We start from the raw sequence: 133,646 nt of genomic DNA on the forward strand, positions 1-133,646 counted from the left end.
AAATGGCTACATTGTTACTTGACATTTGCCTTGTCGATAGCTTGACCAGAAGAAAACTTAGTCATTCTAGAGACACAAGAAGTTTGAGAGAGTAGTTGCTTGCCAAAGGTCACTAATAGAATAATAGGAATTTTTCTTCACAATCTCAAGAAAGTCATCTATCTGATGCTGCTTAAGCAGGCTGTCCAGAAAGTATCCAGCTATGTACTATGAAAAATAGAGATATTTATTGAAGAAGCTGCAAAATACAAGAAACATTGTACATAGGACAATGCCACCTACGTCCCCTTCAAAGTAGGCACCTTGGGACCTCGTGCAGTTCTCTCAGCATCTCTTCCTCTATTCAAAACGCTCTGTAAAACCTTTAGTTAGAATCACCATCAGCTGTCCTGTCATATTTTCCTGAATCTCATCAATGGTCTGAACTCTCTTCCCTTTCAAAGGTGATTTTAGTTTTTGGAAGAGCCAGAAGTAGCAGGGTGCCAAATCTGGGCTCTAGTGGAGCTGAGTCCCCTGGGTGATTTGATGTTTTGCCAAAAAACTCTGCATGAGACATGATGCATGAGTGGGTGCATTATCCTGATGAAGCTGCCAGTCACCTGTTGTCCATAGCTGCAGCCTTCTGAGTCATCTGAGTACTTTCCACAGAGGAATGTTCAAGCTTAACACAAAATTTGATACAGATTTGTTGCTCTACTCACTCAGTCATTTTGAATGTGATGGCCACACAGTACACATGCTCACCGAATGGGTTCTCCCACCCCACTTACTAGTACAGTGAAGTCATCATTGTTCACACATGTGTATTCCAGTCCACACTCCTTGGATGCCAAGTTACATCGATGTCACACAAACCATTCTCATTATATTGGCTGGATAGCCAATGGCTGGCTATCCAACAATGGCTGGACTTTTTCTGGACAGACCTTGTATATCTCAGTGAAGGGGAAATAACATGATGGCCAAAAGTCACACTTTTATTAAAAGTATCATCATCCATGTAACAACCAATATGACAGGACAAACCCCCAAATTTTTCCATGATAGAATCCCTAAATGGCATACTTAGGCATATAACCTATACTTTGCTCATTTGATGTATATCAAAAGTAAGATATTCTAAGAAATTATCCAACTTGAAACACTAGTTATCAAGCTTGAAAATCATTCAAATGAATAGAATTCTCAGTATAAGTTTACACTCCATATATGTTTTTAAATTTCCATCATAACAAGACTTTAGGTAGGTTTAAAAGTATTTTTAAAAAGAAACAAAGAAAGAGATCCAATGGGCCTCTCTTCTCTACCATGGAGTTATGGTTTTCAGATAAAGGGGTGGTGGATGTGCTTTGCCATTCCATGCGCCTTTGCCGACTTCAGCATTTTCTATCCCCTGAAGCTGCTCACATTAAAAACTTTAATCTTAAAAAATGGCTTGGGATTTTAATATCAATTAGCAAATACCATATGACTGAATTATTTAACAAGGTATTGGTAACAATGCTAAGACTACTGGCAGATGTGAGGTTCTTCCAAACCCCGGACTTCTCGCTCTTCACCAAGAAAAAGATTTCACGAAACTACAGATTTTAACCAATGCCACCCCAAAGGAAATACAAAGCCTAGGATCATATCTAGAGAAGTTAAAATTTCCCAACTACCTCGCACCCAGAATCTTTGCACAATGGATTTCAAGTAAAAATATGCCCTATGGGCAGACTTTAAAAAAAAAAAAGAAGTCAAAACAAGGCAAGGGGAAGCCTTATTTGCATGCAGGGGGAGGGGGAAAGCAGTTCCAGTCCCCTTTACCCAGATGAGAGCTGGCTGTGCACCAGCTTCAGCCTTCCTCCCCTGACCCTCCTCCCACACAGCAAATACCACTCCCTCCTCAACTCTCTTGGCCACTCTAACCTCCAATTCATGCTGTGTCTGTGGACTGTCCTGAAAATTATCTGCTGGTGCTTATGAGTACCTAAACTGACAACCAAAACTTCCTGCCCACAGCAATGTGAATAAATTTTGAGTTCTCTTAGGCATGAACAGCCTTATCTTTTAAACTAGTGGCATTATTTATTAGTAGGCTTTAACAAGCAGTTCAGTATGAGTAGCATATAAGATTGACTTAATAACCAAATCACTGTGACATTCAAATTCTCACTAGCACTTCATTAAATGTGCCTAGGTATTCCCCATATCATTTACAAAGAACAGAAACAGCTCAAAAACATCTCACTTGTCTTCTTCAATCAGGAATCCATGCTTTTAAGTCCCAGAGGGTAAAAAAAATGTATGGACCTCTGAAATACCCTTTCTTAGGTAGCTACCAGTTCCATGAATTCAGTAAAATTAGATTTTTTAATCAACATTATTTTTATGAGATTCCCTGCAGATCAAGGTATTATTTGCACCAGAGATTGTCAAAACCTCACAGTTTCGTATGATGCACATGTAGCTAGGGGAGATAGCTACAGGATCCTCTGCCACTCCAGAAATAGTTCCAGCAGCCAGCAATCTTTGGAACACTGAAGTATTACTTGAAACCAAAGTGTCATGAAGTACCAAGCTAAACTGCTGATCTATAGAAAGATGGTAGCATTCAATCCTCTATCTGACTTTGAAGGTGAGTTGCGTCCTAATCAAATCATTCAAGTACTTGAACAGTTTTGTCATTGGCCCTTCTGAATCATAACCCTTAAACTAAAAATGGCAAACCAGAGTTCCCAGAAGGCACCCTGACAACCAGCATGACCTTTGCTGTAAACTTCTGTGATGTTTCTATTCTTTAGAAAGAAGTCCATCTATGTAGTTCCAAAATTCTCTCTTTCTCTTGTTTCCTACTTTTTAAGGTTTATTATAGACACATTATTTAATAATCGGGTCATCAATAATGGATATCTTATTAAGAATGAAGACATGTTTAAATTTGTCTCAGATTTTCATGCAGCAGAATCATGTGAAAATCCTCAACCTGTCAATTCTGAGCTGTGTGATCCTGGGCAAATTATTTAATATCTCCTAACCTGTTTTCTTCTTCTTCTGTAAATGGAGATAATAATACATGCCTCACTGGGCATACTGTAAGGAGTAAACAACATGTAAAGTAACTAGAATTTCTTTTTTTAAATTGTACTTATTTTCAGAGAGAGGGGAAGGGAAGGAGAAAGAGAGGGAGAGAAACATCAATGTGCAGTTGCCTCTCTTATGCCCCCAACTGGGGACCTGGGCCACAACCAAGGCATGTGCCCCTGTTGGGAATTGAACTGGTGACCCTTTGGTTTGCAGGCCTGCACTCAATCCACCGAGCTACACCAGCCAGGGCTAAAGTAGCCAGAATTTCATAGGCACATAAGAGATGTTAGATTCTGTTTAACAAATATTTAAATTTATTTGCAAACTTTTAAGTAGATGTGTTTTTCTTTTGCCAATAATGTCTTTAATGTTAAATTATCTTTTTACTATTTCAAAAAAGGAATTAATCAAGCTTATTTAAAATTTTCATATTAAGGACTGATTTAAAACATTTACATACATACAATATCACATTGTTTCTCTTGTTTAGTTAGCTTTATATTTTAAAGAAACTATTTCATATAACTACATAGTCTTTATGGTATCCATTTTGTGCACATGAAATTCCATAGAGTGATATATAATTATTTAGCTCTGTTATTGGATATATACTTTGTTTCCAGTTCTTCAATATTATCATCAATAATGTTGCATGAGAGAGGAAACTTTGTGCACAAGAACTTTTACTAATTTGTTTAATGTCTTAAGCTACAGTTCTAAAAATAGTATTGGTGAGTCAGAGTATGAACACCATGTAAATGGTTTTGATCTGTTGACTGAAAGTGTAGGAGGAAAGTTACTATGAGGTAGGATTATCAGAAGTCAGAATATGGAGATTTAGACAATGGAGAAAGGAATCTTTTATGAAAAAAAAAGCCTGAAAAAATAAACAGAAGCAAGTAAGAGCTTTATATGAAGAGAAGACGAAAGGAAATGAGCCTGACCAAAGTGGAAGGAGAGGTGTTTTTGGCAATAGCAGGAAATCAGGCAGCATGAGTTAAGTAGATATTTTTTAGAGGCGACACTTAAGAGCGACAGGTAAAATAGTTTCGGCCTGCTACAGTCTCCTAGAGCCAGGCCAGAATAGCACAGTCTTGGGGGTGGGAGGCATTGGAGTGAGGCGATGGCTCATGAAGAATCACTGGTGACAGGACTGAAGCTGACTTAGATGGGAAAGACACTGGAGTCATGGAAAATAGCTGTCATCAATGGAAAGTGAATCTACACACCTGAAGAGAAAAATGAATAAAGGGATGTAGAAATAGGTTAGTGTAAGAAAAGGAAGGAAATTGCATTTCCCAAGAGTTTTCACCTGAGTACCTGGAAGTGAAGAGAATCAGGTGTCACTAAAGTGGCAGGAGTCTGGTCACTGGGGAAGGGGACCAGTGTACTGAGGAGTAGACTGGGCAGGGGATATTGATTTTGAGCTGAAAGTAAGATGGATATTCAGGTGGCAATGCCAAGTGTAGACCATCAGAAGCCCTAGCATTCTTCAGGACTTCAGTGGATTACATTGGATATGTATAAAACAAGGAGTTCATATTACTGCACAGGATACCTTGTTAGAATGTGGAAAAGGGGCTGTGGAGCTTCTGAAATGGTTGGAATAGCCAAGGCCTTGGACCAAGACAGCAAGTAACCCTGACTTATCAGCACGTGGCCTCCCAGGACCAAGACATGAGTGTCAGAATTTAATCAGAAATCATGTCCCATTCTCTAGTCTTAATATCATATCTATGATCAAACACAATTATGGTGAAACATCAAGACAAAAAAGGATGAAATTTAAACTTATTTCATTTAAAGTAGGTGCAAACCTGGCAATGCTATTATCTCAAGCCATTTTATTTGGGGGCCAATAACATATTGTTCATAAATTATTAACTGTTTTACTTCAGAAGGTACCTGTGTCAAAGACTCCTCTAAAATACATGGTGGAGACCCTGAAACTCAGAAAATCTTCTCTGAAGAGCAGTATGAATAGCTTTCAAAAGACTCACAAGAGTGAAAATTTAGCAGGACTCACACCTGCAAAAACTTACAGATGATCTCCAATGTCTACACCAAACAGTCAGAATTCCAGATTCATCTTTTAACTATAGAAAATTCCACAAGAAGAATCTAGTAATCCCCTGGGTCACCCAGAACCACTGAACACATACCCTATATTCTAAATATAACTCTTTGTATTTTTCCTTAGAGGAACACTAATCACATATGTGGGCCATATGTTGCAGTCTAATATCTCCCCAATCAGCAAGGAATTTCCTCAGATTTTTCATAGGATCCCTGAGGACCCAGAAATAGACAGCAGGAGAATCCAGTTTGAAGTAATCATCATAGATTGAGTTCAATATAATTATATATGTAATGATACCAAGATCCACTAGATAAACTTGGGTATATTATGTGTTTCTGAACTTGTGTGTTTTATCTATTTTTAATTATTAACTTTAAATTTATAGAGAATATCTCCCATCAATATATTTTCTAATTCAGGAATCATAAATAAGACCATTGGTGTAAGGCCATAGTTGGTCCCCTAAAAAATACTCTGTCTTCAAGGTGAGAAGGGAATGCACCAGAATAACTCATCCACTGTGGGACCGCCTGTGACTCAAAGGTCCTCCAACACAATCTATCTGCTGAGCATCCTCTCCACCTGCAGAGGAGGAAAGCTTTGGAAATTGCTGTTGGTGGGTCACCCTAAAGCTCTGTATCAGAATCAAATCAGAAGCATGTTAGGTACATCCATATCCCAAGAGTTCTGAGCCACAAGATCTGAACCTCAGGTCTCCAAGGCCTTCTGAGTGCAGAAAACGCTCTGGCCCAGGGTCTCCTTCTTTCTCAAGGTCTGTGGAGCTGGAGTGGAGAGAGAAGGAAAGGAGAGGGATGAGTGAGAACACAAGGAAGCACTCTCTTCTCCATTACTAGAGGTCATTTTGATTCTTTTTAAATTGAAAATTCACAGAATTATATATTTTTTTCTTTTCTGTAACTCCAAGAAAAATGCTCATTGTAATTAAATAAGATTTTGCAGTCCATTACCCTGTAATGGATGTAGCCTTTGGGTATTTTTGAAAACTAAAATTAAAAGAAAAATGAGCAAGTAAATGTGTTGATTAATGCATCTATGAGGATCTTTACATTATCTTTTAAACAGACTAATGAACATTTTAAAGCAAACTAATAACATGAAAATAAATATACTGTGTCTTTGCAGTGATAAACCTGTTTTTCAAACCAACCACCAATGAACAAAGAGTCAAATCCATCCGAAGATGAACACAGTGAGACATGAAGAGACGAACTTAGTGTCACAAACACTAAGTTGGTAGGAACAGCAGCAGCTCTCTAAAACTACTGGCTCAGCTAGGTGACAGGGACTAGCAGGACGTTTGTCAAAAGTTTCTAAGTGGTGCCCAATTTATTTACATTTTCCAGTCAGTGCCTTCCTTCGGGGGCTGTGCCTCATCAACTCAGGCTGCTTTCCAGGCCCTCTGCTAGGGCAGGGAAAGGCAAATGAAACTTCTGCCTCTCCTCCCCACCCACCCAGGGCCAATTTAAGGCCTCCCTCCAGGGCCCAGCCCACCTCCATGTTTCTCCTATTCCGGGGTGAACTCACACCTAGGATTGAAGCTGAAGATGGGCATGACAGCCGGCCTCCTGGGTCCTCACTTCCTGGTCTTCAGCCTCCCACCCTGAATCAGAGCGGGCCTGTGTGACCCATAGAACATTCTGCTGTGACAGTGTGTCTCTTCAGATCATAAAGGCATCGAAGCTTACCCCTTGGTTTCTTGGATTTCTTGTTTCACAGGAACTCAGTAGCTATGTCATGAGGACACTCAAGCAGCTGCATAGAGAAGCCCAGGTGACGAGGACTGAGCCATGTGAGTGTGCCACCTTGGAAGGGAATCCCCAGGTCCAGCCAAGCCATCCACTGCTGCAGCCCAGCTGACATGGGGCTGTAACCTCGTGAGAGATCCTGAGCCAGAGCTACCCAGCCAAGCCATCTCAGACCCACAGAAACTGTACAAGTTTAATAAATGATTATTATTGTTTCAAGCCACTAAGTTTTGGGGTGATCTGTTAAATGGCAATGGATAACTAATACAGGATGTTAATATATAACCCCTCTTGATGGGCATTTATACTTTAACCAGAGTATTTTACTGAAGAAAAAAAAATGATGAACAGCCCCTCTATCACCAGGCAGCCCCTCCCCTGCTCTGCCTTCTCAGTAAGCCTGTCCTCCTTTCTATGGTGGGAAAATAAAATATAGTGCTTGGGGCATCAGGTTATATCTTCCCCTCAGCCCAGAGATTCTTAACTATAAGTACTGCTCTCCCCTGCTCCTGGTTTCAAGAACCCAGAGAAAGCTAAGGGCATATCTGAGAGCTAAGGGCATATCTGATTGTTGTAGCTCCAACCCTAGTAGCTACAATCCTGTTGTAGCTGCCACTACATTGAGACTGCAGAGCAGTATCTCTGAGCCTCAGTTTTTTTCCAAGAGTAAAATGAGGGTTGGCTAACATAGATTTAGTGCTTGCTGTATACTAAAAGCCATCCTTAAGTACTTTTTTAAAGACTTTTATTTATTTATTTTTAGAGAGATGGGAAGAGAAGGAGAGAGAGAGGGAGAGAAACATCAATGTGTGGTTGCCTCTCGCACGCCCCCAACTGGGGACCTGGCCTGCAATGAAGGCATGTGCCCTAACTGGGAATCCAACAAGTAACCATTTGGTTTCCAGGTCTGTGCTCAATCCACTGAGCTACACCAGCCAGGGCTCCTTAATTACTTTTTATGTATTGTTTTATTTAACCCTTACAACAATCCTATGAGGTAATACTATTTTGTTCATTTCCCAATAAGGAAACTTATGACTAAGGTTAAATGACTTGCTCAAGGTCAAATCATAACAACTAGAGTCAGAACTTGAACCCAGGCCCTCTGATTTCCAAGCCCAAGTTCCAAGTCCAAACAGTTAGGATGCTATGCTGTGAAAAGTTGCTTCTCCACTCCCTGCCTCATGCCACCTAAAGTACCGTCCACCCTCAGCCAAGTATGCTGGGGCCATCTAGCCATCTTAGGCACTCACCTGCCCTGGCCACATGAACCTCACCTCCTCCTCATCATTGCTGCTCTCCTGAAGTTCCCATTGCCACTTTGACTCAAACTCATAAGGATCTACTGAACAATAATTCCTGATTAAAAAAGTAAATATGTTACCTGGGAAGTACATGACAACCTGTTATCATCATCCTTGACCTGGTAGCTGAGAACATAACCCAAAAGGAACAGGAAATAAGCAGATACATTCAAATCTGGGGGGAATTTGGAAAAGATCTAAAAACATAGCATTTTTGGGTGTCAGAAGAATACTGCCCCTTGCACACATACCCCACCCACACCCCAAACACAGAGCAAAAATTTTAACTTCAATTATCTGGAAGTTTGCAACAAGAAAACCCAGAAATGTGCTGTTTTAATTTAAGCATTTACATTATGTAGTGTCATTTTGAAAAATATAATTTTATCATAAGTGATCATAATGGAGGTGAGGCACAGCAAAATCATTTATTTTGAAAACATTATGCTAATTGAAATAGGCCAGATAAAAAATGCAAAATATTGTATGGTCCCACTTAAGTAAAGTACTTAGAATAGACAAATTTATAGAGGTATAAAGTAGAAAGGTGATTACCAGGGGTTATGGTGGGGGGGCATGGAGTTAACATTTAATTTGTACATAATTTCAGCTTGGGAAGGTGAAAAGCTACTGGTATTCGATAGTGGTAATATTTGCACAACAATATGAATGTGTTCCATTCCACTGAATTGTACATTTAAAAACAGGTAAAATTTAAAGTTTAAATATATGTATATTTTACCATGATAAATTTTTTAAATATTTTATTTATTTTTATTTTTTTTTTTAGAGAGGGAAGGGAGGGAGAAAGAGTGAGAGAGAGAGAAACATCAATGTGTGGTTGCTGAGGGCCGTGGCTGGCAACCCAGGTATGAGGCCTGACTGGGAATTGAACCTGTGACACTTTGGTTCACAGCCCGTGCTCAATCCACTGAGCTACACCAGCCAGGGCCCATGATAAATTTTTTAAAAATCATTTCTGTTCCTAGAGCTCTAAAGTCTGTATCTGGTCTTATCACATTTCTTTGGCATCAGTTACTAACTCCTTCACATTTTCTCCAAAGTGTCTGCTTTGTGTTTTTCTGTCTTCTTCATTTGCCTTGAGCCCTCATCATCTCTCATCAAGGCTATTGAAATGAATCCTAAAGTGGCCTCTGTGACTCCTGCCTTTTCCCATCTAATCCATCTTATAGCACTGCTCTCTAGGTCATCTCAGCATTTAACACTCTCAGCGTCTCATTCTTGCCTCTAATAGAAGCTTAAACCATATTAAAACAGTCTTATCTCTGATTCAGAGGGAAATCCAGTACTGTACATAGTGGTGGACATATGTTTTTAAAGTGCATTACTTCAGTTATCTTGATTGTGAAATTCATCATACATCCAGAAGAATGCATTGAACTTTTGAGTACAGTTTAAAAAAAATCAAAACAGACTACTTGTATGACCAGGTTAAGTTGGAACATTGTCGGTTAGTGCTTTAGAGTTGACTTAATCCACTACTGACAGGAAGGTATAGATTAATCTACGTGGGTAGGGGTGGGCAGTGGCAGAAAAAAGCCTCAGAAAAAGAAGGTACAGAGACAAAATTATCTTACTTATCATGTAACCCAAGTATGGGAGGCAACACCTTCTAGAATAGGACCAGAATAGGGCACATATCCAACTCTTTTTTAAAAAATCTCTTCAGCCCTGGCTAGTGTGGCTCAGTTGACTAAGTGCCGGCCTGCGAAGCAAAGGGTCGCTGGTTTGCAGACTTCCAGCCAAGATGGAGGCATAGGTAGATACAGTTGCTTCCTCACACAACCAAAGAGCAACAACCAATTTAAAAACCAGAAACAATCAGAACAGCCAGAAAATTGAATTATATGGAAGTCCAGCAACCAAGGAGTTAAAGAAGAAACACTCATCCAGACTGGTTGGAGGGGCAGAGACAGGCAGCAGGGATGGAGAGGACACGTGACAAGGCAACAGACATGGCCAGGCAAGGCCATGGTTGGTGGACCAGTTGGTCCCACATTCAAGTGCATATAAGCCGGGAGGAATGACTGGGGAGTGAGACAGGCAACACAACCCAGGGTTCCAGTGCAGGGAAATAAAGTCTCAAACATCTGACTGAAAACACCTGTGGGGGTTGAGGCAGCAGGAGAAACTCCCAGCCTCACAGGAGAGTTCTCTGGAGAGACCCACAGGGTCTGAGAACCCACCCACATGGGAATCAGCACCAGAAGGGCCTAATTTGCTTGCGGTGATGGGGGAAGTGACTGAAAGCTGGCAGAGAGTGGAGAAAGTGGCATTGTTCTCTCTCAGACCCCTCCTCCACACACAGTGCCACAATTCATTGAAGTGGGTTGCCCCACCTTGGTGAATACCTAAGACTCCACCCCTCACTACATAACAGGAGCACTAAGACAAACAAATATGGCCCAAATGAAAGAACAGATCAAAACTCCAAAAATAGAACTAAGCAATGAAGGGATAGCCAACCTATTAGATGCACAGTTCAAAACACTGGTAATCAGGATGCTTAGAGAAATGATTGAGTTCGGACACAAAATAAAGGAAAAAGTGAAGGCTATGCAAAGTGAAATAGAGAAAAATACAAAGGGAACCAATAGTGAAGGGAGGGAAACTGGAATTCAAATCAATGATTTGGAACAGAAGAAAGAAATAAACATTCAACCAGAACGGAATGAAGAAACAAGAATTCAAAAAAAATGAGGAGAGGCTTAGGAACCTCCAGGACAACTTTAAACATTCCAACATCTGAATCATAGGGGTGCCAGAAGGAGAAGAGGAAGACCAAGAAATAGAAGATGTATTTGAAAAAATAATGAAGGAGAACCCAGTAAGTTGAAGGAGAACCCTGGAAATAGACTTCCAGGAAGTCCAGGAAGTTCAGAGAGACCCAAATAAATTGGACCCAAGGAAGCACACACCAAGACATATCATAATGAAATCATCCAAGATTAAAGATAAGGAGAGAATCTTAAAAGCAGCAAGAGAAAAGGAGACAGTTATCTACAAAAGAGTTCCCATAACACTATCAGCTGATTTGTCAAAAGAAAGTTTACAGGTAAGAAGGGGCTAGAAAGAAGTATTCAAAGTCATGAAACGCAAGGACCTACATCCAAGATTACTCTATTCAGCAAAATTATCATTTAGAATGGAAGGGCAGATAAAGTGCTTTCCAGATAAGGTCAAGTTAAAGGAGTTCATCATCACCAAACCCTTATTACATGGAATGTTAAAGGGACTTATCTAAGAAAAAGAAGGTCAAAACTATGAGCAGTAAAATGACAACTCACAACTATCAACAACTGAACCTAAAAAACAAGAACAAAAAACAAACTAAGCAAACAATGAGAATAGGAACAGAACCACAGAAATAGAGAACACATGGAGGGTTATCAGCGGAGAGTGGGAGAAGGGGGGCAAAGGTATAGGGAATTAGAAGCTAATTGATAGGTACAAAATACAAGAGGGGGTAAGAATAGTATAGGAAATGGAGAAGTCAAAGAACTTACATGTATGACCTAAGGGGGTGGGGGGAATGATGGTGGGAGAGGAGGTTCGGGGCAGAGGGGGATAAAAGGGAGAAAAAATGGAACAACTATAATAGCATAATCAATAAAATATACTTAAACATTTTTTGAGTAAATAAAATGAAAGAACAGAAAAACCCACAAAGTGTTGCCCGTTTGATTCCCACTCAGGGCACATGCCTGGGTTGCGGGCCATGTCCCCCGTTGGGGGCTCCTGAGAGGGAAACACACATTGATGTTTTTCTCTCTTTTTCCCTCCCTTCCCCTCTCTCTAAAAATAAATGAATAAAGATCTTTAAAATAAAATCTCTTCAGTAATTATGGTATATCAAGTCAGCAAGACACTAAACATAGCAAAAATGGATACAGTAGAGAATCCAGAGTTAGGAAGATGAATATGTTATAGCTGCATTCTCGGAGGAGATAGACATGGGTGCAGATCATCGCAATAAACAGCCATGTAACAGTTCTGCAGTGAAGATGGGTGCTAAGTGCAGTGTGGAGCACAGACGGTTTGGAAACATAAGGAATTAAAATTGACCAAATTACAAAACAAAGCAAGAAGCAATTGGTAGTGAGATGTTTGTTCATCATTGAGTCCAAAATTTCCACTTTGAACTGAGAAAGTTCTTGAGAAGCAGAAGAGATGAAGGGAAAAAAAAACCTACTCCACTTCTCCATCGCCAGAGTCTGCGGAGCAACTCACCGGGACTTACGAGTGGAAGTTTTGGAATCCTCGAGATCTTATGATTGACTCTGAAGGCTTATGCAGTCTACGGGCTGCCAAATTTGTTAAAGCACCTGGATGTGCGCCAGACTGCCACTTCACTTTGTGCTGTGTGGACACAGTCCTAAGCATCTGAAGCTCCCATAAAGCACTTAACGTTATTTTTGGGCTTGTCTGATCTTCCTTACTACTGAGTTTATAAGTTCCTTGAGGGCAGTGCATCACACAGGATTCTGAGGGACAAGCACTCCACCCACTCAAGCTAGTTTAAACACAACACACACACACACACGTTAACTTTAGTGATCTCCAGGAGGATCACAGACCTAGGCTTAGAGGTGGCTCTGCAGCCCTGAACGTAAGCCAGGCACAGCCTCCAGAGCTGACATCACCGCCATGGCACGAGACCCAGCTGTTCCTCTCACCACAGAAAAAAAGTGGAAAAAGATTGTTAGAGGAAGAGGGAGTGGCTACCAGGCAAGTCAAAACAAGCAAACAGCCTTGTTATAGATGCTCCACTGAATTTTAATAATTTCAGCCAAATGAAGGTACCTAATACAGTTAGAAAATGTTTATATATGTAATATGTAATATATATAGTTTTTAATATATATATAGTTTTTCACAGATACCTAGAGGTATCAAGTTGCAAATAAAATAAACCAACTTTGAAATAAAACCAGTGAAAGCAGCAGCATTTTCTCACTGTGGTTATCTAACCCTTAATTAGCCTCTTTGAGACTTAACTAACTAAACCTGTTTTGTGGGGTTTTGGTTTTGGGTTTTTTTTTTTCATTTTTGGTGGGTTTATCTCACAGATCACTGAAATTTTATGTCTTTCTACAACTGAAAGATAGAAATCAAAGAACATTTTGGTGTTGCTCTCCAGGAAAAAATACAAAGCTTATTAAGAATACACATTTTTGCCCTTGCTAAGTGGCTCGGTTGGTTGGAGCATTGTCTAGTACCACAAAAGGTTGTGGGTTCTATTCCCATCAGGGAGTGTATGGGAAGCAGCCAATCAATGTTTCTCTCTCTCCCTATCCCTTCCTCTCTTTAAAATCAATGAAAACATATCCTCAGGTAAGGATTAAAAAAGAGAATACATATTCTTTTTTTGAGATTTTAGAATGATTTTTATTTTAAGTATATTTTATTGATTATGCTATTACATTTTTCCCAATTTCTCCCCCTTTATGCCCGCTCTGCCCCACACCCCCAATCCTCCAGCATTTTCCCCCTTAATTCATGTCCATGGGTTGTACATATAAGTTCTTTGAATTCTTATCGGAAGTTTGCTTGTATTTTTATAAACTTGCTTTTAGCATAAACACAGCATTTCTCTAGTTTTCCTTTATAAGGATTGAAAAAAGTGGTAATCAGAAGTACAGTTTTCCATAGTTCTTGGATCTCCATTTTATTTAAGCTAAAGGTATTTTTTTCTTATTCTCTTGCTAATCATGAATTCTGCTTCTATCAGCACAGTTTGGAGCTTGTTTCCAGCCAGTATGATGAAATTGAACACATGTGACACCCAGTGCTGAATTCCCTGTTGAAGAAATGAATGATAGACCTTATCTATCATTTATTTGACTCCTGTGTACACCCATGTATATTACAGACATTTTTATTTAATTATTCAAGAATTGGCACGTGAGATGCATTATCTAATTCCTCTGGGGTCTCCCACTGGCAAAAATTAATGCAACAACTGTGGCTACCAAGTGCATTTTTCTCTTTTCACATATTTTAAACTAATGATTTTATTACCTCTACATTTAATGATTATTTTAAAATTTGAAGCAATGTAAAAGAAAATTACTACAAAGAAAAAAATCAACAAAATCGTACTATGTAGAAATAATTATCATTATCATTAGGTGAGCATATTTCTTGACATCTCTCTGGGTGGACACTGATATGAAGTGATAGATGGACACAAGGAGAGAGAGTTTGGTACACAGCAATAATTTTATAAAACTGGGTATCTACCATGTATATTTTTTTTAAATAAAAATATTACATTTAACAAAAGAGAGAAACAAATGACACTAACAGATAACTGTTTCTCCTTCACTAAGGGAGTAGTCACTCAAAAGAGTCTTCTGATACTAAAAGGGAAAAATATTTTAAAAGTTTGAATTTTCTTAGCAACACAAATGTGTTTTTGAATTTTATTAAATGTCCCTAATACTACATACTCATAACTGAGAAAGCTTTAAGCTAACTCTACTTGTCCTGAGTTCAAAATGATCATTGCTTTATAACTAAAATAGGAAGGGGCAGAATTGGAAAATATGAAACTCTGAGTTACAAATAACCTGAAGTAGCTCGTCTGCGTCTTTGTGATGCATATTGAGTCAGGGACAGTTACTAAGTAATACCTTTATTTACCTTTGATCATTCAGAATGAAATTTATTGAGTTTATTGGTGTAATAAAATATGTCACTTAAAATAGTTTGAGTTTATATGGGACCAGTTAAAAAACATATGACATTTTTCATCAAATATATGCATTTTCAAAATCAAGGGCCAAACCAAAAACCACAAACCTTCGATAAAACTGGACTGGGACAGTTCTTGGGAGCATCACCATGTGACAAGTTCCGAAGCATATTCAGGGATTCCAACACAGCTGTTTTTGAAATTTACGAAGAAACCATACGCTGATAGAGAAAAAGAGGATTCTGGTTGCGTGTGGGCTTTTATCTACAGCCAAAACAGAAGAATAAATTGGGCTTTTTGGCAGGTTAACCCAAGAAAGTTTAAATTGCTTTTAAAGTTGATTGAAGATTTTAGGGGTGAGTAGTATGCTATTTTTGTCTGAATGAGAAATACTATAGTTTTGATTTTTCCCTTGGAGCTTATTTTATTTATACATGGAATCTATCTTTTCTACAGTTCTTTTATAAACTAGTAATTTCTTTTCTTGACCCCTATAATGAAGCCAATATACTTCATGAATTTGAAATTTAGGTCAGATTTAAAATGTAAGAGGATATGTGAACATTTTTATATAATAATCACTTAATCAAGCAACTGAATACTAACACTATTTGGACAATTGGTAATAGGCACATAGGAAAAATGAAATACTTTCTATTTTATTTAAGACAATCCTATAGCCATTAATTAGACCTCAAAGTGCCCTCTTTGCAGCGAGCTCCCCCGACCCCCACCAGTTTAATAGAAGACTTTCATAAACCCCCAATGCAAATAGTTGTAGGTTTATGTGCAGTTGGGAAAATTCCTGATTCCCCACTGCCAGAGTAGGTAGAGGGAAAATTTTCTTTTTTCTGCAGCAACAGAATCAAGAATGTGGTCGATTCTATTTTAACTTTGATGTCAACAGAACACAGCAACCAGAGTCTCTATTTTTAAGAATGATAAATTCAACCTGAGAGGCACCACAGTGTAGGAAACTCATGTAAATCATCGCTGCATTCTAATTTATGACACCTGACCCTCAAAATGCCATGCACATGAATTCACATGTCCTTTTGCATACAGAAAAATCGAGAAGTGTGATGGGTTTCAGCTTTCTGTGTTGCCCAGAACGATACAGTAAACTGGAAACAGTGTTTAATTATCTGCCCCTTTTGTCCTTCATTTCTCCCAGGCTTCTTCTAAGGTCTTGGGCTTTCGCTTCATTCAGTGAGTACTCAGCTATTGCCCTCATCAAGTACCCATCAACTGCCGCTTTACTTTCCTCTGTTATCATGTATCACCAATATTTTGCAAATTTTATCAATAACTCTAGGTCTTATTCTCTTCAACCTGATTCCCTGTGATTTTTGTTCCCTTCTCAATACCTCTTTAATTCTAATGGTCTGTGCCTGATAATTGGGAGTTCAATAAATATTTGTTGTATATATAACTATTTCTCTCCCTCAGCCCATGTCTTTCCATCCTTGCTGCCTATTATGACTCTCATAATCTATTGTCTTAATAGTTAGCAAATTTTTATTAAACATCAGACATTGTGCCAGCAATCTACATGTATTATCTCTGTTCATCCTCAGAAGTAAATAAGTGAGGATGTTATTATTCCCATTTTTAAGAGAGGAACATCGACCTGAGTAGCATAGTGTCACTTGTCCCAGGATCTGCTCTGAAGCTTGTCTGCCTCCAAGGTGCACTGCTGTAACCACTACATTTAATTGTCTCCAACTGTTTCTTGAGAAATCCCACACTGGACTTCATTTGGTTTCAACAATTCTCCAGGGATTTTGTTCCCATAAGGTACACAAGTGACATTAGCAAGTAACAAATGCAATATATTAAAAAGCCTTCAACAACAAATGAAATGCATTATAAATTGCATTCTGTAAGGATTAAAGGGATCTTCTAGATAATATTCACACTCTTTGTTGGTTTATGCTGTATTCAATCAAAAGAATGTGCCTTAAAGCATAGGAAGGAAGTCTATAGTTCTCTCTCATTCACTTCCTAGACTCCTATTTGTATTTTATACTGTGGTCAAGAGTAGCTATGTTCTATTGTAAATAATGAAATCCAAAGAGTACTTGGCAACAAGTTCTTACACTGCCTTTCACCTAGTAGGAGAGGTGCTTGATGAGTAGCACTGAATCCTTTAATCTAATAAAACTACTTTTGACATTTGGCAAACAGAGTAGGACCACCACTGTACACAAGGTATTCAAGGAGAGATAAGATATATACCCATGGAGAGAGAACTAATGAGACAGCGGGGAGATGGAAACAGTAGCAGAGAGGAAGAAGATGGAGGGGAGAAAGAGGATAGAAAGAAAGAAAAAAACCAAGGTCTCATAATACATCGGAAGGTAGTAAGTGCCAAGTGACTATTTCAAACAATAAATGCTGCAGAAACTCAAAGGAGTTAGAGGTTCTGAGGTTTAAAAAAAAACCCACCATAAATTTCCTTGGAGAGAACGAAGAGACTACTCTAAGTGGGTAAAGTTTTGGGGTCAAGAAATGATTTGAGATGGACATGGAAAATACGGATGTCCTGGTACTTGAATCTCAGGCTAAAGACATTTCAGTTTCTCCCACTGGCAACCAGGAACTACTGAGAATTTAAAGTGGAGCATGATGAAGACAGGGCCTTACAATGGATTGGCTGGGAAGAATATAAGAGGCAGGGAAACCAGTGAGGCACCCATTGTGTGTCTGAGTGAGATGATAGGTAGCACTGAAGCCAAAGGAGAAGGAAGAAGAGCGGCACTTTGGAAACAAGGAGTGATTTGATTGTTCATATCTCTTTTCTTCAACAGAAGAGAGCATTTATTTTGCTATTCACACATGTGTTCTAAAGCTAGAGAGATGAACATTTTTTAAAGATTTTATTTATAGAGGGGAAGGGAGGGAGAAAGAGGAGAAAATATCAATTGGTTGCCTTTCACAGGACCCGCCCCGTCCACCCAGAGGGGAAACGAACCAACCCTTTGGTTCACAGGCCAGCACTTAATCCACTGAGCCACATCAGCCAGGGGTAGAGAAGTGAAATTTTAAAGGCCTCAGATAGTACTCCAATAATAGCCTATTGTTGATGATAATCCTACAGAGTTTCAATATTGCTAAATATACTTTTCAGTAATAAATAGCAGAGTAAAGGATTACAGAAAAATAATAACATGATAAGAAAACTTAATGACCATCCAGACCAATTCTCCCTTTTTTTATAGGAGAAACTGAAATCAGGGAAGTTATTTTCCCTTTTAATCAGAAAACCAACTGGTGCAAAAATCCAGGCTTCCTCCCTTAAGAATAAAGTTTTGTTTTGTTTTTACACAGTCCTTTACTTCAGCCTCAGTGATCCTACCTTTCTTAGAAGCTAAAAGTGTAGCTGTGGGCCCTCCAACTGTATAGTTCTCTTCTGCTTGTGTCACTGAGAAGAAAACACACAGAAAAGGCCCTTCCAGGATGAGAGCGAGCTCCCGTTCCAAGGCAGTCAGTAGCCCAAAGCAGAATGGGACTGAGATACTCAGACTGTAGAACAGAGCCCCAACCTGCCCTTGTCCACATTATCTATTATCAAATACGCTTGAAGAAGACCAAACAGTAATTCTGGCTCCGAGATGTTGGAGGAAAGCAGTCATTATTGCCATCTTACAGGAAATGGCTGGGTAGCAGGCATGCAGCAGTGGTTTCAAGGAAGAGGGCAGAGGTGGCTTTACCACGAACCCAAAGAAACTTAAACTTCACTAACCCAGGCCCTTCTAGGTCCTGGGAGCCCCTAGCAATTTTGAATTTTTTTCTTAGAGGCCCCCGCAAACCGTAGTTTAGCTTCTACACAACCCTTAAAGATAGGATGTGTAAATAGTCCGCCATCCACTAGAAATGCCTCCAAGTGTCAGTGAACGGCTTTCTTTGCTGTTGTTAAGTCCAAATGTCCACTCTTTGGCCATTCTTTCCAAATTATATCAATAACACTTATTAAAAATGGAAGAGATCATGTTTAAATCTTTACAAATCCAAGTAATAGAACATCCTTTCACATCAATAGGATGTCTTTCCTCTTAGTTCATTATGGAATTTAAACAGTTTCTATTGAGATTATATTTCTGAATAACAAGTATTACTTAAGCAGATACAAGTTAGATGTTAAATTGAACTATTTTGTATATTTTTTTGCATGTTCCTGTCCTAGAAATATGCTATATAAGTTAAAAACATGAAAATCTTGACTTCTGTTTAGATGGAGATTTATCATTATTTGTGAGATATGTCCAGTATGGTTTCACTTTAAAACCACAAATAAAGTTTTAACAATGGGCATTTTTCTTGTTGAGAGGTCTGTGGTCAGACTAAACATCTCTCTGAAACTGATTAGGTCCTGAGGTTTTCAAATTCAATATTCAGCAAATATAGAACATTTGTTTGGCCATAAGAAATAATTAAGAACATCAAAGCTAATGCAACTCTCCTGAGCCTGCCCCTCCTTTCTAATGAGATGATAATAGGACATAACCTCTTCTGTTCTTGGGCCTTGCCATATACAAGATTGAGGCAGAATAAATCATACACAATTAATCTTTTTGAGAATCTAGATGACATTGCTTTAGGGTTTTTTTTTAAGATGTTATTTATTTTTAGAGAGAGGGGAAGGGGGGAGAAAGAGAGGGAGAGAAACATCAATCAGTTTCCTATCACATACCCTCAACTGGAGACCTGGCCCACAACCCAGGCACATGTCCTGACTGGGAATCGAACCCATGACCTTGCAGTTTGCAGGCCAGCACTCAATCCACTGAGCCACACCACCCTGGGCTGCTTTAGGTTTTCACAACAACAAGTCCTTCATTTGCTAGTACTCAGGTAATGCAAGTTTTATATGCTATTAAATTATTTCCTTTTCCTCACTCCCAACTATCCTGAATCTAGAAAAGTAGGTACACGGTCATTCTGTGAAGACAAAGGAACATTGAATAGTTAATTATACAACAGCCAGAACTGTCCATTGTGTATTCATTCTTGTAATGTGTCACTGGTGGGTGAATTAGCATGTTTAGTTTGAAATCCTATAATTGGGATATCAATTGGGACATGGGATTGTTTTAGCAGTTGCACAATTTTAGTGATAACTATCACACTTCATGGAAGATCTGACTCAAAATAACACAAGACTCTGGATAATGAGAAGAGGACTGTTCTATAAATAATCCACATGGCCTGGGTACCTCCACTGATGAGCTGTATCTGATCATTTCCAAAACCACTTTTCTTGTATAAACACGGTATCACTGTGATTCTGGAGACAGCATTTCCTTACTTGCTTTCTTAGAACTGAATTCTCTTTCTTGCAATGATAGGCACAAAATAAAACATGCAAATATCATTGAATTGTTTCTGTAGCATTTTCATGGTGAAAGGGATCTCCAGAGGTCATCTAGTTCATCCAGATCGCCAGTCAGGACTCTCCCCAATACTGAATATAGCTGTATAGTGATCTGCATTAAGAAAGCTTTTAAAGATCCCTAGGGTTGATCAAAAAATAGCTAATATTGGCCTGATTCATAGAACAGCATTATACATGTCAAAATAGCCACCTTCATCAAGGAAGACATCCATCAGGGCAAAGAGCTAGTAGTAGCTTGAAAAAAAAAAACCACTTTATTTTCTCAAAGGGTGGTGGGTTAAGGAAATGACCAAGTGTGTTGGTATTTTTTTGTTTTTGTTTAGGTGCACATTTGAACGCTTATCAGAAAGGAAACATTGTCTTGTCAAAGACCACTGCAGGAGAAACCCGGAGGTGGCCGCAAGCCAGCTGATCAAAACTCCTTTAACAAGTCCTTTCAAATAGCTACAGAGCTCAGAGGGGAGGCTGTTGTTTCAAACAAGATCTGATTAGCATGAAGTTAGTGAAGGGCGTATGGCAAACATAAGAATAATATTGACAGACTTACTTTTTAAGTGCTTTTTCCCTTTATCAGCTGAGTTTGTTTATAGCTGATAATTTTATTTCTTCAATTCCATCAAACTGTGAGTGCAAAGGACAGGAATTTCATTATAATTTCAATCTTCTAAAACATTACTGTTCTGTAAGGAAAGTAATCCTCCACAATCATTAGACCCCTGAATTATTGGATTTGAGGCACAACTCTAGAACCTAGAAATCCCATCTGAAAGGAGAGCTGAGGTTCTTTTCTGGATTATTTGGGCCTTTAAGCCTTTCAGTTGAATTATACAAAGAACTTAAAGATATAGCTATCTATATAGTGAGGAAAACGACCTGCCCTCACAATTATCCCAGGTATCTACTTGATTCTGTGTATTAATGTTACATTTTTCAAATATTTCTGTAAGGTTACATAAAAGTTTGGTCAACCACAGGTGACTTCAGAATTGGGAATTGGGTGCAAATAAGCTTAGAGAAGACTTTTTTTTTAACACATATCCTCATACCAAGTTTCAAATTGTGTGCTTATACTTCTTCCTATGAATTCATTTGAAATTATTTAATTTCAAAAAACAGAAAGGCACCTCATTGTTCTCTTAAGGCAGATGTTCAGTCTGGGTTACAGAAAGTAGAAAGCTCTGACTACTGGCTTCTCTCAGCCTCTTTGTAATATTTGACTTTGGAAGTAAGAATCTAACCATTGAGAATTTTTGACGTGCAGCTGCATTTCTCAGAGAACACTAATCAACTGGCAAAATCTTCAGGTCACCCTTCCTCTACCTTTTCTAAGACCAGGGGACAAAAGAACAAGATCTCCCTACAGCATCTCCTTGACTTTTCAACATTCCCACAGTGAGCACCGAATCTACAAGATAATGTGCAGTCAACATATCTGCCATAAAACGAGGGCACTTAAGGTAATGAAGTAATTCCTAGGTTACTTAAATATTTGGCAGAGTAATTTTTTTCCTCCCTTAAACTACTCAGAAAATAGTCCTTAATTTGTTTGTGTATATAACCTATAAGGGGTGTTCTTTTTTCAAAGTTATCAACCTAAACAAACTCCCACAGCAGAATCAAGACATTCCAAATAGAAGAAATTGAATCAGCTTGAAAGAAAATGAGAGTAAGGGAAAGCAGAGAGTAGCATATTCTGTAATTTTTATTTTAAAAAGTTTAAATTTTTTCCATGCCATGACATTAAATGTCATATATGTTCATTTCAAGCAAGCCTTTTTAAAAATATACATACTGTATATATTTACATTCAAGTTTGAGTAATTGGTGTGATGTGTAGTTCAGGTTCTAATCTTTACCCACCCTGTGGATTTGTTCAGCTACTAACTAAACAGCGATTGTATCTTCACTCAGGCACATGGAGAGGTAGAAATTGCTTCTTAAAGAAAAACAAAACTGGAGTGCAAATGTGAGGATCATCATTGAAGCAGCTCAGCTACATCAAAGAGGCCGAAACTAGCTTTGGTCATCTCAAGAAGCTGAATACATGTAGTCTTGTCCTTTTAATTAAAACCAGAAAACTGTGGGTAGGTGCTCTTTTGAGCACATCAGGGGGCTGGCAGAGTTCTGCAACTAATGCACTGCCACTCTGCACCCAGGAATTGCATATGACTAAGGCAACATAGCAGCAGAGTTGGGCTGGCAGCTGGGCACTTTTCCCTGATAAGACACAAATAATACACATATGAGTGGCTTAAGAGACCTCAAATTAATATCTATACACCCACATAAGTCAACTAGGACACTTTTTTCCCCAAGTGAAACTTCTATTTCCACCCAGGTCCACCTCCATCCCAAACTGAGCTAGTAAGTCTACAGGGTTGGGTTGGCCCATGACTTCTGCAGGCCAAGTCTCCTCAGCTTCACGAGGGCTCTTGGGCCTGAGAAGGGCTCCCCGGGTTCTTGCCTGAGAGGGGAAGTTGGAGAGAAGCCATAGAGTTGGCCGAGGGCAAAAGCCCTTCTCGTTCCCTCTTCTTCTGTTTCATCCTGCGGTTCTGGAACCAGATTTTGACTTGGGTGTCATTTAGCTGCAAGGAGTTAGCTATCTCGATGCGTCGGGCTCGGGTTAAGTACTTATTGAAATGAAACTCCTTCTCCAGTTCTGTCAGTTGCTTAGTGCTGAAATTCGTGCGGATCGCGTTGGAGGGGCTAGCGGCTCCATATTCCGCAAGTTTGCCTGCAACGTAAACACAGAACATCAGCGGGGCGAGAGGACGCCGAGACAGAACACCGGCGAGCAGTGGGGCTATAGTTAGAATCAAAGTCACAACGAAGCCCTCCTGGGTCTCTGTGAGCACAGTTGTGCCTGGAGAAGTGCTCCATGGAGACAGCCCCCTCCAGGCAATTTTCTCCATGCCTGGCACACTTTCCGAGAGTGTGTTCGGGAAATGCTCGTGGGATTTGCCTGCTTGGATAACACCTCGGAACGCGTTTCTTCCACAGAACACAAGCCGCCGTCTAGAGGGACAGCTGCAAGGTGCTCCTAGCGCAATTCTGCGGACGAGGCTCTGTCCCTAACCCCAGGGGCATCCGTTCAAGGCTCAAGTACTTACTTTTCTTAGAGGCGTTTCTCTTCACTTTCATCCACTCGAACGTGCTGAAAGCAGCGGGGAGGCCGGAAGCTGGGGAGGAGGACTTGGGGTAGGCGCCAGGGTCCGGGGACGCGGTTTGGAAGGCCCCGAACTGGCCGTCGGCGGGCTCTTTGAGACACGCCGGTAAGGGGCCGGGCTCGCTGAAAGCCGCGTAATCCACCTGGCCGCTGAGGAGCAGGGAGCTGCCGCCAGAGAAGACGGCCGAGGTAGCGTAGTGGACGTGCGCCCCGCCGTCGTCCGCCGGCCGCCCGAGCGCGCACGGGAAGTCGTAGGCTGGCCCGGGCCCCCGGAAGGCGTAGTCTGCGCTGCCCGCCGAGGCAGGTGGAGTGCCCGGCTCGTAGGCACCCTCCAGGGTGCACGGCGCGTACGGCGGCGCGGCAGGGGGTGGCGCGGGAGTGACCGGGGGCGAAGACGCGGGTCGGGCCGCGGCCAGGGGCAGGCAGCCGACGAAAGCGCCGTCGCCGCTCCCCAGGGGGAAGGCGGGCTGCAGGGCCACCGGCCGGGCGTCGGCGCGGCGGAACTTGGGCGCGAAGCTAAGCAGATCGCCGCCGCCCCCCGCGCCGCCGCAGGACACGTACTCCAGGTAGGAGCTCATGGTTCGGGCCCACCGACCAGAGCGCGCAGTTTGGGGCTGGGCTGTGGGGTCCTCGGGACCGCCGCCCTCTGCGCTGCTCCGCCTTTCTTCTCTACCCGAGTTGCCGTCGCCGAGCCATTACGAAGGAGCCGGGGGTAAATTGTGGCTTAATATAGAGGCCGGGGTGGCCACGTGGCGCCAGCCGGCCAATGGGCGCCTTCCCCGCACGGCCTCGGACTCCACGCGCCTGCCCCGCCGCGAACTTTACCGATTCTGCGGGAGGCCGCCACCCAGCGGGCCCGGGCCCGGGGGAGAGCTGGCACGGCCCAGGGGCGGCCAAGGGAAGGGCAGGTTGAGGGCGTGGGGCGAGAGCCTGGGACGCCTGATCCCCGGACAGGTACTGGACGCTGTATGGGGAGGAAAGCTGGACTGGCCTCTCTGGTGATGACGAGAGGATGGAGAGGGGTGAAAACTTGTTCTGGGTCCTGAGTGGCTCGTCGCTCAGGTGCGGACTGTGGGACTGTGGGCGTGGCGGTGTGGAAAGGCTTAAAAGGGAGCTCGGAGCTCGGCCGGTGGGGACGGCTCCTAGCCTTTCTCCCGGGCAGGTAGTTATTCCTCTCTTTTTTTGCTCTGAGCCCTGTGCGCTTCTGGTTTTCTTGGCGCTAGTGTTATTTCTATTCCTAAACCTGAAGCAGAGGTTTAATTTTTCTCCCACTCTGACTTATGGGACTAAATTTTGTACTGTAGGTGCTGGGTACCTGGGAAGGCACAGCATTTTCACCTTTAGATTTCCCACGGTACTTCACGGCATTCCCTTCATCTTCTTCACCCCTTCTATTGGTGGCGGCATACGTGCGAGTGTTGAAGAGCCAGGTTTTGATTTGGACAGAAGGTAAAGTTTCTGCCTTGTTCGAAAGTTCAGCTGATTTTCCCCTCTGACCAGGGTTGTCAAAATAAAGAGTCTGCTGTTGTGATGGAGCGCTCCTAGTGCTCCTGTCTGGGAGGTTGGCACACGCACTGGTGCTGGGCACGCTTTCTCCTAGGCACTTGGCTCACAGGCGCAAAGGCTTCCCAGGGACGGGTCAGATCTCAGCGGTTTGGACAGGCTTGTACCTCGAAGCAATTAAAGCTTCTGTTCCATCAGATAAGTGCTGCGTCGTCTCTAGCGAGTGTAATCTGAGGGCTTACAATGTTAATGGGCTCACGTCTTTCCCTTGATAATATGGTTTTGTTTACTGAGTGTAGAGAGACGGGAAATAAAAGTGCAGTTGGCACAGGAAATGAAGAGTAGAAGGGTCACGAAGACACTATTTACATTGACAAACTTTCCAACTTCCTTGAGTATTTCTTTTAATGTTTCTCTCTTTGGAGCTGTAGGAAAATAACAAATTAAATAAGTGTTATTTACACACAGCAGTCATGAAAGAGGGAGGTTTCCTAAAAATCTGTGTGAATAAAGAGTCTACTCTGGGCTTTTCAAGTGCCCTTGAGAACTTGATCTATTACAGCCTCTGAGTTATGGTGACAGAGGTTTTATTATTGTTTTACTGATCCATTTGTCATGAAAGAGCAATTGAGCCCTTGCCTAAAATTCCAGTCTGAGGAAGTCTGCAAAATAGGAGGCATCACAGTCCAAGGAGCCAGTTCCTTACAGTAATGTGAACTTGTGAATAAACAAAGCCACACCAAACTGTTACTGCTGGTAAAGCTAAAGTTGAGCCACGAAGGGGGAGGGTTGAGCCATGGTGGTTTCCGGGGCAGATAGAAGGGAACCAGCACAAAGCTGAAGGGACCTGGGATTCCTGCGCTGCTGGAGTGCTTGAATTTCATTGGAAAATAGAATCCTATGCTGAAAATAGCCTTTCAAACTTGATGTTGCCACTTCAGTTTTCTTCTATAACCAATCAAATGATGAAGGTCCTAAATAGGTTTTTAAAGGAGAAAAATAAAGGTATTTCTCTAGCACCCTGGTCAGGAAATGGTAGAGCTCTTCAGAGCTAGCTCTGGCTTCAAATGTAGATGCATTTCTTCACTGCCCTCCCTCTGCACCCTTAATGCAAAAGCATCAGCAAATCAGGTGCTGCTGTGTTCACTGTGCCCTGATAGCCACCCCTGGCCACACTTTAATAGCCATTTTTTTACCAGCATAATGTCTCACCCAGCTTGTACACTTCCATCTGAAAACCATAAGGGCCCTCTCTCAATAGGTCCTCATCAAATGACTATTCCTAGTCCCAGAAGCCCCAGAGGGTCAGGAAGGAAGTGTGGCCTTAGAAACCTCTCTGTAGGTGTCCAGCTGGCTGCAACCCAGGATGTAGGACAGAAAACCCAGTCTGATTGTCTAGGAAGTTTGGTCAAAGTCTAATAAATTTAGAGCCCTTTTCTCTAAGATTTCAGGAAAAACAGGCAGCCTAGGTTCCTTGGTAGCCTGCATTGCAACAAGGACCTGGTTTTTGCTACTGAGAATTTGAGGCAAAAGTTGGACCCTTCCTGTCAAAATTAAATACTGACTTTGATGCACTTATGAGCTTTCCACATTATTTCACTGAAGCAAAATTTTGGTCATTGAGCTTTTGCTGAGGGAAAAGAATGAGATTTTAAAAAGCGAATTGTTAGCCCTGGCTGGCGTAGCTCAGTGGATTAAGCACAGGCTGCGAACCAAAGTGTCCCAGGTTAGATTCCCAGCCAGGATACATGCTTGGGTTGCAGGCCATAACCCCCAGCAACTGCACATTGATGTTTCTCTCTCTCTCTCTATCTCCCTCCCTTCCCTCTCTAAGAATAAATAAATAAAATCTTTTAAAAAATCGAATTGTTTTCACAACTGTGGGTGAGGTGTTCACTATTTGTTCAAGCTCTTTGATAAGCGCATCCAGGGGGATACAGTCTGTCCATCCTTCCTTTTTCTCCCTTTAATATTCCAGTCTTTGGCAGATCCTACACCTTGGGGTGCAGAGTTGTCATCTCCACTCCCAGACTGGTTCTTGACTTATTGCCAGGTTAGCAGTCAAGACTCTGCAAACATTTGCCAAGGACTTACTATATTATTTTGTTGGGGTAGAGTTAGGCTGGGGAGAAATATTCATAATCCAGAGGAACAACGGGTTCATTTCTGGCACAAGTCTTAGCTATAATATAAATATACCCCAGCCCTGGCTGATGTGGCTCAGTGGATTGAGTGCCAGTCTGCGAACAAATGGGCTGTGGGTTCAGATCCCAGTCAGGGCACATGCCTGGGTTGCTAGACCAGGTCCCCAGTAGGGGGCACATGAGAGGCAACCACACATTGGTATTTCTTTCCTTCTCCCTTCCCCTCTCTCTAAAAATAAATAAAATCTTTAAAAGTATATATATATATATCTACTCCAGAAGAATCTGTGTCTATAGTTTTCTAAGGAGAACTTGGAAGATACTGGGGGAAGTGTGTGTTGAAAGATGTGAACGTAGAGTATTTTGAGTAACTTTAAAGTTTGTCTTCTAGATGTTCTCAGGGTATGGGAGAAATGTCTTACTAATTCTATTGCTTGTTCAAGTCATGAATTCCCAAGGGTCACTTGCCCTGTTGTGTCCTGGCCTCAGAGTCCTCAGCAGGAGGTGATAGCAGAGGGGCCTGATTGCCAGGTTGTATTTGATGTAGGAATGCTTTGAAATCTTTCTTATCCTACTTACCATAGCAGCCACCCCCTGCCTACTCCCCAGACTACTTTTCTCTCCCATTGGAAAGGACAGGCTTCTTTTCTGCAGACAGAAGTGATAGAGCATGGCAGCCTGGTCTTCCATGCATTTACAGTTGTTCCTAAGAAGTCTCTTGGCAACCCTCTCCACAAGCCCCAACATGTTATACCTTGGAGACACTTGAGCACATGCAAACTGTTGGTTCCACAGCCCCAAAGCCTAGAGGGGCTCTTGCTTGTTAGGGTAAAAGGGTGGAAGGAGGCTTTTCCCAGGATGGCCATGGGGATGAAAGGGATCCTAAGGACAGGAATTCTAAACCTATCAGGAGTCTGATAACATGACCCTGCCTCTGGAAAACAGTTTAGAGTTCTGTGCCTTTCCCTGAGAGCTTTGTGAATGGAAGGCTCATGGGTCAAGCTTGTGCTTAGCACATAGTAGGCTTTCAGGAAATGTTTGTTGGGCAGAAATAAAGAGTAGACAGAATGGTGTGTCTTTACCGTGACTAATACTAGCTAAAGGATAGCTTTAAATTATTTGCTCCCCAAACCACTTCATGTGGGTAGGAATCACCAGAGGAGCTTGTTTAAAAGTGGGGTTCCTCAGTCTACACCTAGAGCTTTTCATCCAATTCGTCTGACTCAGGCATCTATATGTTTTTCTAAGTTTTTATTTACTTATTTTTAGAAAGAGGGGAAGGGAGGGAGAAAGAGAGAAACATTGATGTGTGAGAGAAACATTGATATGTTACCTTTCGAACACCACCAACTGGGGACCTGGCCTGCAACCCTGTCATGTGCCCTAGCTGGGAGTCAAACCAGCCAGCCATCTTTCAGTTCACGGGCCAGTGCTCAATTCACCGAGCCACACCAGCCAGGACTGGAGTGTATTTTTTAAATCAACCTCTTGGGTAATTCTAAAGCAAAGTTCTTTAGAACCACACTTTAAGAATTTCTGCTTTAGGAGTTGGGTTGAGGAAGCAATATTGGGAAAGAATGGTTATTCTGTGGGAGGGACCCTGGAACCAGCAAGATGACAACTCATGGCTAGATGGAGTATGAATATACCTGAGAAGTGTCTTGTAGCCTTTTGCATAGTTGAGGCAGAGAGGTCAATGTCCAGGTCAAATTTAAATCTAGTTGATTGGAAGTTCCAGAAAATATCCTTAAGAAGTAATCAGTAGGAAAAACTGATTAAAACTTTAAATTTCCCAAGTTTTGCTGACAAGATAATACTTTGCAAACTGGGCTCACTTCCTCTCTTTGCCAACTCCCTAACTTGGCTTTGATGATGCCAGAGGAATAAGAAGTAAAAGAGATTTGTCTCTCCGAATCTCTTCAGAGAACATTTGGAGTGATTCTGAGGCAGTGGGCAGAGGGAAGGAGTGGGAATGGGGGTTTCAAGAGGGAGGAGCCAACCCTCATTTCTTTCCACCTCTGCCAAGTTGTCCAGAATGAGCAGCTGAGCCTCAGGGATCCAGAGAGAAGGAAATGCCCTTTGGACTAAGCTGTTTCCCTTCCTCTGCCTAACTGCTGGCCTGTCACAGCATAAGATGCTAGAAGGCCCCTTAAAGATAGTGACACCAAACCCCTCATTCTAGGAAGTCACTTAGAGGTTAAAAAGAAAAATCATCCTGCAAAAATGAGGGAAACAGCTTGGGTCTCTGACTCTCCACGGTCTGCTGCCTTTCCACAGTCTGCAAAAAGCAGGGAATAAGGCAGCCCCTGCTCTGCACCGTGGCAGCCTCGATGATGAGCAAACAGCACAGTGATGAAGGAGGCACCCTCATTTCTGGAAGAACACCCAGCCAGTGTGGCTGACTGGGAGGCCTGCTGCCCTCCCTTCGATAAACTTGTGCCCCACACTTCTGAGGCCCCACCTTGAGCCACTGCTGCAAAGAGGCCATGATGGACCTGGGTCTCCACCCACTCCATCACCAAGCAAGAGTAAAGGATCCCCTCATTTCCTGCTGAGCTTGATCAGCATAAGGGGTCTGGGGGGACAAAACAAGAAATGTCCCAAGATTAATACACCTGGGCAGAGCAAGTACAAATAAGGATATGTGTGAACATACAAGGTACACTCAGGCCAGTTACACTTGTACTGATATTTTTTTCTCGTTTATTTTTTAAGTAGGTAATAAGTTTAAATCCATGTGGTTCAAGTTGCAAAGGTACAAAAGGGTATGCAGTGAAAGTCTCCCACTCCTGTGCCTAGTCACCTCATTGCCCCTCATATAGGCAACCAGTTTTATGAGTTTCTTACGTACCTTTCCAGAGACACCTTATGTGTATGTGTTCACACACATCCAACATTTTGTACACAGCCAATAGCCTATTAGACTCCTCTGATCCATGCTTTTCTCCCTATTTTATCTTGAAAATTATTTCATGTAAATGCATACAGAACTTCCTGGCTTATTTTTACAACTTCATGCTGTTCTACTACATATGCCTCTCACAATTTATTTAGCTAGTCCCTTATTAATGGACATTTAGCTTATTTTCACTCTTTTGCTGTTAGAAACACAGGTTCAGATTTTTACCTATTAGAAAGATTCCTTGATGCAAAACTAGTCAAAAGTATGTGTGCTGGCAATTTTGATACATATTGCATAGAAGTGAATCAGTTTATACTTCTACCAGCAACAAATGAGAACTCCTGTTTTCTCACACTGTTGCCTAGTCATTAGTTTTAGTAATGCCTAGGCATTAGTTTTTTTTATTTCTGCCAACATGATAAGTGAAAAATAATACCTTTTACTCACCTGTATAACATTTCCATAAGTGTCATTCTATTTGTCTTACTGATCCTTTCATAATTATATTTTACAAATGGTAATACTGACACAGAAAAGATAAGCAACTTTCTGTAGTCACACCCAATGTAAGTGGCCAAGGTCAGATGTTCAACACTCTTTCCTATACAACAGTGTGCCATAGGGAAGCTTAAGAGGATCCAAAAACAGTGCGTGGCTTCAGGCATTCCCTGAAAGATACATGATATAAAAAAACACAGAAGCTTTCCAACATCTGCTAAGAGGCTTCCTCTTTAGTGGTCTGATACCAATACCATATTTCTGCATGTGTCCCCTGGAGAGTAGTACCCTCTGGAAACAGCAATCTGATATGACCTAGTCTTAAACATTAGCTTGCATTCAATATCTAGGAAGCAGTTGGGTGTTGTATTTAATTTTCCTGAGACTTATTTCTCACTGGCCACCCAAGACCTAAGTATTAATCAGCATGGATGGGTAAGAGGATGTTTTCCCTAGGTTTTATATTTATATAACAGGTCACTCACTTGGACCTAATGAAGACAATAAAACACACACACATACACACACAGCTCTAATGATGAGGTAGACATCTATATTGACTACTTCATTGATGATCAAGCTGAAGGCCAGAAAGATTAAGTGAACTGCTTATGGTCATGCAATCTATCAGTTAACAAAGCAGAAAATACAATGTAGACCTAAACTTGAACTAATTAGTTTCCCCTGCAAACTCTCCTCTTCCCCCTCCTCTATTCACTTTGGTGAATGGCCTGACTACCCACTCTGGCCCTCAAAATAGAAACCTAGGGATTAACATCTACAACTCTTTCATCCAGTGGATCACCTATTCCTATAGTTTGTCTTCCTAAATGTCTCTTCTCTTCATCCTTATTTCATTAGTTCCTCTCTAGGCTGGATTATTACAGCAGCCTCCTTTTTCTGTCTCCTTGCCTCCTCCTCTAACTCTCCTTTCTCCAATCAGACACAGTACCTCCAAGAGTTGGCTTTCCAGATAAACTCACGTTCCAGTTTATAACTTTTGGCAGCTCCCACTGCCTACAGATCAAGTCCAGACTCATTTCTATGGACCTTTTACAACCTCTCTTTCCAGCCAGGTGCCCCACTTCAAACCACTCTCCTTGTTCCAGGTCCAGAGTTTTCTCTTTCCTCCCTCCCCGCTTCTTTATGTGCTGCTCTCTCCACCTGGTATGTCCCTCCTGCCTAGACCCAAAAATCCCTATACTTCAGGGACCCAAATTCGCCTCTTCTGAGAAACCTTCTTTGACACTAGAATACTGTTAGTGGTGCCTTCTCTTTGTTCCAGGACCATTTTGGCCACACCTCTATTACAGCATTTGTCATGCTGTTTTAGGATCAGTTCTTTTTCTCTCCCAGTAGATAGAAGGGCACCACCATTAGTGACTCATTTTTGTATCCCAGAGCCCAGTACAGTATATATAGAAGCTGTACAACTGGTACTGGTGAAAAGGCAAGAAGAGAGGAACAGGTTCTGAAGCAAGGATATTGGGACCAAGTATTTTAATTGCTCGATGAGTCAGGGCACTGTGCAAGGCCTAATGTTTCAGCTTATATCCACCTGAAGCAAAAGGACAGTAGAACATTTCTCCAAAGGAAGCTAACTGCCACCCCAAGAGGATGATGCAAAAGAAGAGGACCCAGGGAAGAGGGAGAAACCTGGGACTTTCTATCCTTCAGAGACTCCTTTCTGTGGGCTGTGGCAACACATTTAACTGTCTTCAGCTGTGGCAACACATTAAAATTCTCACATGATATGAGTCAGAAAAAAGTTAAAAGAATGGATAGTCTGGAACTTCCTTTGATTTACAAAGAGAAGAGTATGAACCACTCAAGGAGGGGTAGAAGAATGCTTCACCACCCACTCACACAAAGCCTCCTGCTGTAAGTGGCTCTAATGTTGCAGACTGCCCCCGCCCCAAACTGGGAGGCTGTCCCTTTATTGTATTACTACAATGAACCTGAAAGAGCTGCAGTAAAAATATTCCCACAGCATGGTAACTATAGCTAATAATACTGTACTGCATATTTGAAAGTTGCTAAGAGAATAAATCTTGAAAGTTCTCATCACAAGAATAATGTATAACTATATATGATGATGTTAACTAAATTTATTGTGGTGATCATTTTGTGATGTATACAAATATCCGATCATTATATATGTATATATGTGTGTATAGATGTGTATATACACATTTGTAAATTGTGAATTAAAAATAGGCAAAATACTCCAGTTCTGCCTTCACATCAAAAAGGAGAGGCATATCATTGTAGTTGGTGTTTAAGTATACTTTTATTGTTATTTTATTTTTTTTAAAGATTTTATTTATTTATTTTTAAAGAGAAGGGAAGGGAAGGAGAAAGAGAAGGAATGGCCTGCAACCCAGTAATGTGCCTTAGACTGGGAATTGAACCAGCAACCCTCTGGTTCACAGGCCTGTGCTCAATCCACTGAGCCACACCAGCCAGGGCTTTATTGTTATTTTAAATGGCATTCAAGTTTAGTTCCAAGTTCAACAAGAGTCTTTATCCTGCTTCCTCCTACATAAATACTCCCGCAAGTAAATAGAGCTAAACTAGTTCAGGCCCTCCCTTGAAATCTAGGCCCTGGGGACATCTTTTTTTTAAAACTCTTAAATAAAAGTGTCTGCAGGAACCTTCTTACCCATTGGAATTTTTCCTGTCCTGCCATCTGAAATGGATTTGGCCTTTTCCGGAGGTAGAGCAGTGCTTAAGGGGGTCACTTGGGCAAGCAGGAGGTGTGCGAGGGGGCGAGGGGGATGCAGAATCACTGAGGAGCAGGCGTAGGGGCAGGCATGTTGGGAGGGCGTTGGGCACCCTGAGTTGTCCGAGGGCAGAGCTAGCGGGAGGTAGTGCTGGCCACTGCATGAGGAGGTCCCTGGCCAGTGCTTCCCTTGGGCCTCACACAGCAGAGGGCTGGTGAGGCTAAGCCACTCCGGGTGGGCAGCCCTGGTGGTGGGTCTCGCCCTCCACTGGCGCTCACTCAGCGTGCCTGTGTCTCCTCCGTTTGTGGTTTCTGGTCGGTTCCCAGCTGGCCCAGACTTGCTCTGAAGGAGGAGGAACCGCTGTCTAGCGAAAAAAGTGCACACCGGGTGATTGATGAACTCTTAATAGAACTAACCTCTCCCGCCCCTCACCCCCCACCCTAGACACACACTGAGAAATCATTCACCCCAGCCCCCTCCCCAGACCTCCTCGCTGGTGTGAGGGGGCTCGGCAGCCAGCCCTTTGGGTGATTAACTCACTGCACTGTTTGTCTTTCCAAAGTGCTCCAGGTGGGTTCAGGAACAGCCACCCACCCCTCAACCACAGCACCCTGTCATGCAGGAAGGTGGGCAAGGGAGGCTGGAGCAAGCACGCATGTCACTTGGTGGTACAGCCCAAACAGGTCTTTGTGCAGCCTGACGACTGGAAGGGGGGGGACTATTGTTACCCGCAAGGGAGGGAGATGCTCAGACTCAGGGTCCATGGCAGCCTCCTCCTCCCCAGAGTATCCCCAGGTCTGAGGACCCATAGTCAGTTTCCTTTGTGTGTGCTCTGCCTGCCACAAGGATGGAGTCCTTCCTGCACCAGGGGGCAACAGACTTGGGGGTGGGTTGCCAGCTCTGCCTCTGACTCCCTCAAGCTCAGTTCATCTGACCCAGTTTCCCCACTCCATCCTTGCTTTGAACAATAGATTCATAAAAAGGCCTTTTCCCTGTTTCCTTATAGGTTGGGGATGTTCTTCTCCACTTCAAAAAGGCCCTGGCCCAACAGGTCCTCCCTCTAGGGCTGGTTTGAGGCCTGCTTCCCCAGCAAAAATACTTTGTTTGTACCAGGGTTCCCCATAAATACTGATTTAAATTAAGAGCTTGTATTTGGGCTCTTACTAATGTTAAAACTCTGTTTTCATGATTTTCCAGATATTCTTCCATAGAAATGATTCATACTAACTACAGAAAACAGTCAAGATACTTTGCCATAAGATCTAGGACAAGAGGACTCAGCAATCTTTCCCACCTTGCAGATCTCCTGGGGACCCTTCACCTGCTTCTGCAACTGCAAATGATTGGACATTCATTTACCTTGGCTGTTCCTTCACGTGTGCAAACCTTTTGTTCACTGTGCATCAGGCTGGACCTGGCCTGAAAGTAGGTTTTTAGATCGTCGTCTTTTCAACTTGCCAATGTGGGTATGAAACCTGATGGAAGTGTTCAGGTATAGGCTTCAGGTCAAGTATGTAAATTCATTTCACACCAACTTTGGCTCCCAAAGATAAGGGTATTTGTACCTGGAGTACAGGACAGGGCCACAATGAGAACTACAGTTTCATTCTCTGTGATGATCCTCTCCAACAACTAGCACTACCAGCGCAGTAAGTGCAGAAGTTTCATCTACCTAATCTTTTCTCTCTCCTCCAGGCCTTCTGCAAAAGAGATCTAAGTGAACCAGACCTCAGAGGCCGTGAGGGTGGGGTTGGTGACTCAGTCTCAGCTCCCTGTGCCCAAAAAGTCTAGATAAATAGGTCGGCTCATTCTCTGGGAAGTGGCAATGCTCTCAAGTGATCAGGCTATATACTTGTGAGGAACTAGAGCTTTCTGCTCTTTATTTAATACTCAACAAACTTATGTTCAACCTGTTCTTTTCTTACAGTTTCTGAAAGAAGGGCCAACATAATGCCAAGAACTCTCAGATGAAGAGGACCTTTCTAGATCTGTAACTGGGATTAATCAATTCTTCAGGAGGAAGTTTCAACTAATTCTCAAGATAAATCAAAATAGTCCTCTGACTGTCCTTTAAATACTGAAGGTGTAAACAAGTGTCTGACTTCGCCTGGTCAATCAGAAACACTTTTTAGTAGAAGTTGGGTTCCGTCTTTGTTATTCAAACATACACCCACACACATCCTCTTCACACTCCCCAAATGAAAAACCTCAACAGATGGAGAGCCTAGGCTCCCAAGCCTGCTGGCTGAGAAGATGCACTTCACTCAAGGGTCAATCAGCTGGTAAAGAATGGGGAGGGAGAAGGGAGAAGCTACCTAGTATAGGTAATCTCCATCTTTTAAAACTGTTCAGCAAGGTTAGCAGCCTCTGGGGCCCAGGAGACCAATTTGGCTGATGTGTCTCTGGTAGGGACTAGTCTTGAGGCTGTATACCAAGGGGAAAGTACTCACTCTACATTCTCCCCCTATCTCTCATTTGAAAGCCTGTACAAAGAAATGGTACAAATGGATGGTTAACTTAACGATTCCATCAGAAGTGGATTTTTCCCTGTCAGGTCCCTGGATGAAGCTGAGGTCTGAAAGCCAGGAGGCAGAATACGTACTTAATCGCCCTTTCTTATTGCCTTGCCAGGGGCCAGTCAGAACTACCAGTACTCCTCAGGCCTTTCCTCTGCAACTTCCCCACCCCTATGGCTAGCTCAATTGAGTCTCCCCCCATCACTCCAAGCTAGGTCCTAACTTTTTCCTGGTAACCGGGTGACGCCCTTGGTCTGCCTAAATCTCTTTCCCTACTGCCACCTCGCATTTTGCAGACTGTTCCTGCTGCCTCACCTCCACCTCGCTTTAATTCACATTTGATTTGACAGAATGACTTCCACTCCCCATCCACCCGCCCAGGCTTGAGACCCTAAACCGTTTCTTTAGGCCTCAAGAAGATCCCCCACAACCTCCCTGATCCCCCACCTCCCCAAAAGGGTCTCTACAAGGGAAAAAAACAGCCAGTAGTCAAGGTCTAAGCCAAAGAGCCATTTCCTCCCTGTGGGCAAAGGAGGTGAACCTCCCAGAGACCAAGGCCCCAAGCTAGGCCAGGCCCTTCCCCACCTCCAGTTGCCCAACCTTGCCTTTGCATGGCCTTGCCTCCTCATGGCCTTGCCTCCCAGGAGCCGGCGGGGAAGCAGCTACACATAATGGTACGGCCGCTTCCCAAAACACGGCAGCTCTGGGCGCCCTCAACCCAGCGCCCGATAGCGAGGGCCCGCAGCCTTGAGACCTTGGTGTGTCCCTTATTGTCCCTGTGTCGGGCGCACACAGGCTAGAATGGAAGTTTGCTTCCCTGCCAACTCGCCCCTTCCCGCTGCAGATCTTCCTCAAGAGAAGAGGCCTGGGCTCAGAGCGCCACAGCAGGGCCGGGCTCCCCTCCCCCAACTCCTTTCTCTGCTGGGGGAGGCGCGGTGGCGGGTGCCTCCGATAGAGCAGCTATTGTGACCTTCCATCGAAGAGTGGGAACCCAGCCGAGTGTGTACCGCCCGCGATGGCGGGGTGGGGGGTGGGGCAGGGGAGGAGGCGACTGTGTGCAAACCTCGGGGTGCGGATGGGAAATAAATAAAACTTGGCAACCTCGGGCAGTTGGGCCCTTCAGAGGGCGTTTGGTTGTGTTTAGACTCTGGTGCTTCCTAACACTAATTGCAGGCTCAAAAGGAACAGAATTTATGGCGAAAGCCAAGGCGGCTTGTTTATAATTTATGAAGTTTTAAATGGCTGTGCCGCGGCCCCGCTCTCGCCCTGGCCTGTGGCTGTGCGAGAAGCGTCCTCCCCAGACTCCCCACCCGCGCCAGGAGCGGCTCAGTGTAGCCCATCTGAGCCTTTCTCAGAAACCTGAGGAAACCATTCCCCCAAGAAATGAGAGCCAGACACTGATTTGTCCCAAGAGAACTCCCCCCAACCCCCTCGAGAAGGTGCCTTGGGGCAGCAGTGGCTGCCTAGAGAGGGAGCCCCTAACCCCGCGCTTCGTTGGAGCCTGAGTGTGAGAGGAAGCTAATGTCAGCCGGGCTAGACACCGTTTAAAGTCTAATCCATGAAACCTTAAGCCACAGATGACACTTGGGGCCTTGCAGACACCCGCAGACTCAGCAGATACTCCTGCGGTAACAGACCGCTCTGGAAAACGCCTGGAGCCATGATGCATTATGTATTTTTATTATTACTTATGGCAGAAAGAGGAGATGAGGGAAAAACGGGCTGAATCTAAACAGCCTAACAATTCATCTATTTAATATTTAGCCAGTTAAGAAAGGTGGTTGTTATCCCTGCAAGGCAGAAAGCTCTTCTTTGATTTCCCTAATAGTTTAAAAAATAATTTCTTACAAGGTAATTAGAAATACTGCCTTTGGACGCAAATTTCATAGAAAACAATTTTAAGCCTTGAAAGTGGGTGCACTATCCCTTCAGTTGAAGTCATTTATTCTGATACACTTCTACAACATACTTTAAACCTGCTCAGAAAATGTGAAATTTAGCAAAAGGATAACCCCCTCCCACCCCCAACCTAACATGCCATTTTAAAAACAGCACAAAGGAACAAGGAAACTAAATTATTTGAGCCATCATTATTTAGCGAAACACAAACATCCAAAGAGAAACGATTGTTGTTCCACCAGAAGATTAGAAGTTAAATTATTTCCACACAATAGGAATTTCACCTCGTGTCACCAGGGATGTAGTAGGAGTTGCATTATTTGTCAAACCAAATAGAGATGTGTGGGCCGACTTTGCTGAAATACAAAGAATTGAACCTTATCTGAAGGCATTTTCCAAGTGCCTCCTCCCAGAGAAGCGGGTGGAAATTGTCCACCCCTAGCTAAAGCCACACTATTATTTACAAAATGGTTATAAATCCTTGGAGACATTTCTTACCCATTTAGTACAAAGAACAGGAGTAAACAAGGTGTTTATACTTATGTTCCATTAATGAAACTTTTATTACTTTTTATCATGGGGAATGTTTGTTTTCTTTCGAAATGAACCACCAACCACTATAAAGGAAAAAGTCATGATAGCGTTTCCTACAGAAAGGCTTAGGTACGTGTCTCCAAAGGATCATTTTCTTTTCTTTCTTTTTTTATTTTTTTGCACCTTAGCTTTTTCATAGTTCAATTCTTACAACTTTGCTTCTGTCTCAATTTTTTTTTGATTGTCAGTTTTTTAAAGATTTTTATTACTTAACACAGAAAAGTGAGCTCGGGCCTCCCCAGTGTGAACGCAATGTAAAAATGTGGATTTGTATCTAGAAAGGGGGCGGGGGTAGAAACAGCAAAGCAGGCTCAGTACAAAGCCCTACCCAAATCATTCCCTCCAACATTTCTAGGTTTGCATCCTCAGATTTTTTCCCCTTAATGTCAATAGCTGGGATGTAATCAAGTATCCCTAGAACCAATGTATGTACTAGATTCAAAATGCATGAAAAAAATTATTTCAGTGGGTCAGCCTATTTGGGGGCCTTCCACAGGGATTGTAGGAAAGATAAAGGCCGTGATCTATTTGCAGGTGTGTGTGATTAACACAGATACTCTTCCGACTGAGAATTTTTTTATTCTAAATATTTGTTCAAATAGTACCAGACAATTTGAAATCAATAAACTGTGTCGAGTTGGAGGGCTGTGGCTGTTGAGAAATGAGTAACGGGTATGTCTACCCATGAAGGACATTTTGCGGTCTTGATCCTTTACATCAACTACAAACACCAGCCACGGTTACAACTGTTCAAAAACTACTCTCTTAGCTAATTCAGACCAAGGGGACTAAAGAGGTGAAATGTGGACCCCAGGGCCTGGGAGCGCGTTCCGAAGCTGGCTGGAGAATTCTACAAATATACACATAAATACATTAAGACGAGGATAAATAATCAGAGAAACGAAATGACTCGCTTCAAATAATAAATACAGATTGTTGAGTCCGATGCAATCCTTACGGGACGGGAAGGAGCATATAAATTAAGGTGTCCGCAACTAGGCTAGACACAGGCCAGGCCCGGAGCTCTCCGGGCTCCGGTCCCTCTGCAGAGCTCGCTGCCGATGGCTCTCAGACTTACCTTCGGGACACCATTACCAGATTAGAGTCCCTCGGTCCGCTGTACATGGCACTGTCGGGCTTACAGAGGACAATCCTTGCGGCTGATTTATGGCAAGTCACCCAAAGGAAGACGCGCCAGGAGGGGAGGCCCAGTCTCCCGTGCCTCGGCCGCGGTTGGCCCGAAACCAGGGAGGCTGCGACCCTTGCTAGGGTGAGGGAGGAGTCACCCGCTGCCCTGCGGGCCCCGCCCGCCACCCCCGCCACCAAAGCAAAAGAGGTAATTGGGCCACTACTTCGGGCCGTTGGCGGCTGCTACAGATGCGTCAGTTTGGGGGCCTCGGGCAGGCGTCCCTGAGACGAGTGGTGGGCCGAGAGATCTGTGTAAGTGGGATGAGGGTCGCACGGTCCATGGTGGTGGTTGCCGGGAATCTGCGCGGCGCAACTGTAGTCCACGCTGGCCGAAGACGGGTGCGAGAGGTGGCCCAGGTTGAAGACCGGCCCGGACGCGGGCGCCATGGAGTCGACGAAGTTACCACCCACGTACACCGGGCTGCCCTGCAGGTTGGCGCTGGCGAAGCCGCCGCCGTTGCTCGCCATGGGGTGGGGCTCGAACTCGGGTGCCGCGTAACGCTTCTGCTGTGGCAGGCAGCTGCTGAGCGGCGCCGTGTAGGCGGTCAGGCCGTACATGTTGGGCTGAGATTTGGCGAACGCGGGAGGCGAGGGCGCATCGTAGGCTAGGCCCGGCACGGGCGGCAGCTGACCGGAGTAGGCCACGTGGCCTGCAGAGCCGCCGAGCGGCGGGCTGCGCTCCGGCGACTGACCGGCTGGAGAGTGCAGGATGCCCTTGGCCTTCTGGTCCTTCTTGTACTTCATGCGCCGGTTCTGGAACCAGATCTTGATCTGGCGCTCGGTGAGGTTCAGCAGGTTGGCCATCTCCACGCGGCGTGGCCGGCACAAGTAGCGGTTGAAGTGGAATTCCTTTTCCAACTCCACCAGCTGTGCACTCGTGTACGCGGTGCGCACCCGCTTGGACGCCGGGCCCGGCGGGCTCTTGTCCTCGCAGCTCTCTCCTGGAGAGGAGGGAGAGAGAGGGGCGCTGAGAAGGAGAGGTGGAGACACCCAGGGGTGGAAGGGGTGCTTCCCTTGTTCCCTCCTCTTCCCTCTCCTCCCCCCACTTTAATCCTGGCTGGAGTCGGGGAGGAGCTGTTTGGAAGGTGAGATTCTAAGAAGAAACTCACCAGCCCCAAGCCTACTAATCAGTCGCACCTGAAACCCCCATCTGCCGCCTGAGGTTGATCCCCTCGGTCCAACCCCTCCCCTCCCAAAGACCGTGGAGGAGTTTAATGGGAGACTAGTAGCAGCTGGTAAGGCCTCTGCTCTATCAAAGAGGGGCCAGACTTCTTTGAACACTCCTCCTAGCCTCTGCTGGGGGAGGGGAGTGAGGGAACAGTCCCAGCCTGCCTTGCTCAGGGGCTGGCTCCTAGGCAATGTACCCAGGAAGCCTGGACTGAGGATGGAGATCTTAGCACCTCACTCCAGCCCAGCTGCACCCAAAAGCTTTGTATCCAAATGCAGGGAGATGATAAACCATAAAATTACTGCCCCAGAGTTTTGGAGGATACAAGGCTAGGCTGGGAGCATTTGAGTATTGCAGTGCTAGTACCAGCAGTCTCAACACTGGTTTCCACCACCCCTGCCACCTCTCAGCAGCTTGTCCACTCCCTCACTGGGAAGACAAATGGATTTCTCCTGGGAGGGAGGGCCTGTGCCTGCAGCTGGGAAGGAGGGGCAGGAGAAGGAGCTTACAGGCTGGAAGATACCTTCCCTCTAGGAGCAGCAGCCCCAGAGAGCAGCAGGCAAACTAGAGACCTGATAACAAGCTAGCTACATCCCAGGCTGCAGAGTGGCCCTGAACCTGCAAGCAAGTTCATCTACCTGAAGATAAACCACATCAGAGAACACAAGGCCAGAAAATTTCAGGAACTGAGCAGGCTGAGAAGAGAGAGAGGCAGCAGGCCTCAGAGCTCCTGTCCCTGTCCCTCTGCCACATACACTGACCGGAGCTACAGAAGATCTTCTCAACTCTAGGGTCTCCCTTTCCAGGGAGAGAAACAGAAGGCTGCCCCTGTTTCAGAGCCTATGCTCCTCTCCTAGGGAGGATATGCCCCTCCCTATTATGGATTTGCTGGGATCCGGAGAATTGGGCTGGAAGTAAAGCACTTAGGAGGGTTCTTAACATAGCACTTCATAGACTTTAGTTCTTATTAACTTAAGATACTGGGAATTCATGTGATGTGGAGTGCATAGCCACCTGGGCTCACACCTGTCTTCAAGTTTTGAAGAGCTATTGGATGAAAAAAGGAGCTGAGTTATGGCCAGCAGCCCAGGAAAGCAGTTATTAGGTCAGTATAAGGAAGAGCTGTCTATTAATAACTATGAGACTTGCCCAGCTATGACACCAACAGCCTGGAATGGAAGTGAGTTCCCTGTCACTGTAAGGGTATGACCCCCAGTAAGGAACACTAAAAAGAAGGGACATTTCTGTATCAGTAGGAGTTTAGACATATGGCCTCCAAGGTTGTACTTCCAGCCTGAGTTTCTTGGTTCCTAAGTAAGCTGGCTTCTTGGGGTCAGTGTGGTGGGGATTTAGTCCAGGGCTAAGCTCCCTCTGAGAGCTACCTGCAGTGGCACAGCTGTTCTTCTGCTTGGAGTTCTGCCGGGACTCTTTCATCCAGGGGAAGATCTGCTTGCTGATGGTGGCTGAAGAGCCAGAAGCATTGGGACCACCCTTGGCCTTCTTGGCAGGCACTCCACCTCCGGGATTGGTGGGTGAGGATGGGGGCAGGGTTGGTGGTGGAGGAGGGGGCTGTGGTGGCTGCTGCTCTGAGTTCAGACCAGGAGGCTGACTGCCACCACCCCCACCTTGGCTGTTGCCAGTGCCAGGCCTCATGCAGCTGCCATTGAGTTCAGCCCCTTTGTGGGATGGTGCTCGCAGAGGTGCAGAGCTCTGGATAGAGCAGGCAGAACCTGGGTAATCAGTGTCCAGGGAGTTGGCAGCAGCAGGGGGTGGATAAGGCTGGTGAGGGGCACTGTAGCCATAAGTGTCAGTGGCTTTGCTGTAGCCATAGCCTCCAAAAAGTCCTGGGTTTTCATAGTAAGCAGCCTTCTGCATCGTGCACTCAGGAAGCTCCAGGGCCTGCTGACCCTGCTCAAATAACATTGACCACCACTGTCTCCTTCACTGCCACCTCCAATGTCTGCCAAATCCTGAGAGAGCTGGGGCAGCCCCAGGCTCCAGTAGACCTGCAGAGAAGAAAAGTGAGAGGCCCCAGCAGGACTGTCATTGGCAAGACCAATCAATATAGAGGGACTAGCTTAGGCTCTCTGCTTCTCAACCCACTTCATAGTGGGGAATCTGGAATTTTATGAAATCCGACCCTTGGAAAAGTCAGAAGGTATTCCTCATAAGCATAAGAAAAGACATTTTCTTCTCTAGCTACATCCAAAGAAAGGGACTTTTCGTTTTTTCCAGATATAATTTTCTTTCTCCAAGAATGTCAATTTAGCATTTGAAACTGCATGGAAAAGCACTTACGGTCTTATATACTTTAATGGCTGATTCTCCCACTTGACTTTGAGCTCCTTGCAGGCAGGGATTGTGTCCTATTTATTAATATATTCCTAACATCTAGCCCAGAGCCCCAGATGTAGTACGTGCAATAAATGCTTATTGAATGAATGAATGAATCAATCAATCAATCAACCATGGGGCCATCTCAGGGTTTTGATGGGCAAAAGAAAGCCACATAACCCACTCAGAATAGCCAGCGCTCTCAAAAAAAGTATCTCCCCCACCTGGTTTCAGAATCTCAGCATCCTTCATGAAGACCCAGATAGTCCACTTTCTGGTGACAGGGTGAGAATCAGCCCAGTTAACTCTGTAGGTCAGCACTGTGAGAAATCCACTAGGAGATAAAAACCAAGAAGAGGACTTAAAGACTTCGCCAGACTTATTTTGAGGCTAGAAAATGTTTCCTCTCTTTCATCTAGACTCCTAGCTTTTAAATGGATACCACTGAAAATGGGTGAAGAGATTTAGAATTTGAAATTCAGGGAGCATGGATAAGTGGAGAATGCTTTATAACTATCACTTTTTATTCTGTATCTATTGTGCAGATATTATTTACCTCTGCTCTGCATCATTCATTCTACCACCACCGTCTAACTCACAACCAGTGAGAGAGCCTCTTTTGGCATAATGAATGGACCCAGAATTAGAATTAGAAAGAGGGAAAAAACACCTAAGAAAAATTCTACTACCCCTTTTGTGTCCTCTGACTGTTGACAGAGATTTCCCTTCTCACCCACCCTCCCCATTTTCCTGAAAGGATCCTAAGGAGTTAAAGTATAACTAATACCATTCAACTACTTTTGTCTACTTGATAAAGAAAACTCACTGGTCAGCTCCCTGGCCTTAATTCTTGATCTCTTCTTTCAGGCAACTTTTCTTCCCCACAACTCCCTGTCTTACATCATGGTCATCAAGGTGGGCCACATTATCTAGACAACTTATGTGGCCTAATGGATTTGACCACTAGTACCAACATCACTTCCCAGTCACTCATTTCCCCTTGACTTCACCAAAAAGCCTAACTGGATTTTAAAAAATTAATCAGCCCTGGCCAGGTGGCCCAGTCAATTGGAGCATTGTTGCCCACACAAGGAAATGTCGTGGGTTCAATTCCTGGTCAGAACACATACCTAGGTTGTGGGTTTGATCCCCAGTCGGGTCATGTGTGGGAGGCAACTAATAAATGTTTCTCTCCATCTTCCTTCCTCTCTCACTAAAATCAATAAAAACATATCCTTGGGTGAGGATTTTAAAAATAATTTTAAAATAAATTAAAAATTACTCATACTAGCCTTTGGTACTATTATTGCCCATTTTTGTTCTAAAATATAAAAGTGAATATTCCATTTATCTTGATAGGATGCCCTTCTCAATAGGATAATAGAATACCTGGATGTTATATTTTAGGAATTGTTTCTATAGTTGTTATTAAAGGTATGTAATTGGGGCATCTACTCAACAAAGCTGATCTTAATCTTTCTTTAAATTCATTCTCTATATTCCCTGATTCTTAGAGTTACTGATTATCAAATGGACAGCTACCTCCTCATCATACAACTAATATTCATATGTCCCCTGGCAAAGGCACCAGGTACTCTGAGTTTGCTTAAGTTTCTGTACTATTCTGGGATCCTGCTTCCAGTCTTAAACTTTGGGCTCCCTGGATGTCAAAATGGCCACATTTGACACTGTGACCAAGAGAATTTGCTGCTGTTTCTGTCATTCCACTTAGAACTGTGGAAGGAAAACATCCCCCTCTTGCCTCCCAGGTTGACCAAGTTATCTTGGTAGGTGGACCAGTCATATTTAAAAAGGTTCTTTAGGAACCGACCAGGTCTTTGAAACAGATGACTTCACATGTGTATTTGTTCCTATGGCATATTCCTAGAAAACACACTGTGTACAGATGTCAAAAGTGCAAATAGTGGGCAGCCTCATGGGTAACCACGGAGTCTGTTCTCTGTTTTCACTGAATTCAGGGATTTCAAGGCACACACAATGGTGGTTCACCACCCCAATGTCCACTTCCCTTGCAGCCATGGCAGCAGCCCCCTCCTAAATGGGAAGGACTTTGCTGTCTCCCCCAAACCCCAAAATATATAGTGCCCTAAAGAAGCCACCTCTCCTAAAACAGAACCTGAGAATATTGTCACAAAACTGGTTTAAAAAAAAAAACAAAACAGGGTTATTTCTTTCCAGAAATCACTACTCCTTGTGAACTCTGCCTGAACCTAAAAAGCAGGAATGGGTCATAAATCACTTGGACAATGGTCAACTGTTCAGTGGCTCATCTTTTCGACCACCCCCCACCCTTTCTTTAAGGCTTTCTTTTCTCACCCTTTGGTACCTCTGCTCATTTGGGCTCTGGGACCCAAATGCCTTGGGGTGAAGACAAGCCCCTGTAGGGGGAGGGGCAGTCTTCCAAGTCCTCCGCAACCCCGTTCTCTCACTCCTCCTTTCCTCCCCTCTCCCCCCACCCCCAGACCAGGGAACCGGCGTGGCAGCCACCCCAGCCCCCTCTTTGGGAAGGGGCGCCAAAAGGGGGTCGAGATCATCCCTTCTCAAGCTCCCGAGAAGCTGACGGAAGGAAAGAGGCCTCTAAGCGGCCACCGCCCACTGGCTCCCCGGGCCGCGTGGGCCTGCCGCACCCACCGTGCCTCCAAAACAGCCAAATCCAGATACTTGCTCACTGCACTTAATTCTGCCCGGGATCAATACCTAATATGATACCGAATAAATAAAAGGCGCTCACAGCGGCCAGGGGACGGGGTTATTAAGCAGCTGGAGCTCTCACGGTGCATATCAATGCACCTGTCATTGTGGTTTGTAACAAAATTTATGACTGCGAGCGCGGCGGCAGTAAACGCTTCAGTAAGGAATGAAAAGAAAAACACTTCCCCAGGCCCGGCACTTTTCAGAAGTGGAAAACGGACTGAACGTAGGAGGAAGCGCCGCAAAAGAATGCCCTATTCGGCACTTTTCCCGGCCTGCGCCCCCGGAGCTGGGCGACTATATAAAGTGGCCGGTGCGCTTCTCGGAGCAGCCCTGCCGCACGGCCAGACGCGGGAAGGGATGCGCGCAGCCTCGCCGGGGCCCGAAGACCTGCTGCTGCCACCCGCTGCCTGGGTCGGGGACGGGGACGCCGGAAGGCTCGCCCACGGGTCACACGGAGGCTGGCCGGGTCACACGGAGGCTGGCCGGGCGCTGGGCTACCCGCCGCGGCCGCAGGAAGGGCGAGGGGCTTGGGGATGGAACTCGCGGCCGTCTCCGGGCTGTGGCCCGCACTCACTGGTCGTAAATCACGGATAGGCAGAGTCGGTCGTGCAAGTTGAAAGAGAAGAGGGAGGCGGTGGTGTGCTGGTCGCTTCTGTCAGTCTCACAGTTTTCTAAGGTTCGTTCTAGATGCCCTCGGCTCCTCTCCCTGTTTTGCCTAAACCAGGACCTTGGAAGCCCCCAGATCTCTTCTGGCAGGCGCGACTCTCGCTGGGTAACCCCATTAACTCACTGGAACCATGCAAGGGTTCTTCCCTCCTGTCGGCTTTGCTACTTCTACTTCGGGATTTTGTAACTCCTTTTAGGGTGTGCTCGGAAAGGGGATATATTTATCTCACAGCTTTCTGCCCAAGTTCTCCTGCTCTCTCAGCCCGAGCCTCTTTTGCCCTATGGGGAGCCCTGGATGGGCCTTCTAAATCACTCTTATTTAGCCCAGATAACTCAGCACGGAATACACCCTACATTTAAGGCACTGGGCTCACCCCATTAAAGCGCCATAAATTTGAAGGCCGATGATCGGTTATTATGTAACCGCGGCTGTTCACACTGAGGTGATCCACTTCAAAGCTGCCCTTTGTTTTATGTCTTGATGTATGAATCCTGAGATGGATTCATACCACCTTGAGGTGCAGCACAGATGAACATGTAGTGGAAATTACTTTTTTAAAATCATGTCACTCACCACAAATGTGTGTATGAGCGTGTATATGTATTTTTTCAAATTTTGTCTCTAACTCTTTTTGTAGGCTCTTCGGGTTCCTTTTGATACTCTGTTCAGGCGGATCTGGAACAAAACGGAAAACTCTAAGTGGCAGCCGGTACTTACAAACACATGTGGAGAGGCTTTACCCTCTTTAAGGGTGTCATAATCAATGTGAATATTGTAGAATGTGACTGCGGCCATTCAGGGTGCCTTCTCTCAGGCAAAAAGAGACCCGTGGCTCCTGGGGAACAAGAATCCTTTAACACCAAAATCCTTGACCGGTGGGAAGAAGGGGACTTGGACCTGAGGGAAGGATCACACCCTTAGCCAGGGGGTAGGCCGAGTGTGTCAGAGGCACAGAAAAACTAGTTCCTCTCCTCCTGCTCCAACCAAGCTTTAAATCCTCCAGGTCAAGCCCACCCTTCTAATAGCAGAAGAAGGGACTGCGCAGAACTGAAGTGGGAGGGAGGCTACAGTATAGCACCAGAAAAGGTTGGGAATTATGTAGATGGGCCTGGGTGAGCCCCAATCAATGGTTGCCCAGGCAGCCCAAGTAAAGTGGGAACTGGGTGCTATTTCTCGGTTTGTACATTATACATTGATGATTTCCCTGAGTTTATTGTATTCCAGTAAGAACCGGCCACATTCCTGACCTGGGTTGCCCACACAACTGCTTAGGGATCAGGCTGCAAACTGCCTAAAAAACAAACTTCCCTCTTACCTTTACCCCAAAACAGATGGAGCTGCCCACTATTGCCGGAGCTCAGTGGGTACCTGCCCTGTCAGGTTAAAGTAGAGACACAATCCCCCCACTTGCATCTGTCCTGTGCAATTTGTCGACTCAGTAGTTTGCAAACACTAAACTGAGCTGGGAAAGCCCCACACAAAGCGTTCCGGGCCCTTTTAAAGACCAGAGCGAGCAGCCATAAGCCTTTGAAGTGACCTTTGGCTCACTCGGCAATAACTCACCCTTAATGAACACCCAAAGGAAGCGCCTCGGAGAGATCCCGGCCGGGTAGAAATCCTAACATCACGCCTGGACTTCAGCTTCCCAGCGGGCCGGGATCCAGGGGGTCCACTCTGCTAGGCAGGCCCCAAGGGCTTCTCGATGAGGCGCGATGTAGCTGGACCCAACGACCAGACCAGCAAATTCCAAAGCCGATTTATATGATACATTCACATGGATGGATGTCAACTTTTGCCGCTTGATTTTTTTATTTATTTATTTTGGGGAAAAAGTGTTCCTTAAAAGTAGGAACTCCCCCTCAGAAGAAGGGCTAAATTGGGAACCTACCCAGGGCCACGATCCCCGGATGCAGGTAGATAGATTTCATTTTCCCAGACGCGGAGGAACAGGGTAAGTTTGTGACTGGGTATTGGGGTGTTCTACACGCTCTGGGCGCAAGAGGCTTGGGGAAAGAAAAGAGGACCCCAAGGTGGACAAAGATGGGCCACCCAAAGCTCCCACCACCTTCTCCGGGGCTCCCTCTCCAGTGCACCCACCATCCAGCCCCGGTGGACTTCAGCCTCTTGCTTGTCCAGAATCGAAGACTTAACACAGCTGGCTCTGGTCCACCAGCTCAAATACCTTTCCACAGCCAGAAACTGGGAGAGCAAAACCCCTAGAAGGGCTGTCAAAGAGGAGCTGGTCCTGGGCAGGCCCGCTGATACCTCACCCCCTACCATTACCCAGGAAAAGTCTTTAGGATAGGGAGCCTTTAGGATAAGGTGCGGATTATTGAAATTTTCGGGAAGTTATAAGTGAGTGCTCCATGGGGCCAAATGAAATGCTGCTCGTAGTAATTGGATTCAGCTGACTAAGTTGGCAGGCGCGCAGCTCCAAGGCAGCAAGCGAAGAAAAATGTCCAGTGACTTTAAGTTCTGATGAAGCCAACCACAGGCGATTGACAAAACAACTTTACTGCTCTGCTTTGATGGCAACTCCCCTGGAAGTCAGTCCCTCTCTCGCTAGTGCCCAGTCCCAGCTTAGGCTAAGGGAGTGCTCCTTGCTTTGTGGGTTCCTTCCCCATAAAGGCCCAGTCTGACTTAACCCTGTGGCATTCCCTTGAGCACGGAGCCCTTTATTGGGACCCAGGTTGCTCCTCTCTCAGGCTGTGGTCTCCGGAAAGACCCGGGATGGATTATCCTGTCCTCCCCAAGCCAGCAGCCACAGGACATAGTAAACAAAAGGATGGATGGGATGCTGGAGTCAAAATATAATTTAGCTTTCTTCCTGGCTCTTTGGGGAGAAGGACTCAGAAGCCCGAAACCTTTTCTCTGCCACTCTTGCAGTCAAAACCCTAGATTAGTGAGGGGGAGTGTGGAGGAGATTCCTAAACTCTTCTGGGTAGTTTGGGGGTTCTCTTGAATTTGGGGAGAGAATCTTGAGTGGTACTTTAACCTTCCAAGAAAAAAATTAAGCCAAGAACAAGAGATAAAGGCCTATGTATGTGGAGCTAGCTCCCAGAACAATGCAGGGAGCTGGCTGGCCACAGAGTTTATTTTAAATACATATAAATCAACCTGCCTGCGCCCAGCCGGGCAGCCCAAGACACTGAATTAATATGATGCTCCATCTTACTTTGGCGTGACAGTGTAAAAAAAAAGTTTCTTTTTATTCATTTTCAGCCCAATCTCATAACTGCACATTTACCCCCCAAATACTTCCTTCGACCCCCAACCCCCTCACTGACCGACTCCTCAAACTGCCACCTTCCTCTCCCCCACACCATGCCACCGGCCACCCTTCAAGTCTGGCAAGGTAGTGTGTCCTCCTAACCTTTGGGTAGGCGGGGAGCATTCCCACAAAGCGAGCCGGGTTACGATTAATCACCGTCCTCGATGTATATGTAGAAGTGTATCTAGGTCTGCGCAGGCTGCCTCAACAATTGGCAATAATCAAGATCACAGATTACACAAAATAAATCATATTTAGTATCCCACTCAGGGCAGCAAGCAGCCCCCTGCCCAAAGATTTCCATTTTGTCATGCAATTGCTTACCTGGATCCCAATTTATCATAAACCCGGTGTCCTCGGCCTCAGAGTGGGCGCCAGTGGGGGGCAGAGCTAGCCTTCCCCCTTTGTCTGCAGACAACACTGTCCCAACCCTGGTCTTGCGTGCTCGCTGACGCGGCCATATACCCGAGCACACAGAATTCCCGGTAGAACGGAACCAGGCTGAGGTTCAACTACCAATAAACGCAGGAGGAACGAGTTCGTAGTCCCCAGGCTGGCTTCGCCTGCTCCGCGCGCCCGACGGTCCACCCGCCCGCCTGTCCGCTCACAGGCCCAGAGCGGTGGCTACCCGTGCCCCCACCCACTCCTGGGTTCCTGCCCAGCCCTCCCAGGCCCCCCAGAGCTCGGGGGTTTGTTTTGCTTTCGGAATGTGGTCCTTTCTGGATTTGGAGAGAGCCCCGGAAACCCCCTCATAGTCGGGAAACACAGACGCTGCCTTCAAATGCCAGCATATTTGTTCACGTGACCCCGGGGGAAGATTGTACTGATTGAGACTGAAACTTTTACACCATCCAGCCCCCGGAGCACGGCCAGGCCTGGGGGCTGGGAGGATGGGCAGGAGGCGTGGGATCTGGGCCCCTTCCCAGGGGCAGACATTGGCGGGTATGAGGATGAAGGAAAGCCCCCATCTCGCTGCTCTGGACAGACGTAGTCCCAGTCCGGCTGCTGGCAGTGAATGGGGGCGCTGGGAGTCTCTCCTCCTATGACCCCTGACCCTGGTCTGGCCTTCCTCGAGACTAGTCCCGGGATGGAAATTTTAGAGGCCGCCTGTCGTAAAGGCTTCTCCGCAGGCGGCTGTAGAGCATCAGATGCTCAGGGTTCCCTTGGCTCCCCGTCTGCACCCAAGTTCCCCGCTTCCTCAGGCACCGGGGCAAGGTGCCGCCTAGGCTACCGAACACTTTTCCCCTCCTCTGGGCGAGGCAATTATGTAGCGGCACAGTTCAGGCTCCAGCCCTAGGGTTGGAGCCTCCAGGGCACAGACGTGGCCCGTTATCTCACCACAACTACCACATTACCACTGCTTGAGGCCTTGGCTCCGCGGCACACGCTGCAGACAAGACACCGCTCTGAGAGCCAGAACAGGGGCGCATATGCAGCCTGCCAGGACCCGGAGCGGTTCCGGAGCTGTTCCCCTCTGCACCTTTCTCACTTCACCCTGAGTCCTGCGAGGCCTGGAGTGACCGAGGTGCTGAGCTGCCGTTTGCCATGACCTGTGAGCCTCCGGATCTGGGCAGTGCCCGCTGATCTCACGGGCTGCGACTGCAGGACTGCACAGCCGGCCGTGCCTTCCCGCTTCCTGCGGCACCTTTAAGAAGGCGCGAGCCAGATTTATCTGGGGTAGGAGGGAACTTATGTTTTAGAAATATTAAATCAAGACAGGTTAGCAGCACTCTTTGAGAGGTCGGTGAAATTCACGGTTACAATTCTGCATGTAGTCGAGAGAGTTAAGCTGCGGCAGACAGGCGGGAGCCTGCTTCTGGCCTTCCAGCGAGACTCCTCGCCTCACCCCGCCCTGCCTGCACCCCGGAATCCCACACCACGGAGGGTCTCCACCCCTTTCCCGAAGTCTCCCTTTCATGGCCAGCTCTGATTCTCAGCGGCAGTGGGAACGGAGCAGATGCCCCGTTGCTGCTCGCAAGGTCTCTGAAGGGCGAATGCGCTCTGCAGCCGCAAAGAGCCTGGGGAAACCGGGTAAGGTTCTCCGCATCCCCATTCCAGAGGCTGGGAAAGTCCCAGAGGGCAGGTCGAAGCTCCAGCCCCCAGACCTGTCAGCCGGCCCCTTCTTTTGTTCACCTGGCTGGGCTGGGCTGGAGGCCCACTCGGGAAGCCTCACGGAGCTGGACCGTGGGTGCCCCATTCCACCCCCGCCAGGAGGACCCCGCCTCCTAGCCTCCCACCAGGGGCAGCAGCCGGCCCGCAGCAAGTGTTAATCTCCAGCCAAAGAGGGGGGCCCCTTTGCGGGAATTTGTCTCCAGGAAAGGATCTAAGCCTTCTTCAATCGGAGCATATGTTCATAGAGCAATAAACCGGAAAGATTTACAGTCCTCGCCCGGCCCCCAACAGCCTCGCACCCTTTCAGGAATTACTTACGATGATTTATCACACCAACCCGGGCAATTGTCACACTGATAAAATAGCCCGGGCCGGTGCCCGCCAAGCCCGGGCCTTGGGAGGCTGTTGGCTGCCAGGCTGCCAGCAGGGCTAGAGAGGCGGGTTATTTTTGTTGCTGTTGTTGTTGTTGTTGTTGTTTATGTGGGTTCCTCTCCCGGCCTACCAGGAAATGTGAAGTTCGGCTGGAGTGGGTGGGGTTGGGGGTGGGAGGCGAGCCAATTCTCATTGAGAAAAAGGCGAGTAACTCGGAGAAAGCGCCCGGAATCTGCACTAGAGTCACTTGCAAAGCACATAAACATTTGTCATCTTTGAATAATTGAATTAATGTGTTATTGTTTGAATGTATAATTCATAACGGAGGAAACTTTGTCTCTGTCTGATGAAGAAATATACACACACCAAAAAAAAAAAAAGAAATCAAAAGACACACAATCCCCAAACAACCACCGAGAGCAGCTAGCCTCCGCTGGCAGAAATCATCCTCAAAGCCAAGAGAGGGAAGGGGGTGAATAAAGAGGCTGTCCTTCCCGGCATACTGGCTGGAGTTGTGAGCTAGAGGAGAATGCCCGCAGCCCAAAGCCCCTAGCCCCTGTCTCCGCACGCTGGGGGTGCGCTGGGGCGGGATGGGAGCAGAGTGGGTCTGGAACCTAGAGTCTCCTTACAATGCAGAAGAAAAAAGGCTGAAAAGGGAGCAAGCGAGAGATACAGCCTTTGCATCTACCTCTGGCCTCTCCTGCCTATCCTCTCGGCCAGGTTTCTGCTAGCCCCAGGGTCTCCCACTCCGGAGGCAAGGACTTCATTAACCTACCTTTATTTTAGATCACCGCCCCCCCCACGCAAAAAATAAAAAATACAAAAATAAAGAGGAAAAAAGGAAATCTCCTTGCTGGGATGACAGAAGCAGCAGAGCTTGTGTGGGGAGGGAGGGGAATGGGAGAAGCAACTCGGAAATCATTATCTGTTGGTTAAAACCTGCCTGGGGTAAAATTTCAACTCGATTTTATAGCCTCCTATTATGACGCAAAGAAAAATTTACGACCCTCGCTTGAAAAGAGGGCTGGGGCCTTTTCTCACCGGTTTAAGAATAGGCGGCAGATGCCGTGACAGCGACCATTGTTCCCGGTAGACACAGGCGACCGGGCAACCTCGGCCCCGCGTGCGCCAGGCGCGTCCCCCCGCGGGCCAGTTTTTACAACTCCTGTTGTCTCCAAACAGCCCGTGCGCACCCTCGCCCCTTTTCCTTTTTCTCTTCTCTCTCTCTCTCTCTCTCTCTCTCTCTCTCACACACACACACACACTCGCGCGCGCACACACTCGGCCGCACTCAGTAATTTTTCATAAGCGCAAAGCTTTGCTGAACCAAAGGTCACCATCCAAGCCACTAACAACTTCTCGCCAGCGCGTGGTTCCAAATCAGGAAGCAAAAGGAACTATTTGTCAGCGGCCCTGACAGCTAAATTCATTAAGGATTTAAATCTGAAGAAATAAAAGTCGCCAAAATATTTACCTGCCGGCTGCACTCCCCCGCGCGCGCCGTGTGGGGGGCCCCCCTGGGCGGGTGATATTCTTGGGATCCCTGCACTTTCCAAGTCGAAGAGAGCCCTTTGCGTGGCAGATTAATGACGACTCCGTGTTTCTTAAGGGACGTGCTGAATTAATTATTTCACCAATCACGTGGTCGGGACTTGTAGAAATCTATTCTTATCATCTTCCTCGCACTTTGAAAATTCTCCGGGTTATGAAAGGCCCTCCCCCAGCTGCCGGCGAGCCCCGGCCGCCAGCCCGGCGAGGGGGGCGGGGAGGGCTCCCCAACATGGCGGGCGCGCGGGCGGGCGCGCGGGCGGGCGGGCAGCGCGGCTCGCCTGCCCAGGGGCCGGTTTACTGTACTGTACTCCCGCGGGGTGGGCTGCGCGCTCGCTCTGTCCTCATCCAGCCGGTGATTCAATGCACACAGTCTATTGATGTATTGGTGGGCACAGGAGGAGCCATTAGCCAGAAGACAGGCAAAGGACAATCATAAAATTTGTCTGAATATTTAAACTTCTGTCTATGCACTTATAAATACACATGTCCACGCGTCTGAGGCGAGCGCTTCCATATATTAAGGACACATGTCTGATTTTACGCATTCTGCTCATTTCCTGTCTCGAGCCAGGCCCTCCCACCCCATCTACTTAGGAACTCCTGTCTTGGCCCCTCTTCAAGGCGAAGCCAAAACGTGAAAAAGCCCTCGCGATAAAAATAGCGCACGCCACTTTTTATAGTGGGGAGTGTTTATTGTCGTCTGGAGGGCGGAGTGGGCGATGGGAGAAGGAGGGGCAGGTGCTGGAGGCCCCAGTGTGGCTGAGCAGCACAGGAAAAGTAGAGGGAACCCAAGATTGGAGGCCATGGGGTCAGGTCAGAGCAGCCACCAGCCAGTCCCAGCTTCGCCCAGAACCCTGCTTGTACACCCTGTCCTAGAGTTGGGGGTGGGGCCGTCTCTCACCCACCGGTCACAGAGGCTGCAGGGGTCTGGGGCTGACTGGAGCCATGCAGAAAGCCAGCCTGGAGTCTCCTGTGAGGCCTTTTCCTTTCAAAAATAATGCCCACCACCCAACAGCCTGAATTCAATCCTAGGCTTCCCAATGCTCACAAAGTATGTGGTGGTTGCATTGTGAGTATGTATGTATGGGGAGGATGTACTGATAGAATTGCTAAGCCAAAGTTTAAACTTCATATGCCAGGCACATTGCAGAAAATAAAAAAAATAGTTTATGTTGAACATTAGCTTTGAGAAGACTTAATGAAAAATGCTTTTGTGGAGGCACCAAACAGGAGGGAGATTTTGCTATACCTTTTATTATTTCAAATATAGATCAATGAATTACATCAAAACTACAGGCAACAATTAGTATAAATAATACTTTAATCAGTGGCAGCAGAACATTGGTCGATTCTATTTAAAAAGTACCTTGTGTGAAACAGACACCATGGGCTGACTGACAATGTCTTCTCCCAACAAAAGCCTGCAGTGGACAGAGTGAGATGGGGGTCTGAGGGGCAAAGTCCTCAGCAAACACTTCATTCCCCCTAGTCACGACCCCAATACAGCTTTAAAAAAAACACCAAAACAAACACTTCTGGCTCATATTTGGGGGAACAAAATAGAAACAAATACAAGCAAATGGGCACTGAACCTTTCTACATCCAGCTTTCTGCAGAGCACGTTCCCAGATGGAAATTCATTTCCTTCCCTGCCCTAGGTGGTTGGGGGGCCCTGCTTCTTCTCTGCCCCATTCCTATAGGCCCAAATGGACGGTGGGGTCCAGTTGGGACCCCAGGGTCTTGAGCTGCCCTCCAGGCCATCCATGCTCCATTAACATTTCAAAAGACAATCCCTGGAAGCTGAGAAGGATAGCTGAGGACTTATAAACAAAGAAGTTGTTTCTCTGATTAAGTTACTTTCCTAAGTAATGGGGCTATGTTTGAGAATGAGCTTGGATTTTCTTCATCAAAACATGCCACTTGGCTTTCTGCTGGGACAGGGGTAAAGCCAGTTAAGTAATTTTGGCATTTGGTCTAAAGCTAGGGTAAGTGACCTGAATTTTTAGGAAGGGGGAAGATCTATATAATAATCTCTATAATATACAGGGTTGGCAAAAGTAGGTTTATAGTTGTGAGTACATGAAGTATAGAGTTTATTCTTGTATTACTGTTTATTAATTATTGTATTATTCATTTGTATTACAACTGTAAACCCACTTTTGCCCATCCCTGTATATATAGTTGGATGCTGTGAAAATATACACTTCTCTCCCCTCCCAAGGAGAAGTTACATGTATTCACAGATTTGGGTTTAAGGAAAGAATCTTAGCAACTTTTCAACTTGCCTGAGGATAGCGGCTCTTTTCAAATGCTACATCCAAAGACCACTCTCCATGTTCGAGGGAAAAAAAGAAGAGAAGGGTAGTTAGAGTCCAAAAGGTTAAGGGTTTAGAGGTCAGTCCTCCCGGCTGAAATACAGCTAATCGAATAGAAAATTTGTCCTCTGGATGAACCTGATTCTGTAATTTAGCCCCGAACTTCAGTAAAATACCTTTTCAGCCTCTCAACGTGAGGGCGTCAGAAAAAAGACATCTTGACTATGTATGAACTCTGTGCTTTTTGTCATAGAAACAATGATGTGAATAATGCAGGAATATCCATCTTTAATATCCCGACATGCTGATATTCAAGTATTGCCATGTGCAAGTCTGAGAGCCAGGCTCACCCCAAAGAGGAACAAAGAGCTGTCCCCGGGGTCTAATACAAAAGACCAAGGCTTGGAGGATACTTTAGAGAAGTGGAATTTCAGCCTAGGGACTCCAGTGAATACTTGCCCTCAGCTCTCAGGAGACACTGAACCAAAGAACATGACTGCAGAGAAAAGTCTTTTCTTTCGCCTACACTTAAATTTATTTTTAAATTACCACTGAGACCTTCTAAAGTATCCTGAATCATTGAAAAACTAACCCCAATTCTGAGTCTCTCAAGCTCACTCTTTCTCCCTCTCCACTTTTATCACTTTTCGATAGCTACAACCTAGGATTTCTTTTTGGAGTCTCAGGCTTTGGGGTTTAAACTTTCGAAGACTTGTTCCATTTGGGTATATGAACTCTGGTCATTACCTTTGACTCGTTCTCCCTTATCCCTAAGGGTCAGCATTTTAGAAAAATGAGCTTTGAACCCTTACCAGGCAAGGCATTAGAGAAATGACTGAAGAACACCTCTCCTGTTGTCTGAGAAGGATTGTTTTAAACCACTATTCTCAAAGCAAGGAAGAGGACCTGACAACTTTTGTACTTTTACAATTTCTGCTTCTAACTAATGGGTTGAGAAAAACTTCTTTAAGATTTGTTTTAAAAATAAAAACCTCAGGGGAAAACCCCTGAGACCAACTCTTGTGGACTTCTAGATTCAATTAGGTTTTTTTTCTTTTTTTAAAGTAAGACTTTCTCTACTTCCCACCTTCTCTGCCCCCCCAATAGCCCCTGTCCCATATAGGCCATACACCAATTCCTATGAAAATATTACTATATGGGCTATTTGGGCATTTGGAATTCAGTTGGAACAGAAAATTCAGCCATTATCTAATGACCCAGAACATAGAGGTTTTGTTTTCTTTCCCCAGAAGAAAAATGTTGGACCATTTGTTTCTTTTTTTTTTCCTCTTTCCTTTAATCACTCAGAACTCATTGTAGCACAGTGCTGAAAAAAGCACATGTGGAAACATATTTTCAAGAACTCAGCTCAGAGTGGACCCTTTGCTTCCCTCTAGTAGGGCTAAGGGCCACCCCCCCACCCTTGCCACATTTCTGGGGAATAGGGGGTGGGGTTCAAAATACCAGTTACAGCCAGAAGTCCACATGTCTCTGATTCTGCTCCCTGAAACTCAGCCCCTTTCACCATCTTAAGGGTTTTGGCACTAAGATGTCAGTTATTCCTGTACCCCATTCCCCAGCAAATAAATATTTAAGCAAATATAATCTAAACATAAAATAACCCGTTTCCACTTCCTTCTTAGACTCATTTCTTTGGGCATGGGGCCAGTGGGAACAAAATATATATATATATGTTTTTTTTCTTCACACTGGAAATTAAATAGACAACCCAGAAAGTTCAGAAATCCTGGCCCAGCTCTCCTGCTTCCACTTAGCACAGAGGTGGCCAACCTGCTGCCTCAACTCCCCCACATTATTAAACCACAAAGATCCCTGGAGGGGTGGGGTGGGGGAGGATGCTCAAATTCACACTGGGATAAAGCATTCAACCTTCACTTGCAAATTCAAGATCCAACAGCATAAGATTTTTCATGAGTTTAATGACTCACCAAGGTTTTGTGTTCTCAGTAGCTCCTGCCATATGATAATATACTTAGAGAGAGAATCCCGCCCCCCTTCCACCCGCCCCACCCGCTCCAGGGAGGGGGCTGCCCTCGGGCAGGATGCTAACCTAGTCGGAGGGCGGCCTGCAAGTCCCAGGCCCACCCTACAGTACCTTAGAGCCCAACGAGGTGACAGCAGGCCCGGCCTGCCCCCGCAGCTTCGGCTCAGCCGGGAGCGCAGGGAGGGATGGGCCCAGGGTCCCCACTTCTATAAGGTCGTCAAGTCCGTGTGGTCCTTGGCCAGCGGCTGCAAATGCTGGCCGGGGGTAGTAGCTGAGGAGGAGCAGGATGAAGACGAAGAGGACCTGCCTTTGGTGTTGGGCAGCTTGTGGTCTTTTTTCCACTTCATCCTCCGGTTCTGGAACCAGATCTTGATCTGGCGCTCGGACAGACACAGGGTGTGAGCGATTTCAATCCGACGGCGCCGCGTCAGATACCTGTTAAAATGAAATTCCTTTTCCAGTTCTAGGACTTGCTGCCGAGTGTAGGCCGTCCGGGACCGCTTGGGTTCCCCGCCGCCGGTGTAGTTGGGGTTCACTGAGAGGCAAAACAGACAGCATGGTCAGGTCAGCGCCTGGCAACTAGTTAGGCCCCCGGCCAGCGCTGCTCACTTCCTGGCGCTCCACGAAGCCCCAGGCCCTCCCTGTGCTCCAAGCCTGCTCTCCCTACCCCCCTCTCTCCCAGCGCACGCTCACTACTACCCACCCCGTCACACCCACACACTCCCCAAGCTAGCAGGCCGGGGTCCCTAACTGTGCTCCCATCTCTCTGGCCCACCGAAAGCTCCGGAATTTCCAAGCATTTTGGAAAGCCCCCTTTCCTCCACGGTGTACCCTCTGTTCTGAAAATGGAGTCCTCCCCCACCCCACCCTCATCTCCACCCCCTTTTTTGCCCACAGACAAGCAGCCAGCCACAGGGTCCCAGCCTGCTCCCTCAGCTATAAAAATTTATGGAGTAATTGAGGCGCCCACTGAAGCCCCCACCCACTCGCAGCCCCCTCCCAGGGCCCAGGCCGCTGGGTTGGCGTGGGGACTGAGAGGTTGCCGGCCCACGCCTTACCAGAATTCACGTGCACCTTCTTCATCCAGGGGTAGACCACCGCCGGCTGCTTGAGTGCCGTCCCGGGGGGCGGCTGCTTGGGGCCGCCCGGCTGGCTGCAGGCCCGGGCGCCTGGCAGGGGTGCGGGTGGGGGTGCAGGAGGCGCTGGGCACGGCTCTCCCGGGGCGCCGTAGTGGCTTCCCGGTTCTTGCGGGTGACCCCGGGTGGGCAGCGATGAGCCCGGACCCGGGCCGCCTCCGAAGGTCTGCTCACCGAAGTCAGGCCGTGGGTAAAGCCCCGGGGGCTGGAAATCGGCACCCTGTGCGCCTCCCCCGTAGTAGTCGGCTCCCTGCTCGCCTAGGTAGCCGCCCTGCAAATATTCCTCACACGGAGGGAACTTGGGGTCCACATACTTGGAGTTCACCATATACGAACTCATGGCCATTAATTTCAGAAGGTAGAAAATACTAATTTTTCTCGTGTTGTCTTTTTTTCTCCTTCCATAGGGCCCTCCTACTTGCTGTCAACTGAATAAAGTTGGCGGCCATGTGACCAAGCCAGCCAATAGCGAGGAGGCGAGTTTATCACCGGGTTGGTGAGCATCTCATAATTTTCACAAATTTAACTAAATAACATACGTGTAATCAAGAGACTCGCTGTGGCACATACGAGGGCCCTCACCAGATGTTAATGTACTTCTGATCCCCAGTACCCTCATCCCTCATAGGTAATCCCAGCTTTTGTCTGCCTCTGACTTTGCTAACCTCCAGTGCCCTTTCCACTCACCCCCCGCCTGAAAAAAGCCCCCCAAAGTTGGCGCAGTTCAAGGGGGAGTGAATCCCCATATGTGTCGGGGTGTGGGCACCAAAAGGCAGGTGGGTGAGGTAGCATCTGAGTTGGGGAGAGTACCCCAGCAGGCAGGGCTCCCGCCAACTCAGCTCGCGCCAACCCAGCCGCGGGAACGGGGACTCTGCCATACAAAGGCCGAGTCCTGGCTTTGTCTGCATCAGGGTCACCCAAAAGTTACCACAATCTGACTGGCCTGAATCAATTTAGGCAATGAGTAACCACAAAGCTTTCTGTGAGTGCCCAAGCTGGGATGTTTTTAGCCAAAGCCGGGCCTTGCGAGTATGACAAGGGTCTCCCACTGCCTCAGCCTCTGAAGCTAAGGGGCGCTCCAGGAAGACAGTGAGGGCACCGCCACCCCGCTCAAATGGATCCCAAAGGACCCTGCACTCCTCTCCAGCTTGCCTTCTTCCCACACTGGCAGTCAATGTCCAGTGAGCCTCTCACTGGGCAGCCCCCAACCTTGTGCTCCTTGAGGGCAAAGCTGGGGCTACCTGGCCTCAGACCTCACTCCCCAGTCCTCCAAAACCTAGCCTTTTGGCCCTGAATTTGTGCAACCAGCTATGGTTTACACAGGAACCCCTGTATAGAGGTAAAGGGCTTCTCGAAGAAAAGGTGCTCTGTGCCACCAGGCTCAGTTGATCCTCCTGCAATCCAATCTAACAAAAGAGGGAGAGGCAGCTGACCCACCCCGGCTGCTTCTGGCCTCTCTTTCCGACTCAGGCTATTTTGGAGAAATATGAAGTTTTTGCATCGACCATATATTCCCCTAGAATCGAATCTGTGACTATGTCGATACCACACAAATTCGGTTCTACAGGGTATATATAGACAACGTTACTACCTCCAGGTTCCACCCAAATGGGGCACCCAGACCACTGCCAGCCTTGTCCTCTTCCTCCGAACCACCACCAGCCCGACACAGCCACCCGCATTTTCAGAGACAGTTCAGGTAGCCGGAAGAGCTTAGTGGCAATTTGTAGCAACGAGCTTCCCATCCTTGTACTAGGGCTGGGGTTACCAAACAGTCAAGGAGCCACGACAGTCTTCTTAGGGAAGAAAAAAAAATCCATCCCAGAAATGGCTGCTTTATTATTCCCCTTCTCCAGATCCAAATAGAAGCTCCCCCTTATCAAGTGGTATTTTCCAGAAAGGAAAAAATGCTCTTAGTGGCAGAAGAAAGGCAAGAGGGGAATATCCTCCATCCATTATTTTTCGCACTGCTGGGCAAGCCAGGTTGACTGACAAAGCCAGGTCTTCAAGAAGTCGCACGTTCACCTTCCTGGGCCCTGAGCCCGGCTGGTGGCTGGCCTCTCCGTCCTGCTGCTCCTGCTGCTGCAGACCCCCGAGGCAGGCTCTGCTTGCAGGCACCGAGCTGCCCTGGGTTGGGGCCAGCACACTAATGGTGAAGGGCAGGGCGAGGGGTCATTCGAAATCATTTACAAACATATCACTAAGTTTCATTATTTTTGCTTTGCCGACAGCAGCACACGAGTACAAAAGTTCACGAAATGTGCGCCCACCCCAGTGCCTCGGTGCTGTCTGGGGCTCAACCCTCGATCCAGGGCACCAAGAACACAGGCGCACTCCAGGCCCTGGTGGGTCTCAGGGACCGAGGGATGCCTGGGCTCGAGTAGGGTTTGGGGACCCCTGCCCGCAGGTTAGAGGTGTTAAAATGTTTTTTGTTTTGATTTTTTCCCTTCAAGATTCAAAAATTAGTTCCTGCCTGGTAAAGTGGAGCAGGGAAGCAAGGAGACTCCTTTCTGCCCCCCCAGACTGGCAAAATTGGCTACCTGCTTCTACTCTGCAATTTGCACACTCCCCCAACCCCATCCTAATCTGTTGGTTCCAGTACTTCGGATATTTTGTAGGGATTTCCTGGTGCCAATTCTAACAGACCCACTTTCCCTGGTCCAGGGGGGTTCACCCCAACTTTGTCTACTACTGCCAAGTGCTCCCACACACCCACTGTCTTGGGGACACAAGACTTAGGCTTTATCCACACAGATTGGGGGATCCTGCTGCGCTAGGTAGGGACCCGGTGAGACTACGGATTTTCATATTTGTTAGACGCTGTGACCTGCATTTCACCTTATTGCTCCACTTGTTCAGACAGGTCAAAGCCAACGAGTTATTGATGAACAAAAGCGTTAAATATTCACCTCCCTCACAACTGTTCATACAAATGCTTTTGATCTCTCCGGGTTTTGTGCTGTGTTCAGCCACAGGGTCCCGAATGTGGGTTTTCATACCAGAAGCATCAGCAGGGATAAGCACCCAAGAGCCAGGGCCGTGGCAGAAAGGGGGCAAGACAAGAGGATCTGGAGGATACCAGATTTTCCAGCCTGGAGCCCAGCCTGATTGGTAGAAGGGACTATGTACTGGGTGAAATTTCCACTTCTGGGGGTTAGCGCAACCCCCAGGGAGCCGACTATGCTGCCCAGCCTGGAGGGCAAAGAAACCTGGCCCAGAGCCAAGTCCCAGCTCCTCTGACCCAGCAGAGAAGGTCTCAGTAGATAGGAAGTGTGCCTTATTCCTACAGCCCTCGCGTGTTCCATCTCTCATTAAAATAAAATCATCTCCATTTTGTAGTGAGGGAGGGGCCACTGTTTTCCCTCCCTTGATTTTCCCACCACTACTTTCATCGTAAGGAGACAGTCTTCCCGAAACTTCACCAAGACCTCCTCAGATATGTACCTGTCTTCCGTGCCACGTGCAACGCAGAAGGATCCAACTTCCCAGGACCCCAAGAATCTATGCCCTCACCTCACCCCTCCCAATACCCCTCCCAATCAATCCTCACCCCCATATTTGCCTGCAACACCAGAGGCTCAGGCACAAAAATTGTCGAATTACAGCTATTGAGGAGCGGAGGTGAATGAGAAGGGCCAGGGCCGTATTCCTCCCTCCTCGCTCAGCCGTGTCCGCCACGAGAGCTCAAACCGCAGAGGTTGGGGCCGGGGGAGGGGCGAGGAGGGACTTCTACCTAAAGCTCGGAATTCGCAGTCCTTCCCGGAAGAGGGCCCACTCAACGCACCCACTATACGGTGTTTTTTCCCCCCTCTCTCTCATTTTCTTTCTTCTCTTTATTAAAAAAGAGAGAGAGAGAGAGACAAGGTTGGGGCCCGGCAGGGCTGGGTTAAGCTGGGCTGGGCTGCGGCGGGAGATCGCTTTGCCTTGGCGTTTGGCAGGTTGGTTCAGCAGGAGGTGACGCTAGCCGCAACTTATTAGGGCGGGCTGCTAATTAACAGCAAGCTCTTAAGAGAAGCGTACTCGGCAGCGGAGCTGCACCTGTGCGAGCTGGGAAGCCCTGGGAAGGCCGGGGAGGTCCAGTGAGGCCCAAGAAGACATGGGTGAAAGCCTGCGCAGGCACGTTCCCTTAATTAGGTGACTGTGAACTAGGCCCCAAAAATCTACCCAGGAGCTCAACTTAAAACCTCCACCTCCAAAGCGAGCTCCTCTCCCATCCCCAGGCCAGGGGAGGCAGGGCCCTTCTTCCACCCGCCCACTCCCCTCGCGCGGCCCTTGCCTGCCACCTCCCCAGCTATTAACATCGCCTCTTTGCAATTCGGAAGAAACGGGAAGGTACTTACAGCGGTGGTCCCTCCTGGTCCCAAACCTGTTGCAATGAAAACAGGCATCACTTAAATTCCACAGGAAGATAAAGCAGAGATAGATGATACACAGAAAAATGACAAGGCCCAGGCACCCCACCAATACAAAGACCTCCCTGCTTTGGGTGCCCGCCCCCCAGGAACTGCGCCAAGTTCTCCGCAGAGGAGAGACCGCAGTCCTCAAGGGCAGACCCACAGAGTAGGAGCGAATGACCCACATCGCCTCCCCCACTCCACGCAGCCCTGGGCAAAAACCTTACTGGTTGCTTGGCCCGATTCAGACACGGGAAGCGAGGAAAAACGGGCCTTTGTGTGTTTCCTTGTGCAGAATCGGCTGGGTGGGCGCAGGTCCACTTGGGAGGTGGCCGTCGCTGCATCTGTCCCCAGCCCCAGCTTTCCGTCTATCTCCTGTTGGAAGCAATTCAGTCCCCTTTTCCAGTTTCATATTGGTTTCAAATTTCCCAACCCCAAACTAGCGCTCCCAAAACCTGTCTTCTTTCCAAAGAAGGACCAGCAAGGCTGGGACTTGCCTTCCCACTTATGGTCCAATTCAAAACAAAGAGCTATTTCCAAGGGAAATGAGGACCCAAATGATAACCAAGGAGGAGGAGAATCAATGGGTTTCAAGGTAAATGGCAATGCTTTAGATTGTTATCCAGCTCTGTGATATGGCATGATTTTGTCAGCATTGCTGCTGGAGAAACCACAAAACAATCGCACAAAGCAGTGGTCCTCCCAGGGACTGGCATCCAGCTTTAAGTTTTCAGTCTCTAGTTTTATTCTAGGATGGCAGTCTTCTCTGAGAAATCTCAGAAGCAAAGTCATCACCATCCTCATCCTTTCTCTCTCTTACTATCTAGACTACCACTATCTTATTCTACTTCTGAAACAGATGCTCCATTTGGGGAAGAGATAGACAGCAAGTCCCTCTTGGTGAGGTGGGAACCTCAATTCCTAACTTTCTGGGTCTAGAGGGAGGGGAGAAAACCAGGATTCTCTTTTTCTCTGTTAATTTAGGTTAAGGCTAAAATTAGAATTAACTTTAATGGGATGACTTCTCACCCCAAGAGGAAAAGAGAGGCAGAAAAATCCCCCACCCCTGGAGCTCTCCTGGAAAAAGTAAATGACTTACTGGTTTTCTTTCCTAGTGGGCATGGGAGCTGGGAGTAGAACTGCCTCCACTGAGCCAGGCGCTAGCTGGAACCTCTCACTTTCCTATCGCTGCTCCAGGAACCAAGCATCTGCACTTGTATGCTCTTAACCTAATTTATGGTGGGAATTATATTTTGGCTTGTCAACTCTCAAGCCATAAAACAAAGTTTATTGGAATCACGTGCTGGTAAATAGCCATTCAGGTCCCATCTCTGCAGAACCATAAATAACCTTTGGCTTTAAACTTTTATTCACTAAATAAAGGTTCACTGCAACTGTTCCCTCACATTTAAATAGTTCCAAATATCCAGGATGCAAGAGGGTCATATTCATACCAATACCCCAGGCTTTTCAAATAGCATCTTTTCAGAGACGTCTGTTTAAGTTGGGAGATAGTACTATTTGGAAAAGGCTGGTTGGTGGGCATGTCTTATGATTCTTTGGCTGCATTCACTGTGAGTACCTTCAACTCCTTTATTTCAATCATTTTCTAGCTATAGATGTGGTAAATAAATAAAGAGGAAAATAAAAGGCCACTTTTTACTTGCTTATACCAGAAATTATTTGAGATTTTGTTCAAGCTTCAGTAGAAAAAAGGGTGGTTGGGAGAGGCTGGGTGGGCTTGGGGGTGGGGTGGCAGTTGGAGTTCACACTTGGTGTTTGTTGTGGATGGGCTCAGCAAAGCTGAAGGTAGCTACATACCTAGAGGTTTCTATAATTTGCTTAGATCTGAAAGGAAAGACTTTGCAAGTGACCAAACTGCTTAAAACAGCAAGACTTGGGGTTTGGGAAAGTGAGAAAGTGGAGAATAGCCCCACTGGAATCTTTGGCAACTGAAACTCTAAAGAAGGTTATAAAACAATAAAACAGCCCTGGTGTGAAGGGGAGAGGGTGTGAGGAAGCAAATGAGGCTCTCAAGGAACCCAAGCCCAGGAAGTCAGATGTCCCCACTCCCACACAGCCCCAACCACAGGGCTCCGGCTCCTGGTCCAGGGCCCAAACCCGGGTGGGTCCTCTCCCCAACTCCTGAACTGCCTCTCCCACCAGAGGGAGAACCTAAGAGAGCTGGGCGGGGGAGTGTGCTCTCCAGCTGAGAAAGCCTACCAAAGGAGTTTGGCCTGAGGGCTGCCCTAAGGGAGAGTGTAACTTCCCATGCTTGAAGGAGGTGGGGTGGAAGAGATGCCCCCAGCCCCCACCATCAGAAGTAAGTACCAAGAACTGATCCCCAGCATCCTTCCGTAGCTTGCCAGAGTTGCCACCAAACAGTGTGAAAACTTGTGGTTTTTACAATTCTGATTTAAAAAAAACAAAACAAAACTGGATGTTCTGTGTAGATTTGTGGAGCACATACGCATATGATTTCTATGTCAAATTCAGTTGCAAAAATTCTCATCAGCAAGTCCTGTCAAGTCCATGAAAGAGATCCTTCTCTACAAAGATCACTTTGCATCCTAATTTCCACCCATTCTCCAGGCATTTCTAAACCCATTTCCTGATATGACTTTCATTAGCTAGAAAGGGTGGGGGGGTTTGATAGCTCAGACTGTATGACACCTACTTTTCCTTTTCCCCCACATTAACCACTTAGGAGGATAGTTTCTTCTACAGTTGGTAGCATCTGTTTTTAAAATGAGTAAAGATCAACCCTTTAAAAATGGTTTCTGATTCTGTTAGCACTAGGTGAGCAACATCAAAATTAGTCCCTGTTAAACTACTGCAAGAAATAACCAAACTTTAAGGGAGTGGGAAAAGATTTCTTTATTTTCCCTTAAATTAACAAAAGAGAACTAATCAAAGGATGCACGACTTTCTAGGCAATTGTGACGAGCTTTTTAAAAGGGTGGGGTGGGGTAAGGAGAAGAACAGCCTGAGGAGATGGTGTTTGAAACAATGCCCAGCACCTAGCCAGTCAGGGTTTAGTAGGTTGTTGTTGTTGTTGTTTTTTAATGAATGATGAAGGATGGTGATTGGGACTTGCTTTCAGTCTTCACTGTGGCTTACAGAAGATGAATAAAACTGAACAGCCTACTCTGTATATTTCGATAATAACAGGAAAGCAGCTAGTTATGCATAGGGGGAGGGAGGAAAGAAAGGAAGACATTGAAGCAGACACCTTCAATTAGTTTCTAATCTTAGGATGGCCAGGAAATGTGATTAAGGAAAGACTGTCCACCTTCCCACAATCTCCCTTTGTCCTCCCCAACCCCCAATGTCCTGGGCTTCTGTAGATGAATGAGAGAGTAGAGATGGAGAAGAGCAAACTCCATCTAGTAAGAACTTTGAGCACCAGGGGTGACAACAGACTAGCTTGGGCTAATTTATTGGGATTTTCTCAAGGACTTTCAATGGCAGTGGTAGTGGTAATGGTAATAAAAGGGAAGGTAGGGGAGGAGTAGTTGAAGCCTTCTTAAAAACCAGTAAGGAATTGGTTTCTGGGTAAAGTCTGAGACTGTAGGCATTTTCGCTCCCCACTTCACTGGAAAGGGCCAGTTCTGGGAATTCCTCCCAGAGAGCTCCCATAAGGTAGAGTCTCTGTAGAAGCCAGATAGCACCCAGGAAGGAACAGAGTATAAAGGGGTCCCAAGAGATAACAGCTACACTGCAAATGTAATGAGGTCTGCCTTTGCCCACCCAAAGGGCCCATGCTATGCGGTCCCAGGTAAGAAAGAGTATTCTGATCTTGACTCTTAAGAGATTTCTTGCCCAGAGGTAGTATTAAGCTCTCTCCTTAAACTAAATGCCTGCAAAACCAGGGTAGGTATGGATGGGAATTTGGGTGAACTCTCTATACCAGAGACAGAAGGAGAAAGGAGTCTGCCCAGGCCTGGCACTTAGGGACACATGATAGGGGGAGGGCCACTGAAGGGCTGATCAGGGAGTTCAAAGCAGGAAAGACATATGACTTCATATTCCTGGGACTGTGCTCTATCAGAAGTGAAAGAGGAACACTTCTGGCACCCACACCCCTACCCACTACAATGGAATCCACTCACTGGAGCTTAGGCTTGGTGTCCTCTGGGAAGAAAAGGTGACTGCAGAAGAAAATTTCAATAGTTAGAGATGATATCCAAAAGCATGGGCCCTGGGGCAGGATCTCTGACAGTAGGGTTAGTGGCTAGAAAAGGCTCCCATGGTCCCAAGAAGGGATAGGCTTGGGGCAACCATCCTTGGAGAACCAATAATGGAGGTTATATGAAACAGAAGCTGGGGGTGTCTGGGGGGCTACAGCACTGCCCTATACCATGGGCCAAACTCCACCTGATGTGTTTGATAGCAAATGAGACTATGTGTGTTTTGAGAGAAAATATGACCCAGGTGGACTCCTGGTTAAACCAAGAGGAGCATCTTAGCCAAGGGCTGTGGAGGCCCTTGTAGGAAAAGTCTACAGGCAGAAGTCACAGAAGCTAGGGCTAAGCAGCTGGAACCTGATTGCAGGGGGTGGATATATGTTTGGGTGTTGTAGCCTGAGCCAGTATTTACATAACTGTTTTTAAAAGATATAAGGAATCCCCAAAATTTGGAAGGGCTGATGGAGATTTGGGGGCTAAGACCTCTCAAAGACACACCTTGGCATCACTACCACCCAGGTTGGGCACTATGGCTCAGACATGGCCCTGGAGCCCAGACCTTGGAACTCAAGTAGGTTAAGGACGAGTGGGGCACCCAGACTTGTCTTGATGTTGCCCACTGGCCTTTTGTTTTTCCAGCCTGCCCTAGATTTCAAGAGACTGAAAAGAAAGTATCTGCCCTGGGGCTATAAAGGAGGATTCCTGCCCTGGTAGGCGAGACTGACAGATAGTGGCAGAGAAGGTGACTTCAGGAGGTGGACAGTGGGGGCTGCTCTCTGGAAAGGCCTAAAGCCCTGTGTAGGAGTTGCAGATGTGTCCATGTGTTTGTAAGGCCTCCCCTCCCTGATATCTGCCCACTGAGGACCTAGGGGTACTTTCTTCCTGGGGGCAGCCATGAAGTGTAGACAGGTGCCAGACACTGAAACCCCAGGAGGCAGGGCCTATGAGGTCAATTACAGCAATGGGAAGTGTCCCAGAATCATGTGTTCCTGGGTCTGTTGCCTGCTGTGTGACCAAGCCTACCTAGACCTGTCTTTTCCTCTGTGGTATTGAAGGACTGGGTGAGTGAATCAGGTCTCTTTCAGCTCTAAAAGTCTAGGTCTGATCGCTCAGCAGAAAAGGAATAGTGCTAATAAGGAACCCATACTGAAAGCCTATTATGTGCTAAAACACTCTTTTAAGTAGTTAACCAGTGAGTTAATGTATGTAAAGCAGTTAGAATAGTGCTGGATATATAGTAGTGTGATATAAATAAAAATCCTCATAACACTTCAAGGTACTCTCATTATCCCTACTTTTCAAATGAGGTTATAGGCCCAGAGAGCCTTCCCTACTTGCCTAAAGCCACACAGGAGGTAAGTGGTAAAAGTTTGAACCAAGGCAGTCTGAACCTACTCAGTTTGAAATCTCCAAGTTAGCAAGGGATCCATGTCCCTTCCCCCTAAATGTGAACCATTATTCAACCTATGGGAAAGTGACATTAGAAAACCCAGTTAGTGAGTGAGCCTCCAGAACTACAGGGGTTCCTGAGTGGTAGGGGGAACTTACCCCCTAGAGACAGAATAACAATAAAAAAAGCAGGAGAGACCTGGCCAGTATGGCCCAGTTTGTTGGGCATTGTCCTGCAGACCAAAAGGTCCTGGGTTCAATTCCAGGGCAGGACACATCCCTAGGTTGTGGGTTCAGTCCTTGGTTGGGGCAAGCATGCAACCAACTGATATTTCTCTCTTACATCCATGTTTCTCTCCCTCTCTTCCCCTCTCTCTAAATCCTCTTTCCCTTCCTCTCTCTCTAAAAACAATGAAAAAATGTCCTTGAGAGACACTTGATCAAGTAGTTCTCAGACATGCATGTGCATTCTAATTGCCCTAGAGCAACAGTGTTTACAAATTGCAGGCCCCTGACATTATGATTTAGTAAGAAATCTGGTGTGAGACCCAGGAACCTGCATTATAAACAAGATTTGAATGCAGGCCTTGATTAAGAATCAATGCCCTAAAGTAGGGGAAAAGGTTGAAAAACTGCATTGCCAGGAGCCAACAGAGGATCAACAGAGTGGGAGTAGAGCTGCTTGTTGAAGTTGGGTGCCACTGCTGGTACAAGAAATGCCCTGTGGAGCCCACCAAAGTCCTGAAATAGGGGCAATAGTGAAAGAAGAGCGTGTGGGTGGTGTGGAAAAGTGTAGAGATGGGCATCTGCAGAGTTCCCAAGTCGAAAAGGCAGTAAATTTTGCCGTGCCTCTCAAAGGGAGCCCCAGGGGAGTCCCGGGACCCAGGCCTTGCTCTAGGTGAACCAGGGCAAGGCCCACTGGAGGAGGCACCTAATGCTGTGCTTTTCAAGGCCGCCCATTTTGGGTACCAGGGATCGTGGGAATGTAAAGCGTCAAAAACAGCAGCCCAGCATAAGAGGACTCTTTGGGACCCTGTGGGTTCAGCAGGGCTTGCCCTACCACAGAACCCAAGTTTCCTGCTCTTAGCAGCCAAGCGTGTGAAAATCACGCCCCCTCCGGGAAGATGAAGAAAGTGAGATAGCCTGCCTCCCATCCTGGAACCTACCTACAGGCTCCCAGGACAGGAGGCAGTCTTATCTGCCCGGTCTGAGAAGCTGCTCCCTGGGACTGGGCGCAGAGTCCCGACCCTCGTCCCAGGCATAAAGCACTTTGAAAGCCTTGGTGGAAGGCGGGTAAAGAGAGGCACAGGGGTCAAGTTTCCTCCCCTCCCTCACCTCCTCTGCCCCGTAGTGCGCATCGCTACTCCAATACTGCTGCAGCCTCGAGACGCTTGTCCTACAGCGCCTCCTCCTGGACAAGGCGCCAGACAGCTGAGCAGGGAGACTGCAACCGTCTGGATACTCCTTGGCCCAAGCTTCAATGTGTGCGCGGAGGTCTCCCGCACCAGAGCCTGTGAGCTCCTGCTGCTGTGTCCGCTGCTGGTGGCCAGAGAAGTCGGAAGGTCTTTGAGGTCACCTCCTGCCGCACTCCCTCCAGCACTGACCACAGGCTCGTGGCCCAGGAGCATGCACCGCCCCCCCCCCATTAATTAGGCGAGCCCAGGAAGAAAATCCTCCCGTTTTTCCGTTTATTTATTTATTTGGTTATTTATTTATTTGACCGCTCTCCACTGAGCCACTGCCCGCCCGCCCACCCCCTCCCCAAGGCCCTCCAATGTGTTGCAGGGGAATAACAAGATCCCGGGAAGGTCCGGCAGATGCGATTGGGTTGAAGTTTGGTGATTTGAACAGGCACCAAAAGGAAATGCCTTTTCCGAAAGCAGAAGCATCACGCTAAAAAAATCTATACACTTCCTTGAGGATCACACATATAACATATTATTTTAAGGTGTTAAATATACATATATGTGTACATTTATTTTAACACCTTGAAAGAAGATTTGGTTTCCCTTTAGCGATCAGCTTGTATTTGCAGACTGTATTTGCAGTACAGATTTAAATTGGGGTGAGGTGGTGAGTCAGGATGATTGAAAATAATGTAGTCAAGGGCAAGACGTTCAGCTATATTTAGATTGAAGGCTGGAATAAAACAAAGATGAGTAGCGATTCCTGAGGGAGGAATGGAGAGATCGGGTTATATTTTCCTGCCCTGAGTACGCTCGTCGCCCTCCCCCCATCCATGCTTTTGCTGGTTGGATCTCCCAGCTGGGCTATTTCACTGCACATGCGCCAGACGCTGGTCAGGCCACGGAGTCTGGGGGCTGTGCGGGCGGTGTTCCACACCGTGTACTGCTTCAGTGCCTACCTGTAGGGGTGCTTAGATACCCTATCTGAGACAGGCAGGAAACATACTTTTCTTTTTCAGAAAAACCTGTATTAAAAGCATCGACCATCTATTCCGATTTGCAAGCGCTGTTCCTCAGACCCAGCACAATCGCCACGTTGCCAACACTCTCCAGGTTGTCATTAGGATCAGCAATTTCATATCTAGTGCACTGTGTCTCCTGAGTCGCTAGTCAAGGCAGGGAAAAACCACTCTACGTTCAAAGAGCATAACTTCTCCCTCATTCTGCACAACTATCAAGTCTAAGGGGCCAGTTCCTAGAAGGAGGGCATTTATTCCCACCAATTCCGGAAAAGTGGCCCTAAATTGGACTTAAATCGGAATTCCGAGTTCTTGGTAGCTTCTCCCCCGTTTCCGGTGCCCCCTCATGCCCTGCCCGGCGGCCGCACTGCGGCAAGGCCGTAAATACCTCTAACAGCTGCCTGCCAGCCCAGAGTGAAATACTGTCTTTGTTCCAATTTCCTCTGCTTCTCAAGCTCAGAAAACAAAATTCTGGTGAAATATATTTATTTGGAGGAGCATCTGACAGGAAAACATGTTTGATTTTCAGCCCTGATGCTTGGCTACATTTATAATAATGAGCTTTGCTGTTTTTCCTGGTCCTCCGGGAGAGCGCAAACCCAGCTCACAGCCTGACCCGGTGACACCAGGGCCATCTCGTGCCATGGTCTCCCTGATGTACAAACTGATAGAAGTGCCGGCCAAGCACTCTGGGAGTTACACTTCCCAGCTTGTGAGCTCTAAGGGTCCAAGAGCTTTTTTATTTCGTTAAATTTTTTTATTGGGTTAACAGGGACAATAGGTGCATTTCCGGCAGTGGCAAAAGCGTTAACTAGTCTACTCGTGGACTAAGTGGCCTGAATTCAAATATGAATTGCAGAATATTTATTCCCTTAGATGCAATAGGCCATTTAGTTCCAATAAGCTCTTAATGCTGGGGGGCGGAGGGCTTTTTGTAAAAAGAGCCCTTCAGTCCTCCATATCTATCTGCCCATGACATCACCCTCTGCTGTGTAATTGGACCTGCAGCCGCCCAGGTTTCCAGTCACTGGGCTGAGCTCAGCCACGAAACCCAAAGAGAAGTGACTGAGGCTTTGAACACCAGGGCTTAGCCACCATGAACTCAGCTCCTCTCCAACCCCACTGTGGTCGCAGCCCACCTAGGGGCTCCTTAGGCTATGGAGCTGCCAGGGGAGGATCTAAGAGCCCCCAACCAGCGCCCTGCTTTTCAATAGATAATGCTTTTTATCAATATGAAAGACTAATCTCAACAGCCATTGCACCACAGCAGAGAAGTAGTTACAAAATATGGACATTCCATATTTAAAAATCACTCTGGGTTCCTTATTTGTGAGTGATCATAGTGATCCACGATAACTCTATGAGGTCAACTTGCCACAAATCGTGGACCTCCATTTTGAAACTAACGTGATTCCATCGTCAATTACTAAAATTACGTCTCTACAAAGATATCAGTTATTGCTCAGAAATGCTTTTACGGCCAACATGGCTACATTGGAATATCTGGGGAAACATTGTTTTTGCCAATGGATGCTTTGGAGATCACACTTCGCCCTGAGCAGGTTCACGCCATGCGCAATGCGGCAGCTTGGCCAAAGGTTTTAATATTTCACAATGTGTTCGTGAGTAAATAGGCAATAGGATTTGAGTGCTACATCCTCAAGTACTGTTCAAAGTCTCTGAGAGAAAATAGCATTCTTTTTTTTTCTGCAAAAATTTTCTTTTGATTCATGTTTCAGTTCAGTACTTTTGAAGTAGAGGGGAAAATGTTGCTATAGAATATTGGTTTGTAGGCAAAATATATATATATCCACAACACAAGAGAGCAAAATATTTACCCTTTTCCTATTCTGTCAAGTAGGAAACGCAAGAGCTGTTTGAACATACACATGCTTCACATTTCTGAAATGTCTAATGGGTTTTTTTAATCCAAGCCCTCACCAGGTTACCTAATAATACAACCTACCCCCCAAAGCATCCATATTGTGACATAAAATAATGCAAATTCACCTTTCAAATTATTGGGTGTGGGAGGAACCTTTCTTGAGTTGTTACAAGAATTCACTAAAAATTACAAAACAGTTTAAAATATTTAACATTCCATCTCATACACAAGGCCCAATAAACCATAAATCGCAGAAATTAGTCAACATCACCCACCAACAACCTAGATTAAACAACCAAGTACATCCTACGCACATAGAATACACCCCACCCCCACCCCAAACCCCAACCCTCAAAAAACACCTGTTTGTCTCCCAGGTACCTCTGACCACAGACAAACCGCAGAACACTACTCTATGCTATAAAGTGCCTTTAGGGACACGCAGCAAAGCTGAGACATCCAGGAACCACATACATGGGGTGGGGATTGAGGGACTCTCGATCCAAGCAGTGGGATCTTATCTGCCGCTATTCACCTCTGGAAATCTCCAGAGGAAATGGGCCTTCCTCTGGACTTCTCAGCTCCGCGGGACCTCAGCCAGGACCCCAGGGGACGACCGCTCAGACATGGAGTGATTAGGCAGAAGGGGGCACAGACAGCCAACCCAAGGTCTCGGGGAAGCGAAAAAGGTCTGGCCTGGGCCCACCCAGCTGCCCGAGGGGGTGGGCGCCTCGAACTTCTCCGTGTCGGTGCTCTGGGAGCGAAAAGGGGGCGACTCTTACCCGGAGGCTGCAGAGCTGGAGGCGGGGGTCGGCCCGGGAGGCTGCAGTAATCCATTTGGCGCTGCCGGGCTATGCGCACCCTGGGCAGCATGGACACGCTCAAGTCGGAGACGGAGCCGTGTAGGAACCGCGGGGCGGCACCCCCCGGAGCAGGCCGGCTGCTCCAGGCGGGCGGTGTCGGCGCCGGAGGGGGCTTCGGCGCCTGGGGCTCCTTCCGGACTCTCCCGCCCCCGGGCTCCCCACCGGTTCCGGAGGCCGCTGCGGCGAGGTCGGAGCCAAGCGGTGGTGGGGCCAAGTTGGGCAACGGGTGGGAGCCGAGGCCGCTGCGGATCCCGCACTCCCGCAGCCGGCGACTGTAGCCCACCTCTGCAGAGACAAAGGTTAGAAAAAGAGGGGGTGAGGCTCCAGGAAGGCAGAATGCGGGGGGAAATTCGCCTGGGAAATCAGGAAAAAGGCCGTGAAGGCGAGCGGCGCCTGCACATGACCAGCCTCAGCCAATGACGACCGCAAATAGGTCATAAAAAGGTCTATTACCAAGTTGTAAATTTTCTTCAAACAAAAAGGAATTTACTGCAATTCCTTGCGGATTTTGCACGTACAGCTTGCAAGCGCCATGTTTTTTTCCTTTCTTTTCTCTCTCCTCTCGCCCACTTTCTCCCTCCTCCACCCCACTTTTTCTCTCCCTCCCTCACCCCACTTTCTCTCTCCCCTTCTCCCTCATTCCATCCCTCCCTCTCTCCCTCTCTTTCATCTTCCTCCCTCCCTCCTGTCTTTTTTTCTCTAGGTCCCTTTCCTCTGCTCGCTCTGCCTCTCTTGCTTCCATGGTTTCTGACTCACCTTTTCTAGGATTTTTTTTTTTTTTCCGTTTTGGCTTGCCTCTAAATATCTGCTCAATTTAGTTCTGTATTGGAGGGGAAATGAGTGAGGCGTACTGCCCAGGGGCTTAGATTGATGATCCCAAATTGCAGTTACCTCCCTCCAACTCCTTTTTCAGGGATTTGGGGGGGCAGCGGGGACACTCCATTTCTCCTCCCCTCCCCTCCCGAAAAAGCCCAGTCCGAAAGGCATTCAAGCACTTCCGAGTTTTGCCTCTCTCATCTTCTGGCAAGCGGGCGCCAGTGATCTTGCGCAGAAAACCTGGGATCTGTAGGCCAAAAAATCGTGCTCTCCTCCCTAACCCCTCTCCAACATAAATTGGGGTCCCTCCCATTTCTTGGGGTTTCTGTGGTAGGAGAGTCACCAACCAGCTCAAAGGCTGGAAATGGTTTGATACTTGTCAACTGCAAAATAACAGTTTGACCTCCCAGTGCCTGGCCTTTAGACAGAAATATCCTCCTGCTCAGTCCTGGATTAGGGCAGAAGCAATCTTTCCGGGTCCCCTCTGAAACCCCCTGTGTGAAGTCTGCCCTAAGTGCAATTCTCATTTCTATGTAATTTAATTTCGGTTTCTCTCTTCCCTTGCCCCACAAATGCTTGCCCACTGAAAAGCCTGCTCAAGAGAGGCTTTGGTTTTGTTGTTGTTGTTTGTGTTTTTTTCAGGGAAAGAGCAAGTCCCCAGTTCCAGCCTTGAAAAAGAGTCATTTTTCTTCAAAGGCAGGATTCACATTCCCTTTGCAGTTTTGATAGGAGCTGCTCCACTGAACCTCAGCTAAGAGTAAATGTCCTTGGCTAGTTCTAGCATTCTCATCATTAATGCACGGGCATGGCCATCCAAGCTTTAGAACCTGCCTGAAAGAGGTAGCTCCTTCCCCTCATCCTTTCAAATACACTGTCTTTGGACTTCTAGTAATGTTTGTAAATATTTGCACTGGATGTCTATGTGTAAGCTCTCTGCAATTAACATCCTCACACCCAGTAAGTACCTAAGTGGATGTGCACCTAAGCAGGAAGTACACAGCACCCTCTGGAGCAGGCCATTTGTATTTCTTGAAAAAGTTCTGATGACCTTGGATATTTCTGATTTAAGAACTTCTGTTGCCATCTGTCAGCAGAAGTCATATTCATGTTCTTTCCAGAATATGACTGGCAGCTGCCAGGGTCCTTTAAAATGTTCTCTCCCCTCCCCTGTCTACTCCCAGATGCCCAAGGATTTAACAAACACCAGGGAAGCAGAGGACACAAGTTTGGATGTGAAATAGCAATACATTCTCCACTGAAGAATAATAAAACAATGTTTTTAATTATACAAGAAAATGGAGCAAGTTGTTGGGCCCTCCCAAACTAGAACATTTTACACTGGTTTATTCACGTGGAACTGAACAGATTGTTCAATTCTAAAATTTTCTGAGAAATCATCTCAATTGTTAATATTTCTCCCCAGCCCCTACTCACATAAGAGCAGAGCTTTATGACTCTCCTTTTTCAACTTGGGGAAGAAGGGCTGGGAAAAGGCTCTCTGCACTGAAAAGGCAGCCATATTTGCACGCTTTCCCCCAGTGCAGAGATAAGAGATGTGCTAGGCTTTGTGGAACGTCACAAAAAGGCAATCCCTGAACTAACTTTTCTCTAGGAACTACTGAAACCCACATCTTCCTTTGTTTCTGGTCCTTGCAAACAGAGAAACTAAATCACTTAAAAGGCTCGGTTCTTTCATTGAATGTTAACATTAGCGGTCTTTTCTCTAAACCATTTATAGACCTCTCTAAGCAGATTCCCTAAGCAGTCCAGGGGAGAGAAGCAGTTGTCTGGGTGTGAAGAGGGTTCTCTGAAGGTTTATGCAAATTCTGCAGCAAAAATATTTGCCGCAACCCAGCAACTCTTGGATGTTAACAGATATGAGCCAATTAGAAGGGCATCTTCTGCGCTAGTCACTTCGACTCTGTCTGCATGAAACACCATGCTGGGCAGTTTGTAGCCACTGTAGGAAAGAAGGTGGTGAGTGTGTGTGATGTGTAATTCCGCAAGCTCTTTATTTGGAGACAAATCTATGCTTTTCCCAGCTACAAAAAGAAACATATATACCGACACTGATTTATTAACCAACACTTTCTGCACATGTGTAGTCTATGTATCTGTACAAATCCAGGAGATACCAAAAATTATCAAGTTTGTATATGCACAAATATTCTCAAATATACCAGTAATTGCAAAATAATCTTTTTCTTACATGAGCTATGATTTTACCATGTGGTTAGGGGGACAATGGGGCCAGAAGGTATGGCACTTCCAGAGCAGCACAGAATGAAGACGAAATAAGGACATTTTTACCACCCCTTCTTTCTTGATTTCTACACCCATCCACATACCAGGTTCCCCACCTGATAGATTCTTACCCAAATCAGGGGCTCTAAACGTATTATTTGGGGAATATCCTTGAGTCACAGAAAGCAAATTTTGCTAATAGACAAAGAAGTCCCTTAAATGGAGGGCAGCTGGAGTTTAGCCAATACCACTCTTTGGCCAACTTATCCCTACCCCAGACTGTTCCCTAGTCACATTTTCAGGCGCTTGGCATCCTTGCTCTGTATCAGCCAACAGTAGTAGGAGGCTCACAGAGCAAAATGTTTCCAAATCCAGCATGCACATTTGCAGCTGTCTCCTCTCCTGCAAGTGTTTCTTAAGCCCTGAGCCACCCGTGACTTAAAATTGTCTTTCCTGGCTCAGGTCAGAAAAATGCCACAGCCACGGTCTCTTCCCTGGATAGAAAGTCAGGTGGTGCTTTGTCCCTGGCCCTGATGAGGAACATTTCCCTGGTCCTTGAAAGGACAAACAGCCCACCAACGCCTGAATGGTCCAGGCCTAAAACTATAGGATTCCATTTCCTTACCTGTGCAATAGATTCCACTCTGGAAATTAAAATGCACCTTTTTAAAAAATAAAGGAATCTAGAAAAAGCAGAGAGCTCTTCAATGTCTACCTGACCAAGGTGCTTTCCCTTTTGAGGAGAAAAATGTTTACTCGAAAATCTCCTTTCCTGCTCCTCTTCCCCCTCCCCTTCTCTCATAAAATGGCAGCTGCAGAAGCAGCTTCAAATGGAAAACGGATATCTTGTTAATAACAGATCCCAAACCCCAGCATCAGTGCAGGCTCAGCGGGATAAGCTGTGGTGTAACCTGGACTCTGGGTCGTCCCCCACTGGGCCTACAACTCGAGTCTTTTGTGAAGTTCAAAGCTTTCACTGTATCTCAGCAAAGTTATTTAGAACAAGATGAAGCTTTGGTAGCCATAGCCAGCCCTCTCTGGAAAGAAAAAGAGCCCCTGCAACGTATTAATTTTTATAGCATGGGTGCATGTAACCCCCACCTCTTTTTTTTTTTTAATCAAATAGGAGCTTTAGGGGGACATTACCTTCATGAGGGCAAAAACAATTGTTCCTGATTTAGGAAAAAGGCTATTTGCGGCGCTCAAAGACACTAGCTCTAGAAAAAGATTCATTTCTTTATTAAGGAGCTAGCTATGTTCTGGAGCGGTTGTTTACAATCAAGATTTTTCTGCATTTGCTCTCAGGGCTTGTTTTAAATAGGTGAGGCCATCCTGGAGAACAACAGAGGACGTACCAACCGACATCTGAGATGCACACAGTAAGTTGGCTCAAAATGGGTGTGCAAACAGAGCGAAGAGAATACAAATAAATATGGCACCTACTCAAAAAATGGAATCACAGCGGCAGCCACAGCATTGAGACCTAGCAATTTCAGTTGATACCAAACGCTGTTCAAAATGAAAGCAAGTTTTGAAAGCAGAGGCATTCCACAAAGCGACTTGCCAGAGTAAAAAGATAACAAATGAAAATGTTATAATTGGCTTTTCAAGTATTCATTCACTCTTGATCACTAAATTGCCATAATTTGTATAGACTGTAGAAAAATTATTAAATGTCAACTTTGACATTGCCCTGAAACTTTTGTCACTGGCCCAACATTTCCCCCAAGTTTAAGGAAGCTGTAGAGCCAGGACTACACATTATACTCTTCAGTTAAATGTGCTTTTCAAATATTTGGCCCAGACTTTTCCCAGAGATACTACAAAATAAAGAAACCTCTTAGGAGTAAACAAAAGGCACCTGAACCATTATTATAAAAGCAGAAAGAAAAATACATAAATAATGCATTTTAATCAAATAAAATAAAGTAAATATTCTGCAGGCATAATTTTTAAAATTAATAAACTTCTTTTAATTTACTCACCATAAAGAAATGATTTAAAATGTTCAAGTGCACTTGTTTGATTAATAAAGCATTTTATATTCAATTCTTTAGTGCTAATCATTAGGAAGTTTACGTTGTTGAGGCAAATCACCAGCTCAGACTCAGACATTAAAAACTATCATTATAAAAATTTCTATATAAAGTCAGTATCAAATTACCCTTACATAGGACAGCTCAAGGACTGTTTCTACGTGATAAAAGACTTTTGTAACACCCAAATCCCTCTCAAAGCGCAGAAGCCTCAAGTGCAGTGACATGAAGGTAGCTTGAAATACAGGTAAAGTCCTTCCAATAAAGAAAATAGGTGGTGTCCACCAGCATATGTTGATGATTAGATTTAATAGTCTGTGGTAAAATTTTAAAGGTAGAATTAATTCGTCAGGCCTTCAGTTCTGTCTTCCTCCAGCTCTTGGGCTTCCTTTTTCGTTTCCCCGTCCTTCACCTCCTGTCGGGAAACCGGGAATTTGTCCTTGTTGTTCTCCTTTTTCCATTTCATTCTCCTGTTCTGGAACCAGATTTTTACCTGTCTCTCGGTGAGAGCTAGGGCGTGGGAAACCTCGATTCTTCTCTTTCTGGTCAGATAAGGGTTAAAAAGGAATTCCTTTTCCAGCTCTAGGGTTTGGAAACGACTGTAGGTTTGCCTTCCTCTTCTTCGACCAGGAGCTGCTGATTAATACAAACAAACAAACAAAATAAACGTTTTAAAAAGTGTGATGGTGCCGGTGCCTCTGCAGATTGCTGGAGGTTTCTAGAGTGGGTCTAAAGGATGAAATATACACAATTCTCATATATATGATGGGCAGGCAAGAGAGAGAGAGAGGTCTTCACAATTATTCTGTCCCCATCATTTTTTCGTGATTTCTACTTTAAGGGGAAAAGTCTTTATTACTTTATGAATAAGAGCCACTGTAGCTACAGAAAAAGGAAAAAAAGAGGGACAGGAAAAGGGAGTCTTAAAGCTCGAACGTGAGATGAAAGCAGATTTCTCCCACTCTCCCCGCTTAAAAAAAAATGCATCCCAACCTTGTGGTCTCATCCAGGGAAACATTTGAGAAGGAGACGAGCTCTGATTTAAGTGGTCTGGGTCCTCGCCAATATTACCACTGGACGATTTACAGTCAGGATATTGTACCAGCTCGGCCTCTTGCTGGGTCGTAAAAATCGGCTGTCTCTGTAAGTTATCGTATCCGTAAAACTTCGTGGGCTCCCCGTGACAGGCAATCCCGCCGCAGGGGGGAGGCTGCGGAGGAGGCGGAGGATGCGGAGGAGGAGGGGGTACGAGCTGGTAGGCTGCGGCCGGGCTGCCCCCGCCGGGGTGGAAGTAGTCCTGGCCAGGGCTCGGGCCGCCCCCACCACCGCAACCCGGCCCGGCGGGTGGCGGCGAAGGGTGCGGGTGCGCGTGCGCCAGCGGGGGCGCGTGCGGGAAGCCGGCGGTGCTGTTGCCATAGAGCTGCAAGGCAGCGGCGTGGCGGCCGCCGACCTCAGTCGCGAAGTGACAGTCGTAGTAAGTGGGATTGATGGCCTCACCCGCCGCCTTGTACTTGGAGTACAGCGGGTTCACGAAGTACGAGCTCATCGGGGCGGCGGCCCCGGGCGGCGCGGAGCAGGCAACGAGGGCGCCTCAACGCTGCTGCACTGCCGCAGGGGCCTCTGGGGCGGCTGCTCGCGCCGCTGGAGCCGCCGAGTTACGTTGCTGTTGCCGCCCGCCCGCGCGTCGCTTCTGAGGCTCGGATGCCGCGGGCGCTCAGCTACTGGGCATTCATGCCCAGCTCAGGCCCCCGCCACCTCGGCCTCGCACCGCCTCCCTTGCGGGTCGCAGGGCCTCACCCAGCCCCCCGCTCTCACCGCCCGCCCGGCCTCTCCCAGCGCGCGCCGGCTCGGCCGCAATATAATCGCCGACGCCCTGGGTGACCTGCCCTTCTGCCTCCACTGTTTCCTTTCAGGCACCAGGCGGCCCTCTGCTCACTGGGACAAGAAAAAAAGTGCGCCCGGCCCACGGGGACACTATTTGGCTTCGGTTTACAAACCCTCCGCTCTGGAGGGAAAAGAAAAAAACACCCTCTGCCTGCCACCACCTCTCACCTTGCCCCCCCGGGCGTCCCCCTCCCACCGCTCTCGCCGCCGCCGCCGCCGCCGAGGCTGCCACCCCGGTGCGCCCCGGCGAGGCATTTTCGCACCACGCCACTGCGCAGAGAGGGAGCGAGATGGAGGCGAGATAAGCGCGCGGAGGGATCCGCGCGGAGGCGACACTACTGTTCTAGACAGGACGCCTCACGCTGGCCGAGAGATGCCTCCGCCAGCCTTAAAGGGGGCCCATAAAGCCGCACTGCCAAGGGCTTGCGGTGGCCCTTAGGGCCGAGGGAATGTGGGCTGAGGCCAGCGGGGCTGGGTCGCTGCAGAACCTTACACTTGGAGCGGGGGGCGGGGGTGCAAGACAGGCCACTCCCAAGAGGCTGCAGAACAAACGACTCTCCCGGCCCTCGGAGCAGCCCCGCAGAAGTTGGCTGTGGCTTTTGCATTTCTGGATACGCGGGCGCAGCCCGCGAAACATGGGCGAACACGGTATAGTCGGACCGGACCGTACTTTCTTAGGTCCTATCCAAGTAGTTTGGTTAAAGGCCACATGGGTGACCCCAAAACTTGGCATTATCAAAGCAAATCTAAGCCTTTCTTTTCCAGCCGAGCGGGCCTTGTGGAAATGAAATATACATTTACCCTTGACGCATTGCACGCTTGACTGAGGCTCCCAGGTTAATTGATATTTAATGGAAATCATGCCCATGAATACAGTTTCCATCATTTCACCCTTGATAGACGTCAGCACCAAGCGCAGGGGGGAAGCTGAAGAATGTAGGCAAAGGGGCATTAAAGCGGCCAGAAATGTTCCAAGGCGGGAAAGAGGGCTTACGCTGCGGTGCGTGGTATTTCCTTGGGCAGGACGCACGGCTCCCGGGTTTCAGCTCCGGTGTGGAGCGGACCAGGGCAGGCGGGGGCCCGGGCGGAGTACTGGGGGCCGACGCCTCTGAGTTCCCACCCACCATCCCGTCGAGACTCCGGGCCAGCGTTCGGGTCATGCTGGTTCCAGGCAGCTACAGGCGGCGCCCATCTACTAAAGATTCCAGTTCATTCACCAAGCCTGTGTAATTACCGCCGAGAGCGGGCGCCGTGCTCAGCTTTAAAAGTTACTAATTTCTCCAAAAGAAAAGAAAGAAGGCTCATCCTAGCTTGTGAGAGATGAGGAAGGGAAACGTCCCGAGTCATGTGGGCAAGTCAAATATGAATCGAAAAATGTGAAGTTCGCTCTAAAGTTGCTCGGCGTTGCACCACCAACTTCCTTCTTTCCTCAACATCCGCCCCCCCTTTTACTCCCGTTTTAATGCCCAATTAATGTGATAGGTCTCTGTTAAGTGAGTTTACCCTCGCCTGTTTGTCCTTTTTCGTGGGTTCTTTGGGTGACCAAACCCCCTTCCATACGGGATAATCCATTGTTGTAAGGGCACCAGGCCCATCAGCTTTGGGAACCAACCTGGAAAACTCGCCTTGAGCGCATAGAGGATCTTCCCGCTAATGCTGAAACACGCCATGCCAGCTTTTCACGCCAAATGCAAATCTCTAAAAAACCCAGATGGCCCCCAAAGGCTCAGCAGGCTAGTGATTTCAACTACCCCCTACTCCGTATGGGTTACCTCAGCCTGTGTGTGGCATCCTGAGGTCAGTCCTCATGGACTGAATATCATATTTTGCAAATAGAGAAAATAAAGTCTAGATGGAAAGGCATAACAAGATAATGTCTGAGACTCGATTGTTTTTGCAGGGAATGGCTGGAAATGGTTAAGGTAAACGTATTGCTAATAAATCTCCAGATGATAAAGTAATGCTTTAGTTTTTAAATTAGTAGAGTGCAGGCGACTTTTATTGGGGAGGGAGTGTTGTAGAGTAGGGGCTTGTGTTTGTTTTCTGTCGGTTATCGCCAGGTAAAACTTCCTTTAAATCCTAAAGCAAACAAACGGATTTCGAGAGTTAACAATTTGCATTTCAATCTTTCAAGTAGCCAATTAAAAGCATTATTTTCAACAAAGCCTTGGAACTAACTTTGTGATTGTGCCTTTTAAATTTCACTGTTTGGCGTGCGTGCCTTTGTGTGTTTAAATAACTCGATAAAAGACTGGGTTTTGGAATGGAGTGGGGAAAAAGAAGAGCGAGCCCAGATCTCAATAATGCGCAAGGCATCTTCTAGAACTATGTGATTCCTGGGGGTGAAAAAGAAACGCAAATACTACAAAATTCATTTCTACACATTCTGGCCTAATTAAGAAAACATTACAGCACAACATTTTCTCTTGGGGAAAAAACCAGTTTTTCTTTCAAGCATTTTGTTTATAATCTGAATGGAAAAGGAACATGATTAACTTCGTAAATGAAGATCTATGTTTTTACACGCTTCTGTTTTGATAGAATGCATTAACTCACCATAACGTTTACAGTTTCAGCTGTGCCATAGTCCAAATTTCCTGAAATCCTGACTAAGCCAAAATTTTATCCCTAACAACACGGCTTCAGACTTTAGTAGTGCACATTGCTTCTTTTTTGTTAAATTTATCCTAATTTGGAGTTAAAAATAAGATTGTAAATATTTTAATCAAAACCTTCCTTAACCGCAATTTGTTTTACGAGATCGCAAAGTGGAGCAACGGCGCTCTCTAGTGGCCAAATGCCACCTCGAGCCGACCGAATTTAAATTTCCTGTTTTCGGCTTGGATCGCTGAGGCTAATAATGCTTCATCCTTTTGATTGTCAACAAATCAAGTGCAGCAAAGGGGGCTCCTAAATGCCAAACATTTTTATATTCCCAAGAGCTTCCAGTAGTGCCTTTTAAGAAGTTCCCAGCCCTTCTTTTGCCAGACATTGTAGGTCCTCATTCTGTAATCACTCACAATTATAGGATGGGTTACATTCAACAAAAATCCCAACTTTCTAAATATCTGCTGCAACAGGACTTTTTTTTTTCAGAGAAGCCAGGTACTTCAAAAACTAAGAAAATATAGAAGTTAATATTGTTATTTTTAAAGCTGTCACCCTTAGCATTAAGTTATGAGCATTTGCTATTTTAATTTTGTCGTTTAATGCTTCAGGCCCATTTTGCTGGTCAATGGGAGAGGGAGAACCAGATTTAAAACTTTTTTCTAGATCTGAGTTGTTGTCTGTAAAGGCCTTGGTGGGCCTGTGTTCACTGGAATGTGTGTGTACAATAAATTAGACTTTTTAATTTATATCAAAAGTCACAGAATAAAATGAATCAAGCATTCCACTGAAAAATTTTTTTTTAAGGAAAGACTTTATTCAGTTTAGGTGTTTCCTGCGAGGTTAATCTTTTTTTTCTCATTTTCCAAAAACACTTTCCTCCAACTCAGCAATAACTGCTATATTTTCTATGAGCAAATAGAGATGATTTCCAACAATATTTTTGCTGCGAAGTTTAGAGTGGAGGGCCAGATATTTCTGTAAAATGGCAAACAAGCAACTTCATTTTATTTCCCCAACGACCATAGGGCTGTGAAACCCTGGGCCTGAGTAAATGAATGACCCAAGATCACTAACTCTCCCACCCTTGAAAAAAAGATCGCTTTAAAAACAAACAAAAAAGAACAAGGTAGACCGCGGCCATAGTCAAATATTATAAAGAGCCACCCACTGTAGTCTAATTCTAATACACAGACCATTTTAAAAATCAGAAATACACCATCTTCTCCTTCCTACCCCCACACACCCATTTTTATTTCCTAGGTGCTCACACCTCACTGGGGGCTTCCCAGTCCCTGCTTTCTTCGTCCAGTGGAGTCTTGTTTATATTTTATTGTCCAGATTTTAAGACCCAGTTTTTGTCTGCATTTTTCCTTTCCTCCTACAAACACAAACATCAAAATGAGACGGTTTCAAAGCGAAGCGCCGGGCTTGTCGTAAACTCATTACCTCCAGACGTCTCGCCGGCTGGATGACTTTATGACACCTTGGCTCTTCCTGTTTTCAAAGAGCCCTAGGTATCGAGTTGGCCGTAGGGGCGGGGGTATGCAGCACCTTCTGCCGGATCTGGGCCTTGGCTTTCCCTCCCAGCCCCCCCCCCCTCTCCTTTTCCTTCAAGTCCCTTCTTTCATCAGGAACCCCCCAAACTCTGACATGCCCCCACCTTCCGCCCACCCCAGGCCGCCCGGCGCCGAAGCCTCTCGGGCCTGCAAAAGCTGTGCTGGGCCCGAACCCTCACTTACAATGACCTTCATTTTAGCCTCTGAATGAGCCCCTGAGAGGGCCAAGCTGGGAGCTACATGCACACAGAAACTGGGTTGGGGGAGGGGGCGATGGGGTAGAGGTAGCTGCCGAAGAGAGCCTTGACCATTTTGATCCGCTAAGGTCACTCTGGGGCTCCAGTGGGGAGGAGCAGAGGCTCACAGCCTGACCCGCTCAGCCCTCCCAGAGCCAGCCAGCCCTGCCGAGCTGGAGTAGGTGCTGCAGAGTGCAGAGGTGGCCTTTCTCTTGTTTGGGGGTACAGGGGGTGTCAATGGCTGGGACTCCAAGAACAAAGGGAGAGGTGGGGTACCGTGTGCCAAAGCCCCAGCAAGAGGGTTGCGAGGCTTCTGGGGCCCTTCAACTCCTTTGGGCACTGATTGGAGGCTGACACTGAGTCCTGGGCACAGAGTTCGCCCAGGTGCTGGAAGCAAACTGAGGAAGAGATGAGCCACCAAGGGCCACCCAAGTTCTGTGCTCTAAGCTGGGTCTGCCTACACAAAGGGAGACTCCGAGTCACATCAGAGTGACTTCTCAGGTGCAAGGACCCGATTTTTAGCAGTGTCTCCCTCCTAGGGACAGGAGAGACATCCTGTGAGGGTGGTATTTTGCAGAGACAGAGAAAGCAAGACACAGCGTTCAGGGCCAGTGTCTGGGCTCCATTTGATCAGGTCAGCATTTATTGGTAGGAAGCGGTAACATTTACAACTGGTCCTCAGGCAGGAACCAGGAGCGCCTACGCCTGCGGCTGCCTAAGAGAGCAGAGCCCTCCCAGAGGCAGTGGTTCCTCCAGAGCACTGAGAATACCACCACCACCACCCCGCCACCGCCGCACCCCACTAGAGGACCTGGGCTCCTCTTTCAGCTTCCTTCCAGGTCTCAGTCGAGGGCCTCAAGGCTCCCTGAGGAAAGGGAACTTTCATAACTGTTGGGCCACCCGGCCGGGCTTCTTCTTGCCTCCACACTGTTGTCGCTCTGCCTTTATTCTCAGAAGTGGGGCTCGTGTGGCCCCTGCTTGAGCAGCGCTAGGGGCTAAACTACAGCACTTTTCAGAAACGTGGAGGACATTTACAAAGGAGGAGGCTGCTCAAGCCAGCGTGCACTCACAAAATACAGCATTTCCTAAGGAACCAACCGGGCAGGAAAGGGAGGGTGCAGGGCAGGGCAAAACCCCAAAGCCACTTGGTTTCTCCAACACATAATGAGCAAATACAGAGTACCCCAAATACCTCACAGAGACCAACCACAAAGTCACTTCTACCTAAAAAGGGGGTGAATGTCTGAATCGCTGGAGAGTTTCTGGAAATCAAGCACCCACAAAGAAAAACCCCCCACTGCCTTTGCAAAGCAGAGCGGCCCCACTGGTGCTGTGACGGGTCAGTCTCCTTTGGGGCATTTCTCTTTGCTCATCTTTTTCATTTTCATCCTACGATTCTGAAACCAGATTTTGACTTGTCTCTCTGTGAGGTTTAGAATCCTTGCCACCTCGTAGCGCCGGTCGCGGGTGAGGTACATGTTGAAGAGGAATTCTTTCTCCAGCTCCAGAGTCTGGTATTTGGTGTAGGGACAGCGCTTTTTCCGGGTAGAGCGAGCGTGGATCCAGTTTGCAGCGGGGTTGTCTATGAAGAGGGGGGTTTGGAGAAGGGGAACGAAGGGAGGAGGGAAGGTAGGGAGAAACGCAGGGTGGAGGAGAGAGGTCGTTAAATTAATTTCACCAAGGATGGTCGCTTTTCACAACTTAAGGGAATTATCATAAAAAGCCTTAATGCCCGCGCTCTGTTTACCGTACAAACCGCGCACCCAGGGTAGGTGGTTATGGGAAGCTTTTTTATGGATGCGTGTTGCTCGCCTAGGCTAGGATAGGCGGCTAGACGTTTTTATAGGTTAGTAAAACTATCAGTTTTGCACATTGGAGCCTTACAGGTTTCAGCAATAAATCAGGGGGCAATTTCTTTTGCACTTACTTGGGTCAAGTTGCTGTTGCGGCGGCTGTGGATGCTGCTTCTCCTCCTCCTTTAGCGGGCAGCCCGGGCTCGGGTGGTCGCTGCAAACCGAGGGCTCCGAAGAACCGCCTGCCCCGGCCCCAATCCCTGCCCCGGGCCGGGTTCCCCCAGCTGCTGCCGCCGCCGCCTTGTCCTGTAGGAACGAGTTGCACGAGAACTCGGGGTCGCCGCTCCCCTGGGACTCCCGGGCCGAAGAGCACTCAGTCTGTTTGGAGGTGGAAGACGAAGAAGTGGAGGAGGAGGTGGCGGCGGCGGCAGGGGTCGGGGCCGCTCCGGTTTCAGGCTTAATCCCGTAGTGGCGCCTGTTGGGTGGGCCGCTGGGGCCGGGGCTGGGACCGGGGCCGGGGCCACCGCCGCCGCCGCCGCCGCCGCCCGCGCCACCCGGGAAGCCGGGCAGCGGTTCCATCCAGGAGCGCACGTAGCGTCCGGGCTCGGAGGCGGCGGCGGCCAGGGTTGGCGGGGGCACGTACGGGTGGTAGAGGCCGCTCATCGTAGCCGCCGCTGCCGGGGGCTGGGCAGGCACCGCGGACCACGAGGCGGAGAACACGGCCGATTTGGGGGCAAAACTACACGAGGCAAACTCGGCGGCAGCGGCGGCCGGGCTGTCGGCCACACCTGCGGGCCTGCCCTGAGCGCCGGGCCCCGGCGGCCCGAAGCGCGCGGCGAACACCTCGTCGCCTTCATGGCCTATGAGCGAGTCCACGTAGTAGTTGCTGAGGGTGCCACTGGAGGACATTTTGCGGCGCCGCGCGCTCCCACCCAAGGTTACACTGCCCGCCGCCGCGCCGCTCCCCGCCGGCGCCCTAGCCGCCGACTAGTTCGCAGGCTGCAGCCTCCACCATTGGTCGCGCGGCCCACGTGATCATATTTACCAATACCGGGAGTAAATCAGTCCGCTAAACTGGGGGCTGCTGTGATTAAAAAAAAATCATCATCAACAGAAGCGCAGCAATTAGAGCCCGCGGGTCCGGTCCTGGCGCCGGACTTGGCCCAGCCAAGCTCGGCCAGCCGGGCGGCCGCTGGGAGCACGCGCCCGACTGCAGCCGGAGGAGGCGCTGGGGACTATTTGTTCGCCTCCTCTTGCCGCCCTCGGTGTTTCAGTCCGGTCCCGGCGACGCCTCCCCAGCTCCCGGGCTCCATCGGAGCTACCAGCAGCGCGTCCTGGGCACACCGAGCCCTCGGGCAGAGTCCGGAGCAGCCGTGGGCACTCAGGGCCGGTTCGTCCCCGGGCAGAACGGCCTTCAGCCGCGCCCCCGGCGCCGGAGGGGAGTTCTCCCTGTGCCTCTCTCCCTACCCAAACCCAGCCCCTCCCTACACATACCCACACACACGCTCTCACAGCTTGTCGTGTTGTTTAAAACAGGTGGAAGACCTCTGTAATGATATTATGCCTTTCAATAAAAATTTTATGAGGTGTATTTGATTATAGATTAATGTGTCCCTAATAAAACGGACGGATGGAGCAGCTCGGAGGGCCCCCTCCCCCTGCCACACACACACCTTCGAGCAGCCACACACACCCCCGACGTGAGGCTCAGCACACGCCGTGGCCCGATGGGTAAGCTGGGGTGGCCTGGCCCGCGAGCTGGGCCATGGCCGAGCCTTCTATCTGCCTTCCGAAGGGACGGCAAGGAGACGAATCGGCACCGTGTGCACAGTGGTGGCCAGGGTGCCTTGTCTTCTCCAGGGCTGCCGCAAAGACCCTGGAAGAGAACATGCCATAGGGCAGAACCCAAATGCTAGCGCAAGACCCTCTCCCTCCCGCCACCGCCCGCTGCCCATGCTTCCAGGAGGCCAGCAGAGCCGGCATCTCACGAGGCAGGGCCTCTTTCTCGTGGTTCCCACTCAGAGGCCTCCAAGTGGATGCCTGCCGGAGATAGCTTTAAAATGGTCTGGTCCTTGGGCCATTTATTATTATTATTGTTATTATTATTCTCCTCCTCCTCTTCTTCTTCTTCTTCTTCTTCTTCTTCTTCTTCTTCTTCTTCTTCTTCCCTCTCCTCCTCCTCCCCCTCCTCTTCCTCCTCCTCCTCCTTTCTTGCCTCCAGAGGTAAGGCTGGGTATTCTTGAATCTGAGGGGAATGCCCACTGTCACTCCCAAATCCATAGTACAAAGCCTTGAAAGCCCGGCTGGGAGCCTAAACAAAAAAGCAGCCAGGTAAAGGCGGTGGAGGATATATTCCCTGCTCTACAAGTTGCCCATTGCACCCTTCGAGGGTTCCCAGCCCAACTCGAGGTGGGGGGGATGGTGGGTGGGAGAAATGGCTACTTATGGCCTAATTGATTGTCTTTGCCAATGGTTTTCTGATTTTGTTCCAGAGAAGTTGACTTTGCCTGTGCACAGTTTTCCTCTCAGACATGGCCCCCTGTCAACAACTAACGGTGCTCCCCACATCCTAGGGGAAATGGGAAAGTTAAAACTGCCCTCCTTCTGCCCAACCAATTGAGATGGGGGCAAATTGATTCCAGTGTTTCCAACCTCACATTCATCTGGACTCAGCTCTCTCTCACCCCTAGGAAATAGCTCCCCTAAAAGGGTTCTGTCTTGGAACTGGTGAAGGTTCTTGGTTTTGAGGAGTAAGTTTAAAACTCTGAATAAATACAGAGTCTGCCAAAGACCCCCTGGGTGAGTGCTCTAACGTTTTGAGCCACTAAATTGTTTTTAGGGAAAAAGGAAGGGGGGAATGAAAGAACTTGTTTTTCGAAGCTGCTTGAAGCTGTTGGAGACCCTTGGAAATCACAGCACAACCTGGGGTAACGAATTCTCTGTCAGCAACTCCCCGCAAGGCCTCTCCTTTCTTCTTCCTGGCAGAAGGCTGGACTCTCTTGGGCTGAGCATTCTCCAGAATATATACACTGGCGAAAGCTGGAGTTTTCCAAGCCATGGCAGCAGCTGGAACATTGGGCTTCATGGGAAGTCATGTTCATTTGCAATTTTTTCTTTCAGTCACCTTTTGTACATTTTCTTGCATCTCACATAGTGTCTCCAACCAGTATTTTGTAATTAAATAGAGGGAGGATTTACTGGGGGGAGGGGAACTTTTCTTTCTTTAAAAAAAATTTTCATGTGGGCCACTAAAAGGTAGTGACTGAGCATAAAATCCTTCCACAAGGAAACTAGGACAAAGTGGGATGGGAAAACTCACCCATCCTCCACTTGACTGTGGCCTGGGTGTCTTGCACTTGGGATAGGGGTGAGAATGAGGGAATGGGGTACAGAATTGGATCCGACGCAATGCTAAGATGCTGCTTGTTCTTGCTCCTGCAATGGAGGCCCGGCAGCTTCCAGGTGGGCAAGACTAGTTTTAGCCCAGCCCCTGATGATGGCATGCCAGTCAGAATTGCCAAGCCCCCACTGAAAGCATTAAAAATAACACAACCAAAACCAAAGAGAGAAAGACACAGAATTGGGGAGCTTAGAGAAAAAGCATCTTGGGCACAGGCGTACTTACCAGGCTCGAGCTAGAGGAAACCCACACCCATTGTGAATTCAATTCAGTCACTGCAGGGAGAGGGAGAGAGGATTCTCCTTCTTTCCAACTATGGAAACAGCACACCCAGGCTGGATTATCACTGCCCTCTCCTCCACTGCCAAAATGTAGGACCCTAGGCCTCCTCCAGCTTCTCTCCCCCACATCCTTTTCCTGCTCTCTACATGCCACCCGCAACTGCCCAAACAAGCAGTTTAACAGGGAGATCATCGCACCAAAGGCTTTCATTTCCACCATAACAAAATTCCATTTTAAAAAGCAGAGGGAGCGAACTCATTTCCAGAGTTTATTGCATTATACATGCGACCAGAACATGCACAGAAAGGACAGGTTGCTGTTATACTCTACCAAACCACAGATGCACCACAAGGGAAAGGCTACAAGGCATAAGTCGTCAATGTTCCATCTCATCAAGGACAATTGCTAAATTCATCTGCGAAAAGATACATTGTAATGTGCTTTTTAGTCCCCCTCCCCCCAAAGCTTGTGGGTTTTCTTAATCTTTTTTTAAATATATATGTAATTTAAGTACTTTTAAGTACTGATGTATTCAAAACGCCATGGGCTCATGGACTAACCACACACAGACCTTTTGTGTTAGGAAAAACATGAAAAAGTCACATTGCTGGATGGATGAATGGATTGATGGATGCGCTACAGTTTCAATAAGTTAAGACCCAAATAAAAATGCGCAGTAACTGTTACCCTGCATTACGATGAAAAAATAATAAATTACACGTGCTAGTTTTTTAATATATATATATACTCATAGGGATTACAGATCACTTGCAGCACGAACAGAATGACCCCCAAGTCACATTCTAGCAGGAAAACAAAACAAAACAAAAACAAAGAGCAATGAAGGTTTTGTTTCCGCCTTCCCAGTCCTCCAGCACTCGGCCCTGGAACTCCAAGCCCCCTTTCTGATCCTGGCCTCCCACGGGCTTCGGACCTAAGAGAAGGTGAGGTTGGCGGTCAGTTCTCGGATCCGGTTCTCTCGGCTCATCTTCTTGAGTTTCATTCGGCGGTTTTGAAACCAAATCTTGACCTGCCTGTCGGTGAGGTTAACGCTCTTACTGATCTCTAGGCGGCGCTCGCGGGTGAGGTACATATTGAACAAGAACTCTTTTTCTAATTCCAGCGTTTGGTGCTTAGTGTAAGGGCACCTCTTCTTTCTGCCACTCTTTGCAGTGAGCCAATTGCTGGTTGGAGTATCAGACTTGATTTCCTCTAACAAAATTAAAGGGAGAAGAAGAAACAAATCAAGAATTTTTTTTTCTCTTAGTCTGTTCAAATGTACCCTTGGCCATGACCCCGCTGGCAGCCAGGCCGATTTGGGAAATACTGGCATTAAACATTACTCACATGAAGTGGGCCCTAGAAGGGATTTGTAATTGATGTCAGATTAGTTTAAATGCCCCAAATGACACGATGGGCGGGTACCTTGCCCTCTGTGTCAGGGTTGTCTCTCTCTCAACTTTCTGACTTGCACCAAACAATCACACAATAGTAAACTTTCAGAGTCTTCCCAGCAACATTCTAAGTGATCAGCTCATAACAGGGCTGGGGTGGAAGAAGCAAGCCACAGCCTGGACAAGCCTACCAAGCCCACTGCTGCCTCAGGTCCCCAAGCCTGCCACTTCCTCACTCTCCTAGGCAGGCAGGGAGCCCCACAGCCAGGCTGATAGGTGCTCGTTCTCTGTCAAACCATAACCGAGGAACTGAGAACTCCTTCTCTGCCCTGCCCGGACATTGTTGAATCCCCCAGAATTTCCTGAATTCTCTTGCCTTCTTGCCCCCACACAAAAGCATTGCCCCAGAAATGTATCTCCTTGTTGTGGCCCACCTCTGGGCACTGAAGGAGAGGCTCAGGGGCAGGGTTCCTTCTGAAAAAATCCAGAGCCCCTGGCTTTTTGCCCTAGCCCAGCCCTAAGGCTGGCTCTGCCAGGTGGGCCACACAGATTATGTTCTCTCCCCTTCCGCCTTTGCTCCCTTTGCAAATTAATTGCAAAGCTCACGGCACTTTCCCCAGACAAAGCCAAGGTTACCTTCTAGCTCGAAGAGGCTAGGAGCCCTGTCCTCTCTCGCCCAAGCACCAAACAGCCAAGCCATCTTGTTCCCCTTGCCGCCTCCAAGCTCGCAGGATGCGGGGTGCATACACTCAAATACAAACACGGTGTCTTAGACCACCTTAAAATCTTCACTGGGTGAAAGGCAAAGCTGGGATCACAAATCTGAGCAGGAGAAAGGAGGTTCTGGGGCTCTGTTTATGAGCCGCAGGTCATTTGCGCTCTTTTGTTGTATTTCAGATCTAGCTCAGGAAAAATAAACCCAGCAAGCCCTTCCTCTGTCCAGGCTCCATCAGTGCGGGGCCAGGACTAGCCAGGAGGGCCAGGGCAGCAGGAAAGAAGCAGGGACCATCTTGGAACTGAGACTGCTCCATCTAAGAGCTGGGAGGAGCAGCACCTGCCAGTCGGCCCGCCTGAGCTGCCTGGGCTCTGTGCAGGGCACCCAGGCGCTCCCTCTTTGCCAGGTTCCCAGGCTGCGCGCCCCGCTGGGGTGGCAACTCTGCTCATACCGACCTTTGCTTTCCTTCTCCTGTACTTCAGGACTGGACACGGAGACTTCAGCCAAGCAGCTCCTCTCTTCCGGAAGGCCGCCTTTGGCCTCGGGGCTCTCCACCTGGGAGACTTTGGTGGGCTCCTGGCCATTCGCGGGCTCGTTCATCTTCTTTTCCATCTGCAGCTGGGCGGCGGAAAGCTGAGGCTTGGCCGCGCCGCGAGGGTTGAGCTGGAGCATGACTGTGGAGCTGCCTTCGGGGCTGTTATTGTACTCTTGGGTTTTCCCGGTGGCGTAGGTCTGACTCAGTCTAAAATATCCAGGGACAGGAACCTCGGGGTTCTCAACGGGACAGGACTCAGGGACCAGCCTCTGGTACGAAGGGACCTCAGCAGAAATGAGTTTGTTGCGCTTATCAGAATACATGCAGCAATTGGATTCTTCCTTAATGTTGGTGGTGAAGGAGCAGGTGGGGACTTGCTGTGTAACAGGTTGCTCTATTCGACAAGATCTGTTCGGGTCTGTCCAACTGTCTACTTGAGGTATATAAGGATGCACATTCATACCCATATTTTGGTGGTTCACTTCTCTTTTGGCCAGAGACGGGAGCAGTCCACAGGTTTGCATTCCATAGGTCCCCATGTCTGCGCTAGGTGGTGGCATGTACATGCTGGCGCTGCTCGAATAAAAACTGTCACTCCTGCAGGCACTGATCAAGGAATCTACTAAAAAAGTATTAGCAGCAGGAGAGCTGTTGGGAAAGGACATTTTGGGGAGGAATTTGAAGAAGAGAGATTGTGTCCTTTGTAGGCTGACATCTCTAGGAAAACATTCCCCGTGTAATTGTGGATGCCTCTGCCGACCACATGACAACTAAGCCAATGAGATTTGAAAATGGCCTTGAGCCGCAGCCTCCTCGCAGGTCACGTGCTCCAGAGCAGGGCCAGCGGGCCGCGTAAGCACGGACAACAGCGACATCTACTACGCGCCGGAGATAGTGCGCGCTGGAGATAGCCGGCCCAGCTCTCTGCGCCGCCCGCCAGCCTACCCGGGGCTCGCTCGGCCCGCGGGTCCCTTTCGCGTCCCCCACTCTGGCCTCTGCGCCACGCAGGCGGAAAAAAAGGCTCCGCCGGAGGGACCTTGGGAGGATAAGCGGGGAGGGAAACCGGAGCGCCGTGGCGCCAGCACATAGAAGCATTCCACGCACACACCCAGGCAGAACGCTCCCAGCAGGGCCGGGGCCCAGACAGGGGTGGGGGCCCAGGCTGGTTAATTTTGTCCGGGGCAGCCGGGTAAGGTGAGTTGATTCCCCGGACTCGGAGACATCCCACCCCGGGGATCCATAGGAAAGATCTCTCGCGCAAAGACGCGGCCAAGGTATCCTGGGAAGCAGAGACTTGAAGAGCCGAGAGGGCCAAGAGGCCACACAGCTGGCCGCCCCGGAGCCCCGAGGGCTTGCTCGGCTGCGGTGCTGTCCTCTCCTTCCGCCTGCCTTGCGGGGCTCCAGTACCCTTCGCTCCCTGGAGCCTTGGGTTCTCAAAGGAACCACACCCCGACCTTTGCGGGGCGACGCTGGGTGCTTTCAGATCAGAAACAATCCCTCGCCGGAGTAGTTCGTTATCTGAGAAAGCGTCCCTCGGGTTTCCAGCGGGAGAATGAAACCGAGGTTCCCCTCCCCACACACCCTGGTAATAGATGGCAAAGAAAGAGGAAGAGAGAAAGAAAACAGTTTCTTTGAAAAAAAGGAAAACTCTCGCCCTCAGACTCTTGAAGTTTTAGAAAACTGACTGGGCCAAACAGGAGAGAGAGATGATGCAAAGGTGTCATTTGGTTCTTCTGCAAAGAAAAATGTTTTCCTTTTATGGATTTTGTAAAAGCATTGGTTTCTGACAAGTGCAAGGTACAAAAGGTTGTTGAATTTATTAATACATATTAAGAAGAATCAGGGCGATCAATAAAATTCTCATCTACATTCTCGGGCTATTTGGTAATTTTCTTGCTTCTGAAGGATTTTAAAGAGTTATACCCACGGTTGCCACACACGGGAAGATATTTTATTAACAAATCAATCGTGACTTTGTAAAGGATAAGATTAATAGTTAGGATTTAGCATAATGGCGTTCGCTTTATGAATTATTGAAAATTATACTATTGATTTTTCCCCCTTCGCTACTAACCAAGAAGGTCAATTTTTGTTTTAACACGAATCGTCAAATATTAAAAGCTATAGTTTTGTCAGAAGTCGAATTTTATAGTTTTGGACAATACCTAAAATTATTTGACATGGTTTTGCCTGGGTAAGGGGCGGGAGTAAAAAAAAGGAGGTGGGTGAAGAACCTAAGCCCTCTCTGTTTCTTTTGGTGAGAGAGTGTTCTATAAAGAGGATTTGGTCTGGGATTGCGGTTGAGCTCATTAAAGAACAGCCACCATCACCACCAGGGAAACTCAGAGTTTTATGAGAAAGTTCAACAACTTCCTCCCTCCTTCTCTAGTTGCAGGCGGGTAAGCAGCCCTTTGGAAGCTCCAGCCTCGGGGCAGCAGTGGGGAGCTTTAACCTTGATTTCGAAAGGCTTGCCCTGGCCCGGCCAGGGCGCTGGAGCCGTCGTCCGTTTTCGGATCTCCTTCACTGCCTACAGGAGAGGAAAAGGGCCCCGCTAACCCTGATGGTGAAACAGTTCTCTAACCCGGAAGGCATCCGTGTTTCCTTCTCCGTGCATTGCCCCGTTATGGGATGGCCTTGGATTTCAGGCACAGAGACTGAACTTGTGGGTCAATTGGGTTTCCGCCTCAGGAGAACATTTCTTTGGAGCCCGATGCTAATTAAAGCGCACCAGCATTCTGGGGAACCCAGTTGCCCTGCTTGCTCCTTCACAAAAACCTTTTCCAACAAACCTTTTGTCAGTCCCTCCCCAAAAGGAATCTCCGCTGGCCTGGTGGAAAAACAGGGGTTGGACATTATTTTCGGCCTTGGGACGGCTTCGCCTTTCCCCTCAAAGTGCCCTTGCCCAAACAATAACCCCTTTTAAAAACTCCACGGTGGCAATGAGACAGACCTTTTAAACCTTTACGCAGCTGTTCAAATACAACATCATTGTCAGGTTAAAAGCCCAGTGCCTCTAACTGCTCAGGCTGCAGGATTCCTGTGCCGGGGAAGCCTGAGGGTTAAACATTACATTACCTTTCCGCAGGGTTGTCTGTTTTTAAGCTTGTGGGGGAGGGGGTAGATGGATGAGAAAAGCAGAAAAAAAGACCAACTTTTGACTCTAGTCTGCTAAAGTCCTGTTCAAAACTAAGAACCACTGGCCAGCACCCGAAAATTGCATTCTCACAAGGCAGAGATTATCATCCCGGCCACGGCAAAGCGTGCCCAGGGCTGGACAATGTGCCCGCTGCACACGCTCTCTCTGCAGGCGCCCTGACGCCAGGCTGGCGCTTCAACCTAGTCCCTTTCCATTTGGCCAGGGCAGCTGCCAGGAGCTCGGTTGTCCATTTCTTCCCATCCCATGAAGAAGGCAAGACTGTTCGATCTAATTGGGAATTTTATGCCCATCAAATGCCCTTTCATAATCTTTATTTATACATGAAGAAAACAGCCAAGCTAAAAAAAAAAACAAAAAACCAGCAATTCCTCGAAGAGCGGATAGATCTGCCAGGACAGGCAGGATCTGCTTTCCGAATGTGGGGGCCTTTCTGTTTCAGCTCCCAGTGGGTTGGAGCTCAAAGTCACCTCCACACTAGATTTGGTTTTTAAAAGGTCTTCTTCACTCAAAGGAAAAAATGTATATCAAATATAATTTTAAATTTATTATCCCAAAATTCTTTTTTCAAATTTCTACCTTCAGAACAGCTTCCTGAGGCCAGAGACTGCCAATATTTTGAAGAGATTTTTATCATAAAAATTGAGCAAAATAGTTTTAATACAAGAGAATCACCTCGGCAAGGAAGGATGAAAAGTTTGCCTAAGATCCTAAGGCTAAGATGAAGCAATTGGAATGAAAAGGCAATGGCTTTCAAGGCCAGCCTTTATTTTGCTTACGAGTATTTAAGTAGCTGCATAGCCACTGTTCTCCATCATCTTTAGATCACTGGGAGCTGTTACCATTAATAATAAATCAATATTGTACCATAAAGGAGATAAATATCCATGTTTGTACCAAGACACCCTTCTCCCTGGCATAGCTCTTTCCAGAGAAAAATTAAAAGGGTCGCTTTATCAAGATATTAGCATTTGTAATCAAGAAGTGGTTTGCATCTGTGCTCTCCTGTCACAGGGGAGAAGAGCAGCAGCACTGGGCCTGAGTGAACTTGGGGGCTCCTCGGTTTGCCCTAAATTTGGGCCCTGAGTGGCCTCAGGGCCGCACCACTCTTTGGGGGCAGAGTTGATGAAGACAAATTTTAAAAGCTCCTTCTCCAAGACACCCCCAGGGTTGCACTGTGCACAGCCAAAATGAAAAGAAATCGGAGCAAGTAGAGAGGCTGGGGAAGCCACCACCAGCTCAATGAAGGATCTATGGAGATGTGTGCAAGGGCCGGCGGCGGGGAGCCTCTTTCCATAGCAGACACAAAAGACTCAGCACATTCTCCCTCCACTTCAAAATCTGAGACCTCAGCGACTCAAGATACATAACCACCCTCCCCGAGTCCCATACCCCTGAACGATCAGGAGGGGTCAGGTCTGCAGGCCTTAGAAGTCCTGGTCCAGTTCCCTGGCCTTTTTCAGGCCCATCTTGGGAGCTGCCAGGAGGAAAGGAAATGCAGAGCGATGAGCACCCATGCAGTCTTCAGGTGGCTGCCAGCCAAGGCCGAAGGGCCCCGCAAAGCCACATGCACCCCCGCTGGAGTCACCCAAAGTGGACCACAACGACATTTGAGGAGGAGGTGTTCTCACCCCTCCTGGACTGAGGCCCAGGTTAGGTCCTGAGAAATGTTGCTTCACAATAGCTAAGTTGGGCCCACAGTCTGACAGGCTGGAGCCGCGGGTGCTGCAGGGAATACCTATGCCTCTGACTGGTGCCTCTCCGGGGTGCTCACGGTGCCCCATCCACCCTGGAGCCCATGCCAGCTCCCAGGGGTGGACCCACAGCCTTTGGTCCAGGGCCTGGAGGGAGGAGACATTCAGCACAGCCAACCAGTCTGGGACTAATTCTGAGGGTTATATGCGCTTCACAATGAACTTCGGGTAAGAAGGGATAGCTACCCATCCTTAGAAACCCGCATCCTAGAGACTGCTCTTTTGGAACCTCCCTTTTGGCCTGTGGGTGGCAACACATGCTCTTCTCAATGTTAAGGGCTTTGCAAAGGGCAGGGATGGGGGGTTGAAAAGAACAGCATGAGGCAAGCAGAAGGCTTGGAGGGGTGACCAAGGGGGTTGTCAAATGCAAAGCCCGTTTGCTTCCAATGCATTACCCATTCCACAACGCCTAGAAGTATAAATGTTAAATGATACAATCTGCCGCTTCCCGGAGCCACATCAGTCCAGCCTGGCCCCGGCGTCCCAACTCTAATCCTTCCTGCCTGTGCCTCTAGGTCGCTGCCCGTAGCCCCTGGCACCAGACTTGACTTGGGTGGAAGCAAGACGTCTTAGTCCAGAACGACACTCCCTCAGTTGCGACGCGTCCTATTTTTTCTAGCACCACACCCAGCTATGTTGCCAGAGCCCTGATCTGTCTTAAACAAAAGACTTTTAATCATTCCAGAAGGTGGGAGAGCGCGCAAGGGGGACATGGTTTGGGGGAAGCGGTGGTCCTATCCTCATATTGCTCTCCTCACTCAAACCATCAAGAATATTGATATTCTCTAATCTGATTAACTCGAAATGGCATGACCTATTTCTAAATGCACATATTAATCTTTTAAAAATCTCTCCCGAACACCACCAGGTTATAACAAGGTACTTTTTGCAACAGCTTTATGTTTAAGTACACAACGATTAGGTGATCGTTTTTTCAGGTATCTGGATAGTTCCCGAATTTTCTTTGTCTTTATACAACTTCCCACACCTCATGGCTGCTTAGAACAAACAAACAGCAAACAAACACCTTAGCAGCCGCCTTTTTCTAAGGGGCTGGGATTGTCTATTAGAATCCATTGGATAGATATGGTACCGTGGCCTCTGCGCCAACCGCGGCTTCGGGAACGTGAGCACGCCCCCGTGTGGCTCTCCAAGGCCATGCAAACGGAAAATGGTATCTCTTGCCTAAGGTGGCGGACATACAAGCTTGCCACGTTTAGCCACAGTAAAAAGAAGGAGAAGGAGAAGAAGCAGCAGAAGAAGCAGAAGAAGAAAGAAAGAAAAAAAGAGAGAAAGAAAGAAAGGACATATGCTAAAGAAATAAACCAGTTTCAAGCAGCTTCTGGGAAGATCATACTACTATTACTACTAGGGCACTGACATTTTAACAGACACCCAAAATTCCAAACAAAGGAATCCCTTTCCAAACGAAATTACTCAACTGTAGGCTTTGTTTCTATTGCATTTTTCACTAAAGGTTGTGGGACGCTTTTGAAAACAATATATTTTCTTTTGTTCCATGTCATAGAAAGTGCAATAATTTATTTGACAAGGTGACAATTTAAAAAAATATATAACGAAAGTGTAAGTCTAAATAGAACTTCCTTTTTCAAATGCTTGCTTTTAAAACCGAGGCTCTTTATTAGAGCAAAAGGTACTGCTATCTATGACTCCCCCAAAAACTCTCCACCATTTCCTAGCTGTATTAACAACATGCTGGTAGACATTTTAATCTAACTAGTGTTTTTAAAAGAAGTCAATTGTTATTGAATTACACAAATGCTTGAAGGGAAATTAAGGTTATTGATCCTGAAATTAGGAATTTGCTTAGATTTATGGTGAGTCCCCATATGATTCTGTGTGGTCATAAATGTGTGTGGGGATCTGGGTGTGTGAGCATGTGTGTGTGTAAGTGGGTGGCGGATGAATATCACAGAAGGACCTTAAGGCGCCTAATTATTCAGAAAGGTTAAAGGTGATGACCTTGACATTTTGGAAGTTCAAAGGCATACACTTATGCACTTATGTTTTTCCTTTCCCCCAAAGCCTTGGCAATTAAAAAAATTTTGCATTGGAAGTGTATGCCTCTTTGGAAGAGGCATGTGGTGCTGTATATCTTATGGATTTTTTTTTTTTACTCTGGGCTTATGAGAAGTTAAGAGTCATAAGATTCACTTTACTCTTTTCAGAGAAATAGAATTTTTCCTCACTCCTACAGTTTATTGCAGATTGCGGAAATCTCTTTTGGGCCCACCAGAAGGTGTATAATATAACCCAATTAAGCTGTTTAGAACTTTGGCTTTTATGGTGTTGTCTAGACAGTTCAAGGTTTTGTAAACAGCCTGGCCTGGTCCTGCAGCACAAAGTGCAGTGTACCCCCAACACATTCTTTAACTTGAAGCGATAAATGTGGTGAGAACTGGGTCTGCAGCCCCATGCCCTATTCCAGGAAGGGGGCTTATCTTCCCTGCTCCAAATCTGCTGTGACACCAGCAAGCACCCCCAGACTGCTCTACCCATGGATAACTTCCTTTCAGCAAACTTTTGTTTTTCAGTGAGGCCTCTAATATTGGTTTCTTCTTTTCAGGGACTTTGGATCCTTGACATTTTAAGAGTGAATTTGCATTTTCTAATCAGTTTCTTAAAATCCCCCCCTCCACCAGAAATTCTAATTTCACTAGACTACTGTATGTGTTGGGAGGGGTGGTGCGGGGTGTTGCTTCTTATGTTCCTGCTGCCTCAGCCTCATCGTCTGGAGAAGGCAGCACCAGGGTCACATCCTCAATTCAGAGGTTCATCCCTCAAGTGATTTCTAAAACCAATGTAACGTAGAAGTGGGGGAGGGAAGCTCTTATTTTAGCGGAATTAAAAAGCATTTCATCTGATTTTCAGTTGCATGGGGGAGAAGATTCGGGTTGCTAAAATATCCTGAGCAGACACTAAACTTATTCAAAGAGGAAAATTCATACAGTATATTGAAGCTGTAACCTCCATTTTACTAGAAACCATTTATTCACACAAAAGACAGTGACTCATGCCTTGACACGACAGACCAAATGTACACATTTCCCAGAGTTTAAATAATCTGTATTCACCAAGGGAGAAAGACAGGGTCCCTTAAACTCAGAACAAAAGCAAGTGCCTTGCCGCCCAGGCCTAACTCTCTGCAGATCCCACAGCGTCCCCACCGGGACCTGGACAGGGAGGGAAAACAACAGCACATTGGCGGTAAAATTGTAAAGGGACATTTGCATTTACCATTTTCCCCTTATTAGGATCCGTTGGGCCAAGTCCCGGGCCTGGTCCGCAGGTAGCAGTGGTCGCTGGGAGGTCCCGAGTTGATCGTGAGAAGGAATGGTGGAGTTCCACAGAGAAGAGGCGTCATTAAACCCAAGGACACTGGGCCTGCCGGGGGCAGGCTGGTAGAGAGGAGAGTGAGTGAGCGGGGGTCGTGGGAGAGGGGTGCTTCCTGGAGCTCTCAAAATAAGGGATTTCCAGTGAAATACTGCAGACGGTCTCTGTTCAGTTTCTTTTCCTTCATCCTGCGATTCTGGAACCAGATTTTGACTTGCCGGTCAGTGAGGTTGAGCATCCGAGAGAGTTGGAGTCTTTTCTCTTTGTTTATGTACACGTTAAAGAAAAACTCGCGTTCCAGTTCTCGGATCTGGTACTTGGTGTAGGGACAGCGCTTTTTCCGGGACCGCTGGGGGGCCACTGCAAGGCAAAGAGACCAAGGGGTGAGAGAGGCCACTGCCTGCCAACCCCCGCCCACCCTCCCGCCTGCCCGCCCAGGCCTTCGCGAGGGCCAGGCCTCGGTCCTTTGGGGACGTCCCCTGCCGCTGTTGAAAGGCCCTGCCTGCGTCGTGGGGGATGATATATGGGCGGGCACAGGAGAGACTGCGGGCGTGGACCTGTGTTCACACCCGGACACACACACACACACACACACACACACAGCCTGGCACCTAGGTGGGGAAGCAGAGCACGAGGCAGCCTCTGAGCTGGAACTCGAAGGGAGAGAAAATTGAGCACGCGGGGGCATCTGCTTGACTCCAAGCAGGAGCGCGCGCCAGCCAGAGGCTTGGATAAAGTCCAGTTCAAGAATCAAACTCTCCTCACCCCACCCCAACCCTTAAAAAGGGAAGGCTCGGGTGTCCATACTCACAAATTGGCTTGAAAGCATCCCTCCCTCCCTCCATGGTCTCTAGCACATACATACACACGCACACACACAAACTGAGAAAAGCTCTCAGCAGCGATTAATGTCCTCCTCGAAGTCTACCTTAAGCCCACCTAAATTGGTTTCCTATCGTAAACACGCTTTACAACGGCCCGGGAAATCTTATAGGATGTATAAACCTCTTCGAACGCTTATAAAGTAGCACATAAAACGGCGCAAGCGGAGGGAGGCCCCCGCTGCCCCCCCGCGCCCCGCGGCCCCGGGCCCCGCCGCCCACCCCGCGCCCGGTGCCTACCTGTGCCGCTCTTCTCAGCCCCCGCCTCCCCCGGGGGCCCCTCGCCGTCACGCCCGCCGCCTTCTGCCGCCCCCTTCGGCTCCGAGGCGGGGGTCGCCTTGGCGCAGGGACTGTCCCCACCGCCACCTGCCCCGGTCTTGGGGTCTCCCTTGTCGGCAGCCCCCTCGGGTTGAGGCGGCGCGGGCGGCGGCGGGGGCTGCGGCCCGGCGAACGGGGGCCCGGGCGCGGCCTCGTAGAATTGGTCGAAGCCCTGCGGCAGGATGCCGTTGCGGCCCACGGCGCTGTAGAAGTTGGAGGCGGCACCCGCAGGGCCGTGGGGCGGCCCCGGCGCGGCGCACACGGGCTCCGGCGCCTTGAAGAGCACGTCCGGCCGGCGGCCCGCGGGCGGGAGCAGCTCGCGCTGCATGGCCGCCTCCTCCGCTGCCGCCGCCGCCGCCGCCGCGGCCGCTGCTGCCGCGTAGTAGGGAGCGTAGCCCCCCGCGCCGCCGCCGCCGCCGCCGCCCCCGCCGGGGCCGCCCCCGCCGCCGCCGCCCCCAGCGCCGCCGCCGCTGCCGCGATACGGCCACTTGGCGCGCTCCAAGCTGTAGTCGCGGAAGGCCACCTCGCGCACCGGCTGGACGTGCGGCGCTAGGTTGGAAGAGTAGGGGAAAGTCATCTGGCAGGACGACGGTTGCGACAGAAACGCTGGCTTGCTGGCGAAGTCCGACGGGGCCACATAGTAGGCGCAGCCGGGCAGGTACATGCTGGCTGCGCTCGGGCCGCACTCGTCAAAGTCATTCATGGCTCCGCGGCGTGCGCACCGGCGAGCCCCGGGCCGCTCCCCGCGCCGCCAACCTGAGCCATTGATTGCACAAGAGGCTTGGGCCAGGATCAACTAAGCAAAAATCCCCACCGGGCGCTGACGTGCAATTCATCTTGATTGATTCTGGTGGTAATTATGTCACGTGACGCCATGGAGAGAAATGTCCTTATATCTATATCAGTGCTCGCCAACACGCCCCGGGACGGCTCCTGGCGCCGAGACACGCGCGCTGGGGGCGGATCTGGCCTCGCTCTCCAGCCAGATCTCCCTGGGCGCCCCCTGACTAGGCTGCTCCGCAGACTGGGTCACCTGTGTGCTGCCGGTGGCTGCCACTGCTGGGTGCATCTGCCACCGCCCGGTTGGGCCGCCCGCCCGCGCCGCTTTAAGTACGCGGACCGAGGACGGAGGGGAGGAGGAGGGAGGGGGAGGAAGGAGGAGGAAGGGGGAGGAAGGGGGAAGGGAAAGAAGCCGGGAGCGGAGGGGGGAGTCCCGGCTCAGGGCACTGGGGACTAGGTGTGAGGGTGTGAGGTTCCCACTCTCCACACCCCTTCCTGCAGCCGCTCCCTCCCCCGCGACGCCGCCACCCTCTGTAGCTTGCTAGCTAGGAGCTTGTTGCTTCTCGTTCAAGGGGCGTGATTGAGCAGCTCTGGGGCGCAAGCAGCCCTGATTTACATATATCTCTGCCAGGCTCTTTCACCGCATAGTAAGTTGGCTCTCCTCACTCCTGACCCAAGGGACGTGAGTGCCAGCCTCGAAAAACCCACTCCAAAACCCCACCAGAAGCTCACCCGGGCTAAGGCCTCCGTGCCCACTCGGCCCTGTCGCCCTCTCTCCTCCTGTCTCCGTTCCTGCCTTTTTCGTCTCTCTGCAGCCTTCTCACTCTTTTTCCCTCCTGTCCTCTCTGTCTCACTCCCCTCTTGTTTCCGCCTTTGCTTCTTCCTTCCTTTTACTTTTCTTTTTCCTTTTCTCTCTCTGTCTCCTGGTACTCTTTCCTTTTCCCTAGCTGGGTGTCCGTCTCTGTCTCACTCCCTGTCGCCTCTCTGCATTTTTTTCTCTCCCAGTGCTAAAGCAAGGAGGAAGTCCAGCCATCAGAGACACCGTGTGGCCCCTCCAGAAGCTGGCCTGGGGCGGGGGTTGGGGTGGTCCTGATGAACAAAAGGATCCCGACTCCTTCCGTCAAGGCACCCAGCCTTCAGCTCTCCCCCAGCCAGAGACAAACCATCAGCACCTCTGCCCTTGGTCCTCTTTGCTTTCTGGCCAGGACTGGGACCAGCCCATCTCACATCCAGCCCCCTCCCTGCGTTCGGAGCCTCCCCAAGGCCTACACATCCGCCACGTCTCCCCCAGTCTCCTTCAGTGCCCTTGGGCCAGCACAGTTGCACAGTCACTGCACCACCCTCTCCGCAAGTCCTTTGCTTGGGGCGGGGGTGCGGTGTCTCTCAGCAGTTATTGCCTCCTTGCTTGAGTCCCTCTATGCCACTTGGCCCTGAGGACCCCCTGTCCACTCGCCCCAAGGCCTCACTTTCCTAGGTGGTCGGTCACTTTGTCCCTCTTCCCAAGCCTGGGGGTCCAGGCAAGGCCAGAACTCCCACCTCTGGAAGAGCCAGTGCTTTCCAAAGGTAACATCAGGCTGTCGGAAAGAACCTTCCCAAAACCCAAATTCCAGAATCCAGTATAGGAAGTTGCCCCTCTCCCCAGGATTCCTCTGCCCAAGCAACCAGAGCACTGGGTTCTGGGGCTCAGCCCTGTACCCAGAGCCAGCAGCTCAGGCTCGAAGCTGGCTCCCTCGCGGGCCCCCGCCACTGCAGTGCCCAAGAGGAGCTCTTGCCCAAGAGGTGGTGAGCTCCGCCAGCCACCTCGACAGACAGATAAGGTGGGCAATGGGAGCTCATATCTATTTTCTGGCCGATGTCCCCCTCTTCCTCTTTTTCTCCTCCCTTCCCCTTTTCCTTCCACTCTCCCCTCTCTCCCCTCTCTCCCCGCTCCTACCTCTGCTTCCCTCCGAATACAGCTCAAACTGGTCGGTGGCGACTGGAGGGTGAGGAATCTCCCCCGCCCCCACAACTGTCCATCCCTGTATGCACCCTCCTGGAATCTGGCACCGTCGCCCACATTCCGGCTTGTCCCCTTCTCCTCAGCCCAGACCTCCAACACAGTTATCTGCCTCCCCATCTCCATCCCTGGCCCGAGCCCCTTCCTTCGGGATCCTAGTCGACGCCCCCGGATCTCTCTCCTAAAATGGCTCCCGGGACACTGCACGCTGCCCTGCGGCAGCTCGGACCCGGGGCGGCCGCGCGGGGCCCCGCGCCGGGTCTTCCTGTGTCCAGGGCACGCGAAATTCTCTGTACGGGGTGGGGCGCAGGCATGCCGCTACCCCCAAAGTGGAGCCTGCTGAGCGCCTAAGAGGGAAATGGGGAGGACGAACCATTCAAGTTCAACGACATGGCGATGGCGGCTTCGGCTGGAGCCGCGCTTTGGCAGGGGAGGGTTCGCCATCTGCAGCAGCGGGCTGGTGTACGGGGAAAGGAGCCCGCGGGCCCCCCACTGCGCATTTACAAGGACCCCCGCCCCCACACCCAAGCCAGCGCTTTCGTTCTGGGCCAGGCACGCTTAGTCTTTTGACTCCAGCTCCGTCCTCGATCTTCACCCCAAACCCCAGGAAAGCGGCAACCTCCCAACGCTCTTGTCCCGCTCGAGAACCTACCGTGAAGACTCCGGCGCTGTGGCCTTGTCCTTTGCCTGCGGCCCCACTCGAAGCGCAGGGAGCGCACCGGACCCTCCCGGAACAGCCAGCAGCTCCGCGAGTGATAGCTTTCCGAGCAGCGCCCGGACGCGATGCGGCAATTTCGAGCCACCCAAGATAAGACACTAACTTGACCTTAACTTTGTCAGGGCGCCCCTGGTATCTGGAGAACGTGAACAGACACTGTCTGGCAGCTCTCGTAAAAGCTGACTGGGGAAGGGATTCTGAGTCATTTCATTTATTGCCACTACAGTTCTGCAAGAAAGCTTTTCCTCCCTGCCAAACTTTAATTATTTATGCTCGTTTAGGAAACGAAAGAAGAGGAGAAAAGCGGAGAAAACACCCAGAGCCAGTCCCTTCCTGCAGAGCCTTCGGAATGGGCTTCCTGAGTCAAGTGACTGGAGAACAACAACAACAACAACAAAAATATGTGGGGAGATCACCTTTGTCCAAGGAGATAGGATAGGCGCCTTGGCCCCCACCCCACCTCCCACTAAGGTGGGTGTCTGCAGCTGGGAGAGGCAGGGTGAAGGGGCAACCCCCCCCCCCCCACTATCACACATGAATATTTACAACGGTTCTGGATTTGTCCTCCACTCCAACCCCCACCCTGGCCTCCCGGAAGCCTCCCTAACCCGCCTCCCTTGGGGAGAGCCCCCAGGCCTTAAAAGCGCCTGGTAGGCCCTCTGAACTCGCAGCCGATTGAATGCCAGACGAAGCCGGTTTTTTCCTCGTTTAAAAACCTTTTTCTTGGTAAAGAGGCCTGTCTGGACTGCAGCATTTCGGAGAACGCATTTGTCTTTGTGCGAGGGAATGTTGAGCACTCCGATTTCAGCATCCTTTCACTCTGGCGTTTGTTTCTTATGGTGAATTTCGTCGTGGTTCCAAATCCCTGCCGGGATTTCGGCTAGGAAGGGAGAGAGGACACCGCTGCCTTTGTATTTGTGCGGATCAGAAAAGGGATAGATTTGAAAAACATTGCCAAAGCCATAAGAGATGGACAGGATTTTACACTTAGAATAATTTCAATCTCTTTGGGGAGTGGTCTCCACGAATATCTCTTCCCATCCTACATCCCAGGCTAAAGAGAAAGAACACGGTGATTTAATTGTATACAAATGAAAGACATGGCCTTGGTGTGTTGTCTCCGGTCCTGGATTTAAGTCTGGGTTTCCTAGACCGTTACCCAGCCCTCCCAACCTGAGGTCTGAGTTTGGCTTCAGCCTTTGTTTGGATGTTTTGAGACCCAGCTCTGGGTACCACGGTACCACCACCTCCCTGAGCCCCACAAGACCAGAAACATTTCTAAAGATAAGGCCTCCACAGCTTCTTGGTTTCTTTTTCCTCTGTTGTATTTTTTAAAAGGAGCTGTTTAAAAAATATTTTTAAAGTACACATCAAGTTCGCTTGAGGGAAGAGGATTTGGAGCCATTGAATACTCAGTATTAGAGATTTAGCAGTTTTGTGAATTGTCCCACTTACTAAAAGCTAGCGATTCTCTACTTTCCATCTCTGAGCCAGCTGGAGCTGGGGTCTGCAAGAGGACATTGAGCTTAGCAGGTCCTAGCTTCCCCAGCCCGAGCTAGAGTCTCTGAGGGCCCAGGGGTGCAGAGGCCACATTTCTCAAGAGAGTTTGCTGGGCTGCAGGCAGGGGTGTCAGTTTGGAGGTTTTCAACAGGACATAGCCCTTTCCAGAGAAGCCCATGGCACAGAGAGATGTTTGTATGAAAATCTGAGGAACCTCATATCTTGGCAGCACCCCCCCCCCACAACAAGCTTTCAAGTTTGAGAGTTTAGGCAAAATATAGAAGCCCCTGACTGCCATAAGCTGAGGCTTTGCTTAGTGTGTGAAACACACTGAAATCTGTCCGTGAATCCTCCTCTTCGGATATTTTTGTTCGGACACATTTTGTTCATAGGCTTTTATACACCATTTCCTGACTGACTTGGAAGACATTTTCTCATTTAATGGACAGTCAAGTCAGTACCTACAGTGAAACTACAATCAGAAAAGAAAAAAATTAATTTCATGGCCTGAAAAACATTAGCAGGGAATCCGAAACATTTTTGAAAAATCAACATCAGTCCCTTGACAGCTTCGCTGGGACCTGGATATTTATTTCCACTCAAAACATTTCTATGTGTCTGATATATACAAGCTATTGTTTTTGACACAATCAAAATAAAACAAAACATGCACAACAACTATTAGGTAGCAGAGAAAATGCAATTAGTCTAAACATCAACTAAGGTCAGTTGGGCTGAGGCTCAGGAAGTCCTTGTGAGGTACCCACTTTAGATCCAGGGCCTGGTCCTCCACTGAAAATAAATCATTGGACTTTGGGAAGGAATCTTGTACCCTTTGGCTGTTGTTCATATTGCTAGGAGTTGGGGGCGCTACTTCTCAGGAGATGGAAAAGAAGCAAGGATAGTAGGAATTTGAGGGGGGGAGGGACTTGGGTTCACTGAAGTTAAGGCAGGATACCCCAGCACACCTAGGACAACTCCATCTGGCATCCTGGAACCCCAATCTCCACAAAGCAAGCCTAGCAGGGCCCACCACCTTGCATGCTCCGCAAGGGCAGGCCAGAAATGGCCTCAAAAAGGGTACAGTGGTTGAGCCCCTGGTGGAGTTGGCAGGTGATGGAGAAGAAGAGGGGAACTTCCGCTCCTCTCTACTTGGTCAAGAGCAGCTAAGAGGGGCTGAGGATCTGAGGGGCTTCCTTTCTTGCCCACGCACTGCCTGGTGGAGATTTCACTTCTCCCTGCGGTGGCTCATTACTAGAATTCAAGAAAGAAAGACATGTTGACACCTTTACCCACCTTGACAGGAAAGCCATATTTACAGTCAGAATATAGGGCCCCCCTTGCTCACTCCCTTCTCCTGCCCCTTGACATTTTCCTCTTTTCTACTGCAGCCCAGCCTGAAAGCAGACTAGCAGCTTCTCATCAGAGCTCAGCTCTGGAGTCCAGTTACCCAGCACAGGGCTCTGGCTGAGGCATGTGGGAAGAGGTGAGAGAAGTAGGGGTTTTACCAGTCTTGGCTGGGAAGTGCAGTTTGCCATGGAACCCCAGCCTCCCTTGCCCATTCCTGGGAAGGAAGCATCCAGTCCATTTCGCCCAGCTGGAGGAGCCAGTCCACCTTGAACTCTGAGTTGTCTCCGAGTTTGTATGGCCACACTCCCTCCCCTTTCCTCCCAAGATCAGAAGGTCTAGGGTGGCTTTTGTCCTCTCAAACCAGCCAGGGCAGACAGAGGGTGGTGGTGATGGCACACTTTCCTTTCTCCAGCATCATGATTCTGGCTTTGCCATAAGGGGCGTTGGCTGCAAAGAGACACGATTGTGCCCACAGCCCTTTTCCACTTCACCCTGGAGCCCTTTCTAAATTCAGTTCCACTCTGAGTTCTAGTTAGGTGTCTGCTAAATGCAGAAAGAATGGGGAGAAGGAAAAAGGGAGACTAGGCAAAAGCGGAAATCTTAGTAAAAGGGAACTGGAGTGAGACCAGGTGTAAACGCTTTAGCCAAAAGCAAAGACAGGTGACCCCACGACCCCAGTGGAGAACCCTCCACGCCAAGGTTGTGCTGCAACTTCCACAGCCCCTTCCGGAAAAAGGGAAACCTAAAGGCATTACTGGCCAGGTCTCCAAATCTCCTACTGGCTTTTGGGGCCGCAGTCAGAGCAGGAGGGTACCTAGGATCAGCTGAGGAGTAGAAGGGAAAGCCCCAGTCCCAGATCTTCCTCTACGCCAGACTTGGGCTCAAAGAAGCAGAACCGGCCTCGGCCAGGCCAGGGATCAGTATAGCGCCAGCGCCTGCTCGCGCAGCACCACGCGCTTCTTCTTCATACGACGGTTCTGGAACCAGATTTTGACCTGCTGGTCGCTGAGGTTCAGCCTGTTGGACAATTCCTTGCGTTTCTGCCGGTTGATGAATTCGTTGAGGAGGAATTCATTCTCCAGCTCCGCAATCTGCTGCTTCGTGTAGGGTTTCCGCTTCTTGCGGGCCCTCCCGGGGGCCGCCCCCCACGGCAGGCCTGCAACACAGCCCCAACCCAAGTCAGCCCAGCCCGCTCCCTGTTGCCTGCCCACCCCCGGAGGCTCCCTCCCCCTACACACTGTACCCTGCATCCCACCTCCCATTCCGGCCCTGACTGGCCCGGGGAGCATGGCCACCGTTTACCGTCGGGCAGCGAAGGTCGCAGGCAAGAAGCGACGCCCGCTGCCTGCACTGTCATGTTCAAGTTGAGCGGGCCCTTGGCGTCGTCCTTGAAGCCGGCGGCGCAGGGGGTCCCCTCAAGCAGGGCCGCAGAGCCTGGCGCGGCACGGCCCACACCCGCGTAGTCGTACTTGGTCGATTTGAGACCAGCGGCCGCGGGGACCAGGCTAGACTCGGGGGCAAAGGGCGGCCGCGAACGGCCACGCTCCTCAGGCCCGGCGGCCACGTCGGGCGTATAAAACTTGGCCTGCTCTTCGGGTCTGTCCTTGGCGCCCAAGGGCTGCAGGCCAAGAGGCCCGGAGCCAGCCAGGTAGGGTTGCGAGAAGCTGCCGAAGGCGGTGGCACCGGCAGGCTGCGCTGGGGCGCAGGAGGCGGGCGTGGTGGCCCAGGGCAGCGCGCCGCGAGGGTATGAGATGGGGGGAAGTGCGGCCAACTGGCCTCCATTCGGCCGCAGGTTGGAGAAGTAGAAGGAGTCAGGCGACTGTAGATTCAGAAGCGAGCCCACATAGCCCGCTCTGTAGAGACTGCGCTCACACATCTCCAACAAAGGGCTTCGGCTGTGCTCGCAGCAGTATTTAGTTACAACCGGGAATAAGAGGACAGGCTCAGACGATTGGACGAAACTTTGCCTGCAGGTTCTTCAAAGCCGGTCATTTCAGCACCGCCTACATCCCCCCGACCCGTTTTCCCCCCCTTCAGGGTATTATGATAACACCCGCAATATTCGAGGGCGAAGGACAAGCCTGCCAGGCAGAGCCAAGGCACGTTGAGCTGAAGGTGAAACCTCTGCAAGTTTCCAGGCCCAGTGTCAGGAGCTGGGGACAACAGCCATAGGGTGCCTTTGCCCAAGTGTCCCTTGGGACACTTCTTGGTCTTGATTAGCCTTGCACTCCCGTTTTTCGCTGCTTACCTGGGCCAGGCTTGCTTCTACTAGCTTTAAGTTGCAGCTGAGGCCTTTCCAGTACGGAGTGAGTCTCAGTTTGTCCAAAGATCCCGTGGTCTGGTGGGGCCACCAGCTCTGTCCCTAGACCTGAGCAATGGTACTCTTAACCCATCCTTCCCAGTCCCATCTCTGTGGAGAGAGGTCTTCACAGGATATCTCACAGCGAAGACCCACGAACTGCCTGAGCCCTTGGTCCCAGGCTGCAGGCACAGTCCCAGAGGTTTACTGATTGAGAAGTGCATCACAAACTCTCCAGAGTTTGGTGCCTAGGAAGGAAGCTTCACACCACTCCTGGGTGCTTCTTCATGGCCAAGCCTTGTGCTCCTGGAGAGGCCTGGACCGGGCAGCTGGATTGGCCAAATGCTACATTCCTTTTATAGCCAGGAGTCACCTTGGCGACTACATCCTGCAAACCAGAAGTCCAAGGTGTTCATCCACTCTGTGGCAGGCAGAACAGGCCGAGCTTCTCCCCTCTCCCCCCACCCCCAACCTGGTGTGGAAGGAGAGAAGAGTCAGAGCCACCGGTCAGGAACAGCGGGGCACACCGAGGAAGAGGGCTGGCAGCATTCCTCCCTCATCGCCTCCGGGGCCGCGGGAGGCTGGCGGGTTCCGGGGTCTGGAGAACACGGAGGTGGGCGGGGCAGCGCTCTGTTGCCGGGAGCATTGTGGCAACCCCCACAGCAAGCCCTGGGTGTAGTCTAGCCAGAGGGCCAGGGGTCCTCCTGCGGTGCCTCGGGTCCCAAGACCCCCAGCGACCCGGTGGCTGGAGCCCGCCCCAGCCCGCAGCCTGCCTCGCGGTGCCCGAGCCAAGCTGGAATTGGTTAGACCGCCAGCTCCGGCACTGAGACCACACAGGCGCCGCCGGAGGGCAAAGCTGACCACCGCGCTGCGACTTTATTGTGTGAGTTATGGCGACCAATTGGGCGGCTCTGGGGAACGCAATCGGCCTCTTCCTCCCGCTCTAGGGCGGGGGTAGGGGGTGGGGTGGGCAAGTCCAGGGCTCTTCAAGACTCTGTCAGTTTCCTTAGGAACTCAGACGGAGACGCACGCCACTCCCCGTCCTTTCATGATGGGGAGGGGGTGGTAGACGCAAGCTGCTACCCCAGTTCCTAGGGACTTAGGAGACCTGGGCTCTCACTTTGGGAAACTCGCTTTGTTTTTAAGGAGCTACAGCTTCCCCAGGTCCGTACGCTCCAGCTCCATTGGTCTCTGCCGCCTCCCTCCCCTCCTGCCGTTTCAGTATATAGAGATTCTCCCGTATTCCCAAGTCTACTCCGGACCCTTAGGCAGTCGCACAGCTGCGGTTGGCCCCTGGGGACTAAAGATAGGAAGGGACTAAGTGAGAAACAGAAAAAGACTAGAACAAATTAGACTCCCTTCATTTCTCCCTGGCTCAGAATGGTGCCCAGTCACCACCTCATCTCTTGAGTTTATGATTTCCGAGGTCCAGCAGGCAAAGTTGTATGCGTGGAGCTGGGAGCTGGGGGCAGGGAACAAGAGAGGCAAGTGGTGGTGTGTGGGGCGAGGGTGGGGGGGGGCGGCGTGGAGGCTGGAGCCTCGGCGGGTAAACTGGAGAATGGGAAAGGAAACTTCGCCGCGGAGCTAAACCGCGAGCTCTGCCAATGCCGCCAACTGCCCAGGAGATGGCGAGCGAGCTCCACGCCTGACGTGGAGCAGCTACACGGTCAAGATCAACAGTGAAGGGCGACGCAGCCGGCCTGGGGTCTTCAGCCCCTGCGGTCACGGCCCGCTGCCAGGCGCGGCCGAGCGTCTCGGAAAGCCGGAGATCTGGCGACAAGACTGGCCGGGACTTCGAGGCCAGAGGGACTCGGCAGGGTGCCAGACGGGGGGTGGGGGGAAGCACGGAAGCGTCGCAGCCCCCCCCCCTTTGTCTGGCGGCGTGTCCCGGCTCCAAAGCCTCCTTCGCCTCTTGAATCACGAGCAAACACGCGAGCCTTGATTCTCCACCAGCGGCGCTCGAAACCTATCGGGTTTCGGAGGCGCTGTCCTTACGGGCTCTCAGTCTCCACGTGAAGGAAGAGGAGCTCCACTGGGAGCTGCTCCTCTGCCCGAAGCTCCCAGTGCATCGCGGCTTCCCGCGGGCCTCCTTTGCAACGCCTAGCCCACCGACCCGTTCCTCTCCTCCCCCCCTCGGAATATAAAAGGAATTCATATAAATAACAAAGTTCATCTGTTACTGATTTAGCCTTCAATTCAAATTCCACCGGGAGAGTGTTTGAGCGCAGTTTTAATCTTCAACCAACTTCCCATTTCTCTTAGGCAGAGGGAAACTGACAGGGAAACTACAGTTGAAAGAAAAACCTCGAGGCGATTCCCTCCATTCACTTACAGGAAACCTGGCAAATGGACCCGAGAAATGGGCCTCGGAGTTTGGAAGTTACAAAAAGGAAGGGGGGGGGGGCGACGGCGATGGGAAAACAAGGGAAAACAGGCCTATTTCGGTTGAAAGCACATCTTGTGAGAAAAACAGCAAATTTAGTAATTCTTCACAAAGTGGAAGGTCGGGACAGTATGGCCCCATTTTCTCCAGAGATTGAATCATGGTCACCTCTCTCTCTCTCTCTCTCTCTCTCTCTCTCTCTCCTCTCGTTTCTCCCCTCTGTGCGAATGTCTCTGTCTCTCGCTCATTATTAACACGGAGTTGACTGCCCCGCAATCAGTTGCAAGATATGAGAGAAATCAAGCAGGCCAGAGAAAACGAAAGTAGCTTCGAACCTGTGATCTCTCTTTCTCTGGCAGATACTAAAGGACCCCTCCCGCCAGAAGAGTTTACATATTGTGTGAGGTTTTAAACATTTGTATTAAGCTCACATATCAAAAAGTTAGCAACCACTAAATTAATTGATTGTGCCTAGGTGCTAACAACGAAGAGGCAACCTATTCCTAAACAGCCATTTCCCTGAGAGGCAAAACGAAAGTTCGTAGTGCCTAAAAATTGCGTCTAGAGGTTTAGGCTGTATAATTATGGTTTCAGCCTGCAACTGCTTTGTGCAGGGTGCCGGGAGAAGGCGATAAGGCATAAGTTGAAATGTTTCCTTTTTAATTGCCAAATATGGATATGTCTAATTTTAAGACCTTTCTAGAGTAGATATTTATTACAGCCTTTCTAGGAAGAAAACCTCCAAATGAGCACGTTTTTCTGTACCTGGGCACATACATATAGATTTTATAAATGAAATTGTTTGAATAAATTGGTAATATTGAAAGAGAAGTAAAATTTTATTGGAGATGTTTTTGAGGTGGTCTGGTAAAAATATCATTTTAGACACCACAAGTTATATCCTCATTTAGGGACATTACTATTTATGTTAAAGCCTTGGAAAAGTGGGGAGGAGTGGCAGAAATGGAGAGCCTAGAGGTTTCAGAGACCAGAAATAGTGTTGAGTTTTCTTTATATATAGGGAACAGCATAATGTTTCAGATAACAAGATTTTACAATAAATAAGAACAGTTTCTAGAGTCAACACAAGCTTGGGAGAGAAAACAAATGTATAGAGACTCAGAGGAAATAAAAGAGTTCTGTTTATTTGCATCTCCCTAGGAGTAAAAAGTGATTTTTAAATGCCTGAAGCACTGCTCACATATCCCAGCTCACAGACATTTCATCTACAAAAATAATCTCTCAGTTGTATAAATATGCAGCACTTTAAAAGTAGTTATCACTTTCAGAAACATTTTTTTTCTTCTTGGACCTTAGAGCTCCACAATTTTTGCATTTGTTAGGTGTTTTACAGCTTCAAGAAAGGCCCAATTCATTTGTTCTGACAGTCAAGTTCTTCACTGGGTTCTGGATAAAAGTTCCCACCCGTGTGGCCATGTGGCCATGGGTGGGAACTTTTTTAGGGGATGGAAGATATGGCCTCAATTTTAGTTCCACAGACTGGAGGCCAAGGAGAGGGGGTGGATTTATACCATTCACAATTGCAACCATTTAAGTATTTGCATCTAGAGCTGGGGTAATGAAGGCATCCATGAGGACACATTATTTTCAAATTAAAGATTGTAAAAGCACAAATCTACAAGGTATGTTAAACATATACAACAGCAAGTGAAAGACTCGAAGTCAGAAAGATTGTCTTCATTTCAATACCAGTACAAACCCTATTTAATAAGGTAGCTGCTTTTAAAGCCATAACAGTACCTCTAGCCTCCTGTTTTTAGCATTTCCAGTGACTCTTGAGTACTGCCTGCCCAGAGCTGTTTTCACTTGCCTCGGGGCAACTGCTGAGAGCTAATGATTCAATTACCTAATCACAGGATATGAATGACTGCAAATCGCTCTGTCTTAATGGATTATGAAGATAATCAGTGCTGGAAACAGGCATATAAAGTAACTAAAAAAATAAAACCCTAAAATGAAAATGAATGACATTTCTGAAATTCATGGGACAGGGGTATTCAAAAATACTTCAAGTCCTTTATACTGGCCTGGAGGGAGAAACAGAACACGGAAAACATCATAAAAATAAACCTAGAAAAGAAAAAAAATCAATAATAAACAAGTAAACAGAACTACAAAGTCAGGTGGGGTAGCAAAAAGTTTTAGAGCCAGATAAGGGGAAGAGAGAAAAACAATTCACAAAGTTTGCCATTACTGGCTGGGGGATGGGGAGAATTAAATACATATTCAAGTCTTTCCAAAGGTCTTTTGGAGACAACGGAAAGCATTTCAACAGCTCTGTGGCCAAGCTGGTCCACATCAAGAGACAGTATCTTTGAGCTTGGAGACAATTTTCTTATCTTTCACTCTTCGGTTCTGAAACCAAATGGTCACTTGTCTTTCAGATAGGTTTGTGGCGGCCGAGATCCGCCGCCTCTTGTCCTTGTTAATGAACTTGTTAATGGCATATTCGTTCTCCAGTTCTTTGAGCTGCAGTTTGGTGTAGGGCACCCTCTTCTTCCTCCCCCGACGGTAGACACACATGTCTGGCTGATTTAGAGCCACATCCCCTGGTATAAAAAACAGAATGGAAAAAATTAGACCAGAATATCCAGAGCACCCAGCTAGGGACTGTGTATGTATGTCTGGAGGGGCTACAGGGACTAAAGAAAACCAGGCTATTTACTAATTGTGTTATTATTATTTATACAGATATTATTTATGTTATTAAAGAAGGAGTATTTACACTTCAAAGTGAAGGCCTATTTGATGGATCATCATGGTTTCTCAAACCAGCATCTTAACAAGTCTGCAATTTTATGGCGTGGTTATTGAGAATGCTCATAAGGACAGTTTCTGCAACTACTGGTGGTATACATACAAACCATACACAGACTTTTCTAAAAGTACAGGCTGTTTGTTCAAGCTTTGATTTCTTGTATTCCTGTGTTTGAAATTTGTGAGCTTTAGTGGTTACTCTGGGGCATTCATGTCCTTGAAAAGTAGGGCCCAATTCTGTGACACCTCTTTGGGGAGGAGACCAAGGCCTGACTGAGCAAAGGGCATGCAAAGACCTTCAACTTTAGGAGAAAAACAGGATTGTGCCCGTACACAAGAAAAAAAGTGGTGAGGGAGGCAGTTTAAATCAAAGGAGGAATTTGCAGATTTCATTCTAACTGGAGGAACTGTTCCACAACCCTGGTTGGGCAAAGGAGGACTGGCGCCTACTCCCAAGTAGGGACATACACTGCAAGTCCTTTCTTTTCCTGCTTCCCTTTCCCGCTGTGCTGCCCGCTTTTCCTCCCAAAGTCCTTACCTGGAAAGGATGATTTCCAAAAGTGGGAGCCCTGTGGCTGGTCCTTGGCGCAGTACACCTGGCTGTTCCACCCGTTGGCCAGCGTCCAGGACTGGTAGCCCTCCATTGAGATGTACGCCTCGTGCCGAGGCTCCCCGGAGCCGAAGGTAGACACCATGTCGATATAGCCAGGCACGTGCTGGTAGGGGCTCGTGTAGCCCTGGTAGAAGGACACCTCTTTGGCTCGAGCGGGTACCTCATTTGCTGGTACACTGCTGCTTGCCAAGCCCGACACGTCCATGTACTTCTCCACCGGGAAGCCTCCCAGGGAGGAGTGCGGCGACGACTTGAGAGCATTTTGCTGTAAGCCCACACCGTGCGACATGCGGCAGCTATAGTAGCCGTTACCGAAGTGGTAGCCGTAGCCCAGAGCTGGGGCGCCCGGGGGCGCTGTAGCGGCCGTGCCCGGGGCAGGGCACTCTTTGGCGGAGGGAGCCTCCGGGCGCGCTGCGACCACAGCCGAAGATGACGACGATGAGGCGGAGCCCGCGCGCTCAGATGTCCCAGGGTATGCGAAACCCGAGGCGGCCGCTGCCGCCGCAGCTGCCGCCGCCGCCGCCGCCGCCGCACGCCCAGAGTGTGTCCCAGCGAACACTGGCGCCGAGAGGAAGCCGCGACACTGGCCGGGCGCTGCCGCAGCCACAGATGAGGAGGAGGAAGAGGAGGCCGGAGCCGCCCCGGCGGCCCCACCGTCCGTCCGCAGCCCGTCCATGTCCCAGCTCCCGGCGCGGCTCATGGCCCGGCCTGGCCGGGACCTGGCCCTGGCCCTGGCCCCGCGCAGGACACCATGGCGCAGCGCGCCTCCTCCCTCCTCTCCTTTCTCTCTGGTTCTCGCGCTCCCGCCCTCTTCCTCCCTCTCTCTCTCTCTCTCTCTCGCTCTCTCCCTCTCTCTCTCTCTCCCTCTCCCTCTTGCTCTCTCTCTTTCCCTCAGTAAGCCTCCCGCCTCCCGTCGGCCCGCCCGCCCTCCAACAGGTTAGCTCATCGTGGGACGTTTATAAAAACGAAGTTCAGGTTGGGAGGGGGCCTGGGCCAGTCGGGGGGCCGCCTCCCTCCCGGAGGGCTCCTGCTCCGGGCTGTACCATTGGCTGCACGGGGCCACGTGGGGGTGGGGGCGCGGGAGAGCCTGGCTCCCGGCCGGGGCCCCACTGGACCCACCCACCCTGGCCCCCACCCCTCCCCAGACCCTTGCGCAGCCCACCTTCCCTTCCCGCCCTCCCGGGGATCCTAGCGTTTGTGCCGCCGCCACCCCCACGAGCTGATTGCGCGACCAACCATCCTAGGCCCTGTTTGCGACTGAGGCGGGAGCTGAGGCCTGTGCCTTTACTCCGCCGAGGCTATTTTGCCACCTCTCCTCGGCTCCCTGAGCTGCACAACTAAATGAAGGCGAACGACAGAGATGGTCAGAATGTGAAAACAGACCAATTTATTATCCTGTTGCTTAATCGCTCGGATTAGCTAGCCTAGATCCCAAACCTGAGGGAGCTAATTTTCCCAACTTTGCTACGGGGGCAAAGGTATATCATGCATGTTATCCCAAGAGATTCTCCGAATTAAGAACAATTGCAGCAGACCCTGCTTATACACATACTGTCCGCCGGGAAAATGCTCACAAAGCGCCCTTGGGGCTAGGCTCAGAGACTTAACAAATAAGTCAAGCAGACGAAAAGACTCGGTGCGGGAACCTGACGATCTGTACCAGCGGGAAAAGTCCGATGCCTGATCTACACTATGCGCCCCTACAGTCGGGCCAGCCGGGAGCCGTCTCCCAAGCTGGGCTTCCCAGGCCTGGTACAGCATCCCCAAACGCAGAAGGGCTCAACTGAGGGATCCAGTCGAAAGCCACTCAGCCGCCGGAGCAAAAGTTATGCGCCTCGCCTGCAGCCGACAAGTCTCTTGCATTTTGGAGCCGCCACCCACCCCCTGTCCGTCACTCACACCAATTAATTGAAAACTTCACTTTCCCAAGGACCTTTGTTTCGCTTTCTTTTCCAAGCTGCCTACTACAGAGACCCGAGAGAGGCAAATTAAGAGGGGCGGGATTCCCCCCACCAAGCAAAGTTGGGGCTGGTGATAGCAGCCCAGAGCAACGAGGTCTGAACTGGAGGGGTTAGAGTGGGCTGCGGACAGCATGGCAAGGATGTCGAGGATCACAGCCCTGGCCCCTCTTCATTCCTTTGTGCCATTATATTCCTCAGCCACTGAACCCCAGTCCACCATCCACCATCTCATCCACTAACAGGGAGCTGGTGTGAGTCCTGTGGTAAATCTAGGGTTACACTTTAGGAATGACATTCAATTAAGTGAGGTTTCTGGAATGGGTGTAGGAGCCCTCAGAAAGAGCCCATTTGAATCTGTAGTATCAACTCCCCAGGCCAGATCCTCTCCAAGAAAATCACTCCCCTGAGTGATTGGTGAGGCCAGCTTGTCACCTTAACCTTGCTGTTCCTGGGCCCAAGATAGAATCTGGATAGGGCAGAATAAAAGAGCCTGGGCCTTTTACTGGGGCAGAGTAAAAGAGCCCTTCTGGGCCTGGCCTGGCATTGCAGGGTGGGCTGCTGGTGTTGGGAGTGTTGACACGCAAAACCCAGTAACCATAAAAGGCTCAAATAAAGGGGAAAGTTATGAGAGGGGTGCTGGAAAGGAAAAGCGGGAGAATGTGACCTTTTTGAAGTCCTAGACATGTTCATGATCAATTTGAGACAGGAGGACCCTAAACCTTTGCAGAAAATCATAGGGTATAGGAATTTGCTAATAAAAACAATTTTGGCTACTTGAGAGAAAGCAAAAGTTAGCAATGGAAGCTGCATTGGCATTAAACGACAATGACAATGACAACGACAACAAAATGCTAGCCAGTGCTAGATGACAGAGTTACTGACTTTTTGGAAGAGTATTACTGGATTTTATTTACGCAACACTTTGGTACCAAACCAATCATGGGATGCTACCCTGAAATGCTTTTGCTTTTCCCTTATCTCCTCTGTTTTCTCAGAGGGGGAAACATAGAGACACTTTGAAATTTTTTTCTGTGACCTCAAAAAACAAATTTGTTGAAATATTTCTAGGACATAATTGGAACCAATGAAATTTCAGTCTCTTAAAACTAAATATCCCTGTGACCTTGTGCCCTGGGACATCTGAATGATTTTCTATCTGATAAATACCCTTTAAAAACCCGATTATATGCTAAAAATGAAGAAAGTCAAATTGAGATAGGAAGGAAGAACTTGTCAAGTTTTGCTGTTTTTAGAAAGCCCTTCATTTTTGGTTTTATTATCTATGCAGCAAAGTAAGTTCTGCAGGACTAGAAGGAAAGTCTGAATTAATGCTCTGGTCAAAAGACACTTCTCAATGGTGGTTTTTCCTCCAATTGCCCTATGGGACTCTTAGAAGACTTGGGGTTTCTCTGCCTAAGTTTGTGACTGTTCAGAGACCAGGGAGACTTTGAACAATAAGGAATATTGCCTCTTGCTATAACCTGCTAGGGTACCTGCTTCCAGTGTAGCCCTAATTCCTGAGAGGGGGAATTCCCTGTAGGAAAAAGGCTCTGACAGGACCCTATGAGAACCCCTAAACCCAGCACCCCAGGTCAGCCGCTGCTATTGGATTATGGGGCTGTGGTTGAGTACCAGGCTAAGTCAGGGCTGCTCTTTTTATGAACCAATAAGACACATAGTTTACAAGCGGGGGTGGTAGTTAGGAAAGAATTTTGAGGCTGAATTTGCAGAAACATTTCATTTAGTTTGGACACCCTGTGTCTGAGCTGATTTCAGGTTTAAACCTAATAAGAATAATTTTCTTAAACTAGCCAGTAGCACAGACTATGTATGTGTGTGGGTATATTAGGTTTGGGCTTTAACAACAAAAATAGTCTTTGTTAAATGAAAATCTTTTACAGCCATTAATGTCTCCAACCACTGATGTGGTATTCAGTGAAACCAGTTTTGCCACCTTCCCTGATTTTGGTGAGAAACTCAGTATAGCCCTTCATTGTTCAAAGTTCCACTCTGACAGGGATAGAGTCAGATCAGCTCTGCCCTCTTCTTCCATAACTCACTCCTTTTCTTCCTTTCTCTCCACAAGCACCCTTTTGGGCAGCCAGTCATGTTCTGAAAGTCACATTCTCCTTTCCTCCTTGTAGATGGTCCTTCAAATTATGTTCTTTTCATGGGGTGGGCAATGGGTAGATGCAGGCTTTGATTTAGATGTATTGAAGAACATAAGTTCCTCTGCTTGCCAGGAAAGCAGTGACCTCAATTAACCACATAATGGGTGACCATTAGAGCCAGAACAACAATTACCAAGTCCTGTCAGGGCGGGGTCCTGGGGACTCCTTTGAAAATGTTATGCAGGACACCCTCCGAATGAACTTGTAAGAAGCCAAAACTGCGGTGTAGAAATAGAGTCTTAATTCCAAAGTAAAGTTTTAAATCCAGTCGATCTGGCTGGACAATGTTCTTAACCAAGTCTGTGCCCTGACAACTTTGGAGCTAATCTTCCGTCTGTAGACAATACCCAGTTTTACTCAGGCTGGAAATATGAAAAGGATTTGTAAAAAAATCAAACCAACAAACATAGGGTGAAGAAAGGGGTCTATAGCAAAAACCAGACAGTGGAATCCTGAGGTCTGAGACATGCTGTTTGGATTTAACAACAGTATTAGGCTTTATTAAGTGTAAATTGTTTGTAACAAAGAAAACCCTCTCCAAACCCGAAGCGTTATTTGGTGAAACTAAGTTTGCCTCCCACAAGGTGGCTGGCCCTTGTTGGGGATGGAAAGCACTCCTCCATTAATGGAGGGAATTAAACACAGCCAGCGTCTTCCCTCTCAGAGAAACGCTAATGTCACTGCGAATGGGGAGCTAGAGGGTGGGCCCAGAACTGGGGACCCTGGATACTTGTTGCTCTTTTCGCAAAACAAAAGCAGGGACTGCAAATAATTTTCTGTTGTTTTGTTCACATCTCAAGGTCCTGGGACTGCCCCCGGAATACACTTGTCTAGCAATATTGTTAACTGAAGTCCAGAAACTGCTCACTCGTTTGGCCCTTTGGGATGAAAGGGCATCTCTCTCTCCCTCTTTCTACACTCTCCCTCCTCCCGCTATTACGCAGAAGCCTCTGTCTCAACCGGGGAATCCGCCGGTGGACACCCGCAGAGCTAAGGAATAAAGGTTGGGGAAATGCCTAATCACCAAGGGGCGGGGGTGGGGTGGGATGCAGAGCGCTGGGTGAAAGGAAAAGGTGCAAGCGTTAGGGCTTAGTTTCCCGGATGAGCGGCGCGCAGTTCCCCAGGCCTGGCGCTAGATGTCCCTGCAAGTTTTCCTGTCGCGTCTCAGGGCGCACAAGCTTCCAAGCAGGCAGTGTGTCTGGGGAGCCCCCAAAGTTCATGGAGAAAGTACCCCTCCACCCTCCACCCAACACCCTTGGCCTTCCCTGGTGGGGTGCGGGATTGTAGAAGGAAGGGGAGGAGAAATAAAAGCATCCAGAGAGACCTGGGAGAGGCAGAGAACTGTGTACTGTGAAGCTGTCCAGCTAGGGGGTTGCAGCAAAAAATTGACACAGTAAGGAGTTTGGCTTGGAGTCCCCAAACCAGTGTCTTCCCTTATAAACCAAAATTTCCGAGCCATGGGGACCTCACTTCTAGTAAAGAAAATGTGCCCAGGGTTCACACCCGAGGCTGTAGCCATCCTGCTGTGCAAGCCCATCCAGCAGACCCAGGCCTTAGTGAGCATGTGTTCCCAAAGCAGGCCCACAAGATTTGGGCCGCGTTATCCAGGAGCCTTCCACGTGGAAGACAGGAGCCAGACCCCAGTGGACCAGGTGTTCCTCTCCTCCCCTTCTCTCTGGCAGCACCAACAAATTTTTATTATCTTCAGTCGACCAAAAGTAGAGCACCCATAGTTCCTCAAAAAACAAATATTTAGTCGGAAGGCCTACTCCTCCTCCCTCCAAATTAAGCCTCTTTTATGTAATTCATCCTTTTAAGCAAAATCTGTCCTTTCAGATCATTTGGAGAAAGTCCTTTCTGTATCCTCACCTTCAATACATCTTAAAAATTCCTGTTAAACTATGGGGGCTTGGGGTGACTTCTTGTTTTGTTTTATTGAGGCCTGTACCTTGGTAGTGGGTAGGAGGACTTGATGGCCCAAAAGCTGTGTCTAAAAAAAGTGAAGACATTCGACAAGCCCAATCCTAGCTTCATTGTTGACTTTCTGGGAGAAGTGTAAGGTTGGGGTATTTCATTAATAAACACCAACAGGCCCTGGCTGGTGTGGCTCAGTGGATTGAGTGTCGGCCTATGAACAGAAAGGTTGCTGGTTTGATGTTTCTCCTGCACTCTGGTGTGTCTGTCCCTCCTTTTCTCCTCTCTCTAAAAAATAAACAAATAAAATCTTAAAAAAATAAACATCAACAGCACTGTATTAATCTTCTCACTACCCTACACAGACTCAGTGTCTTCAAGGTAGACCTGAATTTAAAGAATACATGAAAAATGAGAAAAACAATTTAAAAAACACTAACCAAAACATACCTTACAACATGGATATTGTTAAAGTTTAAATCAGGAGCAAATCCTCCAACTTCTCTGTGTGGAAGGTTTCTCATTTCTGAGAAACGGATAATAATACAATCAATTCCTATAGTTTCTGTGAGCTTTAGATGAGATAATAATGTACATAAAAAGCAGTTGTAACTGCTGAGTAAAAGCTATATATAAGTTGACCAATAACACTACTACTAATAGGTGTGGAATCTAAATAAAGGAAGGGACATTAAATATTATAATCTTCACTGTGTCCTATGAAATATTGTCTGCTAAACTCAGTTTAGTGAAAAATAATAGGTGATTTGTACTGTGAGCAGTTTCCCTGACATGTTCTCCAATATACTTTTCATAATAAACGTGCTAGAATACAAAGTATTAGTGTTAGGTATTTAAAAGGTGCAATGTAGTTTTCAAAACCCCAATGAATTGAAGGTGTCCCCGAGAAATGGTGTTTTCCCTTTTCAACAGACCGAGGTCCGGTTTGGTGCATACTTTGGGGCCGGAGGATGGGAGAAAGTGGGAGACATACTGGCTGAGTCAAGGAAGAAGGGTCGCTGTACCCTCCCCAGCGCTCAGCCTTGGCTTCCGCGATTGAAAGCTGTTCACAGCCGCCGAAATCGCTAGGAAAACAGATGGGGGCGCCAAACGACAGCAATAAAGGCGTCCAGGACTTCCGCCCAGGTCGAGCCTCCACCCAAATCCACCCCCAGCCAGGGCCTTGGCCCCTTGTCTTCCCTCACAGATCGAAGCTTGGATCGATGTGTCCTTTTCAGTCCCCAAAGCAAGTGGGACCGGGTGGGGTGAGGGAGTACCCTTTCCAGTTTCCTGGACAACAAACTCTTCTTCGCTGGGTGCGGCCTTCCTGGAGTGGATAGAGTTGGGCGCCTGGATTGTGGAGAAGGGAGGGAGAGGTGGGGGCATCAGCAAAACTGAGCTTTGATCGCTCGAAGGGCTGGAAAGCCGCCTCAAAATGGGCTTGTAGTACTCGGAATAGGGTGGCTTCTGGGGCAAGGGCGGAGGTGGACCCCAGTCAAGTCCTCCTCTGGTAGCCGAAGCACACTCCGCGTCCCCCCACCCCAACTTCCCCAACTGCCTGCCTATCCAGCTTTCCATTTCTCACCTTGGGGGAGGACTACGTTTATTACCTTAAAGAGGTGGAATTGATTTTCTAAGCAAAGCTCGCGTTGTTGAAATAAGTTGGCGCCGAGGGGAAAAGGAGAGAAACTTTTGGCATTGACTACGTATATAAATGTATATAAATATACTTCACACCTCGCCTCCCCTTACATTCCTGACGCGCCCCCAACGGGTCCAAGGTTAAAAGGAAAGCGCCAACAGAGAGATGGACAAATAGATCCCGGATTTGCCCCTAACACACCCCGATATGCTGGGTGTGGCAGCAAGGGGGAAAGGGGGGTCTGGATTAGGGTATGGGTTGGTGCTGAGGCGGGGATGCAGGACCCGCGCCCAGTGTCCGGATTGCCAGGGTCTCTCGGCTGCTTCGGAAGCTCGCAGGCCGACCTCAGTGTCCCGTCCCTATCCTCTTTTGTCCCTGCCCGTGGCCGAGGATCTTTCCCTTTGGGCTGCGGGCGGGCGGACCCGCAGAGTGCCTTTGGGGTCCGGGCAGGGTGGGGCGCAAGCGCAGGAGGAGACGCGTAACAGCCTTGAGCAAAGATTGATCTTCGCTAAAATGGTTGCCACCGGCGTCATTATGACCATCAAAGTTATCGCCAAGAGGCTCAGCCACCAAGCTCAGGCCATAAGGAGGAGCAGCAAGGCTGGTCCGCGACTCTCCGCGCCCGGACTCGGCGCGGGGAATACCCGGGCCTACAGGTAAGGGGCTGGGGCGGAGGAAGGGAAAGAGAGAAGAAGAGTCAAGGAGGGAAAGGTAGGGCGGCAGGATGGTAGGGGGGAAAGCCGCCCGCCCCCCGTTTGACCTCGAAATCCCGCAATTTAGCCACAAATAATTTGATTTGAGAAGGGAGGTGGAAAGCTGGCAACGTAAAAAGTGGATTTGGGGCGGCCCATATGGTGCTGTAAGTCGCGACTCTGTTTAAAGTTAGCTGTCGAATTCTGCTATGAAATCGTCCAGCCCAGTTTATTTCCCCCAGGGAAAATGCGTACGGGAGAAGCCTATCCATCAGCAAGATTATAAAAGTAAAAAACCCGGGACTTCAAGTTTAGAACTCACTCTGCAAGCAGTGTTAAAAAATCAGAGAGGACCTAATGATTTCCGTTTGGCAGCGCGGGCCCAACGCACCTCCCAGCCACGTAGCACTAAAGTGCTTTCAAAAGTCTACGAGATATTCTCTCTCTCCCCCCACCCTCTTGCTCCCTCCCTCTCTCTCCCTCTTCCTCTCTCTCTCCCCGTCTCTCTCTTTTTCCTGGGTGGCAGAAGAGCAGCCAGTCTGAGGCGAAGAGTGTGGGGAGAGAGAAAAGCCGGCGTTCTATTTGTTAAATAAAAGACATGTTTGGTTCTGAAATTCAAAAGATAAGTAATCCAGACAGGAGCGCACGGTCTTCTCCTTACGCAACTCTTCCTACATCCTCCCCCTTGTTCCCCCCTCATCCCCTCCCAATAGTAAATGTTAAAAAAAAAAACAAACAAACAACCACCTTCCTGACGATCTACTCTGGAAAAATCAAAGCATTATCTATTATTTAACACGTATGTGTCCGAGGAAAAATGAGGAAGGCGCTGCATGATTAGGACCTAAGGGGCAACCCAGCAAACTGAGAGCGTAATGATGCCCCTAAATGAAGGGGGAAATGTGCCGCGGAGCGCTCTATTAATCAGACTGTCAATTTCACCCCCCGAGGCAAAACCCCCGGGCGAGCAGAACCGGCTCCGAGCGGGCAAAGGACCGGAGCCTTCCTCCTCACTTCTTGTCTCTTCAAGCCTCCTACCTGGATCTATTTGTCTGCTCCGAAGCCGCCTTCATTACCCACTGACAGGAGCGTGTATTTATTTGCTTATAAACCTGTTACAATAAATGATTATTCGAACGGCGTCATTCGTACCTTAATGACGAGCGAGCGCTACTTTTTGATGAATGACATCTTGGGCTCGGAAGGATGTATGGGTCATTTTGACCAGTCATTCCCTCGCTCTGGCATCCCACAATTTTTCCGCCTCCCTCCAAAAGAGATAATAATATTTAGAGGCGCTCGCTGGGGCTGAATGAGAATTAGCCCTAGGCGCAGCCCATCATTAGGACGGGACAGCCGGACCACTGTGACATTTTTAGAAAGCTGAGATGATGGAAAGAATAAGAAAAGAGATGATTCTGATGGAGAGAGGTCTGCACAGCCCCACGGCCGGCAAGGGTTTCTCCAATTTGTCCGACTCCTCTGGCAATGCAGTACTCGAGGCCCTGGAAAATTCGCAGCACACGGCTCGCCTCAGCCCGCGCCTGCCGTCCGCCCCTCTGCACAGCGCTCTGGGAGACCTCCCTGCCAAGGGCAAATTCGAAATAGACACTTTGTTCAACCTGCAGCACCCAGGCAGCGAAAGCACCGTCTCCTCCGAAATCGCCTCTGCCGCGGACAGCCGCAAAAAGCCGGGCCATTATTCAGAGTCGGCCGCCGAGGCGGATATGAGCAGCGACGTGGAGGTGGGCTGCCCCGCGCTGCGCTCCCCCGGCGGCCTCAGCACCGCGCAGCTCAAGGAAAACAATGGCAAAGGTAACTGCGCCGCCCGCGCCGCGCTCTCTGGTCCCGTCCTCCCCGTTCCTCCGGGCCGCTGCCTGCCCTTCCTGTTGACTTTGCCCTTCTCCCACCCTCAGCAAGCTACAGTGGGCTGGCTCAAGCCAGGGCGCGACGCCTGCGGGGGACCGTGCCCTCGGGCTCTGATTCTTGAGTCTCTCACAGGGGCGCAGGCCTGGGGCTGCAGGCCCGCCTGCCGGCCTGCCCTGGCTCCTGAGTCCGAGAAAGTGTTTCTGCGCGCGGCTCTAAAGCCGGGGCGAGCCCATCGTCCCTTAGCCAGCCGCGGAGACGCGCTAGGGGAAGAGTGCCCTGAGTAGCTGCTTTGAACTCCGCCGCCTTTGAGCTCCCAGGGCCGAGTGGAGGGGGCATTCTGAATAAGTCGTGGGGGAGCCTCGCCCAGCGCCTCTGAGAGACCCGTTTGGGTCAGCCAAGAAAAAGAGTTGAAAAGTAAGGTTCACCCTCTAATGGTTCCGGTTTGAGCGGCTGCTGGCTTTTGCAACAATTTTAAACCCAAAAGACGGTCAAAGAAGAGTTAGAGGCCGTACAGAAAGGTTCTCGGTGGTCTCCAGACCATGGCAAAGCCAGAGCTTCCTAAACTACGCCTAGATGTGGGCATTTTCTTTCGACCAATTTTCCCACTGCGTTGAAATTTTCCAATTTTTTTTTAAAAACCACCCTAATGGAGTTATTATTATTTGGTTATGAAGTGTTCTCCAAACTTATTGATTCCATTAAGGGCAGCAATTTGTAAGCATGACAGACCCCATCAATTCAGGCAGCGCCTCGCTTCTCTCTCCTGGCTTCCCTCATCCGCGCGCAGCCCCAGCGCCGGGATCTCGGCCCCACAGTGACTCATGCGCTGCCCGCTGTTTGTTTGCCAGGGTACGCCGAGAGCGGCTCGGCCGCGGGCACTACGACGACGTCTGCGTCGGGCTCTGGCCTCGGCAGCCTGCATGGAGGCGGCGGCGGCGGCGGCGGCGGCGGCGGCGGCGGCGGCGGGGGCGCGGCGCTGGGCGGCTCGGGCTCTGGTGCGGATCAGGTGCGCCGCTACCGCACGGCGTTCACCCGCGAACAGATCGCGCGCCTGGAGAAGGAGTTCTATCGGGAGAACTACGTATCGCGGCCCCGCCGGTGCGAGCTGGCCGCCGCGCTCAACCTGCCAGAAACCACCATCAAGGTATCGATTCCAGCACGCGCCGGTTCTAGCCTCCCTGGGGGTGTCTGGGTTGGTTTTTGTTTCTCCTTTCTGGGTGGCTAGATTTAGCTGGGGCCTGAAAACCCGCGGGGGAGAGTCACCAAAGGAATTGGCATATTTATTTCTCAGCTGCTGAATCAGAAGGTTGACCAGTCCGGCTGACCTGGGAAGGCCCCGGAATGCCGCAAACGTTCGCCGGTGTCCAGGTGCCGCTACCCCATGTCCATGGCTGCACTTTCCCCTTGGCGGCAGAGCTGGCTGGTCTTTGTTCCTCTGGTACGAACCAGATATGGAACTTTTCATTTGCTCTTGATCTTGGAGATTAATTTTCCACATAAATTGTTACAACATGGAGAAAAGGATACTGTGTTTTAAAAATCTATTGGGTTAAGAAAGTAGTTTCCTAAACATTTTTTTTCTGCTGGACAACGGGGAGAGGGCATTGTCTCCAGAGAGACAATGCAATGAAATTGTCCTTATTTCTATATTTTAGGTGATTAATTTTATTATACGACCGGGAGAGATAGATGGGAGGTTGGGCGACTTGGTGAATACTTTAGGGAACATCCGACACTCTAGAAAAAGAAAACATTAAACTCCATGGGATGGGGAGGAGTGTGGAGATCTACCTTCGGTTTCCTTGGGCTTCCGTTTATTTAGAGAATGATGTCTTCATTAGATACCGGGTTGGGAGGGGTAGAGAAGTCCCCTTCCCAAGTTTAAAAGGATGTTATTCCCGCCACTCATTTGAGGCAAATGCTTTCAACCAAATCATTCCTTCAATATCAAGATTGAATCCATTACCCTCCGGGCAAGTTCTTGCAGCTCAGAGGATTCAACACCTTGCGTGGAGACCTTTTATAAAAACTGCCACCACGGCCTTTCTTCAAAGGCGGCCTAGAATCCCCGTGCAAATTCTGGGATTGAGAGACTGGCACCTGTGGGTGGAGGGAAGGAGAAGAAAGGTTGGGTTGGGACGAGAAAACGCAGCACAACGTAGGGGAGCAGAAGCCCGAACGACCGCAGCAGTCGGACACAGGGTAGAAGAGTCTTTTCGTTGAGGAGGGTGTGCCCACGACGGCCCACGCCGCCGCCCGCTCTGCTCTGTCCCAGCTGGGAGGACAGGGGACTGGGAGCTGGATCCCGCCTGAGGGGAACAGGCCAGGTCATTCAGAGGTCCCAGAGGGGCGGGGAGACCTGGGGCTCGGGCTGGGGCTAGGGCGCTCCCTAACACGGGCCGCGCCGTGGCTCTCCCCGCAGGTGTGGTTCCAGAACCGGCGCATGAAGGACAAGCGACAGCGCCTGGCCATGTCGTGGCCTCACCCAGCCGACCCCAGTTTCTACACCTACATGATGACGCACGCGGCCGCCACCGGAAGCCTGCCCTACCCCTTCCACTCGCACGTGCCACTGCACTACTACCCGCACGTGGGCGTCACGGCTGCGGCCGCGGCCGCTGCGGCCTCCGGAGCAGCGGCCGCGGCCTCATCGCCCTTCGCCACTTCCATCCGCCCGCTGGACACCTTCCGCGCCCTCTCGCACCCCTACTCGCGGCCCGAGCTGCTGTGCAGCTTCCGCCACCCGGGCCTCTACCAGACGCCCGCGGCCGCCGCCGGGCTCAACAGCGCGGCCTCCGCCGCCGCCGCTGCTGCAGCTGCGGCGGCTGCGGCCTCTTCTGCCGCGGCGGCTGGGGCGCCCCCAAGCGGTGGCTCCGCGCCCTGCTCGTGCCTCAGTTGCCACAGCAGTCAATCGGCCGCGGCCGCCGCCGCAGCGGCCGCCGCGGCCCTGGGCTCTCGGGGGGCCGGCGGGGGGGGCGGCGGCGGCGGCGGCGCGGGGGCCGCCGGGGGCTCGGACTTCGGCTGCAGCGCTGCGGCCCCGCGCTCTGAGAGTGGCTTCCTGCCCTACTCAGCCGCTGTGCTTAGCAAGACCGCCGTGAGCCCGCCGGACCAGAGGGACGAGGCGCCGCTCACCAGATAACTACGTCGCCGCCGCCAGGGGGCCGTGCCCGCCTCTCGGAGTGTGATGGGGAGTCTCCTCAGCGCTCTCCGCGCCCTCTGGGCGCTCACGTGCCCTCTGCGCGCTGCCCGCTGCAAGAGCTGTCGCCAGGGGGCGCCCGGGCGCGGGAGGCCGAAGGGAACCCGTCGGGATTTGGGGGGGTGGGGGGCGGGGAAGAGCGGGCGCGAAAGCATGGCGGGTGTCCCGTCAAATTATATCTATTTTTGTATTTGCTACCCAGCCGCTTCCCCTTCTCCAAGTCTGTTTTGCGCTGCCGAGGCCCCACTTCCCGCCTCTATCGCCAGCTCTTGGACTTCCCGAAGACAATCCCCTCGTCCCCAAACCACTCCTCTGGGGTCTGCGGCCCTGGTTATAAACCCTCGGGCCCGGGTTACTCGGCTAAACCACGTGGCCAGAAGCGACGGAGAACCACAACAAAGATGAGGATGGTGTGCGCTAGTGCTTTGGGAGGGAGGGAGGGAAAGTCACCCCGAGGTTCCTGCTACTCTTTTTTCCCTCACCTTTTTTTTTTTTTTTTCTTTAAGCGAGGGTGAGGGGTAGGTGGCAATTTTTCTCTCAGCTTGAGCTTGTTAGGGGCCCTGTCCGAGGAGAGCGGGAGAATGGGCAGTCTGAGGAGAAGGCCAGGAGGGAGGATGAAGAGCGCGGACGGCTGCGGGTGTGTTCTGTGACATTGTTTACTGCGTGCGGGATCAAGGCCGGCGGGGCTGTAGCTGCTTTCCCGGGGAAGGACACAGCAGAGGTGGGAAGGGGTGGCGTGTCGCCTCCTCTCTGTCGAGCCACCACCGTTCCCTCTTTTGATTTTTGGTTAGGGATGAAGGCGTCTTGAATATTTTATGCAAAAAGTAATGGCTAATGAGGTTTCCACAACCACCAAGGAAAGGGAAAGGGAAAGGAAGAAAAGGGGAGGGCAAGACTGACAGATCGCTGGAGTATTTGAAGGAACGTTTTCAGCTCAGTTTTCAACTTCCGGGTTCCACTTCATCTGGGAAATACTTGAATCTCTAGATATATGCTATTATCCTGAAGCATTTCCTTAGAAACTTTTCTGAGTTCGAACTCTATTCCCTTCATCCTTTCGCTCGGTGTTCCTCGGGTAAAATGGTTCTTGGCATATTTCTCACGCATGTGTACTGCGCCTTCGCCTCTGCAAAGCCACCGCTGGGTTGTTGAGACCCGCTCTGCCAACCCCGGATACTGGAGGGGTTTCCTTGAACTTGAAGAAAGGCACATCAAAACCCACCAGTGTTAACTGCCACGTCAATTTTGATGCTAATAATGTGCAGATTATGACGAAAATTGCCAATCATGCTCTCTGATGGACCTCCTTTGAATGTGGAATTGGAGAAAAGTTCCCCGCACGGAGACCTGCTGTCAAGTACTAACAACCCGCTAAGGGAAGTCATTAGGAGAGACGGATAAGAGACTCGGTACATAAAACATTGTTCTTGGTGCATAGAATGTATGTTATTTAATGTTATCTCTGTTACCTGAAGTGATTTCGCAGAAGAAAGCCACGTTCTTATCATCTCAATTGCCAATTTTCATTTTGGTAACTTGGACGCCCTGGGTAGACTTTTCTCTGTTAAGTTGATATTCCGCCAATGTGAACAGCCTCATTAAATCAAGCCCAGATATTTCCATAATGCTCCCCGCAGAGCCACTTCGCTCCTCACATAATGAGATTTTTCTGAAGAGTTGAAGCCCTAAAATAACTTGCTAGTGCATGTTTAGACCCAGTGAAGTGGGTATGTGTATTAAAATGTAGGTGTGCTACCTACATATTCGTGTATGTGTGTGAGTATATATGTATGTATATACATATATATATCCGTTCTCTTATACATATGTAAGAGATACACACACATTCATATATACCCATTGGCACTATTTTCTGATTTATTTCAAATTTGTATTCTGATATATTTTGTTATTTTGAAAACACTGGATTTAAAAAAATCATTTTCTAAAAATAGGCTTTCAGGAAACTTGAAAGAATTCACTTTCCAGGATAAATGATTATTTTCATCAAATTGAAAATATTTCAAGGGGAAACATTTCCTCCTGGGGTCTATTAAAATATTCCCATAAAATATCAGAGAATTTCCCAATGAAATGGCAATGATCTAAAGCTCAACTTTTTGTTTTCTATTTTTTCTTTAAAGAGATAAGACTACTTATGTTAAATATTGATTATACCAGCTCTTACTGAGTTTACATTAAAAATATTAATATATAATTTAAGGCTAAATAAAATAAACCAAAATATGGTACCCTTTATCAGCTTTACCTTTCTAGAATGTTAAAGTTCTTTCCTATGATCAGCTATTAGATGTATATAAGGTACTTTAGGCGATAATGTTTACATTTCCCCCTAAATATATATGATCGATGAGAACGATGGTTGGAAAAAATTAACATAAATTCATGTTATGTTAGGTCCATTGGATCTGGTTATTATATTAAAATAAAAACTGTAAATAAAGTCTTTGTGCTTTAAATATTGCTGGCTGTATGAACTCACTGTAAGATATTTTACAAATGTGCAATAATTATAAAGCTTTGTATATTACGTTATTTATTGTGTTT

General features: G+C 48.4%; 10 protein-coding genes and 2 long non-coding RNA genes across 19 annotated transcripts; 2 read left to right on the forward strand and 10 right to left on the reverse strand.

The window, feature by feature from the left end:
- Positions 1-22,028: 22,028 nt before the first annotated feature.
- Positions 22,029-24,181, reverse strand: HOXD1 (homeobox D1). Its single transcript, XM_045828019.1, has 2 exons — positions 23,443-24,181; positions 22,029-23,066 (listed from the first exon to the last, which is right to left on the reverse strand). Exons 1-2 carry the CDS (start codon positions 24,074-24,076, stop codon positions 22,753-22,755), a joined length of 948 nt encoding a protein of 315 aa, XP_045683975.1. The 5' UTR covers positions 24,077-24,181; the 3' UTR covers positions 22,029-22,752.
- On the forward strand, positions 23,929-35,370 carry LOC123811694. 2 transcript variants are annotated; one of them, XR_006784424.1, is made up of 3 exons: positions 23,929-24,064; positions 34,466-34,693; positions 35,196-35,370. It is a non-coding gene; the product is annotated as an uncharacterized LOC123811694 (long non-coding RNA). The 2 variants fall into 2 exon arrangements; XR_006784428.1 differs by lacking the exon at positions 23,929-24,064 and adding an exon at positions 24,720-24,947.
- Positions 35,371-37,776: 2,406 nt separating this feature from the next.
- HOXD3 (homeobox D3) lies at positions 37,777-58,129 on the reverse strand. Of its 3 annotated transcripts, none has more exons than XM_045830683.1 (4): positions 58,087-58,129; positions 43,192-43,301; positions 42,016-42,639; positions 37,777-40,406 (listed from the first exon to the last, which is right to left on the reverse strand). In XM_045830683.1, the coding sequence occupies exons 3-4, from the start codon at positions 42,554-42,556 to the stop codon at positions 39,649-39,651; spliced, it is 1,299 nt and encodes a 432-aa protein (XP_045686639.1). In that variant the 5' UTR covers positions 42,557-42,639; positions 43,192-43,301; positions 58,087-58,129; the 3' UTR covers positions 37,777-39,648. The 3 variants fall into 3 exon arrangements, with proteins under 3 accessions (XP_045686639.1, XP_045686644.1, XP_045686636.1); XM_045830688.1 differs by lacking the exon at positions 58,087-58,129 and adding an exon at positions 47,913-47,989; XM_045830680.1 differs by lacking the exon at positions 58,087-58,129 and adding an exon at positions 44,098-44,159.
- Positions 54,958-60,604, reverse strand: HOXD4 (homeobox D4). The gene is made up of 2 exons (XM_045830703.1): positions 59,034-60,604; positions 54,958-58,510 (listed from the first exon to the last, which is right to left on the reverse strand). Exons 1-2 carry the CDS (start codon positions 59,455-59,457, stop codon positions 58,182-58,184), a joined length of 753 nt encoding a protein of 250 aa, XP_045686659.1. The 5' UTR covers positions 59,458-60,604; the 3' UTR covers positions 54,958-58,181.
- Positions 60,605-60,937: 333 nt separating this feature from the next.
- Positions 60,938-64,710, reverse strand: LOC123813631. The gene is made up of 4 exons (XR_006784789.1): positions 64,605-64,710; positions 63,733-63,880; positions 63,452-63,477; positions 60,938-61,257 (listed from the first exon to the last, which is right to left on the reverse strand). It is a non-coding gene; the product is annotated as an uncharacterized LOC123813631 (long non-coding RNA).
- A 12,421-nt stretch (positions 64,711-77,131) lies between these two features.
- Positions 77,132-81,529, reverse strand: HOXD8 (homeobox D8). 2 transcript variants are annotated; one of them, XM_045847121.1, is made up of 2 exons: positions 80,344-81,529; positions 77,132-79,983 (listed from the first exon to the last, which is right to left on the reverse strand). In XM_045847121.1, the coding sequence occupies exons 1-2, from the start codon at positions 80,894-80,896 to the stop codon at positions 79,691-79,693; spliced, it is 846 nt and encodes a 281-aa protein (XP_045703077.1). In that variant the 5' UTR covers positions 80,897-81,529; the 3' UTR covers positions 77,132-79,690. The 2 variants fall into 2 exon arrangements, with proteins under 2 accessions (XP_045703077.1, XP_045695696.1); XM_045839740.1 differs by having other exon boundaries at positions 77,132-79,986.
- Positions 81,530-84,636: 3,107 nt separating this feature from the next.
- Positions 84,637-88,861, reverse strand: HOXD9 (homeobox D9). The gene is made up of 2 exons (XM_045827030.1): positions 87,564-88,861; positions 84,637-87,218 (listed from the first exon to the last, which is right to left on the reverse strand). Exons 1-2 carry the CDS (start codon positions 88,336-88,338, stop codon positions 86,977-86,979), a joined length of 1,017 nt encoding a protein of 338 aa, XP_045682986.1. The 5' UTR covers positions 88,339-88,861; the 3' UTR covers positions 84,637-86,976.
- HOXD11 (homeobox D11) lies at positions 87,712-106,950 on the reverse strand. Of its 4 annotated transcripts, XR_006784363.1 has the most exons (4): positions 103,139-104,299; positions 101,922-102,377; positions 89,103-89,305; positions 87,712-87,807 (listed from the first exon to the last, which is right to left on the reverse strand). XR_006784363.1 is itself a non-coding variant. In XM_045827158.1 (2 exons), exons 1-2 carry the CDS (start codon positions 103,917-103,919, stop codon positions 102,142-102,144), a joined length of 1,017 nt encoding a protein of 338 aa, XP_045683114.1. In that variant the 5' UTR covers positions 103,920-104,299; the 3' UTR covers positions 101,639-102,141. The 4 variants fall into 4 exon arrangements, 1 of the variants encoding a protein (XP_045683114.1); XR_006784365.1 differs by lacking the exons at positions 87,712-87,807; positions 89,103-89,305 and adding an exon at positions 92,192-92,323; XM_045827158.1 differs by lacking the exons at positions 87,712-87,807; positions 89,103-89,305 and having other exon boundaries at positions 101,639-102,377.
- On the reverse strand, positions 92,046-94,502 carry HOXD10 (homeobox D10). Its single transcript, XM_045826919.1, has 2 exons — positions 93,676-94,502; positions 92,046-92,323 (listed from the first exon to the last, which is right to left on the reverse strand). Exons 1-2 carry the CDS (start codon positions 94,418-94,420, stop codon positions 92,046-92,048), a joined length of 1,023 nt encoding a protein of 340 aa, XP_045682875.1. The 5' UTR covers positions 94,421-94,502.
- Positions 106,951-108,725: 1,775 nt separating the features above from the next.
- On the reverse strand, positions 108,726-112,733 carry HOXD12 (homeobox D12). Its single transcript, XM_045855726.1, has 2 exons — positions 110,863-112,733; positions 108,726-110,716 (listed from the first exon to the last, which is right to left on the reverse strand). Exons 1-2 carry the CDS (start codon positions 111,434-111,436, stop codon positions 110,478-110,480), a joined length of 813 nt encoding a protein of 270 aa, XP_045711682.1. The 5' UTR covers positions 111,437-112,733; the 3' UTR covers positions 108,726-110,477.
- Positions 112,734-115,097: 2,364 nt separating this feature from the next.
- Positions 115,098-118,466, reverse strand: HOXD13 (homeobox D13). The gene is made up of 2 exons (XM_045854585.1): positions 117,559-118,466; positions 115,098-116,812 (listed from the first exon to the last, which is right to left on the reverse strand). Exons 1-2 carry the CDS (start codon positions 118,331-118,333, stop codon positions 116,562-116,564), a joined length of 1,026 nt encoding a protein of 341 aa, XP_045710541.1. The 5' UTR covers positions 118,334-118,466; the 3' UTR covers positions 115,098-116,561.
- Positions 118,467-127,401: 8,935 nt separating this feature from the next.
- EVX2 (even-skipped homeobox 2) lies at positions 127,402-131,140 on the forward strand. The gene is made up of 3 exons (XM_045853381.1): positions 127,402-127,828; positions 128,731-129,026; positions 130,305-131,140. Exons 1-3 carry the CDS (start codon positions 127,402-127,404, stop codon positions 131,019-131,021), a joined length of 1,440 nt encoding a protein of 479 aa, XP_045709337.1. The 3' UTR covers positions 131,022-131,140.
- Positions 131,141-133,646: the final 2,506 nt, after the last annotated feature.

Source organism: Phyllostomus hastatus, unplaced genomic scaffold, assembly GCF_019186645.2.
Source record: "Phyllostomus hastatus isolate PE091 unplaced genomic scaffold, TTU_PhHast_1.1 phas_contig_1, whole genome shotgun sequence".
NCBI lineage: Eukaryota > Metazoa > Chordata > Mammalia > Chiroptera > Phyllostomidae > Phyllostomus > Phyllostomus hastatus.

What these genes read in the sequence shown, in the direction of transcription:
- HOXD1 (XM_045828019.1), bottom strand. Translation starts at nt 24,076, where the DNA reads ATGAGCTCCTACCTGGAGTACGTGTCCTGCGGCGGCGCGGGGGGCGGC. An exon ending in GAGAAACGCCTCTAAGAAAA is followed by an intron (nt 23,067 to 23,442) that starts GTAAGTACTTGA and finishes TTTACGTTGCAG; the next exon opens with GCAAACTTGCGGAATATGGA.
- HOXD3 (XM_045830683.1), bottom strand. Translation starts at nt 42,556, where the DNA reads ATGTTATTTGAGCAGGGTCAGCAGGCCCTGGAGCTTCCTGAGTGCACG. An exon ending in GAACAGCTGTGCCACTGCAG is followed by an intron (nt 40,407 to 42,015) that starts GTAGCTCTCAGA and finishes CCTCCTCTCCAG; the next exon opens with GAGAGAGCTGCGAGGACAAG.
- HOXD4 (XM_045830703.1), bottom strand. Translation starts at nt 59,457, where the DNA reads ATGGCCATGAGTTCGTATATGGTGAACTCCAAGTATGTGGACCCCAAG. An exon ending in GAAGGTGCACGTGAATTCTG is followed by an intron (nt 58,511 to 59,033) that starts GTAAGGCGTGGG and finishes TTTGCCTCTCAG; the next exon opens with TGAACCCCAACTACACCGGC.
- HOXD8 (XM_045839740.1), bottom strand. Translation starts at nt 80,896, where the DNA reads ATGAGCTCGTACTTCGTGAACCCGCTGTACTCCAAGTACAAGGCGGCG. An exon ending in TCCCTGGATGAGACCACAAG is followed by an intron (nt 79,987 to 80,343) that starts GTTGGGATGCAT and finishes TGTATTAATCAG; the next exon opens with CAGCTCCTGGTCGAAGAAGA.
- HOXD9 (XM_045827030.1), bottom strand. Translation starts at nt 88,338, where the DNA reads ATGTCCTCCAGTGGCACCCTCAGCAACTACTACGTGGACTCGCTCATA. An exon ending in GCAACAGCAACTTGACCCAA is followed by an intron (nt 87,219 to 87,563) that starts GTAAGTGCAAAA and finishes CCCTCTTCATAG; the next exon opens with ACAACCCCGCTGCAAACTGG.
- HOXD10 (XM_045826919.1), bottom strand. Translation starts at nt 94,420, where the DNA reads ATGTCCTTTCCCAACAGCTCTCCTGCTGCTAATACTTTTTTAGTAGAT. An exon ending in ACAGGAGAAGGAAAGCAAAG is followed by an intron (nt 92,324 to 93,675) that starts GTCGGTATGAGC and finishes TAATTTTGTTAG; the next exon opens with AGGAAATCAAGTCTGATACT.
- HOXD11 (XM_045827158.1), bottom strand. Translation starts at nt 103,919, where the DNA reads ATGAATGACTTTGACGAGTGCGGCCCGAGCGCAGCCAGCATGTACCTG. An exon ending in GGCTGAGAAGAGCGGCACAG is followed by an intron (nt 102,378 to 103,138) that starts GTAGGCACCGGG and finishes TTTGCCTTGCAG; the next exon opens with TGGCCCCCCAGCGGTCCCGG.
- HOXD12 (XM_045855726.1), bottom strand. Translation starts at nt 111,436, where the DNA reads ATGTGTGAGCGCAGTCTCTACAGAGCGGGCTATGTGGGCTCGCTTCTG. An exon ending in GCGACCTTCGCTGCCCGACG is followed by an intron (nt 110,717 to 110,862) that starts GTAAACGGTGGC and finishes GCTGTGTTGCAG; the next exon opens with GCCTGCCGTGGGGGGCGGCC.
- HOXD13 (XM_045854585.1), bottom strand. Translation starts at nt 118,333, where the DNA reads ATGAGCCGCGCCGGGAGCTGGGACATGGACGGGCTGCGGACGGACGGT. An exon ending in TTGGAAATCATCCTTTCCAG is followed by an intron (nt 116,813 to 117,558) that starts GTAAGGACTTTG and finishes TTTTTATACCAG; the next exon opens with GGGATGTGGCTCTAAATCAG.
- EVX2 (XM_045853381.1), top strand. Translation starts at nt 127,402, where the DNA reads ATGATGGAAAGAATAAGAAAAGAGATGATTCTGATGGAGAGAGGTCTG. An exon ending in CAAGGAAAACAATGGCAAAG is followed by an intron (nt 127,829 to 128,730) that starts GTAACTGCGCCG and finishes TTTGTTTGCCAG; the next exon opens with GGTACGCCGAGAGCGGCTCG. An exon ending in TGCCAGAAACCACCATCAAG is followed by an intron (nt 129,027 to 130,304) that starts GTATCGATTCCA and finishes CTCTCCCCGCAG; the next exon opens with GTGTGGTTCCAGAACCGGCG.